General features: G+C 36.2%; 2 protein-coding genes, 1 long non-coding RNA gene and 1 other non-coding gene across 4 annotated transcripts; 1 reads left to right on the top strand and 3 right to left on the bottom strand.

The window, feature by feature from the left end:
- Positions 1-2,659: 2,659 nt before the first annotated feature.
- Ccdc81 (coiled-coil domain containing 81) lies at positions 2,660-47,280 on the bottom strand. The gene is made up of 15 exons (XM_047518375.1): positions 47,125-47,280; positions 39,921-39,982; positions 38,424-38,577; positions 34,551-34,807; positions 32,148-32,227; positions 30,027-30,145; positions 28,511-28,628; positions 18,244-18,337; positions 17,684-17,830; positions 16,918-17,022; positions 12,576-12,748; positions 11,402-11,480; positions 10,972-11,192; positions 5,245-5,370; positions 2,660-3,199 (listed from the first exon to the last, which is right to left on the bottom strand). Exons 1-15 carry the CDS (start codon positions 47,201-47,203, stop codon positions 3,058-3,060), a joined length of 1,956 nt encoding a protein of 651 aa, XP_047374331.1. The 5' UTR covers positions 47,204-47,280; the 3' UTR covers positions 2,660-3,057.
- A 1,331-nt stretch (positions 47,281-48,611) lies between these two features.
- LOC124959905 (uncharacterized) lies at positions 48,612-54,986 on the bottom strand. Its single transcript, XR_007104005.1, has 3 exons — positions 54,823-54,986; positions 50,285-50,388; positions 48,612-48,730 (listed from the first exon to the last, which is right to left on the bottom strand). It is a non-coding gene; the product is annotated as an uncharacterized LOC124959905 (long non-coding RNA).
- Trnav-cac (transfer RNA valine (anticodon CAC)) lies at positions 54,131-54,204 on the top strand. The gene has a single exon. It is a non-coding gene; the product is annotated as a tRNA-Val (tRNA).
- Positions 54,987-79,862: 24,876 nt separating the features above from the next.
- Hikeshi (heat shock protein nuclear import factor hikeshi) lies at positions 79,863-105,586 on the bottom strand. The gene is made up of 5 exons (XM_047519360.1): positions 105,369-105,586; positions 101,356-101,593; positions 86,204-86,355; positions 81,142-81,260; positions 79,863-80,224 (listed from the first exon to the last, which is right to left on the bottom strand). The coding sequence occupies exons 1-5, from the start codon at positions 105,396-105,398 to the stop codon at positions 80,170-80,172; spliced, it is 594 nt and encodes a 197-aa protein (XP_047375316.1). The 5' UTR covers positions 105,399-105,586; the 3' UTR covers positions 79,863-80,169.
- Between the last annotated feature and the right edge of the window lie 16,310 nt (positions 105,587-121,896).

Below are 121,896 nucleotides of genomic sequence, written 5' to 3'. Positions count from 1 at the left end.
ACTTGATTTGGTTTCTCCTTTGATTGATCTTTCCTTTAGTGTAGTTTCTTCCTTTCCTATTTTTTCCCTTTTTGTTTTTCATTTGTCTTTATGGAATATTTTGTTGAGAATTCTCTGTAGTACAGGCTTTCTAGTTGTGAATTCTTTTAACTTTTGTTTATCATGGAAAGTCTTTATTTCATCTTCAAATCTGAAGCTTAATTTTGCTAGATATAAAATTCTCTGTTGGCATTCATTTTCTTTCAGAAAAGTATATATATGTTATTCCAGGACCTCCTGGCATTAGGGGTCTGGTTTGAGAAATCAACTGAAATCTGAATTGGTTTCCTCCTACATGTAATTTGATTCTTTTTTCTCTCACATCATTTAAAATTCTATCCTAATGTATTAATCATTCTCATTATAATGTGCCTTGGTATGGGTCTGCTGTAATTTTGTACACTTAGGGTCCTATAAGCCTCTTGTAGTTGATTTTCCATTTCATTCTTTAGATTTGGGAAATTTTCTGATATTATGTCATGGGAAAGATTGTGCATTCCTTTGGTTTTTATCTCCACAACTTCATCTATTCCAATAAATCTTAATTTTGGTCTTCTCATGTTATCCCATATTTCTTGGAAGTTCTGTTCATGGATTCTTACCATCTTCTTTGTGTGGTCAACTTTATTTTCAAGTTGTACATATTTTGTCTGCATTGTCGGAGGTTCTGTCCTATAAGTGGTCTAGTCTGTTAGTAACACTTTCCACTGTATTTTTAATTTGATTTATTTCCTTCATTTTGAAAATTTCTGCTTGATTCCTTTTTATAATCTCTTTTTATTGATCTTTCACTTCCTGTATTTTCTCTCCAATGCCATCCTTTATTTCAAAGATCAGTCTAACTATATACCTTCTAAACTCCTCCTCTGACGTTTCTTCTACTGGGTTGTCTATGGATTCTGTTGTTAGAACATCTTGGTTTATTTGAGGTGCTTTATTCCCTTATATTTTTCATGTTGTTTTTGTGTCTTCCCATCTAACAGTATGGATCTGAGGCAGTACAGTTTCTACCCTGTAGTCTTATAGTGTCTCTGAAGGCTTCCAGCACCTCACCTTTAATGGGGAGACCAATATTAACAGCACCCAATGCAAAAAATAAACAATCTTAAACCAAATATCTCCTATTAAGGCTCCTACAGTTTTGTCACAATAAACAAATAATGTGTTCAATTGTTGTCTACAATATAAACAGTAAGTTTGCTAAAATGGTTTGTCATTTCAAATTATGGACAATGAGGGAACAGAAGTAGTGTAAGATGTGATGTTTATGAAAGAGAGGGAGAGAAGAGAGAAGTAAAAATTTATAGTAAGAGTAAGGGAGATATTAATAGAAGTTGGCTGTTACTATCAGAGAAGTGAGAAAGAGAATCCAGGGAGCCAGTTAAGTGAGAGAAAAATATATAGATAATTTTTTTAAAGTAAAAATATAAGAATATACAACAAAACTGTAATATACTATTCAGACATCCTATTCCTCAATAAATAAATGCATGAAGAATATTTGGATTCAAGAGGGCAGAGGTGTGAGAGGGCAAAAAAAAAAAGAGAAAAAAGTATCAATGGAAAATTAAGTGATTGCTTCTGTTGGCTTTCAAAAATTTTCTGAGTTTCCCTTCTCCACCGATAGGTGGGGTTGTCTGAAGTTTGATGTTAGCTCCAGTTCAGTGGGTGCCAGACCAGTTGGGCCCTCACACCCTTTTCCAGTTTTCCTACCTGTTGTAGCTGGCCCCTTCTGTCCCTGCACATTTCAGGACTCACTGAGCTGGAAAGAACCTGGTTTTCTCCAATGTCTCCAAGCTGTGCTCCCCGCAAGGAACTGCCCCTAGACTCCAGCTTTCCACAGGCTTGCCAGACCCAGACTGACCCACACAAACCCAGATGCAATCTGATGGACTTGGGCTTCAGTTTCCCCAGACTCTGCCATACAGTCCCAAGATCTCAGTGCTGTTTCAACTTGCAGAGAGAAATGCACCATGGATGTGCTACATAAAGGAGCGACCCTGCAAAGAGTCAGCCAGATACCCACACCGAGCAGAAAGTCCTCAGGTGCAACCAGACCTGCAGATACCCTGACAATATATATCCAGGCTCTGGCCAGTGCCCCAAGATGGCAGTGGCTGCATGTAACCAAACCTGTGAGTACTGTGACAATGGACTTCCAAGCAGCAGCAGGCAGTGGGCAGCAGGCGATCCACTGGCAGCCTGTAGGTAATACAGATGGGTGGATGTTGGACGACCAATGATGGGCAGGCAAAAGGCAGGCAAAGGGGCAAATGGCAGATGATAGGCAATGGTCAGCGAGTGATCTGCATTCGAAAGGCAGGGAACATGCTGACAGATGGCGGGTGATCACACCGGACAAATGGTGGGTAAACAGCAGGGGTTCCATGGGCATCAAGAGCTGCCTCACAGAGAAATAGTATTTCCTCTGCTAGAATCCTGAGTCACAGAGCAACAAGGAATGCAGCCTCCCTCTAGTTCACCATCTTGGATCTCCTCTGTTCTGAGCTTTTGAGGTCAACAGCATACCCTACCTATGTGATGTCTACACATACAGCCCTCTAGAAAAATACAGGGTTGGGGGTAAAATTATGAATTATCATGCACAGTCAAGCACTTAGAAAATATTTATTATGACATTGATTCATTATAGATGAAAAAAATGAAGTTTCTTACATAAAGTCACAAAGGGAATACAGGGTTGGGTCAGTAGTCCCTCAGCAGCCAGATGAACTTGAGTTCTGTTCCCAGTGCCTATGGCAATGGGGTCCAGTCCTTGGAACCATTCAGGCACTTTCATTGCCACCGGAGACAAGTTCTAGGAATATGCAGTGATGGAAAAAGGCAGGAGGGGAGAACCGGCCAACTTGAATTCAATAAGGGGTTAATTATCTACTGAAAGCATGGAACCTAAACAGTAATTTTTTTTCCTCTGAGATTAAAATATGTAGTTTCAAAATCACTCCAAATATGTAAAAAATTTAAATGTTCTCCAGGAAACGCAGGTCAAAGTAAGTTTTATACAAGCAACCGGGAGCCATGCAGGAACTCGTTCAGGTGCCACAAGTTGCTCTTGCCCATGTTGGACAGGCGCCTCTGGCACTGTTTGCAACGCTGATACTTCTTGCACTGGTCCAAGAGGAACAGTTTGTCAGAAGCCCTGAGGAAAAGAAGAGGAGAGGAGAGTGAAACCAGTGTTTAGTTGTTGTTCTACAAAACTCTGGAGGACCCCATTACATTACTGCCTGCAGCTCAAACCCTGTCCAGGTTTTCCCTGCTTACAAACTGCCACTGTCTCCTCTTCAGTAAATCTAAGCCCCTGACTTGGTGCCTTCACAGCCACAGTCTGCCTGACCCTCCCCCCTCCAGCCACGCCCACCCAAACCCACTGAGAACACAGCACCCAAGGTCACACAACCAGCAAAGGGTAACTCCAAAACCTCTATATTTGCTGTTTTGCCACATGGATGCATCTCTCCTTCCTAGGCTCCTGGAGACAGGAGAGACAGCATTTGCGAGAAAGATCAGGCCATTAAGCTGCTGGTTAACAGCACTGGCTGAGCACTAAGAATACACTTAATTAAATATCTCAGGAGGCCAGAGTTTCTAGAGAATTAAGGGCAGGACAGAAAGTGGAGACAAATAGGGGGACAAAATTGGCTGGCATCGGAGCAGAGAGGAAGGCGCAGCAGTGACTGATCTTCTGCCTTGACAATTCTCAGTTATGAAGCCAGTCCCTAGTTGTTCCCCTGCCCCATCAACACAACAAAGGTAGAATTCTGTACAACCCAGAGCATGACAGGCAGCCCTAAAAGGAGTGTGGACGCCTTGGAAGTGGGTAAGGGAGACCTACCTTGCTTGCCTTGTAATGGGACAGATAGCATGTGCTAACTGCATGCATGTGAACTGTGTTTTTGCCTTTGCTTTTGATTTTTACATCAACCCCTTCCTTCTTCCAATCTGATGCCTGCATCAGTCCCTGCCCACAAATTGGCTTAAGTTCTCAGAAAACAAGTCTGCTCCACCATTTCCCAGGAGCCAACTGGCCAGCCTACCACTCAAGATTATTTCCTATGTATCCTTTATCACTGTGTTGACTAAGCATTTTTCCTAAATCTAAATAAAATCTCCCCACTGTTAGTCTCACTGCCTTTTACCTGCCTTCCTACAACACCGAAAAAATTGACTTGAATTCTCCAATTCCCCTTCCCTTCCTCTTCTCTACACCAAGCAACTCCATTTCTCCTCTGGGACCTATTTTCCACTCATACTTTTATAGTCTTACAGTATGTGTTTCCCACATTAGAAAAACAGGTGAGAAATGCCTTACAAGAAAATCTAAAAGAAAAAGTTACAAATCAAGATCATTGTAACAAAATTTACCCATGATAAAAATGAGTTGACAATTGGCAATTTAAACTATTATTTTCATATATTTGTAGTTGGTTTTAATAATTTAATGGTATAGACTTGGTCTATTTCATCAAATTTCTCATTCTGTGAAATCCTACCTTACATTTTTGAAGGTTTAATTTCTAAGTGTAATCATTTCCCATCTCCTTATTTAATCCCTAAAACTCCTCTGTTAGCTTGGTCAGGCAAATATTTACTTTCCCATTTCACAAATAAGAAAAAATAAGACAAAAAGATTATCTACCTATCCAAAGTTAGTGCTAATTATTAAAGCCAGAGCAAGAACCCAGATTCCCTAACTTAAATTATAAATACATCAGTGGAGAGGGAGTTAGCTTCATAAAAGACATCTCATCTTTCCAACTGTCAATCTTACCCACAACCCCTTGACTCTGCTCCTAAATGACCATTTCATAAGCATTGGAAGTGTTCAGGTCAGAAACTCACTCTTCCAGCTTTCAATTAATTTTTTCCAAAAAGAATTCCCACCATCTTCCACAAATAGAAAATGAAGCCATCCTAATCAGAGTTACAGATTAGGGCAGAGTTGGTAAACACATGACTTACAACACAGCAACTTCCAGTCCCTTGTTCACAGCAGACATTTCTAATCAATCACAGCACCATTTCCCACTGAACACAGACTTGCTTTCTCCATTAAATCTTCTAGTCAACCACCACTAATCAACTAGAATTGATGCTTGAAACCTGCCATCCCGGGATTAGAGGAAAATAAATAAGGAATGAGGGAATTTTCTTCAAAGAGAACTTCTGGATCCAATCAGGTTTTACCGCTCAAAAGACTTTTCCTCCAGGTCCTTCTCCTTCTTTATTGCAATGCTATTTTCCCAGTCCTCCTGCAAGCATTGGTTGATTTTGTTCACTCTCTCCAGCTCTGCAGTTCTGTCTGCCAAATACCTGAAAAGAAAAGAGCAGTCTGACTCCATTCGTATTATTCGAAAGAACATGCATTAACCCTGGGCACCCTGTTCCTTTCATGTCAAATCAAACAGAAAACTTTCTAGTTTTGTTCACTGTGCTTTGAAATATATACTGAGAGGCATGGACACTGTAAAAGCATAGTGAAACTCCTGGCTGTCAAATATTATGAGTCTAGGATCTTTCATCTTCAATAGTAGTTTAAATTAGCAAGGTTGAAACCATTTTTGCAATTTAACACCTTTGGTCTTTAAAGTCATTAATTTCCTTTGAAGCTAATTTAACTCATCTGAAGAATCATACTAAATGGGTTTCTTATACTGTTTCTCTGCTTTTATTCCAACTTCCTCAGCTGTCAGTAATCAGCCTCCTGGTTGCTACAGGCATTTTGCAAGACAAAGGCATACAAATCAAGGTCTAGAAAGGGATAAAGAAACACAAGTGACTACCGCAAGAGAAAAGGAAATAGAGAAAATATCTAACGCTGTGAAGAAAGCAAGGGAAGGAAAAGGAGTGTTTGGTGAAGGCCATGATTAAAGCAGTGATTGCCCTGCAATCTCTCTTAAAGTTTCACTGATCCTAGAGTTGCATCTCCACCACCGGTCTCCAAATACACTGCCACTATTGTTGTGAGCCTGGTTCAAACTATTTATGTGTGCCTATTTCTTGCCAAAAGGAAACTTTTACTGTCAGTTCTCATTAAAGTTTGGAAGGAATGTCACTGAATGTGACTGCTGACCACCTACTTTGAAGAGCCTTGTGTTGGAGTGGCTATAGCCACTAGGTGTCAGGATCCTCCACTGAAAACAAGTACTGTCCTCTGGTTCACTTTTTCCTACAACAGCACAGTCACTTTTTTTATCTAACAAGCATTAATTGCACAGTTATTGTGTGGCTAAAGATCAAATGACAAAATATAAAGTGCTAATATCCATCAATAGTGGGAGTTCACTGAATGAACGGAACCTTCTTTTTCTTTTCATAGTTCTTTTTAATTATGGTTTTGAAAGAAATCACCATCTTAACCAGTTATAAGCTATTCAGTGTTAAATATATTCAGACTGTTACACACCCATCACCAGAACTCTTGTCAGCCTGCAAAACTGAAATGTCATATCGTTCAATTCAATTATCCTTCCTCATAATATAATATTTGCTCATTTGTGACAGCTTATTTTACTTAGCATAATGTTCTCAAAATTTATGCACCCTGTATATCTCTCAGAATTTTCTCCCTTTAGGTTTGTATTCAAAAATGACTGAAAACAGAATCTTCAAGAGATATTTGCACATCATATTGATAGCAGCACTATTCACAATAGGCCCAAGAAACAGATGTTAATATCACAGAGGAAAAAACAAAATGTGACATGTACATAAAATGGACTATCTGCCATCCAAAAATGAATGAAATTCTGTCATTTGTGGCTGTTGCCACAAGATGGAATTAGAGGACATCGCATAGAAGAGACTGGGTGGGGAGGAAGGAGTGACAAAGAGAGGTTATATAACATGTACCAATACATAAAGAGGAAAAATTAGTTCTGCTGTTCTATAGAAAAGCAAGGTTACTATAGTATAAAACAATTTAGGTACATTTCAAAATAACTTTAAGTCTTCCAATTAATACCAATGATAAATGTTTGAGATAGAAACACTAATAATCCTGATTTGATCATTACACTTTATATACATTGTATTGAATTACTGTACTATATCCCAAAAATATGTACAATTCATATACCAGTTAAAACTGTTTAATTATATTTCAATGAAGTTTTTGAAAAAATAAGGAAAAATTCGTCAGGAAAGTCATGCCTTCCCTCAGGCATGTTTATGCTTTTACCAATCTTGGGCTACAACCAACTCTCCCCCTCCCCCAACCATCAAAATGCCTGCAGAGCCTTTTAGGATTATTATATTATAATCCTTTAATCTGCAAGCAGTGTAACTTATGATTTCAAAATCATGAAATCTGTTGAAAATAAAATAGCATGTGGGGGAAAAACTAGAGTAAAAAGGAATATTTAATGCAGAATTGTTATAATAGCAAAATATAAGAAACAAAATGAATGTTCATCAATAGTGCAAATGTTAAATTATATTATGTCTAGTACATCCATTGAAGAAATGCAAATTAAAGCATGAGATACCACTGCACACCTATTAGAACAGCTAAAATTAAAAAGACTGATCATACCAAGTGCTGGCAAGGATGGGGAGGAACTAGAACTATCATACACTATTGGTTGAGATTAGAAAATAGTACAATGTGGAAAGCATTTTGAATTTCTTTAAAAGTTAAATATGTACCTGTGATATGTCAGCCATGCCATGCTGCACCTAGGCATCTACCCAAGACAGAAGGAACTATATGTCCATACAAAGATTTACACTCAAATGTTCAGAGTAGCTTTGTTCTTAATTACCAAAAACTAGAAATAATCCAAATGTCCATTAACAGACGAATGAATAAACAAAGTATGTTATATAGGTGCAATGGAATACTCCCTAGCAACAAAAAGAATAGAGACATTGTTATACACAAAAACAAAATGACTCACATTGAAAAAAGTCAGAACCCCCCCAAAAAAGTACACTGTATGGTTCCATTTATATGAAACTCTAGGAAATGCAAACTAACTTATAATAACAGAAGGCAGAGATTAGTGGTTGCTTGAAGACAGGGTTTGGGGGAGGGACAAGGGAGGAATTATAAAGGGCTCAAGGAAGCTTTCTGGGATGAAGGATATAAATATTATCTTGACTGTGGTGACCCTTTCATGGGTGGGTACATACGTACATCAAAACTTAAAGTGGTACACTTTAAGCACATACAGTTTATTGTATGTCAATAAAGTTTGTTTTTGAAAAAAGGAATAAAGAAAAAGTCACTAGGAAAGCTATGCCTTCCCTCAGGCATGTTTATGCTTTCACTAACCTTAGGCTGCAACCATCTCTCCCCACCACCACCACCACCAAAACGCCTGCAGAGCTTTTTAGGATTATTATATTATAATCCTTTAAGCTGCAAGCAGTGTAATTTGTAATTTCAAAGCCATGAAATCTGTTGAAAATAAAATAGTATGCTCAGGGAGAAAAAAATAGAGTAAATTTTATAAACTCTCCAAATTGTGACACAGGAGGTAAAGTCAAAGTCATGGGCATAATCTCACCCCACGGGAATTTCCAATTACTTATGTAATAGAAAGCAGAGTGCCATCTCTTCACCCCACTGCACTCTGTCCTACTGTCCCCTCTCAATAGCCACACCACTGCATCACCACCCTACAGGAACTGAGAGTCTACTATAGCCTTCTCCACAACCACTTTTATACTTTATCTTGTGAAAAGCTTTTAACACCTCTATAAAAGGTAAAATGTTCAGAATCAGAGTTTAAGTTCTAAAATAAGTAAAATGAGTAAATAACTATCAGTGGGGAGCCAGAACTACAGAAGACCCCAAATAAGGTCATTTCCACTGATTTAAGATGATATAATAGAGAATAATTATGTCAATTTATAATCCAGAGAAAGAAAAGCTCTTCTTCTTTTCCTTTTCCTATAATAGCAATAACCACCCTTGAGGGAGTACTTAGGCTGAGTCAGACACTATGCTATTTACAAGAATTATTTAATTTAACCTTCAACCACCTAAAGATACTTGTATTGGGGCTGCGGAGATAGCTCAGTCGGTAGAGTGCTTGCCTTGTAGCACAAGGTCCTGGGTTCGATCCCCAGCACCCAAAAAAAAAAAAAAAAAAAACAGATACTTTTATTATTCCTAATTGATAAGGAAATCAACATCTTCAGAAGTATGCAATCTGCCCAATATCACACAACTAGTAAAATGGTAAAACCATACCAACCAATCAGAATAGATACTGGAAATGATCTGGAGGTCCCAGTATTCATCATTTAGGTGAAAGACAATGGGGAGATACTTTGGGGGTACCAGAGTGGTGAGGACAATGTGGGCAGCATGGGTACACTTGTAGGGTTTGGGGGAACCGCTATCAAATAAGTGTGAAAATATACAATATTTTAGCAAATATGTAGGCATACACTGCCCTGGGAATACGCAATGTTTACCCTACAGTGGACTTTACTCCAGAAGTCATGTCTTTAACCACTCCCACCCCTCTCTGTCAACAATCAAATCTCACCCTTATCACCAAAACTCCATCTACTCATGTTTGTATGTCTGGCCCTACATGGTGTAGACCATAAGAGATACGAGCACTGTCCCAATGACCACTTATAAAATTTACAAAAATTTAATAAAGTCACTTTTGTTTTCTTTTTTGTGGGGGTTTCTGGGACCCCCAGCCTTAGGCATGGTCAAGATGGCGCCTGACGCTGAGCCAAAAGCGGCCAGCTATACAGTAAACAACCAGCGAACTCCAATGATTGGCTAGTTAACGATGTGACTAGAGCATGCCCCCCTCGTGTACCCATCCTATGCTTGCAGCTGTCCGCGTTTACCTCGTGTACTCTCCCCTGATTGGTTGAAGTGTATATAAGCCTGGTGGGTGGGAGAGTAGGGAGCAGAAGCTGAGGAAGAGGCAGAAGCGGTGGGGGCGGAAGAAGAGGAAGAAGCGGCGAAGGCGGAGGTTGAAGCCAAGCTGGAAGCTGGGAGTACGCGGGAGCTGGAAGAAGCTGGGAGAAGGGAAGCTGGGAGTGCGCAGAAGCTAGGGGTAAGAGAAGCGTAGGAGAGGAACTGTGCACAATAAACTTCCAAAGCTTCAGACATTTGTCGTGTCTCTCTCTGCGGCCAGAGGGGACGCGATACTTTTTATAAATACAACTGACTTCTGAGAGTGGATTCCTTTGGACAGAGACTTTTTGGAACTCCTGAGCACCTTGACAATTCTGACTAAACAAGAATCTAAGAATTACTGAACATCTACAAAAAAGAAACTAGAGTTCTCTGTAGCAATCTGGGTGAGTGGGAAGCCAGAGATTATGGATGATGGAAAGGCTAGGGAGGAACCATGGAGATATTGTAAGACTGAGAACCAAACAGGACCTTTAAAAATTCCCCACTGGTGCAGTGACCAATTGGGCATTTTAAGAAATGGGATGCCTGATGTTTGAACTGAAAGGTATGTGCACTAATACGGTATAAGTCATCCTCAGCCTACCCTGCCACCTTCAACACACTCTCATAATGGGGAGGGAGGTTAGTGGAAGTTGAGCAAGGCCCCCTTCCAAGTGTCATGTCTGGATTTGCTTGAGCACAACACCACACTTGAGGCTCACATGGTACTTCCAATGGATAGTGCTGGAAGGGACAATCCTTTTAAGAAGTTGAAAAATATGAGGAGAGAACTGAAAGGAGAAGTGAATTTGAGAGAGGGCTTTTAAAGTTATTCACTTAATAGCATTTTCTTCACAGGATGGGTTGTAAGGATAAAATGAGCTGAAGCATGTAGTGAACTTAGCACAGTGTCTTTCACAATTAACTCCTCAATATGTTAGCTATTATTCTTACTTTTCTGCTGTTGTTGAGAGAGGAGGGAGGAGGAGGAGGAAAAATAAGAACTGGGGAGGAGAGGAAAAGATTCAGGGTCTCCTTACTCTTTCTTTGTCCTCTGAAGCATCTCCAAGTCCCGCTTCTGATCCGCCAGTTGCTGCAGAATGGCGTTCCTCTTCTGGTTAGCAGCTGCCTCCAGCTGGTGCTTCATGTAATCCTGTTCTTGCTTTCGCTTTTGCACCAGCCAGTCAGGCTTTTTCTTACCAAAAATGGGCTCAGAGGAGTCAGGTTCAAACACAGGTAACTGAGAGGGTCTGTTCTTTATCTGAAATGGGAACAAACATATGCAGATTATAATTCTATCAGGGAATAAACTTTATGCACAACTCTGTAATATGGTAAAATACCAATACCTTACAGGAAGTTTCAAACCCACCAACTGTGTAAGAGTATACATAATATTATAGTATTTATGTATTTTATGCTATTGAAGCACTGTATAATTTTTAAATAATAATAATACGTGGCCCTTACCTGAGCATCCAAAGCTTTCTTGTAACACAGTGTTTCTTCCATTTTATCTTTTAAATATTTAGCTCTTTGTGCAGCAAGTCTGATATTTAAGAACAGGAAATGGTGGGAGCAGTTTTAGAGTCTTTAACAATACAGATTTATATTATTGAAACATGTTAAGTATTAATACTGAGGCATTGTAAATAAAAATTGTTGTTTCATTCTGGAGATTTCATCTTAAGAAAGAAAAAGTACTTAAAATCCATAGGCTAGTGGGCAGCATGTAAACACAGGACAGATAGGATAGTTATATGCAGATGACTGACCATATTGTCCAAATACTACTGAAACAGCAGCCCCACCCCCGCCTCCACACCACTCTGCCAATTCTTTAAAAATCTAGAAAAGAAAGCAGTAAAGGACTATTCACCTATCAAATGATTTATTGTAAGAATTCTTTTTAAGGAAAGTAATCCCTATTGTAAATTATGATTCATTATGTGCAATCTTCAGTAAACACATATGATCTATTAAGCAAATACAATGAAACATTTAAGTAATGTTTATAGAATTACACTTTTTCAGTAGATCGCTCTTCTGACTTTAGTAGCAGAAATATAGACCCTCCTTAGACACATATGAACTCCATATTTCTAACCCTATCCCAGCCCTCAGGTAATCTAATTAAGACCAATCCGATTCTCTTTCCTGAAAGTTTGAATTTGACACTAACATTCTCAAGTCTGAGCTGAAAAAGAAAGACTATGTCAACTAAGGATCTGTGTGTAAGCAAAGAGAAAGTCACTCCACAGGGCTTTTCAGTCCCTGATTGCAGTCCCTCCTGGGTCCTTATACATTTCTGCCCTCAGGTTCCATGGGACACCCTAGTATTGGGGAATCACAAAACGTACAAAATGATATTCTATAATAACTATAGATTGGCAATCATTACTATAATCATAATTATGACTCTTTCATTATTCTTTTCATTATTATTAGAAAACCACCTAATTCTAATGATGGTATTGGTTGCTAACTTGGTTAGTTTGTTGCTCATTTGGTTTCAGTAGTGCTAATAAAACTATCAATGCTGGTTCAATCTCACATAAAAATTCACACAAATACACTCAGTGAAAAAAAAAATTCACATAGAAATTCCAAATACATTTTTCAGAGCATGTCTGGCTGGACTTACTCCTCTGTGAGCTGCACTTGTTCTAGGTGGTCCATCAACTCTCTGTTTTGTCTTTGCTTTATTTCCTTTTCCCGTCTGTTAGCCATTTGTCTCAGGAGACATTGGGAATATTCCTCTTGCTTAACAGCATTAATCTCAGGACTAAGTGGCCGTTTATCAAAGAGGAAGGATTTCTAGAATGAAAGAAAAGCAATGTATTCATACTAGAATACAGAAAAATAAAATTAACAATTCAGAAGAATAAGACCAATGAAGGACCGGGGTTGTGGTTCAGTGGCAGAGCACTTGCCTGGCACATGGGGAACACTGGGTTTGATTCTCCACACCCATAAAAATAAAAAAATGAAATAAAGGAATTGTGTCCAACTAAAAATATATTAAAAAATCAGTGAGAAAGTATATCTTAATTTCTAATATATCAGCTAACATGGAAGGAACCCACATAACAGCATTAGCACATTAGAGAATGAAGCTGAGTTAATTGAGCTCAGAGCCCCATTTCTGAGACAGAGATGAAAAAGAGTACCATGGAGTTGTTCCTGAACTAGTCCTTAGAAAATACAGAGGGAAGGAAAAAGGAATTCTGAGCACCTTTAAAGGCATGAGCAAGCAGACAGAGGAGGTGAAAAGAGAGACCACCAACTATCTACTAGGGGCCCAGCCACTCTAGACACTCATGATCCGACAATGACCAAGATCAGAGATCCTCATCCAGCCTGCATTCAGGGGCAGGAGACAAGTAAACAGTTTATCAGATGGTTTAAGGTAGTAGTAATGAGTGCTATAAAGCCCTTATCCTAGCAAGCAACTAGGTGGCAACAGGATTTGATCAGTTGGTTACTGGGAAAGGCTTTTCCTTGTAGAAGACTGAATCGCCTCCACTGTAAAAGGAAGTGGGACTTGTGTCCCATAAAGAAGAAACAGCAAGTGTGAAAACACCAGATGGAAACAAGCGAGGCATGTTCAATGAGCAGAAGGGGGGGCTATGTGGCGGAGGCACAGGGAGCAAGTAGAAGTGGGCGAGTAATGTTGGAGGAAGGCAGGGGCATCTGGCAGGGTCTGACAGAGCAAAGCAAGTTCAGACTGCATTTCAATTCAGTAGGATCCATTAAAGGAATCACACAGAAGAGAGGTATGTTTGGGTTAAGAATTTTAAAAGATCGTTTCGGCTGCTGTGTGAAGAACAGATGGTAGGAGAGCAAGATGCAAGACATGAGTCTCAAGAGAGACTGATTGAATTAGCTGAACCTTATGATGTGTCTTTGACTAGGGTGATAACCTTGAACATGAACAGATTTGTGTTCTGTGTTTTTTGTTTAAAGAAAAGAGGTTTGTTTGGCTCACAGTTTTGAAGGCAGGAAGTCCAAATGGCAGAGTTTCTGGCTCTGGCGTGTCCTACCTGGCTATTTCACCTCGTGGTGGGAGGGACCATATGACAACACAGGAGCCAAAGAGCAACTCAGAGGTCAGTCTAACTCTCTTACCACAACTTGTTCATATGAGAATTAGCTCAAGGTCCCATGAGTTCTACTTTAATTCCTTTCAAGGACAGGGTCCCAATGACCAACTCCCACTGCAGCCCACTACCTCTCAACATTGCCACGCTGGGGACCAAGCTTCCAATACCGAACTCTTGGGGATATGCTCAGACATATCCAAACCATAGCAGGCTCCAAAGTTCAGTACTACTCTGGAAGATGAAGTGATCTGAACAGGTATTGGGTACACTTGGAAGGTGAAGGCAGCTGGACTTGAGGATGGCTGTAGGTAAGAGACAGAGAAAGGGGAACCTGAAATCACTCCTAGACATGAGGCCTGTGCAACTGGCTGGCTGGAAGCGAAGAACAGGTTGAGGAAGGGGTCGAATGTTCTGTTCTGTTCTTTTTAAGATGTCTACAGCTATACCAAAGAGGAGCTACAGAGCGGGCAGTAATAAATGTAATCTGGAATTTATGTATAGGAAGAGAGACACATCAAGCCTAAATGTCAAAAGCCCAATGCTCTCTTCCCTCCCTCCTTGCTGCCCTGCCTGGACGGTTCTTCTTCCACTCACTTCTTTACCTAACTCTGTTAGGCCAGGGAGTCTTCCCAGATCTCTGGGCTAGACTAAGGGACTCACCTTGTTATTCACAGAAGGCCCTTTTCAAAGACATATTACAGCAGTTATTATATCACACTCTTTTCTCTTTGAGTGCCTGTGTCCCCTAGTAGGCTGAGACCTCTTCAGAAAAGGGAACTTGTATTCCTAGCTGCCAGCACAGTGGCTGCCCATAGGAGTTCAATAAATGTTGGATAATGATTAAAGTAAATATATTTGATTAGATTATGTGCAGAGTGTCACACTGCCTAGATAGTGTTATAAAAAGAGAAAGGCAGAGATGAAAGTAGGCACATAATGATTAAAACAAATTAACAATGAAGCAGATGGCTTCCTTCATCTGAAGTTGGCTTCTCAAACTTTAATGTACATACAAATATTCTAATATAGATCCTCATTCTGGAAGTCTGGTATAGGGTCCTAGATTTTGCATTTCCAACAATCTTCTGGTGATGCTGATACTGCTGGTTCTCTCTTTAGCTTCTAGAGCTGGACTTCAGTGTACTCTCCCACCACCTATCCCAGGTCCTGGTGAGAATGGCTATAATTAACAAGAACTGCAGTTACTAGTAGGACTGTGACTGTGAATGATGTGGAGACACACTGGGCAGTACTCACCCAAGAAGAAATCTTCAAGTCTATGCAGCCCACTTTTCAACTCTGTCACTTAAAAAAAAAAAAAAAAATGGCACAACAGGTCTGAAGGTGTGGCTCAGTAGTAGAATACTTGCCCAGCTTGTGGGGAGGCTCTGAGTTCATTCCCCAGCATGGAAAAATATTTTAAAAGGCACAGTCCGGTTACCTCATACTAGACAAAGAAAACATACAATGGAGAAAAGAGAGCCTCTTCCAAAAATGGTGCTGGCAAAACTGGAAATCCATATGCAGTAAAGTGAAATTAAACCCCTATCTCTCACCCGGCATAAAACTCAACTCAAAATGGATCAAGGACCAAGGAATTAGGCCAGAGACCCTGCACCAAATAGAAGAAAAAGTAGGCCCAAATCTTCATCATGTTGGCTTAGGATCAGACTTCCTTAGCAAGACTCCCAGAGAGCAAGAAATAAAAGCAAGAATCAATAAATGGGATGGATTCAAACTAAAAAGTTTTTTCTCAGCAAAGGAAACAATCAATAATGTGAAAAGAGAGCCTACAGAGTGGGAGAAAATCTTTACCACATACACATCAGATAGAGCACTAATCTCCAGAATCTATAAAGAACTCAAAAAACTTTACACCAAAAATACAAAGAACCCAATCAATAAATGGGCTAAGGAACTGAACAGAAACTTCACAGAGGAAGATATACAAGTGACCAACAGATATATGAAAAAAATGTTCAATATCTCTAGTAATTAGAGAAATGCAAATCAAAACTACCCTAAGATTTCATCTTACTCCAATTACAATGGCTATTATCAAGAATACAAGCAACAACAGGTGTTGGTGAGGATATAGGGGAAAAGGTATGCTTATTCATGGCTGGTGGGATTGCAAATTAGTGCAGCCATTCTGCAAAGTAGTATGGAGATTCCTCAGAAAACTTGGAATGGATCCACCATTTGACCCAGCTGTCCCATTTCTTAGTTTATACCCAAAGGACTTAAAAATCAGCATACTACAGTGACATAGCCACATCAATGTTCATAGCAACTCAATTCACAATAACTAGATTGTGGAACTAACCTAGATGCCCTTCAATAGATGAATGGATAAAGAAACTGTGGTAAATATACAATGGAATATTACTCAGCAATAAAGAAGAATAAAATTATGGCATTTGCAGGTAAATGGATGGAGTTGGAGAATATCATGCTAACTGAAATTAGCCAATACCAAAGAATCAAAGGCCAAATGTTCTCTCTGATAAGTGGATGCTGATACATAATGGGAGGGGCAAAAGGGAGGGGAGAATGGAGGAATATTGGATTGTGTAGAGGGAAATGAGGGAAGGGGAGGGGGCAAGGGGAAGGAAAGATAGTGGACTGAGACAAACATCATTACCCTATATACATGCATGATTACATGAATGGTGTGACTACACTGTGTACAATCAGAGAAATGAAAAGTTGTACCCTATCTGTGTACTATGAATCAAAATGCATTCTGCCATTCTGTTGTCATGTATAATTAAATAGAACAAACAAATTTTTTAAAAAGGCACAACTTGCAATACAGGGAGTGAATCTGAAGACAGTTGGGGTAGCTGCTGTTAGCAACAGAAATTTCAAAAGGACTCTTACATAAAATTCAGGTTTCTCATTCTTGTGACTTCTTATAGCTTCAGCAACTCCAAGATTATAGGCAGCATTTTTCTGATTCTGTTCTCTAGCAGCCAGATTTTTCATCTATCATAAAACATTTTTTTACATTTCAATCACAAATTGAAATAGAGCCTTTAAAATTTTTGACATTATGACATTAATTTAATCCAACCAAGAAAGAAAACTACTTGGAGGCAATGATATTTTCTGATGTCTTCACAGATTTTGAAAAGTGGGTTAGGGAGGTTTTTATTTCCTATTCTTGGACTTTAGGCAGCATCACTACATGGCTCTTAAGAGGGAATGGAAGACTTCATCACAAATCAGGAGAGGGCAACAGGATCAATTATAGAAGACCACAGAAATCTGGATAGAGCAAATATAAAGGTGCCATTCTGTCCTGTTGCTTGAGATAGACCATGAATTTTAAAGGTAAAAGTTTTGACCAGATATATATTTTATCATAAATCAAAAATAAAGCAATAAAATCTAGCAATTTCACCTTTAAAATTCAGTCCTTGGGCACAATAAATTAATGATACATGCAAACATTCAACTACATGGATATTCATCCCAGTCTTATTTATCATAATTGAAATCTTGGACACAGTCTAAGTTTTAGTCCAGCAGTATATAAATAATTAGATGTTAGAGAACAGGAAAATGATGGAATATTTTAAGTGGAGTTTGATAACCATGTTCTACTGTCCCAATTAAAACCATTTTCACTGAGGTGTTGGACTACCTGGTATTGGAAGAAAGCCTCCTGATCTTTCATTATTTGGTGTTGCTGTATGAATTGCTTATCTTGTATTTCTCCTCTCCTTCTCTCCTCGCTGAGGTACAATGGGGAATTCTGTTTTGCTCGTTGCAAACATACATAGCACATTTCCTACAATCCCAAATTTTAGGACAAATTAATTTTTGCATTTTACTTTTTACCTTCACCATCCCTTCACAAGCTCTCCAAAGGCTGGGTGTGTCAAGAAACATACTTTATAAAAGAATATATTAGTGATAATTAGCAAAATGAGGTTTGCAGAGCCGACCCACAAATAATCAAAAGGATTTACTGAACTCTCACTTAATCAGAAGTGTTTATAGAAACTGGAAAGTAGAAAAGATTTCCAAATCCTATTTCTGTTAACTAGTAGACTGTGATAGATTTAGCACAGTCCAGGTTTGGGTCCTGAGTACTTGGGCCACACCCATATATTATAATTAGGAAAGAGAGAGAGTCTTGGAACTGTCTTTGAGAAACAGAAGTCAGAGGGAGATTCAGGGCTTGGTTTGAAGGCACTATACCTGTCCTGCCTTTTTATGATCCTGGCAATCAGGGGTTAGGTATGTTCTGGGCTTTGTTTCATTGTCATTTTTCAGACCACCTGAAGATGGTGAGCTAGAAAATAATGCAACATTAATTAATGCTCAATGTAGTCTGGCCTCCAGAGCAATAATAACTTTAGAGGCAAGTATAAACATAAGACAAAGAAAAGTACTTCGGTGGTTTTCTCTAGAATATCTGTATGATCATGGTTAAGAACCTGTACTTTTTGTCAGATAAAGTTGAATTTGAATCCCCGCTTTTGCACTTACAAGATGATTTGTATTGGACAAGCCGTGCAATCTTGCCAAGTCTCAGTTACCAATTCTGTCAAATAGGGATAAAATGTATTCATTCCACAAAAATGTATTGAGATAGGAAAGACAGTGAAAAACAAAACAACACACACACGCACACACAAAATCTCTGTTCCTTGTGGAATTAACATCTTGATTGGATACTCAGTCAGCAGGATAAATAAGTGAACTCTGTTGTGTGTTCCAGGACGACAAATGCCATGTAATGCTGGAGAAATGAAGTGTTAAATCATAAATTGAATAACCAGGGAAGTTCTCTTCAAGGTTACATCTGAATAAATACCTGCAGGAAGTGAGAGAGAAACAAGGTAGATATCAAATTCAAAACTCATTTCAAAAGAAAGCAAATGAGTAAAAAGTCCTGGAGGTGGGAGTTTGCCTGTTTCAGTGTGGCTGAAGGGAGATGAGTTAAGGGCCAGAAGTAGTAGAGAAGTCAGAGTCCAAGTAGGAGGTTGAAGGTCAATAAGAACACTGACCTGTTAGCCTGAGTCAGAAAGGGAATTCATGGAGTGTTTGAGGAAGTAGATGAGATCACCTAATTTACACAGGATTTCTTTGGCTGCATTGTTGAGAATAAACTGAATGGAAGCAATAGCAGAAGTGGGAGAACCATTAGGAGACTGTTCCAATAAAACAAGAGAAAGTGACTTGGACCAGGGTGGTAGCAGAAGAAGTGATAAGTAGACGCATTTTGGATGCATTGAAGGTGGAGTTGACTAAATTTCTGACTGAATACAGTGCCTTTCCTTCCTTTCCATGCCACTGGCAAGGAGCATTTTCTGACACACTCTCCTGATCAAGGGCCAGAAACACAGTTTCACTCTGTTGACTTCCCATGGACTCAGAACCTCCCCAGAAACCAAGAACTAAACCCACATCAGACAAGGATATGGTGTCTAGCGTGGCCAGGTGACCCAGGGCAAGGGCTTTAAATATTAAAACAAGTATTTACCCAGGGTTTGTAACTATAGATCCTGAGTGTCATGACAACCACATAATAGCAAGGCACATATAGGAATTCTCAAAGCAATACCGTCAAGCATTTGAAGTCCTCCAGAGCCCAGATAGTACCTCTGTCAGTAGACCCAACAAATGAGGTAAGTTACGCCCAAAGAAATAAAGACAATGAAGCGACGATGACAAATAAGAATTTTCAACAAGTATATTCAAAATTCACAGAAATAATGGAGAAACAGCAAAGAGTAGGCCAATAATAAAAAGAAAATCAAATGAGGCACTAGAACAGAGAAGCTTTGCCTAACAGAAGAAAAAGTCAACCCAAATCTTCAACATGTCTGCTTAAGAACTGACTTCCTTAACAAGACTCCTAAAGCATCAAGAATCAATAACTGGGTTGGATTCAAACTAAAAACCTTCTTTTCAGCAAAGGAAACAACCAACAACGTGAAGAACGACCCTACAGAGTGGGAGAAAATCTTTACCACAAGCACCTTGGATAGAACACTAATCTCCAGGATATATAAAGAACTCAAAAAACTTTAAACCAAAACAACAAATAACCCAATCAATAAATGGGCTAAAGAACTGAACAGATACTTCACAGAGGAAGAAATACAATCAAGCAACAAATACATGAAAAAATGTTCAACATCTCTAGCAATTAGAGAAATGCAAATCAAAACTACTCTAAGATTTCATCTCACTTCAATTACAATGGCCATTATCAAGAATACAAGTAGCGGGGGCTTGTGGGAGCTGCCTGTCACAGGGTTGGCAGACGTGAGAAGCCAAGTTGGCGGAGTGAGGAGAGCCTCGGCCATCTGGCCATCTGGTCGTTTGGCCTCCTGGCAGGGGGCTGGCAGGCCCCTGGGAAACCGATTGCGTCTGCTGGACCTTGTGAGAATCCTTATCACACAGGATGAATACTTTCCTGACATTTAGGTGCTTTTTTATTCATCTCTACAAAATTCTGAACTCAGGATGTGGCGGGTATTTCCATGTTGTCTTCTAGAGCGGGTAGTCCTGCTTCTTTTATCCAGCCACTTTCCCTACTCAAATATGGATACCTTTCTACACATTACCTCCATGGTTTGGAAGAGAAAAGACTGCTTTTCTTTTGTTCCACCTTTCATATTCAACACAGAAAGAAGACCTTAGGGTGCAGATATCCTGTTGACTTCTCCAGGAAGAAAAAAGCAAGTGATATGGGTCTTCTGCAACTTGCTTAATTGTCAAAAAATTATTTTGCAAGCTGAAGGCTGATGTGTAATTTGAAACAGGTGCTTAGGTCGTGGTATTTGTGAATTCTTTGCCTTTTGCTCCAAACAAGAAGACTAATAAATGGCAAGTGTGGATAACTTCAGGGTTTTAAAAAAAATGTCTTCCAGTTTCGGCCACTATTATGCTAAGCACATTTGAGACTGCAGCAGTAAATTCCAAATATTTGTTGTAATTTGAAAAGAAAGAGATGTTAAAAAGTTGCATACATCTCTAAATCTTGGTTCATCTTGTGACATAGATCTACTGTACAGAAACAAGGATCCAGTTTTGCAGCTAACCCTTTGATGTGGTAAAGAAGCATAAAGACAAGATATCAAGATTGATTGATTTCATATCTGATATACCTAAATAGAGTCTGTACAAATACATATTTTTACATGTGTAAATCCACATATTTGGATGAAAGGAGGGATTTTTCTCCTGGAGAAAGAAGCTGTTGTTGACTTTTTCAAAGGTCTTGGAACATTTGCTATTTTTAAATTTTTTCATTCTTCTTCAGAAGGACCAGATGGTGTAGCAGCTAATTCTGTGACTGCATGCTTACATTTAGTTGAAAGAATGGTAAAAGCAAACAATCCAGTTTGAGTCCATGATGGGACCCTGTTCACCTAAGATGAGAGGCTGCTGTGTTACAGTTTTATTCATCCTGTTTTGTGGAATCAAATAGCAGAGTAGAGTTAATTTTCATTGTGGCCAAAGTTGGAAGAAAAGTAGCACAAGTAGTTTTTTAGTTAAGAAGGTGTGATGGACCCTATAGTATGACCTGCCTTCAACTTTGGACATAGAGAAATAGAAGGAAAAAAAATGAGAAGTTTCCTTATAACTCCTTTTTCCTCAGAAAAAAACAAAAATGTCTTATGTAGCACCATTTGACTTTTTGGGAATTTTATATTACATTGTTCCATTTTTTTTGTAAAGTCGTAAGTACCTCTTTTCCTTCAACCCAGATGGGTACTTGGATTTATTTTTCTAGGTGGTAGGTATAATGTTAAACTGAAAAGGCTGGGACTCGTAAATTTCTGCAGTTGGAAATGAACTTTCTCATCAGTAAATGGGTCTATCTCAGAAACAATGTTCCCAATCCTGTGGTTGTTTCATTGTAGATTTAGAAAAAATTCTGGACCTGAAAAAATTCTCAATAAGAAAAATAGTTCCAATAAAAAAAAAAAAAAAAGAATACAAGTAACAACAGGTGTTGGCGAGGATGTGGGGGAAAAGGTACACTCATACATTCTAGTGTGATTACAAATTGGTACAGCCACTCTGGAAAGCAGTATGGAGATTCCTTAGAAAACTTGGAATGGAGCCACCATTTGGCCCAGCTATCCCACTCCTCGGTTTATGCCCAAAGGACTTAAAATCAGCATACTATAGTGACTCAGCCACATCAATGTTTATAGCAGCTCAATTCACAATAGATAAACTATGGAACCAACCTATGTGTCCTTCAACAGATGAATGGATAAAGAAAATGTGGTTTATTTACACAATGTAATGTTACTCAGCTTTAAAGAAGAATGAAATTATGGCATTTGCTGGTAAATGGATGGAACTGGAGAATATCATGCTAACGGAAATAAGCCAATCCCAAAAAACCAAAGGCAGAATGTTTTCTCTGATATGCGAATGCTAATTCACAATAGGGATGGAGGCTAGGTAAGAATAGAGGTACTCTGGATTAGGCAGAGGGGAGTAAAGGAGGGGAGGAGGTATGGGTATAGAAAGAACAGTAGAATGAATTGAACATTAATACCCTATGTGCATATATGACTACACATCTGGTGTGATCCTACATCATGTACAACCAGAAGAATGAGAAGTTATCCTCCATTTTTGTATGATGTGTCAAAATGCATTCTACTGTCATGTATAATTAATTAGAACAAATTTAAAAATAGAGAAAACATTCTATTTTATATTAATTTCACTAAAATAAAATATTCGGTGATATAAAGGTAATATTTTTAAGTTAAATTTTTTTATTTGTTCTAATTAGTATATACAACGGCAGAAAGTATTTAAAGGAAATATTTTATATAAATTCTTTTTTATTCTTTCCTCTTACCACATCTGTAAATTCTAGAGGTCTAAATCTTATGAAATTTTGCACCTTTCCAAAAGTTGCATGTAATAAACACTTTGTAAATATCCAAATTAAATTGAAGATATGTGTATATATTATTTGAAGTAGAGTGTATTATTGTTTCAAGTAATATATATGTAAGCATTTTCCAACATTGTCAAAGAAACATTACAGTAATTTTTTATTCTCTCTGTACAAAATGTAATTGGAATAGTAATGACTTGTAAAAGTCATATTATGCACTTACACTAACAAAAAAACAATATTTCAAAATAATACACAATATGTAGTAATAAAACATGATGTATAAAAAATAACATATTATACATTTTCATTTATTATACTTAAATATTATACATTTGAATAGGTAAAATATATGATGTATAAAAATAATTTTATGTATAAAATTAATATAAATTATTTATAATAATCATTAAGGTGTTAAATATGTGATGTATAAAAAATGGTATTTTTAATTTAATAAAGGGAATAACTAGACTAATTCTATACTACTTCGTTTGAAAATACAACTGAGAATATCACCTAAAAAACAGTACAGAGATCAAAGAAAATATTTTTTAAATAAATTGAGAAATTAAGAACAGACTCAGAAGCTCAAATATACATTTAATAGGAGTGCTGAGTTAGGAAAGAAAGGAAATGGTGAAGAATGCTCTACTAGAAGATAATGGCTAAGAATTTTCCAGAAAGTTGTGACTCCTACAGAGAGTAAAAATGCAGATCATCATTAAAGAAGATTCTGAAAAGCTACAACAGAGAATGACAACCAGACTGACGTAGACTTCTCATTAGGACAACTGCCAGAAGAAAATGGAGCTATATCATTAAAGTGCAGAGGGAAAATAACTACCAAACAGCATTCAAGAGTGACAACACACCAAGAACTTTTTTAAAGCAATATGAAGACTAAATGTATTAAAAAGACAGAGACCCTTGCCAAAAGAGCCATTACAGGATACACCTTAATAAGAAGAAATGTGAACCCTGGGGAAAGGGCAGGGATAAACAACGGTAAGCAAAGAAACTGATAAAACGTGTGGCATTTCTAAATGCACATTGGCCATAAAATAGTTTTTAAAGTTACATACTTGAAAGCAAATTGGAATAAAAGTTCTAGACAAGAAAAATACAGGTTTGGAAGGGTGAAGTTTGGAGAAAATTCAAAGCATGCTAAGGAAATGTGATCAGTCCAACAGAAAATAGGAAAAGAAGAATAATAAAGCTAGATGTGTGGTAAATTAAAAACAGAATAAGATGATGACAATGGGTCCAAGTATATCAGTATAGAACTGAAAATTCAAGTCCGTATTGAGTTTTAAAAATCCAAATTTATGTTGTTTACATAAAGAGAAACACATAAAACAGTAAAACACACATACACGAAGATGAAAAAGAATGGCATAAAAAGGGTATTAGAAGAGACAAAGAAGAAAATATTATAATAATAACAAAAAATATAACAGTCTTAGTCATGAGCAGAATTTAGTGTATTTCTTTCAAAAACCAATATAATTAGTGAAAAAACACCATCATAGTGAACAATTTTTAACAACTTGTTTAACAAAGTTTAACCTGTATCTAAATATATGAAATTTGCATCCAAAGAATAGTGCAGTCTCTTCAAGAATACATGGAATGATTACAAGTAGTCAAAGAAGCCGCAAAGGAAAACTTGACAAATTACAATGTTCCAAATAACCTTTTGTGTGTGTGTGTGTGTGTGTGTGTGTGTGTGTGTGTGTTTGGCACTGGGGATTGAATCCAGGGGTACTCTTCTACTGAACCACATCCCCAACCCTTTTTGTTTTTTATTTTAAGACAGTGTCTTGCTAATTTCCCAGGCTGACCTCAAACTTGTGGTCCTCCTGCCATTAATGAACCACAGCATAAGACAAAAAGTAGCAAAAGTAAATAAGTAAATAGGCCTCTATTCATTTGGAAATTTAAAATAAATAAATAAATAAATCTCTTCTAAATAAGCAATGCATTTAATTACAGTATGGGTCTACAATCCCTCACTATCTCCAAGTTCAAACGCTCTGAAGATTCTGACCATTTTTTTTAATAATTCCTCATTCCTTGCTCATGCTTTCCATTCTATTCTTTAAACATTATAACACCTTCTTTTATACTACTCATTCCATAATTTTCAAATCTTTGTGTGATCACTTCTTCCATGTTCTATTTCTGATGGATCTCATCACAAGGTTCGTTTCTACCTAGACCTTGTAATTTTAGAAGGTGACCTCATGTTTGGTCCAACTTAATCTGACAAACTTTATAGAATTTTGGATTGAGAATGGGATCCTTTAGAGCAGAAGTTGGCACCTTTTCTGCAAAGGGCCAATAAGGAAACATCTTAGGCTTTTCAGGACTATGTGGTTCCTGGCACAATGAGCAGTCAAAAACAACATGCAAAGAAATGAGCATGACTGTACTCCCATACAACTTTATTTCCAAAAACATGAAGTTGCATAAATTTTATCATTATTTGGTGGGCTATATGTTGGTCCTAGTTGCACCTGTTTTGGGAAATTTAGATTACCATACTGCTTGAAGCAGAACCCTTTGTTTTTAAATAACTTCCTCTCTTAAGCATCAAAATTGGAGAGCGGGGGTCTGACTGTCGATCATGCTTTGATTTTAATAACCACTCAAATGCAATTGGCAGGAGGAGGCAATATGAGGATTCATTTGTATATGTATTTTTTTAACTCTTCTAAATTGGAGTGAAAATTTCATAAACTCAGTAACCACTACTGTGTCCTTCACACCACTAGCCAAATTTGCACTTCCTATAGTAGTCACCATTTTGAATAATGTTGCCACCCCTTCCCCCACTTACCTAAGCCAAATCTGAGGTTATCTTTAACTCCTTCTTAAATCCCCTTCATTAAGCACCAACTCCTTCTGATTCTACCTCCTAAACAGTCAAATCTTTCCATCAATTTTAGTTTCAGGCCTTTATTATCTTGCCCCAGACGACTTGTATTCAATTGTCAAACAGTGAAAGTCTTCCCCACACACTTATTTTGAACAAATTTTAGATCTCAATATATAAAACAGAAAAAAAAATGCTCCAGTGGAAGGGAAAGAATAGATTTCAGAGCCAATCTGTATGCCCTCAACTACTCCTTTGAGATGACTCTCAAGGCTCTCTGAAGCCTTAAGATCTTTTGTTGAATATATATGTTCTGAACTAGTGCCTTAAATCTCCTAAATTGTGCCAAATCTTTCCACTTTATTAGGTCTTTCCCCTTGCAAGTTTATATTCTATTCCTCTAAATTATGTACTCTTCTAAAAAAATGTTTTTACAAAATTAAAATACAGTGTTGGCAGGTTGGTTAACTGGACAGGAAATGTTTTAAATGTCTGTGCTCTAAATAACCCAGAAATAAACTTAAGGGAAAAAAAGGATTGGGAAAATATTTAAAAGATATATCAGAAAACTATTTGTACCTATGGTCTATGACATTCTCTTTATAAGAAATAAAACTTTCTTTCTAAGAAAGCAAAATAAACTTTCCATTAGAAAAAGGACACAAGAAAATTGCAAAAGAAGAACTATAAGTGGTTAGAAGACACTTAAAAATAAATACAAAACTACTGGAAGTCAAGAATATAAATTAAAATAATGGAAATACTTCATTTTACCTACTATGGTAGAAATCTCTCTTAAAATACAAGGTTCAGTGTAAGCTGTAGAAAAGACAGTCTGATTACTGCTGCTCAGAGGACAATTTGGTACAAATTTCCTGAGAATGGCAGCAGTGTGTGTCAAAGGCATGAAAAATGGGCTTGCCCTTCTCCCTGAAACTTAACTTTAAAGTTTCTGTCCTATGAAATATTCAGATGTGTGCAAGGAGTGATGTATAATTATAATTGCCACATTATTTATGATATTTTAAAAACTAGAAATATATCTAATATCCAGCAGAAGATGGGCTACACAAAAGGTTTAATCTTTCATTAGGATGATAAACAATCATTTGTTAATGTTTTGAAATATATAAAGCCATTGAGAAGTCTTTACCACTTACTACTAAGTATAACAAAGTTCATATAATATGATCTCAATTTTATTCAAGTGCAAATATATATATAAATGTCCCAAACTCTATATATACGTATATATATATGCATATATATACATTTGTATATTGCATATGCATTGAAATGAAGGATATATACTAAAATGTTAACAAAAAGTTTCCTCAATGTAGTGGGGTTATAAATGATCTCTGTGTGTGTGTGTGTGTGTGTGTGTGTGTATAAATCTTGCTTTTCTCATCTCAAAATTTCTGTGATAAACATGCATTATTTTAGTAATTCTCACAAAATATTTTTTGGTTAACTTCTACAGGAAACTTTGACTAACAACTCCTAATAATTACTCCAAACTTACTTCTGTAGTCTTCATCACATGTCAGTCTTCCTACAAAACTATAAGTTTTATGAAAGAGGGTTTGTATGTCTTTTGGCGTGAACCTTCAGTGCCTAGAATAGTACCTAGCACACAGTGGTGCTCTGTTTGTTGGATTGAACTAATTTCAAAGTACTAGACATTTAATTCTCAATTATCTTTCATAACACTGAAATTATTTTTTAAAATGCATAGCATTTGATTGCAACTTTAGGAACCCACGACTTACATAAAAATTGCATTCATAATAGCTGATAAATTATAACATTAATGAAAAGTGATAACAATGCAAGGTACATAGGTGCTTGACTGATCTGATTCTACTTGAAGAGAAAAGGATAAAATAGACATCTTTTCTCATAACACCATAGGAAGAAGACAAAGCCATGATAAATTGTAATATATTCATTCATTCCAAGAATGGGTATTGAGAATTAAAGGTCTTTAGCAAACTTACTTTACATTTGATGTAAATAAGAAACTGTCACATCAGAGCATTCAGAAAGCAGCAAGGGAAGTTTATTGTAGAGCTGGGAAGTAGCTCCCTTCATCCATGAGGAAAGCCAGATGTCCCCTCCTCTATACTGCTACGTTCCTGCCTCTGACACAGCATTTTCCCCACTGAACCGTAATCTATTACTCCAGGTATGTCTGGCTTTCCCACTAGATTGTGACCCTTGATCATCTCTATTATCCTCATCACCTAACATACAGAATGTTCTCATTAATAGTGGATAAAGGAATAAATGAGCAGTTATTAAAATTCCCTGCATCAAGAAACACCTCAAGGGGCTGGGGTTGTGACTCAGTGGTAGAGCGCCTGCCTTGCATGTGTGAGCACTGGGTTGGATCCTCAGTGAAAGAAAAGAAAAGAAAGGAAGGAAGGAAGGAAGGAAGGAATGACCTTGAAATTATATCTCCTTAAACACAACAGAAAAAGAATGTTGCTAGGTGTAGAGGTACATGCCTGTAATCCCAGCAGGCAGAGGCAGGAGGATTGCAAGTTCAAAGCCAGGCTCAGCAAATTAGGAAGGCCGTAAGCAACTTACGGTCTCAAAAATTTTAAGGAAGGTGGGGGAGGACTGGGGATGTGGTTCAGTGGTTAAGTGCCCCTGGTTTCCATTCCCAGTACCAAAAACAAACAAAAATGTCAATGCATTACCTTTTAGGGATTACATTCTTCCCACCATTCCCACTGTGCTCAAACTGGTCTGGCAAGCTTGTTGATTTGGTCGGGAAGGTAATTTGTCTATCTAGAGTTTTCTTGGGTGCCGAGGTTTCTGTAGAATAAAAAGCAAACAGAAGTGAGTTTTCTTTCAACTTTTTACCAAGATAAATTTTCACAATAAGACATCTACTCTCTTATTTTTAAATGATTGTCCCTTGCCCTGTTGTGGTATTTTTTAAAAATGCTTTTACTGCATATATGCAAAAAGTACTGCTAGGCATTTAGAGAATATAAAGAGGTGAGTCTTTACTCTTAAATATCTCAATAGCGAACAACTTTAGAGAAAAGTAAGATAAAAACAAAGAAAGTGAGAGCTCCTTCTTGCAGAGACTTTATTACATAGTGACAGCACTAAGCACTCTACATCATTGTGTAAATAGCAACTTAGGACAAGTATACCAGATGTCTAAATCCCAAACAAACAGTGCAATGTTTAAGGTTCTGATATGTTCAGAGAAGAGAGAAGCCACTTCAGAATCCGTGATAAGAGATGTTTTTATATAGGAAGTGAGATGTCACTGTGAAAAGGGTGCTAAAAGTTGAGAAGGACTAAAATGAGCTCAAGAAAAGGAAGGGCATTTCAGGTTGAAAAAAAAGAGTGAAGAGGAGGATACATCTGGGGAACAACAAGGCATACTAGGAGAACATACACAGGCAATTCTGCCCAAAGAAATCTGTGTAGGGAACAGAGGGGAGTAGTAGGAAAACAGAATCATGTAAATAGTAAGCCACACATTGAAAACTGACATCCACAAGCCAATGTTTACCCATTGATATGTTTTGTTGAACCCAATCAGACTTTTTTGCTTCAATAGCAATTAGTTGTCAACATTCAGCAATTTCATATCAAAGTCAGGATGTTTGCTTTTCTTGAAAAAAATCAGATTTGATAGCACTTGTACCACATTTTTACAAAGCAACAATTTATTAAAGGAACAGTTCTCAGGGCATGGGTTCTAGGAACCTTTCAAAATGTTTTCAAGTTCTCAGATTGTCTTCAAATGCTTCAACCAAAACAACTTATTACAACAGATTAAATGCATACACAGACAGAAAAATCCAACTACCTTCTTCTGACATTAAAGTGGTAAAACTGCCACTCTTTTTTTCTATAAAAAGTGTTATTTAAGCTAATGTGTTTCCCTGTCTTCTTCTATAGAGCCCAGTTCATGCATTTGTTACCTACCTGGGCCCTGCAGCCATCTGAGTTTTTATGCCTACAGAGATATAGAGATGACAGTCTAGGAGCCTGAGAATCATGGGATCTAAGACACATAAAGTGGTTAAGTTGAAATACAGGATTCCAGGAATAGAGGTTTGTTAGAGAAAAGAATACAGTGATTATTCATGGATTTACTGATTTACTTTGGGCATGTGAGTTGCTAAGCAATGTGGCTGGGCACATGAGCAGTACAGAGTGACAGATTATACCCAGAAACCACTGACCTACCTCTGACATCTTCTTTGTCTGACTGGTCTTTCAACTTACTCTTCCTTTGTCTATTCTCTCTACCTTCTTCTGCAATGGTCTCCATAGGTGGTTTGTTCTCTGTCTCTTTCAGTTCAATCCTAGGAACAAGTCAAGATGTTTGTCCACTACACTGGACCTGGACTCTCAACCACAGCCAGCTTGCTGATTCTGAAAAGAGCCCTCTTCCTCCTTCAAGGGAGTGTTTTGATTTGCCGAATACATATCATGGACCCACTCTCTCTGAGGCTAATTCTGACAGCCAACGAAGACCTGGCCCCACTATACTGTGGACTCGAAAGCAGCTTGTGTATAAAGAAATTTCTTTGAAGGCCTCAGGTTAAGTTTTTGGTTTGGGTTTCAGTTTGAATTTGTCTATGTTCTTTTTGGTTCTATAACTAGATATTATAAGGGTGATACAGTGAAAGGTGGTTGTTGGATAACTTGAAGGCAAGAAATCACAGCAGGTAGACAGTGTGCCCTAAGCGAAGGACCTAAAAAGGCCCACTGGAAGGGAAGGTAGTGTTCAGTTTGTGTGTAGTCATAGGTGCTTTGGTCTCAAGTATGGAGCACTGGGCTAGAATTGGGGCTATGGTGGTACTCTAAGTAAATCTGGGGGCCAAACTTCACATATGTAAATACCAACACAGCATTTTGAGTATTTGAGTCTTCATGTCCACTTCTAGACTCTCAAATTGATAAGTGCCTCCATCTCTGTTTTTTCACCCACTGCAATTATTTCCCTCCTGAAGTGCTTAAGCCAAAATATGGCAAAGCCAGATTTGCCTTCCAAATCAATCAAAATAAAATGATTTTGAATTTATGTACTTATTTCCATTTTTATTTCTAGCATGGCCCTTCATTTGTTGTGTGGCTATTTCACCTACAGGATGAGGGGGTTGGACTGACTAAAGGCTTATTCTGGCCATCATCTTAGTTCTTAAGAGGTATGTGTCACATGGCTCTTCCAGGAGGGGGTTGTTCCAAAACAACAAATCAAGAGGATATCACGGACTAAAAACATATGAGAAAACACTAACTCTGGAAAGCTGGCTGTTATTTTTCACCTGAAATGCACAGTAGTTAATGTCATAGCAATTAAGATTAAGAAGATAATTAAGGGCACACAATGAACGGGTGATAGCCACACTGGAAATAAAACTGAAGCCTCCTGACTCCCATTCTAGTGTTCTGAATAGTGTACACCATGTTGCTTCAGCTGTTTAAAGAATTTTTAACTAAAATTAATTCTGTATCTCTATAAAGTGGAGGAAATTATAACAGTTGCAGTGAAGAGTAAATACGATAATATTGAGAAAGTGCTTAATGGCATCCAGTAGGTGCTCTATATAACTACTATTATTACTATCATTATTCTTACCATCATCACTATTATAAACACTGTTGGCAGTAGACTTTGAAAACACCCACCATACTCCTTGGGTAAAGCTGTTCCCTTTTTTTTTTTTTTTTTTTTTTTTTTTTTTGCAGTGCTGGGGATTGAACCCAGGACCTTTGCTTGTAAGGCAAGCACTCTACCAACTGAGCTATATCCCCAGCCCAAAGCTGTTCCCTTTTCTACCATATCTTTTCAACCTGTTTAGTAGTAAGGACAAGAGCTCAGAGAGGAGATGGGCTATACTGAGGGAAGAGAAAAGCAAAGGCAGAGGAAGTAGGGGAATAGAGGGAAACCCAGCAGGTAAGAGGGAAACCCAGTAGGGACTAAGGTTGGTGGGTTCAGAATTTCCAGGGATTTGAGAGTAGTTTATAAAAGAAATATTCTAAAGGTCTACTGTTAACTACTAAAGTGTATGCAAGAAACTCTTCTTTACTGATCCTCTTGGGAATTCATTGTACTTATATTTCAGTATGCTACTTCTTTATTTTTTTAAAACCTCTTTATGGCAATTCCCTTCAAAACCTTTTGTAGGCTACAGCATTCATTCAAAAATAATAATTTTATATGTTATTCTATAATGTATACATATATATGTGCATTAAAAGAAGCATGAGCTACATAGGTTGAGAAACGCTGCCCAGTCAGAGCAACAAAAGAGCAAAGAGAGTTGGTGCCTAGAGAAACCCACAAAGCAAAGTACTCACCTTGGAAACGCAAGGACACTGCCAGGCCGCCTCTTCAAGGCCTCTCTGCTGGACAACACTGAGTCCACAGTGTCAGGTCTCTGGAAAACAGAGGGAAGATTATACCTGGACTCTGACCCAGGACAGGCAAATCAGAAACTACAGGCTATCTCCAAGGTGAGGCTACCATGATACTCTATGGTTGTTTTGTTTACTGTTTTGGAGTCCAGAGTTCAAATATCTAGTGAGGAATAATTTCATTTTCAGAGAAGTTACCCTGGTTATTTGCACAGCAATTCCACTGATGCTGCCTTTTCTCAAACCATCTCCTCTTTGGAAATTGCTTTGACAACTGACAGTTTCTTTTAGAGATCTTTGAAGGAAAAGTCGACTTCCTGAATCTATGGAGGAAATTTTGAACTAGCTAATTCCACCCCTGACCCAAACAACTCTAAAATTAGACAGTTTAGAAAAGGGTTTGTAGTCAAGTGGGCTCATGTTCAAATCTCTGGGCTAACTGCTATGTGACCTTGGACACGAGGTTTGTGGGGATAATAAAAGGGTCTAATTCATAGGACTTTCATGAGGAACTCTACGTGAGTGTACAACAAGCACCCAACAAACAGCAATTGTAATTATTACACTGTATAATAACCACATTATTTCATCATCAGTTTTTTTTTCAGTCCTGGGGATCAAACCTAGGGCATCACAAATGCCAGGCAAGTGCTCTACTACTGCACCGCATCCCTAGCTCCAAAAATTATCATTTTTGAATGAATGCTACAGCCTGTAAAAGACTTCAAAGGGAATTCCCATAAAGAGGTTTTAAAAATAATCAAAAAGTAGCATCACTGAAATAAGTACAAAAGCTCCCAAGAGGACTATTCTAGGATAGTACTCAGGTTTAAGTTATAGGACATTTGGAAATAAAACAGGCAGCGTTCATAGAATTAATGAACAACTTATAATTCCCTAATTACATGACTTCAGTCAAACTGGCTGCTTTACAGACAGACTTCTCAGCTCCTTTAACATGCTTACGGGCTCTGGGCCTCACTGCTCTGTGCCCATGAGCATGACTGATAAAATCAGCAGTTCTCAGTCTGCTTTGGCCTCCAAACCCTTTTTTCAAAGAATAACTTCTCAGGACTAGTTCTTTCAGAAAATGTTCCTTAAAAGTTATGCTTCAGGGGCTGGGGTTGTGGCTCAGTGGTAGAGCGATTGCCTAGCACACGTGAGGCACTGGGTTTGATTCTCAGCACCACATATAAATAAATAAAATAAAAGGTTTGTTGCCAACTTTAAAAAAAAAGTCATGCTTTGGAATTCAAGCCAAGTAAAAATTTATCTTCTCTCTTATAAACATACAGTGAAGCTCTAAAGTTCAGGAGAATCCCTCAAGGTTAGAGATGAGCTAGCCACTCTGGTCTTGCTTATAGATTTGTAAATCTTGCCTCATGTTTTTGGGGAAATGACAGGGTTTTTTTTCGTGTGTGTGTTTCTTCTTGCTACACCCAGGCTGGCATTCCTCTTAGCAATCCTGTATGAAACCAAGTAGTGCAGAAAACACCAAAAGGCTCGTTTTGCACATTCCCATCTCCCAAATCTCCAAACCAGAGCTCCATGAAAGGAAAAATAAGTAAACTCAGACATTTTCATAAACTTTCATTTAAAAATCAGGCTTTTGCTCTCTGGGATTCTGTGGTAATTCAATTTGTCACGTCAACTTTGTTAGTTCCTAAGGAAGTACATAAGACACATTAAGCATTCATTTCTGTTGATTGACTTTAAACTTTTACTGCTATGTCCAACTTAGCATGAAGGTCATGCCAGATACTTAATTGTTAACAATGATGATGCCAATTGCAAAATTTCTTCTATGTATGGCAAATTAAAAGCGAAAGACACATTCCTAGGACTTGAATTAGATCTTGTTATAGACATTAAAATAAGAGAGTATATGTAGCAAAAACTAGGTGATGAGGAAGTCTTGAGCTAAAATCCCAGAGCCACCACTAGCACCCTGACCTCAGATTTCCCACATAACCTCTGTCTTCCACTTTTCTTACTTGTAAATCAGGATGATCATGCTATAATGCTGCTTTTATAATGTTTTGAGACAAATGAAGTAATACATGTAGAAGAACTTTTTAAATGATAAGGTGCTATAAAATATCCAGAATTATGAGTTTCTATTGCTGTTTATATTCCTTATTTTGTACTGACTCAAACTTAGTCTAAAGTTTCTTTGCCCTTCTCATCTTTTTCTAAGAGAGTTAATAATCTATTAACAGGCACGTCCATAAACTTGGAGAAACTTGCACTTAAAACTTATCAACATAAGTTTTTCTTAATGATGTGACACCTATATGATTCAGACCTACTGTTGGGAGAGGGCTTAGAAGAAAAACATTAATTTACATTTGCTAGGGCTTTCATCAAAGTTCCACTTCCATCCATGGTACAAAGGAAGTCCTTAAAAAATCTCATCTTCACTCTGCTATCTTTGATCACGAGGACCCCAATTCCTTTGAATGTAAACTCCACATGTTTTTTGATAGAAATGGATCGTGATAAAAAAAGCAATGTCTCCTTAACACATCCTTCCACTGTATCCCTGTTAAACGGACCTTCCAGGGATATCATGACAAAATTAAGTGGAACAACTGGGATATCACCTAGAGGAGAAAAAGACAGTTGACGTGGGGAAAAGGAAGTGGAGATTACAATAAAGACATACCATGGATATTCACAAATAATTATCTGATTCTACTTAGTGCCAGTAATAAAATTGTCCATGTAAAACATTTATTTGTACCTAATGTGATATTACTGAAGACAACTAACACAACAGGTTAACACAATTTTCCCAAAAAGTACAATGTTTTATCCTCAAAATAATAATAATTGGCTTTCTAAACAGCATTCTAAACAAGTTTTTGTTTTTTCTCTAGGAGACAGCAATAACTGCTCATCTTCATCAGAGAGTTTTCTGAAGTTTTCAGCCCCCTTATCTTTCAGGCCATGCTGCAACAATATTTGCAAACCTCCTTCAGTTATCATGCCAGTTTAAAATGATTATAATATCTACAAAGTTTGTTTTGAAAAGATAGATTCACTAGAAGTTATCATACAAATGAAACTGGTTCTTATATATGTAACTGGGAGATAGATAATCTCTGACTGAATGATTTGCAGAAAGATTTTCTTCGCTAATGATCCCAAAAATGACATTGCAAAGGAATAAGATTATAGTTTGAAAGGAAGCACAGGATCTATTTGACCTGAAGAGATGCAGGAGCTATGCAAGACCCACCAGTTAAGAAAAGGGGTAAATAGCAAAAGAATCAAGACAATAAAGTCAGAGAGATAATAACAAGGCCCACTGATGGAAGAACAGGACAGAAACAAGATAATAATACTCTAAATGGTCATTCTGTAAGCAAGACCCTTCAAATGTCCAGTATTGCCAAGTGACAAGGGTTAAAAGCTCTGCAAGACATAAGCTTCACTATACTAGTGACTACATTGTGTCTCCTGCACAATTTAACAATAATTATATTCTATCTCCCTCCATTTACTTCTGTTTTTAAACATAAGCCATATTTCCTGCCTCTGGATCCTCCCTCCCACTCCCATTGCCTCTCTGCACTCCTGCGGCGCACTCATCTCCCTGAAGACACTGTCTCTCGTGAGGGACAAGTCAAGGGATACCTGCAAGTCTCTCTCCTGACCTCTCTGTAACTCCTGACGCCCACACTCTCTTTTTTCTTATATCTATGGCATCAATCTTGCTTCTCCAGTTTCCTTCTCCTTGATCTCCTTTGCTGGCTTCCCTCCTCTTATACTCCTTATAATACTGAGGGTTTGGGGTTTTGTTTGTTAATGTATATATTTACTTTATAGTATTTTGTTCTTATCTGTGTCTTCTAACTTTACATCTTCTCCTAGGTAAATTTATTCAAATCTTGATCTCTGCTCTTCACCTTTCCCCTAAGCTCTGGAATCACCTCTACCTAAATATTCCTACAAGAATCAAAACCTAGTATGTCCGAAAGCAAACTCACTGTTTTATCCACCACCTGCCATTCTCCTTTCATTTCCTCTGGTGGTTAATGGCATCAGCATTCATCTGCTCTCCAACCAAGAAACCCGTCTTCCTAAATACCTTTCCCCCTCTTGCTATCCACTTCTCTTAACCAGACTGTCAGTTCTACATCCGAAATGTCTCAGGAATAGAACCCCTCATTTCCCTCCTGATGTCACTGCCTCCACTCAGGCTTTTACCTTATTTTACCATAATCAAAAGAGCTATCTTCCCAAACTAAAAACTGGACCAATACTGAAAATTCTCTGCTCAAAAACTCTCAAAGGTTCCCAGTGCCTACAGGATGAATTCTAAAGTCCTTATCACACAACTAACCCCTAGCTGCCATTTTTATCTTACTTCTCTCCCTCTGCTCCTACACAGAAATACCCATTACTTCCTTAATGGGCTTCACTCTTTCCCAGATATTATCACTCCTGGACTATCTTCCCATCACTTCTCTGCTGGCAAAGTCCTACTATCACTTTTTTTTTCTTTTTTCTTTTTCTTTTTTTTTTTTTTCTTTTTTTTTTTAGTACAGGGGCACTTGGCCACTGAGCTACATCCCTAGACATTTTTGGTTTTTATTTTGAGACAGGGTCTGGCCCTGAACTTGTGGTCCCCCTGCCTCAACCTCCTGAGTCACTGGGATTACAGGCACGCATCACCATTCCCAGGCATCTTTTAAGGCTCCTCACATGTCATCTTCCAAAACACCCTTATCCAAGCAAAGCTGGGCATGTTCTCCTCTGGGTTCCCGTAGCACCTGATCCCATTCTGATCAGTGCTGCTCCCTGGCTCTGGTGCTGGGGATTGAACCCAGGACTTCTTTCATGCGGGGGAAGCACTCAACCACTGAGCTACATCTCTAGTCCAGGGCTGCTTTTATAACACTTAATCATACAACATCATTTGCTAGTATACTTGTTAGCTATGATAACATCTTAAACTCTTCAAAGCAAGAACTACATCTTACTAATCATTAAAGACCAGTATATAAATTTGATTAGTTATCTGAAAAATAAATGATAAGGAATCCTAACTCCAAAGCTAAACTGTAGACAGAAATGTTCTTTTGAACATCAGTTCATTCATTCATTCCAAAATGTCTTCACCTTCTAAAAAAGTTAAGTAAAAATCTAAACTACTTTTTCTCACTGTATTACAGTATCAAAGATGGAAAATAAGTTTTAAATCTAAGGTACCACATTTTTTGCAAAAAAAAGAAAGAAAAAATGACTTTATATTCAATTCCTTTGGTAGGTTTTTGATGAAATATATTTCTTCTGTTATAAATTCTAGGCAAAAAGTAATTTTAAAGTTCATCACACCCACTGTTGTGAATATATTCACTACAGTACAGTACAGTGTGTTGGTATTTGTTTTTCCAATATGTAATTTTCCTGATGGAAAATTTTTCTGAAAATTAATATTCAGGGAAATTCCAGCTTTTCACCTCTGCCTCTGGGGATAAAACACATCTGTTTATCCATCTCTGAGTCTGAGGCAGGAGGAGATAATAAGGGAGGTCAAAAAGAACACAGCCAGGAATCAAGAAGGAAGCCTCAAAGCTTGCTAACCAATCAAGGCATGAAGCCCACATGCCTGGATAAGTGTCCTGAGGCAGGAATTATCTGTTTTGTTTACCATTATAGCTCAGGCACCTGCAACAAGTTTGCCCTCAGTAAATGTTTGCAGAAGAAAGAAGGAAGGCTGGTTTTGAGAGTTTGGGAAGGGTACAGAAGTTATGCATGAACCATGGAATTATTCAACTTCTAACTTTTAAAATTTTAATAATTTAAGTTACATATGATAGAAACACATTTATTTAACTTTTTCACAGCTAACACTGATTCTAATTCTGCCAACTGAAGACCCTAATTAAATTTCTCTTCATTATAACCACTTGAAATTTCTTTGGATCTGAAATACAAATAAGAGTCTATACAACTCTGTGACATGGCTTTCAGATAAATATGCCTTCACGTCACATCACTATTCTCATAGCTGCCCCTTAAGTTACTGGGGAAAACACCCTGCAGAAAGACTCTATTATATTCTCATCCCATCCCTACCAAAGGTACCATGTGAAATGTGAGTTGCTCAAACCAGAAACCAGTAAAGCAGCACTGGCCAAGCTTTGCTCTTTCATTTTTATCTCAGGTCAGTAACCTTTTGGAAAAGCCTTAAATACTAATAGGATTTACCAGGAGAATAAACTTTGTTTTGTACGAGTCCATGAGTCTGCAATAACTTCTCTGCCATGATAAACACAGGCCTCTGGATTAGAATAAACTTGTTTCCCATTTCAAGCTTTTGTCTGGTGAAAGTGAAAGTTCCAAATCCTGGAATATGAACTCCCTGAAAGGAAAAAAGAAAGGTGGGGGAAGCAACAAACATAATTCATTGAAGGAGTAAAGAAAAATAATCCTACTGTATCCAACACGCATGAAGAGAATTTAAACTTAGGCTTTAAAAATTAAATGGTCCCTACAACCCCTTATAGCTGTAGCATTTTATGACTAAATAAATTTAGTCTAACATGTAATATATTGATCCACGATGTTTTTCAGACATCAGAGCTCTCATCTCCTATCATGAAAAGGCTGTGAGGATTATGCAAACTTGCATGGAAGACATAGTTTTTTAAAATCTATATGTAAGATTACTCTTGTCCTAAATTGGTATGACTTTTAAATTTTAATCATTTTCCATTTAAGAGGGTATGAGAATATCTGCTTCTCATTCTTTCAGATTTTTGTCCCCCATTTAAAAGCAGACAACCCAGCATCCAAGGCATATGCTACTATGTAGTGGTCTTGGCTGACAGTAGCAGATGCTTTTGGCTCTCAAACTGGGTTTTCTGTCTCCAGGGAGAAAATATACATCTAGGATTACAAACTCAAATGCCTACAGGAAGCATGAAAGAATGCAAAGTACAAGTAGCCAGCCAAGACTCGTGGAGGTATGGAGTGTAGGCCTCATCAGAAGGGAACACCCCATTGTGGGCTCAAGCCATGTGTCACCTACAGTAATAGAAGACTGCAGTTGTTAGATCTACTGATTTTTCGAGAAAAGGGAGGGGAGAGTTCAACAATTTATATAAACTCTCCAAATTTTAAGTGATAAGTAATTCAAATTCTTAAACCAAACAAAATAAGTTTGAAGGGCAATTCAGCCCAATGGCTGTAACAAAGTTCCACAGCCTCCTTGCTCCCTCCAAGCTCCTCCCAAAACCTTTGTCCAGTTCCATGGCTTCCAAATCCAAGTTGACAGGAGGAAATAGTCTACCCTGGACAAAGTTTCTTATTTTTGGCAAGTTTTGTTCCTGAATGTCTTCATGTATTTCAAATAAAATCCATTCCCTGAAAGGAGGCAAGACAAGAAACATTATATCCTTCCACAGTTGTGTGGGAACTATCAGGTCATAAACAGAACAGGCCTAGTTTTACACAAACCCTGGCTAATCAGCATTATACACTGTATCACTAGAAGAGCAGGACTTAAAATTTTATTGCCTGGGGGAAAAAAATCCACATTTGTTAAACCTACTATCCACAAGCCCTAAGTGTGAACATCACAAAATGACAGCAATGAAAGTTAACTGGGTGGCTCTAAAGCCTACTCCACCACTCCCAGCAAAATTATACAAGACTACGTAAGAAAGAGCCTTTGGATCCCTACATTAAAAGTATAATTCCTACCTTGTGCAAGGTTAGCTGCCGTTCCACAAACTCTGAAACATTCTCCCAAATAGTAGAGACTTCTGAAATTCAAAGGAAACCAAAATACTTTATGTGAGCACCCATGTGATAGGATCTTAATGCTAACAAATAAAAGTATAAATATGAAATGCAGAACAAATGACAGTAATTCTTAATTAATTTAGAATTAACAGAAAATAAAGTCATTCTCCAAAGTTAGTTTGCCTGGTCACTCATCCTCACCCCTTTAAGTTCCAAAGGTGTGATTTTAATAATAATAATAATAATGGTAATAATAGATTTTGATGAAAACCTTTCTAGAATAAAGGAAACTCAGTCACACATTTCCCTTTACCTTAAAAAATGATGTTAACCAACCATGACCTAGCTTTTTCTCAATGACTCATTCAACAATTGCTCATTAAATGTCTATTCTGCTATCTAATTAATATGAAAAGTTATTCTTGTACAACTCTATAACATGGGAATTAAGCCAAGGGCCACTAAGTCAGGAATGGCTGTCATCTGTGTGCTAACCGGGTCTATACTTCTACTTTTGTTAAAATCTCCAGTCTGCTTTTCATTCTCATTTTTCACTGTTAAATTGCCAGCTGTCACTTTTATCTACCGCTAGTGTTCTGTAGACTCCCTGCCCAGTCCTAATTCACTGCTTCTAGTCTGCTATGTTCTGGAAACAAAATACTATTATGTCTGAACTAATATTTTTTAAAAACAGACCTTGGGAAATGGCCCAAAGGTCTTGTCTTTAAACTAATGGATAGATTTTTCACTATCAATTACGATCAGAAAGAAGCCTTCTATGTTTATATTTTTGTCTTGTGGTTTTAAAAAAAGCTATGGTAGAAAATTGGTAAGTACCAGTAATTATAATGTTAATGTGTGATATATGCTCTGGGTATGTTTTAAAACATGGAAAATTATGTCTGTTGATATATCCATTTCAAATATAGTCTTGTGCTTATTAAAGATACTTTCTGATGAGGAACTCTTCACATATCAAGAGTACTATGTTTTAATTCTCAAAGTAGAAGATCAAGAAAGGTGGCATTCACCAGAATGCCACTTCGGAACATAGATGAAGTTGGTGACAAAAATCCAATTCTTTCCCTACTTTGACAACTGCTTGATTGATTGGTATCATTTTTTTCCATACAGGTTTAAACCACTAATTAAAGCAGGGAGATTGCAATCTTTTAATCCTAACAAATCAAGGTAATAAACAGTTTTATTATTATGCTAGGAAAGAGGCAGATTTATTGAATGAGAAGTAATAGTTATTCTCTCCTGGGAATAAGTTGGATGTTGGAAACAATCACCCACCAATGAAACCAGGGCTGTATACCACAGCGAGCACAGGGGTGGAGATTCTACCCTTCTTCTAAATCATGGGAGTGTAGTTTCTATAACCAGGTGCTTCCCACACTCCTGCCTGCACCTATAGCCAAAGAATTCTACTGCTGGCTGCTAAGGACTAAAGTCTTTCAATCAGTCTCAACTGTAATACTGGGTTGAAATTTTCATTCTGTCTAAAAATGTCATTAATTCACTAATAAAAATTTCAATATCCAGATTTACTTAGAGAATTTTCCAAGTTATTAAGTCAAAATTTAAAGTTTAGATAAAAAGTCTTTCATCTAGACATGACTTGCAGCTCAGATTTCAGGAAGCTAACAACAAAAGAAATGATTTAATTAGGGCCAAGAGAAACTGTATAGTTTGCAACCAAACCTCAATGAAAAGACTTAACTAAGCTTAAGTTTTTCATTTGTAGGATATATTTAAGTCCATCCATAATATTTTACTCCATAAAATATAATTGGAAAAGTTATACAAAAGCAGAGTTAATCGATTTAACTGAAATTTGTTATTTTTCACTGAACAAGAAAAGAAAACACGTGTATCACTCCCCTTAAGAAGTTTTTGACCCCTGTAATTCAATTGAGATAGATCTGTAAATCACATAGATGGAGATTTGTTCTTACACTCCAAATTTTCAGAGAGGACAATACTAAATCTCAAAATGAAAAGAATCGCAATTCAATCTAAAAAAGCAAATTAAATAATATATCGCTACTTTTATATTTTAAGAAAAGCTGAGTTGAATTTCTTATTTGTTTTAATCACTGAAATACCAAAAATCACTACTATAGAAAACTATTTCTTACATATACCTTCTGTATTCAATTCAACCTTCATTTTACTTCAAATTCTACACATTTTATGAACTCAAACTGGTTTATTTTCAAGCACAATGACAAGTATCTTATCACTATAAAAATGGACTAAGCATTCATTATATACATTGAAAAATAACATTTGCCAGAAGCAGATCTTAATATCAAAAAATTAAAAATATCAAAAATTAAAATATGATCCATCTTCTAAAATTAAAATACTGATGTAAAAACAGAACAGAATATTCAATAATATTAAGTACTATGTCCCAGAGCATAGTGCAAAGGAAAGAGTCATATGCTGCATGTTAGGCCTAAGCCTTCCTGCCTCTGTGGAATTAATGGTTTCACTCAGTTCAAATCTATAAAATCATAACAGGGCCTTTTAAGCACTATAATTACATAAAATTGAACTTTGGTGAAACACAGAAGCAGCTGTAATACACAATGAAAAACATATGCAATGATGAAGTTCATTCATATTTTGCTGAGGCTTACAGTTTATCCTCCTCTCTTTATAATACACCATTTGTGAAATATTATAAACAGATATTTGATTTCAGCTGTCATTCATCCAACAAAGCCCTTGCTGAAGTCACCACTAGTTGATTGTTCATCTTTTCTGATCCCCTCCACCAGGTCTGACACTGTTGATCACTCCCTTCCTTTAAGCAAAGCTGCTTTTGACTTTTATGACATACTCTCTCCTGAGTTTCCTCCTATCTCTCTGGCTATTTCTTCTCAGTCTACTTTGCAGGCTTATCCTCCTCAACGATGATCCATTAAATGATGAAGGTTTTCAAAATATGACACTAAGCTTCCTCCCCTTTATATGTTCTGCTGAAGCATTCACATTCATGATTATTCCCAAATGTTTGTTTATAAGCCCAGATTCCCCAAGCCCCTCTTTAAGTTTCTGAACTTGTGTATTCTATCCAACTACCTACTTGGCAGCTCACAAAGGCCCTTCAACTTGCCCAAAATCAGGATCCTTGTTTATAAGAAACCCACTTTAAAGACATAGATTAAAAGTAAATGCATAGTATATATGATATGTCAAAATATACTCTACTGCCATGTCTATCTAAAAAGAAAAAATAAAAATAAAATAGTGCTGAGTCAAAAAAAAAAAAGTAAATGGATAGAGAAAAATAGATCAGGCTAACACCAATCAGAAAAAAATAAAAAGTAACTATTAATTTCAGACAAGAAGATTTCAAACCTAAGAAAGCTATAAGGGATATTATATAATATATATATAATATATAATAATATATAATAATGAGGTCAATCATTCAAGAAGATACAGCAATCCTTAATAAGCACGTTCCTAACAACAGAACATCAAATTATATGAGGCAAAAACTAAAAGAATTGTAAGGAGCAAAAGACAAATCCATTTTCATGGTTGGAGATTTTGAATCCCTTCTATCAGAAATGGACAGAACTGCCAGGAGTCAGTCCCAGCAACTCGAGGTTCTGGAAGGATGGGTGGAGTCGACACAGAGGAACGACAGGAACCCCTGGAGCAACTTGAAGCAAGTGCGGCTCAGGTTTATTTTAACTCTTCTTTTATAGTATTAAGTAGAGCAGGATTAAACAAGATACGAGTTATAGAGAAATTACCACAAGATTCATCATTAACCACACTTTCCAGCAGGTGTCTAACACATAGCAGGTACCTTAAGGTCAACTCTCTATATTTACTTAAAGTTACTCACATAAGCATATTACAGGGAAAGATATTTTCTTCTTCTCATCCTACTGGCCTTTGTTTACCCTTTGGTGTCAGACCTATTGTCAGCATAATGACTCTATTTTGTTTTAAGCTAATTTTACTGAACTGCTAAGCAAAACATGCACTTAATCTTTAGTTCATATTATTGTTTTTGATTTAACCTTAAAGGTCTACTCTATTACCTAAACAAGCTTAGTTAAGACTGTTAGGTTATTTACTGCCAAACAATCATTGTGAGTGCTTAATTTTATCCTATTATTCTTTATGTCATTGACTTATCCTCTACCTAATGTAATACATATGTGAGACCTACACCAGCATAAACTACTCATAACTAGTTAACATGCAGTGAGGGCATTTGATCTTAAGATAATATTTTTCTAGTTGTTTGCGTATGCTGTTTCTTTGTTCTTTAGTCCTATATTTCCAGGGTGGCCCTTGAAGGCCAAGCCTTTGAAGGAAGGACAAATATTGGACATTTGTCCATAGACCATTAATATTAGTTATTCATTCACCATTTTCATTGTACACTCCTGTGGGAGGTGGGTCCTTAAACTTACTCACTTAATTCCATCTAGGTGGATACCACAAACATCCCCTAATCTTGTAAGCTAAATTGGGCGGTCCTTGCACTGTGGGGACAACAAGTCTCCTGTTTTGTTTGTCAGGTTGTTTTGCTGGTAAAGCATTAAGTAGGGCAGGTGTGGTCAGCATAGGAGCAAGCAATTCCTGTAACTGTAGCTTTCTGAAGAACCCCTCAAACTCTATACTTACAAACTTATGTGTGACATTGGTACATTTTTTAAAGCATTCCTCATCCTCCCCCAAGCTCCGCAGACTCATTGATGTTAAATTCTTATCACAACAATCCAGGGAATATGATTTGCAGTTGCATAGTTATAGGTATGATAATTACAAGAAAACACCCAATCCCTAGGAGAGATGACAGCGGCAGTTTCCTGGAACGGTGGCCTTGCCAAGCCCTTCCCCAGGCTGGGACCTTGTCAAGCAGCATGGCAGAAATAGTCCCCGCCACAGAACCAGCTGGATGAGGTGGCACACATCTATAATCCCAGGGACGTGGGAGAATGGGACAGCAGGACAGCAAATTAGCAAGGCCCTCAGCAATTTAGTGAGGACCTAAGCAACTTTATGAGATCTTGCCTCAAAATAAAAAACAAAAAGGACTGGAGATGTAATTCAGCGGTAAAGAGCTACTGGGTTAAATCCCCAGTACAAACAAACAAAAAGAAAATGAGCCACTACTACACACACCTAATAGAATAACCTAAATCTAGAATGCTGTGATAACAAATTCTGGCACTGATGTGGAACAACAGAAATTTTAAACTAATTAATGTTGGAATGCAACATGGTACAAACACTTTGGAAGTCATTCTGGCAATTTTTTATCCTCTTACCAAATATTTTAGCAATCATGCTCCTTGGTATTTACCTGAATGAACTGAAAACTTACATCCACACAAAATCCTACACACTAGATGTTTTATAGTTGCCAAAACATGGAAGCAACCAAGATGCCCTTCGATTGTCAAATGGATAAACTGTACTGCATTTAGGTAATCAAATATTATTCAATACTAAAACAAAATGAGCTATTAAGCCATGAAAAGATATGAAGGGAATTTAAATGTATATTACTAAATGAAAGAAGCCAGTCTTAAAAGGCTACATACTATATAACTTCAACTATATGACATTCTGAAAAGGGCAAAACTATGGAAACAGTAGAAAGATCAGTGGGCGCCATGGGTTGGAGATTGGGGTAGGGATGAATAGGCGGAACACAGAGGACTTTGAGGTCAGTGGGAAGCCTCTGTGTGACACTATAATGATGGATACAAGTCATCTTACATTTGTCTAAACCCACAGAATGTACAACACCAAGACCGAACCTGATTATGATATACCAATGTAGGCTCATCAGTTTTAAAACAACTGTACCACTCTGGGAGGGGATAATGATAACCTGGGAAACTATACATGCATGGGGACAAAGCAGGTGGGAGATACCTCTGTAACTTCCTCTTAAATTTACTGCATACTGAAAGCTATTTTTTAAAAAAGACTTAAAAGATTTAGAGCTGGAGGAGTAAACGAGCAGCACAGTGGCACAGTACTTGTCTAGCATGTGCAAGGTTCTGGGTTCAATCCCCAGAACTGGGGTGGGGGGACTTATACATCTATCTCCTCCTTGATAGCACTTTGCTCAAATGTAAATTTAAATTTATTTGTGTGATTATTTGATTAATGTGTACCTTCCTCATTAGATTGTAAATTTCAAGGTTATTCATCAACATCAGTTCTTTAGTGCTCAGCACATAAATAGGATTTCAAAAAAGTGTATACATATATATATAATTTATAAATATGGCAAATATTTTAAGTCCAAAAACCATTATCTTTAATACTTCTCTTAAAATTATTTTGACAGGAAAAATTAGGAGAGATTCAGGAGAAGAGAAAGAAGAGGCATTCATTAATATTTATTGTGTCTCCCAAGATTTGGTTAAAACCTAGACAACATTTCTAAGTTACACTGGTTTGATAATAATAGCTTCCATTTCTGGGGGACCTTTCTTCCAAAGGACTCCTATGGCTTATATAGAGATCACACAGTCTACTTTGGGAAGACTAAGAAACTATGGTAGAAACAGACTGTGTTACTACTAACCAAGGTTGGTGAGTCTTCTATGAAAAGCTGCACAGGTCCCTTTGCAAACACTTATCCAGTATTTTTTTTTTTTTTTTTTTAATGATCATCTCATTTTCTTTAACACAATTACAAGATGTCAAGGACAGCAAAAGCAACTGTGCCTTTGCATGAACTCTGAAAAGGAGCCATCTAAGGTTCCTGTGTTTGCTCTACATTTTTCCCTAGGTAGCCACAAGGGCTTCCATCTACCCCAGTAGGTGAAATGAGATGGTTGTTTTTATCTAGCATTTGTTTGTGCTAGTCCACTAGTTAAACACTGAATATGTATTATCTCGTTTAATCAAAACCTTCAGCTGCCTCCTTCCCCTGCTTAAGAAAGTCAATTTAAAAAAAAAAAAAAAAAAAAAAAAAAACTGCCTCCAGTCATCCAACCCTGGCCGATGTGATGACTAGCTAGTTGACAAAGTAACCTAGCCACGCCAAGTCGGGCTGGAGCCAGGGAATAGAAAAATAAGTATTCCACCTAAACTACCACCCCACGCCCCAAAGCAGGTGAAGGTCCAGTCTTCAGAGCCCCCACCCCAAGCCGCTTACCCTCCTGGCTCAGCGAGGGCAACGTGGGCAGCACCTGCCTGCTCAGGTCCTGAAGAGCAGGAACGATCGTGTCCAACATCTTCAGTACCCAGTCAACTCGGTACTGGGCTCTTGATGGGTATCTTTTCTTCCTTCCTTATATGGAGTTTGCACCAAAGTGATTTTCCCACCCTCCAGCCCTTTCTCCCCGGAGCTTAGGATGTGCTTTAAAAATAAAAATTTCCAAAATCTTGAACTCGGTTGATTCCTTTTCTTTACACCAACTTAATCTTTCCTTCTCGCCGTCTCTGCCCCCTGATCTGACTCTCACGCCGCTCCTACTGCAGTACGCAGGAAAGTAGTCCAGCGCTGAGACCCGGGTGTGCGAATCCGCGCCCACCCGGACAGTGACAGCCACAGTCAGAGGGTGGGCGGGAGCCTGGAGAGGAAGAGGCCCGGCAGAGGCGACGGCCGGCGCGTTGCTAGGGCCTGACAAAGGCGCGCTCGTTAGCGGGGGCCTGGGCGCTCGGACTTGGCCCCGCCCCCTAGCCTGAGCTGGGGGCCCCCACGTTGCCCCGGTAATTCCGGAGCTCAAGGAGGCCAAATTGGAAAGAAACTTAATTTTTTTTTTTTTAAATGCTGTGCTGGGGATTGAACCCAGGGCCTTGTGCTTTAGAAGGAAGCACTCCACCAACAGAGCTATATCCCCAGCCCAAGAAACTTAATTTTAACTTTTTCTTCCCTTTCTTACCCGGACAGCGAAGAGACTGGATGGCTAAGGTGTTCAGTTTCTTAACCAACTTGGACAAATCTGGGAATTCCTCCTATCAAAAGCGATGTGCATTCGAGTTGCCAGATCTGTTCAAGGGCTTGAGTTTGAACTGGAATTTGTTTCTTGGTTTGGGTTTTTGCTAGGCTCCCCTCTTAGGAAATAGAAAGTTGGAGAACTGAGGAAGAAGGAGTTAGCTTTTTTCTTTTTAAATTCCCTATTATTTCCCTTCCCTATCCATGTCACAAATCTCTTCCTGAAGAATTGTGTTTATGCTCTTGATTCTGCTGGTACCACAGTAAACATACCCATGTACAACCTATCCTGGTGAAGATATAGAGTGCTATCAGTATCTTAGAAATGCACTTCCATTTTGTCCTCCGATCATTATCCCAACAAAGAGTATAGATTGGCTTTGCCAGCATTTGTACTCTGGAAATCATAGAGTAGGTACTGTTTTGTGTCTGGCTCTGTCACTTACATTGTAAGACTCATTCATAGTTTTTGTGGTAGCAATTTGTTCATTTTCACTTTTCATATTATTTCTTTGTGTGAATAGGTACAATTTATTAATTCCACAGTTGAGAGGCATCTGAGTTGTTTCCATCTGGGGCTATTAGGAATAATGCTGCTGCAAACATTCTCATACAAAACTTTGGATGGATATATGTACTCATCATTGATGTGTATACAACTGGTAGATTGGTGGGTCAAAGAAAATGCACGCAACCAATTTTAATAGATAACACCAAGAAGATTTCCAAATTAATTGTTATGAAGGCAGGAGGGAGGAACTGCTGGTAGACAGTGTGGACTGAGACCAGGAACGGTGGATCACCTGCAATGAGCAAGAAAGGCCTACACAATAAAGATTGTTCCACATTCTCCACCATTTTAAAACTTTTCATCACGCTTCCATGTAAGGAAAAACAAAAAACAAAAAAGACTGCTTTACAGCCTAGGAAACATCAGGTTTTCATGTTAACACAGTTTTTGCTCAAAATTTCAATATTACTTAATTTTCTAGGAACTTGAAATCCAAGTTCTCCATTATTTAGGAAAATTGTATCATCATCTTCGATGAGGCTGGTGGTGGCTCAGTAGCTTACACACCCAAACAAGGCTGCATTTGTAGCTGTTGTATTCATAAGCATTCTTCTGTAGATATAAGCTTGTGGTGACATCATTATGCTTCCCAGTATACATGCTTGGACAAATACATGATGACATATATATATATATTGTAATATATATATATATTACAATATATATATATATTGTAATATATATAATATATATTATTATATTATATATATAATATATAGGTTATATATATATATATAACCTTTAATTTATTGTGCTAGAGTTATGGTTTTATGTTCATCTTTAAATAGCATGGATAGATAAACTGTATTGCCCATAAACCTAATTTCAGGATAATAAAAAGTCATTAAAATGTTTTAATAAAAAATAATCACTGGGTCTAATAGGACTAAGAACTTCTGTGATAGAAAATGCAAACTATAACTCAGGCACTTTCTCTACCTTGGTTAAGAAGATCAGAACTAAGGTTTGAGCTTTACTCAAATTAGTTTCTAGGTAATCTAATTTCCTCCCACTCTCCCCCTTTCAAAATGTAACTTTTGTCTTATAGTATGTTGATAGTGTTTGGTCTTGAAACACTTGTGATGTCACAGTACACTTTCTCAAATCCTTTGAAGAAATAAGCAGAAAATATTGTCAAAAGGATCAGCAACAGAGCATGGACAAAATCTTTTCTGATTATTGTCTTGAGAGTATTTACCAAAAGAGCTAATTTTTTAAATTTTATTTATTTATTTATTTATTTATTTATTTAGTGCAGGGGATTGAACCCAGAGGTCCTTAACCACTGAGCAACATCCCCAGCCCTCTTCATTTTTTATTTTGAGACAGGGTCTCACTAAATTGCTTACAGTCTTGCTAAGTTGCTGAGATTGACTTTGAACTTGCAACCCTCCTGCCTCAACCTCCTGAGTCACTGGGATTTCAGGCATGCACCCCTTTACAGAGAAAGCCTGCTCATTTTTATGGCAATATAAGCATTATTGTTCTATATTAAGATAATAATGGAAATATAACACTACATTAGTTTCTTATAATAGATTATATTTTGAATTAAATATAGTGATAGCACTTTTAGTCTCCAGAAAGTTTATCTTCGGTTGCAGAAGATGGCTATCAATGCTAATTATTAGTGAATTGTAGATGGCAAAGAAGACTCTAAAAATAGGAAAAACAAAGACTATTCTTTAATTCCTTTCTCCTTTTCTTAAAGGTCTCTTGATAAAAGAGGTTATGGAGACATGTACAATCATGTTTACTACCAACTACCAAGAAGCTGTAAATCTTACGTATCTTGAAAATACTTACCTTCCAGTGGTGACAAAGCTCAAACGGACTGCAATTCCATGGAGAAGAATTTGCTCTTTGGATATACTTGCACAATTCATACAAAGATATTTATATGTGTAACACTGTTTGGAATGGAAAATCTTAGAATTAATCTAAGATGACCATCACAGGGATGTTAGCTTTCTGTCATTGTGACAAACTACCTGAGATTCACAACTTATAAGGAGGAAAGATTTGTTTTGGTTCATGGTTTCAGTTCATGATCGCTATGTCCTCTTGTTTGGGGTCTATAGTTTCCAAGAACATCATGGCAGAAGCATGTGATGGAGAAAACTACTCCCCTCATGGCGGCTGGGAAACAAAAGAGAAAGAGGAAGGGGCTGGGGTCCCAAAATCCCCCTAAAAGGCAAGCTCCAATAACTTAACCTCTTCCACTTGGCTCCATCTTCTAAAGGTTCTACCACCTCCCAGTAGTACCACGGGCTGATGGCGAGGCCTTTAGCATGTGAGTCTTTGGGGGACAGATCCAGCCCATAACAATGGGAATAAGTTAAATTGTAGATTCAAACATGGTGATACATTTTAAAGGGGCTGCTTAATCTCAAAAGAATTGGTACAAAGTGACAAACAAGTATATGCAAAAAAATAATATCACTTATTGTCAGGGAAATGCGAATCAAAACCACAGTGAACTATCATCTCACCTCAGACAGAATGGCTATGATAAAAAGACAAAAAATAACAAATGCTGATGAGGATTCAGAGAAAGGGAGAAATTTTATACACTGTTGGTGGGAGTATAAATTAATATAGCCTTATGGAAAATAGTATACAGGTTCCTTAAAAAACTAAAATTAGAACTACCATATAGTCAGCTAACTCACTACTGGGGATATAACTAAAACATAAAATCAGTATAGCAAACAGATGCCTGCATTCATGTTTAGTGCAGCACTATTTACTATAGCCAAGATATGGGGCCAGCTGAGGCATCCATCAATGGATGAATGGACAAAGAAAATATGGAGTATATACACAATGGAACAGTATTCGATCTTAAAAAAGAATGAAATCTTATAATTTACAACAACGTGGATGGAACTGAAGAACAAGGAAATAAGCCAGGCACAGAAAGAGAAATCCACATGTCCTCATTTATATTTGGAAACCTTAAAAAGTTGATTCTATTGAAGTAGAAAGTAGAATAGTGGTTACAGAGGCTAGAAAAAAGGAGAGTGAAGGAGGCTAGAGAAATTGTGGACAGAGGGAAAGGAGTTCCAAGAACATTGATGTTCACTTTTCTCCTTTATTTACTGTTTACCAAGAACATAAATTACTTGAATAATATTTAAGATAACTTACCAAAAGATTAGAGATAGAGGTACAGGCAGAGTGCAAGGATTTATGGCAACACTGAAGGAAGCAAACAGGGCTGTAGTTTTCCAAAGCACTTCATTGTACACATACTTTTCTGAAAGCCCCAACTTGCCTTGCAAACCCCACAATGAATGGGCAGCCACTTTTACCCAAGCCCCAAGGTGCACACAATATTTAGTGACTTATACTTAAGGAAAGTCGGAAACCTACTGAAATAAAACATTTGAGCTGGGTGCCATGGCTCACATCTGTAATCCTGACTTGGGAAAATAAGGCAGAAGGGCCATAATTTCAAAGTCAACCTGGGCCATTTAGCAAGACCCTGCCCAAAATGAAATTAAAAGAGATAGGGATGTAGGTCGGGGGAAAAGCACACCTGGATTCAACCCCTAGTCCTGCAAATTAATTAACGATTTAAAATTTTTTTAAAATTATAACATTCATTATGCAGCACCAAACTAAAATTTTGCAATAAAAATTTAACCACTGAGTCCCTAATTTGAATCACTTTGTTAGTGGCTAAAAGGAATGCAGACATATACTTAATTCTTACACGTGAAAAGTACACAGTTCGTATTTTACCATTTAACAAATATTTATTGCAGAAGTTTCTAAAATCAGCATTGGGTTCCAAAATCTAAGTATAAATTGAAAATTGGTTAACAGTAAAACTACTCTAAAACTCCCTTCTCAGGAATGTGCCATGCTGAATACCACATCTCTCCATTCATAAATTCAATACAGTCAGCCTTTCTCTCCAACTGAAGATCACTTTTTTTCAGGTCAAACTTAATGAAGCAGTTGAGTTGTATTCAGGAAAGCAATCTTGTTTGAAAAATTCAAATGGTAGAATTGCACTCAGCCCTGTGAGATGCTCATACTTGGAAACTGAGGCAGATTGAAAATAAAACCAATGCATATCCTTAATCCCTTGCTTACTCAAGGATGTATGCGCAGAAGTGGACTTGTGCTGGCTTTGTGCTGTCAACGAAGATGAAGGACACTGCATTTCCCTTCCCCGTATCATTCTAGGCAAAGAGAAATGTGAGATTTGGAAGACAGAAGTAAAGCAGCAGCCATTCTTATACTCTGAAAATCACTGACTAGTCACTGACCTGCTGGTTGATTGTGCAGGCATGGGCCTATAGCCTGGCCTGCAGCTCCTGCCAGATCTCAAACTGATTCTCTAAATTCTGAATCAGGTATGTGAGCAACAGTATTGCCAAAGATACTGCCTTATCCTGCAGGTCACTTATATCACTGAGGTTGGATGTACAGAGAAACAGAGGCAGGTTGCAATTTATCCTCACAGGATCTACTTTTTCCCTTTCAGTTCTAGACTATTCTCACCAATTTTACTCTTTCCTTACTCTCTCCCAAACTACGACCATCTTTCTTCCTGGCTGTTGGCTCTGCTGACTTAAGGCCCCAAACTGGACACAGAGACCAGCACCAGACATAAATGTCTTAACTAGGTCCTATAGCTGTGTAAGGAGCTAACACCGGCAATAAACTCCATGTTCTCTATCACTCGTATGGGGGTTCTGATTCTCTGACTGGTTAAAATTATTTAAATTATTCTGTTTTGATTTCATTTAGACTTGAACCCACATAAATTAACACCTATGCACTGCAACCTTAAGGTAAATATATGTTAAGTGTTGTGTTCAAGATAAGAAAACAGTGTCTTGGGAAGGATACAAGGGGAGGGAAATGACTTCTGACTGGGTGATTGGTCTGAATGCTCAACAAAGGGATCTGGACTTTATTTGGAAGGTGTGGAATAGTTCCTGAAGACCTTGAATAAAAGGATGTCCTAACTATCATTTTATTCTCTCATATTAAAGAGTTTGAACATCATAGAATGATTAATGCAGTTGAGTGATAGCTATTCAAAAACTTTTGACAAATGAAACCACAAAAATGCATTTGTTTTTCTTGCAACACAATTAAAGAAAGGTAAATGTAACTAATGTGAAAAATGAAATGCTATTAGACTAAGCTGAGGAATTATCTCCCAAAGAAGAAATATAGGAATACTCTTCAAGTTAGACTATTTAAAAATAGACCATGTCAAGTAAGAGGTAGCAGACTGTCAACATTCTGCCCGGACTCTGCAGGATAAAACTCATACTATGGGGCTTTCCCATGTTTAATAAATGTGTTCTCAATGAATAATACATGTGCTAATGATACCCATAAATAAAACATTAGACCTCTAGGAATAGAAGACAAAGTTGATATTTAAGTCATACTCACCTGAACTGCCCCTCTTACATTTTGCACATTTCTTCCATTTCATACAAAGTAAAGAGAAGAATTTGATATTAAAAGATTTGAATTTAGGGGCTGGGGTTGTGACTCAGTGGTAAAGTGCTCACCTAGAATATATGAGGCACTGGGTTAGATCCTCAGCACCACATAAAAGGTATTGTGTCCACCTACAACTAAAAAATATGTATTTTTAAAAAGACTTGAATTTAGGGCTGGGGATGTAGCTCAGTTGGTAGAGTGCTTGCCTCACAAGCACAAGGCCCTGGGTTCAATTCCCAGCACCACAAAAAAAAAAAAAAAAAAAAAAAAAAAGACTTGAATTTAAACCTAAAATTAACATAAATTTATAAGACTAAATCAAATATTAATATTTCTGAGCCTCAATTTTTCTTCTTTTTCTATATTACTGGTTTGCTATAAGGGTTACAAACATACATCCAGAGCACAGGAACTTTTTGTCCCAATACTTATAGCAAATAAGCCAACAAAGAAGATAAAATGGAGTTATTTTTAAAAATCCAAAATAAGGCAGAAAAAGAGAACAAAGGAAATAAAAAACAGATACACAGAAAAAAAATGGGAAAACTAGAGAACAAGAATTGGTTAAAGGGCTGGGGAGATAGCTCAGCTGGTAGAGTGCTTGCCTCGCAAGCGCAAGCTCAGCTGGTAGAGTGCTTGCCTCGCAAGCGTACTGAGTTTGATCCCCAGTACCGCAAAAAAAAAAAAAAAATTGGTTAAAGAAAGTAGTGGGAATTTCCAGAGATATAACCAAAGCACTTATTCCAAACAGAGAGCCCATGCTTCTAAGGTTAAGTCATAGAATGCAGAACTGAGATGATTCCAATAACAAAATGAGTAATAAAACAAATATCCATAGTTTAAATCTATACATACACATTTCACACCTTTTTAATCCTCTTTCCTCCACGTGGAATACTCTCCTTCTCTCCATTCTCAATTCATTACTTGCAAGGCACTGTGTTTTCCCAAGCCTTTCTCCTTAAAGTGATTCTTTCTTAAACTGAAATTCCCCTCCCAATCTCTATACTGTCCTTAACCCAGGCCTCAGTTCTTGTTAGGAAACCTTCCTCTGCTTTCTGTACAGCTAAGTTAGGTGACCTTCCTCTGGGCTTACATTTCTCAATATTTATCTAACAATGGTTAACCAAGCTTTGCGTACATGCGGTGTTTGGAACTTCAGGATCCATGCCACCCTATCTAATGGAAAGCACCACCTGGTGGTAAAAGAGGGTGACTGTTCTAGATCACCAAGATAAGCCGTCTGAGCCTGCAGAGAGCTTTTAAGATTGTGTTAGAGAAAAAAGCTATGATGACTTGTATACAGATATATCTATTGTCAAAAGTAATTCTTATTGAGAGAATGTTTCCTGCTCCTTTACCCACTCCCCTTTCTTTCACCCACCCCAATTCATTCTACTCTTACTTCTCAATCCCTTTCTCCTGCATTCCAACTGTCCCATTGAAAACAGTTGTGGCTGGTGTTCATTTTGTTTTGGATGTCCTAAGAGCATCCAGATTTCCTTTTGGAATTCACACATCCACGTTTTGTGTGATCTAGACAAGGCAGTAATTCCTGGTGACCACATGCCTTTCCCAAAGCTGAAGGAAACGGTCCTTGCCCTTCTTGACTTAGCCAGACCAGGGACCAGGCATGTGACCCAAACTCAGTTGTCAGAAGCTCATTCTGGGTCTCAGGCTGTTGAGTTGGTGACATATAGACAGCAGGAAAATCTGGAAGATATTCATGCAGGGATAAAGGATGGCATGCACTCCTTACAACACCATTTTAAGAAAATTGGGGCTGGGGTTGTAGCTTAGTGGTAAAAGCACATATGAGACACTGGATTCGATCTTCGGCACTACACAAAAATAAATAAATAATAAAGGCATTTTTTTTTAAGTTTCTCTTCTTTAAAAAATATATTTAAAAAAAGAAAAAGAAAATTGCCAAGGTGATTTTTTTTTTATTATTTGTTTATTTGTTTTGATACCAGGAACTGAACCCAGGGGCACTTAACTGAGCCACATTCCCAGCCTGTTTTGGTTTTTCCTTTTTCTTTCTTTCTTTCTTTTTTTTTTTTTTTTTTTTTTTCTTCTTTGATTTTGAGACAAAGTCTAGCTAAGTTGCTGAGACTGGTTTTGAACTTGCAATCCTCCTGCCTCAGCCTCCCAAGTCACTGGAATTACAGGTGTGTGCCACCACACCAGGCAAAAAAAATTGTGAAGATTCCTAATGTCCAGTCCTCAACAGCCCCCTTTGATTCCAGCCCATTTCCAAGTCTGATTTCCCTGGCCACCATCATTCTCTGGGCTTCCCAATAGTCTTCTGATAACTCCCTTATGCTTAATTTAGACAAAGTCAGCTTCTATGTCCTTGCTTGCTTATATGTTTACAAAACAACTGAACTTCCGGACTAGTGAAGTAGAATAAAAGGAGACTATCTTAACTTTCTACCTCATTATCAAAATCTAACAAGAATTAAAGAGAAATATTTAAATCCTAGCTTTAGTTACCAGGTGGCTCAAGCAGTTAATGTGAGGATGCTTTGAAATGCAAACCAGAAAAAGAACAAATGTCAATAGAAAGATTAGACTTTTCTAATGTAGATGAGCTCACGTAGTCCTGGAATGGAAACTAATCCTCATAATGGCACATTGATTTTGTTCCTGTAGGAGGAAAACAGTTGCAGCTGGAAAGCACGCAACAGACAACCCTTCTCTACCCACGTCTTTGAGAAGCTCTCTCTGCAGAGACAAATGGAGACAAAGCAGAGGGAACAAATGTCTACACCCAGTGGGCATATCAGGCAGGAGAGTTTATGAGATACACAAGGAAGTAGGGGCTGAAAATGCATTCTGGGATTGAGGGTGACTTGCCTAAAAGAGAAGAAGGCATTGAGAATCATGTCTGAGATACCCTGCCATCTGCTGGCTTATGCAGTGAGGTCCTGCCCAGCTCTCACATATGACAAGGGAGAAACCAGACCAAAACCCAGATACCTGCTTCATTTGTGGACTCCAAATGACTTGGAAGCACTCGCTTGAGCCATTATTAGAGAACAGCTTGAGGTTCTAGTAAAGTCTGGCTGTATTTACAGGAAAGAATCTACTTGGAACAGGGAGGCAAAACTCCACTCCTTCGTTGTTGGCTGGTCTTCCCTCACTGTAGGAGGGACTATAGGGCCGATTCTTTCTGATTCCCTGGGCAATCCCTTTCTCAGAAAGAAGAGACTCTGCCCATGAGAGAGGTGACCCTAGAAAATAAACAGAGCATATCCACGGGACTGCCACCAGACTCATTCATTCTGTCTTAAGCTTTATCCAAATGCTCTTGTTATTTGAGTCTTGAGGGCATCACATTTTTGGTCAGAATAAACTTCATTACTCACCTGGTATCTGATGAAGTTCATGAAGACAAAAAGTAAAAATCACAACTGTAATACTAAGCTGCTCCCTGCCCTTTCCGTTGCATCACAACCTAGCTTGTCAGTCTGAAAGCTGCTCTCCCAGCCCTTTTTGGTGCAGCCATTTCCCTGCCTCCCAACTACTTGTCAGTCTGTGAACATCCTAGCTAGCTATTGGTTCATCAGTCAGCTTGCAAGTATCCTTCTCCATTATTGGTCCCCTGTTAGCCCAGTGAAATTCAACTGCTTAGGGATAGCACCCCCGCCATCTTTTCTCTTGCTTTCTCTCTCCTCCTGACTTTTCCACTCTCTCTATCATGTGCCCTTTCTCTTTTCCTCTCATTTTCTCTCTTACCCTGCAGGGAGACACTTTGTTTGCTTAATAAACTCCCTTATGTGATTTCCCATATCCGGCATGGTTTTCGTGGGTTTCTTACAACAACCACCACGGAAAAGGAAAAAAACTAAAACTTGTCATGGAGTCTATAAGTCAGGCTCTGACAAAATGACTAGTTGTGACCAACTGATCAGTTGTGCTTAAGTATGTCATTATTAATAATGTCATCAGATAAGCAAACCACTTGAGAAAGTGAAAAAAGAACAGGCATAAAGCCAAGTAATATTATTAAAGTATAAAATGCCTCTTTGAATATACACACAATTGTACTTCACGATGCAAATGGTACAAAGAATTTTGAACTTCTGTGAGTTTAACATAAAAACCAATAAAAAATGAAAACCTGCTGAGTTCTCTAGGAAAAACATCAACTCACAAGAGTATAATGTCCTTTGTAAAAAGTCATTTTTAGAGAATTCAAAATGGTGGATTAGAGGGAAGCTGCGTTCCTTATCACTCCATAATTCAGGATTCAAGCAGAGGAAAATCTGTTTCTCTGAGAGGGCTTCTCTGCTGCTCATTGATCCCTGCTTCTTACCCATTCGTCCACCATGATCACCCACTATCTGCCAGCATATCGCCTACTTTTTGAATGCAGATAGCTCACTGACTGCTGCCTATCATCCGCTACTTGCCCATCTCTTGCCTGCCCATTGCCCGCCTTTCACCTACCCATCACCCACCACCTGAGGTCCACCTGCTGATGGACTGCTGTTAGCCTCCAGATCACCCACAGACCATCAGCAGATAACCTGCTCCCTGCAGTTGCCTGGAAGTCCATTGTCACAGTACCCACAGGTTTGGTTACATGTGGCTGCCACCATTTTGGGACAACAACCAAGACCTGCAGGACCCTTGGCCCCCCTGCCCACACACCACTTTCAGGACCCCCAGTCAGCCTGCCAGTGCCCCACATGAACTTGGTACCCGTGTGATGCTGCTCCCCATTTGCCAACACATTTGGAAGCCAGTGCAGCCATCTTATACTATCCCAGAAGCAGAAGCTGCCATCTATAGATGGGGTGACTCCTATCCTGAGATTCCTGCAGGAAACTGGAAGTTCATTGTCAGGTACCTCTCTTGCATCAGGCTACTGAAGACTGAGAGGCAGGAATAGTATATCACTGTTATAGTGTAGTTTTTTTTTTCTCCTTTTTGAAATTTTTTCTATTTCTTTATCTTTCTCACTCTATTTTCCTTTTGTTTACCTGTTTCCTCAGAGCCTCTTTCTCCCTTTTATCATGCTAACAACCAACCTCTTTTTATTCCACTTTCACACTTCCTATGATCTAGTACCTCTATATACTCTTTTCTTATTCCACTAACAGTTATATCCTACACCTCTCCCCATCCTCTTTGTCCCCCATTAGAAACTGTAGACCTCATTGCAAATCTATTGGTTATACTGTAAATAATAATCCAACTCATTCTCTCTGTTTATTATGATAATACTCTTAACATCTTTATGGGACTATTTGGTTTAGGGCTTCATAATGTCTGTACTGGGTGCTGCTAATATTGATCTCCCCCTTAAAAGAGAGGTTTTGGAAACCTGCAGGGTCACTATAAGCCTATAGGTGGGGAAACTGCAATACCCCAGATCCGCACTGCTAGAAGGGAAGACACATGAACAACATGAAAAAACAAGGAAAGAAAGTGTTCCAAAGAAACCAAGATTCTATATTAATAGAATCCAATGACAGCATGGTAGAAGAAATATCAGAAAAGGAGTTCAGAATATACATAATTAAAATAATCCACAAAGTAAAGGATGAGATAAGAGAGCAAATGCAAGCAAAGAACAATCACTCCAGTAAACAACTAAAAGAGCAATGGTGTGAAACAAAAGATCACTTCAATAAAGAGCTAGAGATTCTGGGGGGAAAAAAACAAACAGAAATCCTTGAAATGAAGGAAACAATAAACCAAATAAAAAACTCAATAGAAAGCATCACCAACAGACTTGATCACTTGAAAGACAGAACCTCAGACAATGAAGACAAAATATTTAATCTTGAAAATAAAGTTGACCCAACAGAGAAGATGGTAAGAAATCATGAATGGAACTTCCAAAAACTATAAGATATCATGAAAAGACCAAATTTAAGAATTATTGGAATTGAGGAAGGCACAGAGATACAAGCAAAGGGGATGAACAATCTATTCAATGAAATAATATCAGAAAATTTCCCAAACCTGAGGAATGAAATGGAGAGTCAAATACAAGAGGCTTACAGAACATTAGGTGTACAAAATTACAACAGATTCACACCAAGACACATAATAATGAAAATGTCTAGCATTCAAAATAAACATAGAATTTTAAAGACTGCAAGAGAAAAACACCAAATTACATATAGGGGGAAACCAATACAGGTATCAGCAGATTTCTCATTCCAGACCCTAAAAGCTAGAAGGACCTGGAACAATATATTTCAAGCTCTGAAAGAACATGGTTGCCAACCAAGAATCTTATACCCAGCAAAACTAACTTTCAGATTTGAGGATGAAATAAAATCCTTCCATGATAAACAAAACTTAAAATAATTTATAAATAGAAAGCCTGCCCTACAGAACATTCTTAGCAAAATATTCCATGAGGAGAAAATGGAAAACAACAATGTAAATCAGCAAAGGGATGAACTACCTTAAAGGAAAGCCAATTAATGGAGAAACCAAGACAAGCGAAAAACTAAAAATAAGCCAAAATGACCAGGAATACAAATCATATCTCAATAACAACCCTGAATGTTAATGGCCTAAACTCATTAATCAAAAGACATAGACTGGCAGATTGGATTAAAAAGAAAGATTCAACAATATGCTGCCTTCAAGAGACTCATCTCACAGAAAAAGACATCCACAGACTAAAGGTGAAAGGATGGGAAAAAACCTACCACACACACAGACTCAATAAAAGAGTGAGGATTTCCATCCGTATTTCAGATAAAGTGGACTTCAAGCCAAAGTTAGTTAGAAGGGATAAAGAAGGACATTTCATACTGCTTAAGGGAACCATAAATCAACAAGACATAACAATAGTAAATATTTATGCCCCAAACAATGGAGCATCTATGTATGCCAAATAAATCCTTCTCAATTTCAGGAATCAAATAGATCACAACAGAATAATACTGGGCGACTCTAACACACTTCTCTCATCACAGGATAGATATTCCAAACAAAAACTGAAAAAAGAAACCATAGAACTCAGTAACACAATCAATTACTTACACTTAACAGACATATATAGAATATTCCATCCAAGGGGTTGGGGAGATAGTTCAGTTTGGTAGAGTGCTTGCTTGTCAAGCACAAGGCCCTGGGTTCAATCCCCTGCACTGCGAAAAAAGAAAAAAGAATATTCCATCCATCAATGAGCAAATACACTTTCTTCTCAGCAGCTCATGGATCCTTCTCTAAAATAGATCATATGCTATGCCACAAAGCAGTCCTTACTAAATACAAAAAAATAGATACTACCTTGTATTCTGTCAGATCATAATGGAATGAAATTAGAAATCAATTATAAAATAAAAAACAGAAATTACTCCAACACCTGGAGATTAAATAATATGCTATTCAAAGGAGCATGGATAACAGAAGATATCAGGAGGAGATAAAAAATTCTTAGAGGTAAATGAGAACTATGAAGCAACATATCAAAATCTCTGGGATACTATGAAAACAGTACTAAGAGGAAAATTCATTGCATGGAAGGCACTCAAGAAAATAATAAAAACTCAATAAATAAATGACCTAACATTACATCCCAAAGCCCTAGAAAAAGAAGAACAGACAACACCAAAAGTAGAAGATAGGAAATAATAAAAATCAGAGCTGAAATCAATGAAACAAAAGAAACAATTCAAAAAATTGACAAAACAAAAAGTTGGTTCTTTGAAAAAGTAAAAAAAAAAAAAAATAGATAAACCCTTAGCCACACTAATGAAGAGAAGGAGAGAGAAAACTCAAATTACTGAAATTCATAATTAAAAAGGAAATATCATGACAGACACCATTGAAATACATAACACAATTAGAAGCTACTTTGAAAATCTATACTCTAACAAAATAGAAAATCTCGAAGACAAAGACAAATTTTTAGAGACATAAGATCCACCCAAACTGGATCAGGAGGACATACACAATTTAAACAGATCAATTTCAAACAATAAAACAGAAGAAGCCATCAAAAGTCTACCAACCAAGAAAAGCCCAGGACCAGATGGATTCTCAGCTGAATTCTACAAGACTTTGAAAGAAGAACTTACACCAATACTCCTCAAAGTATTTCATGAAATAAAGAAGGAGGGAACCGTTCCAAACTCATTTTATGATGCTAGTATCACCTTGATACCAAAACCAGACAAAGACACATCAAGGAAAGAAAACTTTAAACCAATATCTCTGATGAACATAGACACAAAATTCCTTAACAAAATTCTGGCAAATTGCATACAAAAACATATTAAAAAGATAGTGAATCACAATCAAGTGGGGTTCATCCCAGGGATGCAAGGTTGGCTCAACATCTGGAAATCAATAAATGTAATTCATCACATCAATGGACTTTAGGTTAAGAATCATATGATTATTTCAATAGATGCAGAAAAAAAATGTTTGATAAAATACAGCACCCCTTCATGCTCAAAACACTAGAAAAACTAGGGATCATAGGAACATACCTCAACATTGTAAAGGCCATCTATGCTAAGCCCACAGCCAACATCATTCTAAATGGAGAAAAACTAAAAGCATTCCATCTAAAAACTGGAACAAGACAGGGATGCCCTCTTTCACCACTTCTATTCAATATTGTCCTTTAAACACTAGCTAGAGCAATTAGACAGTCAAAAGAAATTAAAGGGATATGAATAGGAAAAGAAGAACTCAAGTTACCACTATTTGCTGATGACATGATCCTATATTTAGAGGATCCAAAAAATTCCACCAGAAAACTTCTAGAACTAATAAATGAATTCAGCCAAGTAGCAGGATATAAAATCAACACCCATTAATCTAATGCATTTTTATTCATAAGTGATGAATTCTCTGAAAGAGAAATTAGGAAAACTACTCCATTCACAATAACCTCAAAAAAATAAAATACTTGGGAATCAATCTAACAAAAAAGGTGAAAGACCTCTACAATGAAAACTACATAACACTAAGGAAAGAAATTAAAGAAAGCCTTAGAAGATGGAAAGATCTCCCATGGTTCTTGGACAGGCAGAATTAATATAGTTAAAATGGCCATACTTCCAAAGGCACTGTACAGATTTAACATAATTCCAATCAAAATCCAAATGACATTCCTCGTAGAAATAGATCAAGCAATCATGAAATTCATCTGGAAGAATAAAAGACCCAGAATAGCCAAAGCAATCCTGGGCAGGAAGAATTATGCTGGAGGTATCACAATACCAGAACTTAAACTCTACTATAGAACAATAGTAACAAAGACTGCATGGTATTGGCACCAAATAGTCATGTAGACCTATGGTACAGAATAGAAGACACAAAAACAAACCCACATAAGTACAGTTTTCTCATACTAGACAAAGGTGCCAAAAACATTCAATGGAGAAAAGATAGCCTCTTCCAAAAATGGTGCTGGGAAAACTGGAAATCCGTATGTAGTAAAGTGAAATTAAACTCCTATCTCTCACCCGGCACAAAACTCAACTCAGAATGGATCAATGACCTAGGAATTAGGTCAGAGACCCTGCACCAAATAAAAGAAAAAGTAGGCCCAAATCTTCATCATGTTGGCTTAGAAACAGACTTCCTTAACAAGACTCCCAGAGTGCAAGAAATGAAAACAAGAATCAATAAGTGGAATGGATTCAAACTAAAAAGTTTTTTTCTCAGCAAAGGAAACAATCAATAATGTGAAGAGAGAGCCTACAGAGTGGGAGAAAATCTTTACCACAGGCACTTCAGATAGAGCACTAATCTCCATAATTTTTTTAAAATTTATTTTTATTGTAAACAAATGGGATACATGGTTGTTTCTGTTTGTACATGGAGTAACAGCATACCATTTGTGTAATCATACATTTACATAGGGTAATGATGTTTGATTCATTCTGTTATTTTTTCCTTCCCCCCCACCCCTCCAACTCCTCTTTTCCCTTTATACAGTCCTTCCTTCCTCCATTCTTGCCCCCCCACCCCCTATTATGTGTCATCATCCACTTATCAGCAAGATCATTCGTCCTTTGGTTTTTTGAGATAATCTCCATAATTTATAAAGAACTCATAAAACTTTGCACCAAAAATACAAAGAACCCAATCAATAAATTGGCTAAGGAACTGAGTAGAAATTTCACAGAGGAAGATATACAAGTGATCAACAGATATATGAAAAAATGTTCACTATCTCTAGTAATTAGAGAAATGCAATCAAAACTACCCTTAGATTTTATCTTACTCCAATTACAATGGTTATTATCAAGAATACAAGCAACAATAGATATTGGTGAGGATGTGGGGGAGAAGGAGCACTCATACATTGCTGGTGGCATTGAAAATTGGTGCAGTTACTCTGGAAAGCAGTATGGAGATTCCTCAGAAAACTTGGAATGGAACCACCATTTGATCCAACTATCCCACTCCTCGGTTTATACCCACAGGACTTAAAATCAGCATACTACAGTAAAACAGTCACATCAATGTTCATAGCTGCTCAATTCATAATAGCTACATTGTGGAACCAATCTAGATGCCCTTCAATAGATGAATGGATAAAGAAACTGAGGTATATATATATACAATGGAATATTACCCAGCCATAAAGAAGAATAAAATTATGGCATCTGCAGGTAAATGGATGGAGTTGGATAATATCATGCTAAGTGAAATAAGCCAATCCCAGAAAAACCAAAGGCCAAATGTTTTCTCTGATAAATGGATGATGATACATGATGGGGGATTGGGGGGAGGAGTGTGGCGGGAGGATAAGAAAAGAATGGAGGAATTTTGAATTGTGTAGAGGGAAATGGGGCAGGAGGGGTGGGGAAAGGAAAGATAGTGGACTGAGACAGACATCATTACCCTATGTATATGTGTAATTACACAAATGATGTGAATCTATATTGTGTACAATCATAGAAATGAAAATTTGTACCCCATTTGTGTACAATGAATCAAAAATGCAGTCTATAAAAATAAAATAATAATTAAAAAAGTGAAAAGTTCAAAAAAAAGGGTGAACATAGTAAACATACCTAAAAGTGTACTACTACACTGTGCACTTCAAAATGGTGAAGATGTGAATTTTACATTATGTGAGTTTTGACACAATTAAAAATCAAAATTTTTAAAAGATGAAAATAGTCATTCTTAATTTCATATGTGTATCTTACTACAACAAAGATTTTTCAAATTTCACATGTAAAGTGTTATAAGATTGGTACATATGAACCCCAAATTCAACTGTTTAAAATTGAATTCAGTATCCTCTCAGATTAAGTTCCTATTTCTGCTGTCTCTTTTGAATATCTTTTCCTTGCCTGGTGAAACTTTGACCATCCTCCCAGATCAGGTCAAATGTTACCTTGTGTAACATGTTTTTGACAGTCTCCAGAAATAAAACTTTAAAAAATAATGCCTGCTATGGAGCAGTTTCTAAATGCCAGGACTTGATTATGAATGATGTTTTCTTGTGATCCCAAAGGACCTGTTCATACCTCCTTCACTACCCTTACCACATTATTCTCATTGCAGTGCTTTCCATACCAGACCAGCAGCTTCTTGGAGGGAACTGTGTCTTATTCATCTCTTCATCTTTGTATCCACATCCCCTTACACAGTGTCTGGCACATAAAATATAATCAAATGTGTGTTGGCTTACAGAACTCCCCTTAATGCTATGTGACAGAAGTTCTTTCATGTTGTGTAAATATAAGCACCACCAAAGGATCTGAATCTTGCTATAATCCTTTCAAAATTTTTATCATGGAGGTTACTAATCTAATTTGCAGAGCTTATTTCAGAGTCATCAACATGCAAATTTAAATGGTTACTTTCTTCCTAGTAGATCATTTATAAATATCTCTTTAACTGCTATCACAAATTCAATGTGTCTTATTTACAACACTGGCAGGATTGCTTTAAAATGGTTCTGTAAACCCAACTCTAAAAGAAAATTTTGCATTAGGTGTTCTGTCCTTTTCCAAAACTGTGTGCCCTCTCTCTCTCTCTCTCTCTCTCTCTCTCTCTCTCTCTCTCTCTCTCTCTCTGTGTGTGTGTGTGTGTGTGTGTGTGTGTGTGTAGGTGTCTGTCTGTCTGTCTCTCCATAAATTGTTAGAACAGAAATCACTGATCATCCATTCATGAAAGCTATCACTCCTGCTCTTGACACACTTCTAGCCCAAATTTATCATCAGGCCCTTCCACACTACATATGGAAAAACTACTATTTGAAAGAGCTAGTACTATTTCCAACTTGGCCTCTTCCCAATTATCAGAGCTCTCCAAGTACAACCTAACCATGAACAGCTGCTTACAAATGTGTCCTCTGTCACTGTTACAGATTAATAAAATCAGAAGAATGAATCCAATGGCAGAAAAAAACTAATACAATTTCAAAACACACAAAGCTAGAATACAGAGGTAAACTTTTGAAAACGTAATTTTTGTTGCAAATCTATTTTTATATTTTTAATCAGCAAATACACATAATATGAAATTTAGCTCCTTATTTATCTTTAAGGGTACAATTCAGTAATGTTAAGTGTATTCTCATTATTGTCCTGTCACTCTCTAGAACTTTTTATCTTACGAAACTGAGACTCTATACCCATTAAACACTTCCCATTTTCTCCTCCCCCTGACCCCGGAACCAACCAATGACAATCACTATTCCACTTTGTTTCTGTGAGTTGGGCTGCTCTGGACACCTCACTCACATAAGTGAAATCTTACAGTATGTCTTTTTGTAACTGGTTTATTTTATCAAGCATAATGTCCTCCAAGTTCATACATATTGTACCTTGTTGTCAGAAATTCCAAAATCTGAAAAACTCCAACATCTAAAATACTCTGACCCCAAGAATTTCAAATAAGGAACATTCAACCTGCAATACCATATAGAAGAATTTTACTGATCTAAAAATTATCTGTTCTCTGCCTATTTGTCCTTCTTTCCCCTCAATTCCTAGAAATCATTAATCTTTTATTCTGTTTATAGTTTTTCCCTTTCCAGAATGTCATCTATTATGCAGCCTTTTCAGATTGCCTTCGTCCATGTAGTAACATATATTGATGGTTCCTCTGTGTCTTTTCATGGCTTGACAGCTCTTTTCTTTTTAGTGCTGAATAACATTCTATTAAAAGTATGTTTGGGATCAAGCATGGTGGCACACACTTATAATTCCAGTTACTCAGGAGGCTGAGGCATGATGATTACAAGTTCAAGGCCACTGTTTTAGTAAGATCCTGTCTCAAAATAAAACATAAAAAAGGCTGGAAGGTGTAGCTTAGTGGTAGAGCACCTCTGGTTTCAATACCCAGTGCTGCAATAAATATATGAGTGTATGTTTAATTTTGTGAGAAACTGCCAAACTGTCTTCCAAAAGATATGTACTGTTCTGCATTCCCAGCAGCAATTAGGAATAGTTTCCATTGTCCCACATCATTACCAGCTTAGATGGTGTCAGCATTCTAGATCTTAGCAATTTTTATAGATGTGGTATCTCATTTTAAAATCAGTTTTCTGATTCTAAATGATATGGAATACCTTTACATATGCTTATTTGGCATTCATATCTCTTTTTTGGAGAGGTGTCTCCCAAGATCTTTGGTCTATTTTTAACTGTGCTTTTTTCCTTCCCTTTACACCAAGTTTTAAGAGTATCTTAAAAATTTTTGTAAAACGGTCCTTTTTTACATAGGTCTTTTGAAAATATTTTCTCCCAGTCTGTGGCTTATTCTCTCATTCTCTTCAGGTTATCTTTCACAGAGCAGAAATTTTTAATTTTTAATTTTTTGTCCATTTTTTTCAATTTTTCCTTTCACGAATTGTGCCTTTGGTTTTGTATCTAAAAAGTTATCAGCAATCCAAAGGTAGTCTAGGTTTTCACATATGTTATCTTCTAGGAGTTTCATAGTTTTGTGTTTTGCATTTAGGTCTATGATTCATGTTAGTTCATTTTTGTGAAGGGTGTAAGACCTGTGTCTCCATTTACACTTTTTGCATGTGGATGTCCAGTTGACAGCATGATTTGTTAAAATGACTATCTTTGCTCCATTGCTTTGCCTTGTTCCTTTATCAGACTCATTGACTATATTTATGTGGGTCCATTTGTAGGCTCTCTGACCTGTTCCATTAGTCTATTTAGCTATTCTGTGAACAATACTTCATTGTCTTGACTAGTATAGTTTAATAGTAATTGTTTAGTTGAGTAGTGTCAGTCTTCCAACTTTTTTATTTTCCTTCAATATTGTATTGGCTATTCTGCCTGGCAATAGAAACTATAGAATCAGTTTGTTTGTATCCATCACACAGCTTGCTGGGATTTTAATTGGCATTACATGGAATCACTAGACAAGTTGGAAAGAACGGACAGCTTGACAATACTGAGTCTTCCTATCCTTGAACATAGAATATATTTTCCTTTTTTTTTTTCGTCTTTTGTTTTTCCTATTTGAAAAGCATTATTTTTTGTTTTATGTTGATGCTTGAATTTATCTAACAAGTTAACATTTTCTTTTTAATTTATTTGTTTTAATTTGTTATACATGACAGTAGAATGCCCTTTGATACATCATATATAATAGAGTATATTTTCTCACTCTTCTGGTTGTACATGATGTAGAATCTCATTGGTCTTATAGTTATATATGGACATAGAGAAATAATATCTGATTAATTCTACTATCCTACCTCCCTCCACACCCCCACCCGTCCCTTCACTCCCCTCTACCTAAAATAACTCTAGGGGATACAAGATGGCTGATGACATGATTCTATATTTAGAGGATCCAAAAACCTCCTCCAGAAAACTTCTAGACCTCATCAATGAATTCAGCAGAATAGCATGCTATAAAATGAACATGCATAAATCTAAAGCATTTTTATATGCAAGCAAAGAAACATCTGAAAGGGAAATGAGGAAAACAACTCCATTTGCAATAGCCTCAAAAAAAAATAAAATACTTGGGAATCAATCTAACCAAAGAGGTAAAAGATCTCTACAATGAAAACTACAAAACATTGAAGAAAGAAATTGAAGAAGACCTTAGAAGATGGAAAGATCTCCCATGTTCTTGGATAGGCAGAATTAATATTGTCAAAATGGCCATACTACCAAAAGTGCTATACAGATTCAATGCAATTCCAATTAAAATCCCAATGATGTACCTTACAGAAATAGAGCAAGCAATTATGAAATTCATCTGGAAGAATAAGAAACCCAGAATAGCTAAAGCAATCCTTAGCAGAAAGAGTGAAACAGGGGGTATCGCAATACCAGAACTTCGACTGTACTACAAAGCAATAATAACAAAAGCGGCATGGTATTGGCACCAAAATAGACAGGTAGATCAATGTACAAAATAGAGGACATGGACACGAACCCGAATAAATACAATTTTCTCATATTAGACAAAGGGGCCAAAAATATGCAATGGAGAAAAGATAGCCTCTTCAACAAATAGTGCTGGGAAAACTGGAAAACCATATGCACCAAAATGAAACTAAACCCCTATCTCTCACCTGCACAAACTCAAAACAGATCAAGGACCTTGGAATCAGATCAGAGACCCTGCATCTTATAGAAGAAAAAGTAGGTCCAAATCTTCACTTTGTTGGCTTAGGATCAGACTTCCTTAACAGGACTCCCATAGCACAAGAAATAAAAGCAAGAATCAATAACTGGGATAGATTCAAACTAAAAAGCTTTCTCTCAGCAAAGGAAACTATCAGCAATGCGAAAAGAGAGCCTACAGAGTGGGAGAAAATCTTTGCCGCTCATACTTCAGATAGAGCACTAATTTTCAGAATATATAAAGAACTCAAAAAACTCTGCACGATGAATACAAATAACTCAATCAACAAATGGGCTAAGGATATGAACAGACACTTCACAGAAGAAGATCTACAAGAAATCAACAAACACATGAAAAAATGTTCACCATCTCTAGTAATAAGAGAAATGCAAATCAAAACTACCCTAAGATTCCATCTTACCCCAATTAGAATGGTGATTATCAAGAATACAAACAACAATAGGTGTTGGAGAGGATGTGGGGAAAAAGGTACACTTATACATTGCTGGTGGGGCTGCAAATTAGTGCAGCCACTCTGGAAAGCAGTGTGGAGATTCCTTAGAAAACTTGGAATGGACCCACCATTTGACCCAGTTATCTCACTCCTCGGCCTATACCCAAAGGACTTAAAATCAGCATACTTCAGAGATACAGCCACATCAATGTTCATAGCTACTCAATTCACAATAGCCAGACTGTGGAACCAACCTAGATGTCCTTCAATTGATGAATGGATAAAGAAACTGTGGTATATATATAAAATGGAATATTACTCAGCTATAAAGAATGATAAAATTATGGCATTTGCAGGCAAATGGATGAAATTGGAGAATAGCATGCTAAGTGAGATAAGCCAATCTCAAAAAACCAAAGGACAAATGATTTCGCTGATAAGCGGATGATGACACATAATGGGGAGTGGGAGGGGGGCAAGAATGGAGGAAGGAGGGACTGTATAAAGGGAAAAGAGAGGTGGAAGGGGTGGGAAGGAAAAAATAACACAATGAATCAAACATCATTACCCTATGTAAATGTATGATTACGCAAATGGTATGCTGTTACTCCATGTACAAACAGAAACAACATGTATCCCATTTGTTTACAATAAAAATAAATTAAAATAAAAAAACAAAAAAATATAAAATAAAATAAAATAACTATTCTTCCCTAGCCACCCCCTCTTACTGCGAATTGGCATCCACTTATCAGAGAAAACATTCAGCTTTTGTTTTTTTGGCATTGACTTATTTCACTTAGCATGATATTCTCCAGTTCCATCCATTTACCAGCAAATGCCATAGTTTCATTCTTTTCTTTTAAGGCTGAGTAATATCCCATTGTGTGTGTGTGTGTGTGTGTGTGTGTGTGTGTGTGTTTATAACATTTATTTTTAATCCATTCATTTGTTGAAGGACACCTAGCTTGGTTCTCTTTATTATTTCTTCCTGATTTTTTTCATCAGAGTTTGTGAGGGTTTGTATATTCTTTGTTAAATTTTCAACTAAATATGTCTCTTTCTTCAGGGCTAATTGTATATAAACCTTGTATCTTGTAACATTATTATAACCATGTACTTGTTCCAAGAGTTTATTTTTCCTTCTAATTCTTTTTGATTTTCTACACAAGTAATGATGACATCTACCCACAGAGACCATTTGGCTTCTTCCTTCTGAATCTGCATACTTATTTTCTTTACTTACCTCATTGCATTAGCTAGAACTTTCATTGTGATGCTAGAAAGTAGTGGTAAGGGGATGACCTTGTCTTGTTTCTGATCTCAGCGGGAAAGCTTCGAGTTTCTATCAAGTACAACTTTTAGGGGTTTTGTAGATCTTTTTTTATAAACTTAAGGAAGTCCTTCTCTATTCCTAAATTGCTGGGAGTTTTTATTATAACTGCCTTACATACCTGAGGTAAATCTCAGTCATGGCATATAATGCTGTTTTTTGGATTTGATCTAATATTTTGTTGAGGTTTTTGTATCTATATTCATGAGAGTATTGGTATGTAGTTTTTTTTTTTTTTTTTCCTTACAATGCTGTCTGGTTAGGGTGTTAGAGTAATGGTGGCCTCATAGAATGAGGAAGTACTCCTTTCCTTATCTTCTTAAGATATTACAGAGAATAGGTATAACTTCTTTAAATGTTTGATAGAATTCAGCAGTGAACCCATCTGCTGTTTTGGAAAATTGTGTATTATCAATTTAATATTTAATAGATATAAACCTATTCAAATTGTCTATTCCTATTTTTTTCTCCCTAGTGACCACCAACCTTTATTTACCACTATCTTTTCCATTTTTTCCAAGCCTCAAGTAAACAAACTAAAGTAAGAAAATAAAATTGCAAGAAAGAAACTTGTTTTAGTCATCCTGTATAATCATATTATTTCTGTAGTTCTCCTTAGGTTTTTTATATGCTGAATAAACTTGGGAGACTGACAAAGAAGGATAGCAAGTTCAAGGTCAGCCTCAGCAACTTGGTGAGATCCTAACCAACTTAGAAATGCCCTGTCTCAAAATAGAAAATAAGAGCTGGAAATGCAGCACAGTGACAAAGGGCCCCTTGGGTTCAATCCCCAGTGCCAACACACACACACACACACACACACACACACACACACAAATACACAAAGTATACAAATAGTTATCAGTCATTTCATCATTAAAAAGAAAGCCCAATATATGAGTTTGATCTTTGAAACTGGTAGTGACCATAGGTTACTTGATCAATGAGTGACCCTGACCAATATTAAACTTGATCAATTTTAATAATTAGATGTCTATACTTGGCACATGGCATGTATCAGGCTAAAAGCTTCACATAAGTTTAAAGTTTCTAAGGCAGATACTGTGATCACTTCATTTTACAGATGAGCAAACTAAGACACAGAGAGACAAAGTAACTTAATAAGGTTGCCCCAGTAAATAAATGGTAGAGTCAGGTTTAAAACCCAAAGTCCATGACTCTAGAGGCCATAACCTTAACTACTGTAACACAGCTTTATTGTTCTCTATCCTTCATTGCAAAAGACAACAACTTACAGAGTTTTATATTTTTTCTCCTTTGGGAAAATAAAGCCAAATGCTAGTGCATTCATATCTAAATAAAACTCTGTGGTTCTGGGTTAGAAAATGCTAGGTTTTGAGCAATTAAAAATTTTAAAAAATTGTTATATAGTGATGCCTCATATCTGATAAATATTAATACACTTTAAATGAAAAAAAAAAAGCAATAGCAGGTCACACACGAAACAGTCTCAATGGATGTTGAAGCCAAATCATGTATATAAATGACACTTATTCCATACTTACACTTTTGTCCTATAGAGGAGCAATTAGGTTTTCTCTTATTTCACTGCATTTTCTAAAGGGAAATATTTTAATAGAACTCATTTTAGAGTTCTACAGTCAAATAAGCTAGGATAATAAGTTAAACATGTTTAAATAGATTACTGAGGATTTTGCTGTCTTGAGTTTGCAAGAATATTGTATAAATTTAAAATACAAATTTTAATAAAAGATGGGAATATTATGCTGTTTCTTAAACTACATGGAAGATTTCTTCACGAAGTATCTAGAAGAACTAGTGTTTTATAAAACACATTTTGAAAAATACACTCTGCATTTAAGGATATACATTGATATTTGAGAAACTGGAAATAAAAGGAGGTTCTAGAAAGTATCATTCCCTAATGAAAAACAAAACCTCAAACACCTCTCATACTTCAACTTATTCTTATTCTTCTGAAAGTCTCATATTGAAAGCCAACCTGGTATAACACATTTTAATCAGGGAAGCACTGATTTCTTTGCAAAGCATTATTCAGTATTTTAGTAATATCTATTGAGCATTCACTATTTGCCACAATTAAACAGAGAGCTCCTAACCTCAGGAAATCTAAAGCCTTTCAGGGGAAAAACAGACAAATAAAAGGCAATAATATACAGTTGACTGAGTGCTGCAGAATGCTACAGGGTGAGAGGCAGGGCCAGAAGACTATTCTTTTGGGGGGAGTCAGAATAAACTTCACAAGGGAGGTGAAATCTAAGCTGAGACCTAAGGGAGAATTACCAAAGCCAACAAAATGTAAGAAGATGCTGAGTTGAGCAGAAAAACATAAACAAAGGCCCTTCTAGTTATAGACACATGGTAGTATATGAGCAAGTTGGGATGGGGGAATGAGGGTAGGAGATAAAGTCTGAGAGCACAGAAGGATCTGTAATGATTCCCTGCTTCATTCTGAAACAAATGAGAAATTACCAAAGGATGTTAAGCAAGATATTGAGGTGATCCAACTTATGCATTGTAGAAATCACTCTTGTTGCAGTATAGAAAATGGATTAGAGGAAGGGGCAAAACAGCAGAGAAGCCCTTTAAGAGACCCTGGTAAGGATGGGCCTAAATCCTTTCTATTCCAAGTGTGGTTGACAGAGCAGCAGCAGCACCTGGAAGCTTGTTAGAAGTGCAGAACTTGGGCTCCTCTCCAGACCAAATGAACCAGAATCTTTATTTACAAAGTCCCCAAAGAATATATTAGTACATCAAATTTAAGAAGCATTCACCTAACCTGCATAGTAGATGCAGAAATAAAGAAGTGAATGGATTTGTAAATATTTGAAGACCCGATAGTACTTAGTGTAGTCATTGATTGGGTAAGGCTGAGGAGGAGGGAGAAATCAATAATGGAAGCTTTGGAAACTAGCCTGATAGAAATTAATGCAATTAATGCAATTTCCTAAGATAAGGAGGATAGGGAACAGGAATGCAGATTTAAGAGAGGAGTTCCATTTTGTATATATTGATTCTGAAGTTCCAAAGATATGAGGCTTTTCAGGAAACAGCTAGAAATGAGATTCTGAAGTAAAGAGATCTGGAGTCCTCAAAAATGCAGGGGCAGATTACAGCACTCTAGAACTGCACTTCCCAGTATGGTAGCCTGTTCTCCTGTGACTATTGAGCACATGAATAGGATTAGCGGGATTAAAGAATGGAATTTCTCATTTTATTTCATTTTAACTAATTTAAAATTTAAATCTAAAACCGTATAAAATATTTTTCCAATAAATGCAACTTCATTGTTCTGGTAGTATTACTTTAGCTTTTGAAAATCTGGCATCTAAACTGAGATATACTATAAAATATACACCAGATTTTGAAGATTTTGTATGTAAACATTTCATTATTTTTTTATTGATTACATATTGCAATGTTTTGCATGTTCAATTGAAATACATTATTAAAATTAATTTCACTTCTTTTACTTTTTTAATGCAGCTACTAGACAATGTTAATTTACACACATAGCTCACATTCTATTTATATCAGAAAGCATTGCTTTAGAAGTACATAGTGAGAAATATATAGAAGAACTTGGACAGCATTCCATGGGTAGACAAGTCCAAGAAGAGAGACAGAGAAGGTACAATAGTAGACATTAAAGTATTGAGGAATGAAACAAATTCTAACTTGCAAAATACACATACAAAACTCACAAAAAAACATAAAGTGTACCACCTGAACATGCAAGAAGAATCATCTAAGTTCAAAGGTTGAACACCAATTCATAACAAATCCATATATACTTCAAGACCCCAAACTGATAAAAAAAAATGAAGTGTACTCAGGTTCATGTGTTCTAATCTGTTTCAACAATCATCGTTTACACATCCTGACTAACCCCTGCTAAAATGATTGAAGACTAACTCCAGCCTCCTAAACCTTTCCCCAACTCCTCCCATTTGACAAGTCCCACTGCGTCCTTAGCGTGCATTCTTCCTTGTTGCAGCACCACCAATAAAGCTAACTTTGAATAGAGGTGTGTTCCTGGAGGTCTTATATCACAGTCCTTAAAAGGTTTAAGTCTGCAGAGATTTTAGTTGAGATCCTTGCTACCCCAGCATAGACCCTCAACTCAATAATTGTGGCATATCTGTAATTCCTTTAGTTTTCATCTGCTCAAAGCCAATTATTTCAACATGTTCTTCAGGATTGGGCAATCCTGCCCATTACCTATGGTACTGTTGCATGCACAAAAAAGACAGTTTATAGGACAGAATACAGTTAGACCCACTGAATCTGTCCTCCAGGTTGCTAAGAATTGAAAAGTTCACAAAAGTTCTCACAACCTGGCATAATTTGGGCACTTTGCTTTGTTGCCTTTTTTGGAAACCATACAAGAATTTCCCTGTCTTATCTATCAGAATTAGTCTTTATATTCCACATGTCAGGAGTCTGTCAATTAATGACCAGAGATTCACACAAGTAATACTTTCCCTTTTAACATACAGTCAACCTGTTTCTCTAAGTTCACCTACAAATGAACTTGGGCTACCTTAAGACAGGACTCTAGTTTTCTCATTCTAGCATTACCTTTTTTTTACTTTACCAAAAGTAATCTGGAATTACAAATGACCAGTAAGGAAATCTGGGACATGAACAAAATTGTCCTAAAGATACCTTAAAACAAAATGAGTCAAGTCAGGTAAGGGTTCTTAAAACATACAGTTCTTGTGCTAATTGGTTTATGTTAAATGCTCACATAAATTTAAAAATAGAATTCAAGAAATTTCAGAATAAATGTGCATTACAAAAGAGATTGGGAATATAAAATCATTTATCACAGCAGGAGTGAGTCAATAATGTCCTTGATGTGGGCACATTCTTGGTGGAATTAAGTAGTTCCTGCAGAAAAGTCTGGTACACCTTTGAAGAAAGATGACTATTGCTGTGAAAATGAACTCCAACATTTGTCCCCGTCTCTGCTGATCTTGGTTCTGCTAAGAGTGTTATAATGATTGTAGCAGAACCATTTTGTTGGATTGGAGTAAAAATTGTTTTTACAAAAATGAAAATTGGGGTTAATGAAGAAAATTCAAATATCAAAAGGGACTTGTGGAAGGAAACTGGCTTCCCCGTGAATTTAAAGAAACAACCATTAAAGTTTTATTTTGTTTTGGTTTTTGGCAATGGAATTTGGAAGATTCAGAAAGCAACTATGTTCTGAGAAAACTGCTCAAAGTCTTGCATTTTTTAAAGATGGTCAAAAAAAGACCAAATTGGATTAAGAAAAGATAAAGATGTATGACAGTATATTCAGAAAACTTTAGGCAATCTCTAGAGAGTAACAAACCATAAGCAAAAGGGAAAGGAGCAAAGGTACCAGAAAATTTATCTTTCTTATTGACTGCCTTAGGAAGAAGCTGTCCACTTTTGCTGCCATTTGAGGGTCCTAATTAGTCTTCCTCCAAAGATGCTGCCTTCTGGAGGATTCCTAAGAATCACTGGTTTGAAGTCCTGGCCATCAGGAAAAGATACTTGCTAGTTAGCTGGGAATGTAAACCCAAGAACCATCACCTCGGAACTTTATTACCAACTAGCTGTTGAACATTATCTGCTAAGCTGATTTTCAGAGAGCAGGTTTTCTCTGATGTCTTGTCCAGAAGACTAAAGGTACTGATGATTGAGGACATTACAGACAATAATGTTCTTCTAGCAAGTAGAATCCACTATGGATGTACGACAGTTTATAAGAATTTAGTTACTAGCCAGGCACAGTGGTGCATGCCTGGAGTACCAGGCTGAGGTAGGAGAATTGAATTGAAGTTCAAAGTCAGCCTCAACAACTTAGGAAGGCCCTAGGCAACTTAGAGAGACCCTGTCTCAAATTAAAACATAAAAAGGGCTGGGGATTTGACTCAATGGTAAAGCACTCCTGGGTTAAATCTACAGTACTTAAAAAAAAAAAAAAAAACTTAAGTCACTGATTGAGTATATCTTATGGACGGTGACCATTTGCTAGACCTATAATTTATTCCACAAATTTATCTTCTTGTAGATCATTACTGTGAAATGAGTTTGTTTCTTTTGTCCCTGAAATGTAGCCACTGAAATATTTTTATTAATGAATTTTACTTACATATAATTTACCCCAAAAAAGCTGAACTTTGATTAACCAGGTTTCTTCCTTTAAATTGAATTTTAAAAACAAAAAAAACAAAAAAAACCTCTCTTGCAATTGTTTAGATACCTAGACTCTAAAGAAAAACAAAAAATAATTTTTCCTATTATCTTTTCTTTTTTCCATAAATGAGAGAAATTCAAAAGGTCAGGCAGTAGGACATCTTTACAGTCTTATTATAACTGAATTTTGGAAAGGCAAATTTATAAAGAACTGTCTGGGAAAACATGAACATAAGTCAAAATACCCAAAGGCAAGAAATAGACTATTTCTGCATTCACTATATAAGGAAACATAGTCACTATCCATTTACCATCTGTGCCCAATATATCCATTTTAAAATGGTTCCAAGTCACTTTTTAAATCATTTGCTGAATAAAGGACATTAAGAAATTTTATTAGCAATTTTAAGTAATGAGAAACCAATATTTCACAGCTTTGATGATGTATGTTCTCAACATTGGCAATTTTTTTTTTTTTTTTTTGAAACAGGGACTAATTTGCTGAGGCTGGCCTTGAACTTTTGATTCTCCTGTCTCAGCCTCCTCAGTCATTGGGATCAAAGGCATGTGCCACTGCACCTAGCTGACAATGTCTTATTGTACTTACTGATTAACTGTCATGCACAAACCTAGAACTTATCTGTTAGTTATCATCTTGTTACTGGGACAAAATACATGAAGTAATCAGTTTAAAAGGAGGAAAAGTATATTTGAGCTGACAGTTTCAAAGATTTCAGCCCATCATAGTGCAGTACCTTTTGGTGGAACAAGTGGCAGAGGAAGTATGTTCACCTCATGGTGGCTGGAAAGAGAGGAACAGACCAGGTCCAAATATCTCAAGGGAATGATCCCAATGATTCAACTTCCTTTCACTAGGCCATCTCCCAAGGATTACACCTTATTCCAACAGTGCTGCAAACTAGTGACCAAGCCTTCATTCAGCACATGGGCCTTTGGGAGACATTTAACATCCAAACTGTAACAATATAAATCTAGGAAATGCAGGTTCTAGATTTCAACATCTCTATTAGGTTCTACTTTATCATTATTATTTACTGGTTTATCTTGTACTTGCACCATCAAAACATCTTGTTAATGAGTGATCATTGTTGAATCATGTTATGTGACTCTGCACAGAAGCCATCAGCCAATTATAATACAGTTAGAAAAGTGATTATTCTTATACTACTGGATTACCAAACTCAAGTTACAAAAAACATCTCAAGTATACCTAGACATATTCCAGAGACAGGTGACCACTTATTTTAACTGAGTCAAAATCTGTACTTACTGTCCAGAGAATAGTATTTTATGAATAATGCTATTAATATTCATGTACGAGTTTTTATATGATTGTTTGCATTTCTCCTCAGTATTATCTTAATCAGTTTGGGCTACTATCACAAAGTACACTGACTGGAATACCAAAGATAAATAATATTTATATTTCCAATATTTCCTGTAACTCACTAGGAATTACTTATCTCAACACCAAGCTTTTGCCTACATCCTATACAAAAACCTATCTTATATATATAGAATTACTTGTTAAGAGATTTTCAAATATTTAAAACGTCGTTCTCTCCAGCATACTATGTTTCCCTCAGAAAGATAATCAGATTTTTAACAAATAACTACACAGACTCATATATTCTAAAAACATTGTACCAGCAACTCCTTAGTTTCTGAATTTTCAGCATTACTTGCCAAGATGATCCAAAGCTAACTCCAGGCTCCAAACTCCTCCATGTTTCCTTCTTTTGGAGATACCTCGGGGTTCCTCTAGTGTACAAACAGCAAGCTAATAAATCTAGCTTTGATTACAAATGAGTTCTTGGTGGTCTTTGGCCAATGGGCTTCACCAGTAAAAATGAGTTAAAAGCGTTTCTTTTTTCAGTTTTTTAAAATATTTTTAGTTGTAGATAGACACAATTCCTTTATTTATTTATTTTTATGTGGTGCTGAAGATCAAACCCAGTACCTCACACGTGCTAGGCAAACACTCTACCACTGAGCTACAATCCCAGCCCCAAAGGGTTTCTTTTTAAATGAGACACAAAAGTTTTACCTTCATATGAAAATGTAATGAATCCTATATTCTATACACATAGACTAGTAACATTACCAGTATTAATCAGCATTAATCATGGTAATTTTATTAAGCAAAGAACACTATGTGAATCTGTATATATAAAAATTGACAGCCAACCCGTCTTAATTGAAAAATTTTGTTAATCATAGAAATACTCCATGAAAATGATTTTTCCATATCTAAAAAGTACATGTATCTGCTGTTTTTCAAAAGTTCCCAAATTTTGAGATAGTTGATTTAAAGTTAATTGCTCTAGCAAACCAGTGTGAAAATAAATGAAAGATTACACATGCAATATCATCCGGCACACTACTATTGTGAATAGGCTTTATTTTTAAGTAAAAAAATGAATGATAGCCAAAACAAAATGTTTGCCTCTGAGTAGTATTTCATTCTTTTAAGAGGGAGAAAGTTACCAATAATAAACATTTTCATTTCTCATTGTTTTTAATTATTTATAAAGATTTTAACTAGCTTCACAGTTACTAAGCAATTTTTAAACTTAGTCTCCATGATCCTTTTGACTTCATGCTTTTAAATGGAGTTGTCTATCTTCAAAACATGACAAATTTCAAAATCCATTAAAAACCATTTTATTCAAATTATGTTTTCCAAAAGAGAGGGTTCTGTGCTAGTCGTCTTTGAAAGTTTTCATACCTAGAAAAGAAAAACCATAATATTTATAATATTACAAGAAAATTGAAATAGGACCTTTCATAATCTTCAAAATCTTATAAACAATTTTGTTATTTCTATAAAGCTAAGAAATAAAGCTAACCTAGAAATTTATTATTCTTGTAAAGAGAGAGCAAGCAGTGAGTTAAATATCAGAACAGTTTTGATTAGCTTTTATCAGAGCCCAAATGATATGGATTTAGTAACTATTCATCTTCGGCAAATTTAAATACTAGAAAGGACCTATGGGGGAGACAAAAAAAAAAATCAAGACAACTCCTCCCTCATTTCATGAACAGATGAGAATAATGTGCTCAAAGTCACATAGCTACATCGTGACAAAACTCAAACCTAGTATATTCCTGTGCTCTCATGCCACACCAGGTACCACTTTCAACAAAACACTCTAAACATCCCCCCACCACTCAGATATTAAAAGTGAAAAGAAATACTTATAAAACAAAACCATGGGGAAGAAGGGGAAATAGATTTATTAGTCATTCATACTCAGAATGTAGTAAACTACCTTCATGTACCCTGTACATGCAGACTTTCTAAACAAAAGGAAAAAAAGTTTTGATTGATATTTCAAACCTCATATATAGCACTTCCAATTCAAAATATATAAAAATATGTGTGTGTGTGTGTGTGTGTGTGTGTGTGTGTGTTTGTGTATGTTTTAGGACCTCCTTCTCTTTACAAATTCAAAATGGCTACTAAATAACAGAACATTGAGGGTACAGACCATTGCTGATCTGAATGTATACACATTATTGACATGCAAAAACAGTATGTTGATGTCCACAAGAGAAAACACTTAAATATTAAAGAATAAACAAATTCACAGGCAAAATATAGTTACCAAAGCCTTAATATTAGGGACCAAAAATGCATCATACCATTTCAGAACCACATTTGCTGGAATGAACATTTCAGATGGACTCGGTGTCATCTGGGCCTGAGAAACAGCAAATGATGAAGCAAAATTGTAGAAGTTGTCCAACATCTTTTGTGTGAACTGAAAAGTTAATCATTAACAGATTAATGGGTTATATTAAATATTCTATTCAGGCCTCAAGAGTTTAAATTAAAACTATTTCTGCTTTAATGATTTTAAAAATTGCACGTTTTAAGACAGTCTAATGCTGAAAATTAAGTGTAGTCACAAAATGACACCAAGGCATATGTTATTCATTTTGAAAGAAAAAAGGAAATTTTTTTCCTTCAAAATTTGTTTATCTCCACATCTGCATCCTGTTCCCCAAACATTACTTTCCTCAAATCAACCCAATTCTCATACAAAATACTAACCATCTCTAAGAAGTTCTTTTTTTTTTTTTTTTGACAGAGCTTAAATATTAATAAAGGAGCTACAGGTTACCATTATAACAAAGAAAAGAAAGGTAGCATTATTCCATTCCCTTGTTTTGTTTTTTGTTTTGGTTATTTTGTGTGGGGGGGGCGAACCAGGGGGACTGAACCCAGAGGCTCTTAACCCGCCCTTTTAAATATTTTATTTAGAGACAGGATCTCATGGAGTTGCTTAGGGCCTCACTAAATTGTTGAGGCTGACTCTGAACTCACAATCCACCTGCCTCAGACTCCCAAACCACTGGGATTACAAGCGTGCACCACCACACTCAGTTTCCCCTGTTTTTTAACTTGTCTCCTAAAACACCCAAATCTACAAATGTCCTCCAAGACTCCTTAGTAGAAGCTAGAAGTAAATTCATTCATATTTTCTGAGAATCAAATGAGTTTAAACACTAAATCTAAAGGTAAATGAACCAAAAATAGTACCACTTTCTGTTGACTCAAAAATAATCTTCCCTGCATCACTTTCTCAAATACACAAAACCAGCTCTTGGGGCTATCTCTTCTCTATACAAGAATTGTCTTATTATGGCTTTTAAAAATGTTGAATAATATGAAGGTAATACAATCCTAAAGACTCTACTATCAAGGTACTTGAATTAATATCAGAGTTCAGTAAGGTCATTAGTAAAAAGGTCACTATCAGGAAAAAAAATAACAGCAAACCTCCACACCAGTGACAAAGATTTTAAAAATGTAACTTTAAAAGATTCACTTTAAAATATGAACAAAGTCTGTCCAATATCTAGGAAAAAAGGCTAAGATAAGCTGGTAAAACTTTGTGGAAATTATTATGAAACTGTATTGCAAGGCAGAAAAGAAAACAAAAGGACCTGTGTACTATGTTCAATGGAAAGATACACCATGTCACAGATGGGAAGAGTTAATGCGTGAAAAAAAAAAAATGTAGCCAATTCTCCCCCAAATCAAACCTATCATTCAACAATACTTCCAACAAAATTCCAACAAGGTTTTTCATGGAATTTGACAAGGTGATACTATTTAATGAACTCAAAGCTTTTTGAATTCTTACATAGAATACCTAATCTTATTTTGAGGAGTAGCAGGAAGAACTTGGCCAACCAGATTTTAAGACTTACTGGCAAATAAATGAACTGGAATAATAAAAGAAAGAGCCCAGAAAAAAAAAACCTAAACATAGGTGACATATTATATAACACAATATATAACAAAGGGGCTACTCTTCACTGGGGGTGGAGGGTGTGGTAGCCGGGGCAAACTAGTTCTCCATAGGGCAAAAAGTGAACTTAATCCCTTCCCTAACACACATAAACATAATTCAAAAAGTAAAGCTAAAGCTTTAAATTATTAAAGGAGATCTTCATATAGACAGAATAGGGGGGGAAAACCCATAAATCATAAAGGGAGTAACTAAACAACTTTTCTACATGAAAATATGTCTGTATGCAAAAGACATCATGAGCAATAGTAAAATACAAATAACATGTTAGGAAAAAATTGTAATGTATGTACAAAAGATTATTACCCAGAACACATAAAGGCCTTATTTCAAAAAACAAAAAGTACCAAAAGTAACTGGATACAGTGGTGCACATCTGTAACCCCAGAAACTTACCAAAAAATACATATAAACATGATATTCAAATTTTCACCCATTTGTCAAATTTTGGAAGTCTGATAAATACTAGTGAAAATGTATAAACATCAATAAGTATAGAAATTTTTAAAAATGTGGTTCATTCATATAATTTTATACTATACAAAATTAAATTAGATCTATTCTATGCATCAACATAGGTAAATCATAAAAATAATGTTCAGTGAGCAACGGCAAATGGTAGCATACAATACTATTTATATTCATTTGTAAAACAGTAATTTCTACAGTAATGGTGAAAAAAAAATACCAAATACAACTCTACAACAGGCCCACAAAACAATCAATCCATACAATGAAAATAAACAAACAAAAAAGGAGGGAGCACTCTAAGAAGGATGATTCCAAGACAAATTTGAAACTGATATGTTTAAATATATTGTGACACTTTACACTTAGTAGAGTTTGGTATAAATTAGAACAAGAAATACAGAAGTCTATGCAAAATAAAAAGATGAGGCATTTGTTAACATAGAAAAATGACAAATTAGGTAAGAAAACAAATGTAATTATTGTACTACACATGGTTTAGTTCTGAAAAACACTTGGTCATAATATTGAAAACTTTGAACTTTAACAAAAGTCTATATTGGGAAGGTGGGAAGAAAATAGAGAGAGAGAGAGAGAGAGAATGTACACACCTCATATTCACATACAGAGGCACAAGAGTGAGGCAAATAAAATCACCACGTTTCATACTGGTAAGGCAATCGAAAAAAATCTAGCACAAAAATTAATAAATAGCAGATTAAGCAAATTTAATCTGATAAATGGAAGTAATAAACACTAGAGGAGATAGAAAAAAAAAAGAAAGAGGGATGTTAAAACTGATTGCTTCTGAGGAGCAGGAGTAGAAGACAGATATAATAGAGAACAGTTGTTTTGTATATAAAATTATTTGACTTTCTAAACCAAATGCACATACCACTCTAATAAAAATTTAAATGAAATAAGAGTAAGAGTGAATATACCATAGTGAATCCCACCATTGTGTACATCCTTTAAGAATGGGGTCCTAACTAGAATAAGATACATTCCAAGCTTGTACGATTATATAAAAAGGAATTCTACTGTCATGTATAACTAAAAAGAACCAATAAAAAAAATTAGTAGCAGGGGCTGGAGATATAACTCGACAGCAGAATGCCTGCTTAGCATGCACAAGGCCCTGTGTTCAATTCCCAGCATCAAAAAGAAAAAAAAAAAATCAGTAGTATGACAGGATATATGTTAAATTTAAGGGGAAAATATAATCCACTATAAAGAGAATATATAAGGAAAAGGGCTACTTTATTTCATCTCTCTCTCTTTAGCTATTTCAGAAAATGCCTGGCACACAGTGTCAGTATGCAATAAATATTGGTGGAATATGTAAGTTATTCTCTGTACTTTGTGTATTTAAAATATTTCATACTAAAATGTTTATTAGAAATACATATGCTTTATAAAGAAGCTTAAATAATTCATATACAGTAAAAAGTTTTACTTTTCTCCAGGGAAACTTAACACTTTGGGGTGTATTTTCCAGACATTTTTCTAAATACCATCTATGTGAGATACTATAAGCATTGCTCTCTTTGGCATGGCAGTTTATTTTTTAAATAATTTTTTTAAAAATTTGGGGTAGGGTGAAAACTGAACCTAGGACCTCACTCATGTTAGGCAAATACTCTGCCACTATGCTATATTCCTGGCTCCTGAACAAAAAGTGTCATTCTTAATTCAATCCATTCTCAAGAGATTATGTGACAAATCTGCTTTTAAATTCATGATGACCACAAATGTCAAAAGTGTGGCCCTTGGTACTATGCAATAAACCCTTAAACTTTCCCTAGTTCATTCATTCTCTTTCTTTCCTAAAGGACTTAATAGCCCTTTTAATTTAAATTTCCAATATCTCTTCCTTTCTCTCAATCTTAGCTGGTTATTTTCCTTCTTATATCACTAAGGAAAGAAGGAATCAGAAGAGAACTGGCACAAGTTCTCATCACCACATCCACCAATCTCCTATACCTGTTCCTGTTTCCATAAATCCATTACCCTTGCTAAGGTGAACACCTCCACGTGTGCTCCCTTTTCTACTAAAGGCAAGTACTTCATGGGCTGGGTATGCACCTTAGTTGTAGAGTGCTTGCCTAGCATGTACAAGGCCCTGGGTTCCACCGGAGCAACCCCCACCAGAAAGAAAAAAAAAGATATTCCACTCTTTGCAATTTTCTACTCTCCTAAATCATCGGACTTTCCCCTCTTGACTTTAAGCTGAAATAAACCATGCACAAAAAGAGAACTACTGCATGATCCCACTTACATGTAGAATCTAAAGTAATTGAAATCATAGAAGCAGAGAGTAGAATAATGGTTATCAAGAGTTGAGTAGTGGAGGAAGGGAAATAGGGATACACTGTTCAAAGGGTACAAAGTTTATGTACAGCACGGAGACTACACTTTATTAAGTATTTTATATTTGAAATATGTTAAGTGGTTAGATCTCACATGTTCTCACGACAAAAAACTTGGTAAGTATGTGAGCTAGCTAATACACATGTTAACTAGACAGATTTAATCTAGTTGGATTTAATCATTTTACAAGTAAACATATATCAAATTATCACCTTATACACATATGATCTTTTTTTAAAATTATTTTTATTAGTTGTTTTTTTATTTATTTATTTATTTATTTTTTGCAGTGCTAGGGATTGAACCCAGGGCCTTCTTGTGCATGCTAGGCAAGCACTCGATCAACTGAGCTACATCCCCAACCCTTTATTAGTTGTGATGAAACTTCACTTCTTTATTTTGTATGTGGTGCTGAGAATCGAACCCAGTGCCTCACACATGCTAGGCAAGTATTCTACCACTGAGCCATAACACCAGCCCATACACTGTATAATCTTACTGTCAATTACACCTTAATAAAGTGGGGAAAAGGATGAAATGTGTATTACCTGAGTGAATGAGTCAACTGATGATACAGCAGCATTGCCTACAGGAGTCTGTTGAGCCAGACTGTCCAGTAATTCCACTGAAATTCCAATCTGAGCAACGGATGGAGTTCGGACAATATTCATGGCTCCAAAAGGATGTTGGCTTCCTTCTCCTGAAAGAAATTAATATGTGCCACATATTCCAAATTTAACTTGCATTCACATTCCTCTGGAATTTTTTATTTCAATGTGAAAAATCTCTGGTTTCTAGATAGCAAAAGGTTTTCTTATATTCACATTCTTCTCTTTTAATATAAATGCAAAAGGTTACTTATTTTTTTTTTAGCATACTAACGAAGTATGAGTTAAAAGTTTTCCCCCAGAAAAATACTCCTTTTCTAAAATTTGTCAAAAACTACTACTATAGCTACAATCAATAATAGGATGAGGAAAAAAAAGAAAAGAATTAAAGACTCAATTCTGTATGATTCTGAAGGAAGTATACTTTTAAAGATTTTTAGAACTAGTTTTAGAATTCTGATTATTCTACTGCAGAAAGATCTTTAGATTGCCATTAACCACCAATAAACACAGCATGTTTCACCAAATGCCATGGATCTAACCATTTAAAAGCTGATATCAAATGGATGATAATGAAATTTGCAGTTTACTCATGAAAAATATTTAATAACTTTTCCCTTTTGTTCAAAACTATTAAGTATACACCTAAGATACCATCTCCAAGTGCCAGCTAACCTCTTCAAGTGATTTTGAATTAGTATCTTATGTCCTCTCATTTCAACTTGAAGAACTTGAACATTTCTTTACATTGCTGGTCTGCCAGCAACTACTGTTTTTGTTTATCTGGGAATATCTTCATTTCTTCTTACATTTCTGATAGTTTTGCCGGATACAGAATTCATGTAAGGTTGACAACCTTTTTCCTTTCAAAACTTTGTCATTCCATTATTGTCCAGACTTTATAGTTTCAAAATAGCTAAAAGGATCCTTGGTATGTGATGAGTTACTTCTCCTGATGCTTTCAAGATTCCCTCTTTACTGTAATGGTTTAATTATGTCTTCCTGTGAAGTGGATCAAGGCTCAATACTCATCCAAGCAGTCTACAATTCTGCCCTAGTCTCCACTTCCTGCTGTGAAGAGCCTAAAAGTCAGGCTGAGGTGCAAGCTTTGGATCTTCCTGGTTCCATCTGGAGTGTGTACGTAAGCCAGGGCATGTATATGCCCTTCCAGATTCCTAAGCATGTATCAGAAAACTTCAAAGCCCTTATTCTCCAATGCTTCTCATTCTGGTTTTTGTCTTAAGCCTACTCCAACTGCTGTCCTATGCCTTGGGAGGCAATGAATAATTTATGCCTATAAATATTTTTTGGCAAACATCCCCAGGGTAGTCACCTTACCACTGGAAGAATTCCTTGCTAGGTAAGTTAAAGCAAGACAGGGAACCACCAAATATATTAAAACCAGATAATTCGCCAGGCACGATGGCATATGCCTATAAACCCAGTAGCTCGGGAGGCTGAGGCAGGAGGATCACGAGTTCAAAGTCAGCCTCAGCAAAAGTGAGGTGCTAAGCAACTCAGTGAGACCCTGTCTCTAAATAAAAAATACAAAATAGGGCTGGGGGATATAGCTCAGTGACTGAGTGTCCCTGAGTTCAATCCCCAGTATCCTCTCCCCCAAAAAAGTTAATTATAATTCCTTGTGAATAAGATCCATTTGCTCCCTGTAACCATAACAAAAATGGAGACTTATTTTTAAAGTTACTAATGAGCTGAGGATCAGGGTCTGGAACCAGAGTAAGTTAAAATGCCAAAAAGCTCACTGTACCTACTGCAATTCAGTTGTTTTACGTAGGTTCCTCTGGTTGCTACAAGCTTTTGGTTAGTTGCTAGAATTCTGAAAAAGTCAATTCTGACAGCTTTTGTCAGTTATTTTGTTGCTTTTATGGAGGGATTTTCGATTCCCTTACTCTCCTACTTCTTTGTTTTAAACCTAGAATTATGTTAAGTACAGAAAATGCACTATTTATCTGCCTAACAGGCTCCAATGACCCCAATTAATGAAAGAAATCCAATACAAACTTCTGTTGCCTTCATTTTCACCATGCAGGAAGTGACGCTCCCAGGCAGAAAAGAGTGTCATCTCTGACTTGCATCTTTTACCACACACAAGTAAAACTGGCTAATTCCCATTGTAGAGATGGGATTAAGAAATCATTCTTTTTCTTCTACTTTAAAGTTTTCTGGTACAATGACAACTTAAGGAGGGAAAAAGACTCAAGTGTCTTCAATGATCTTTAAATTTTCAAAGATATCTACTATGTGATAAAATTATTCCTTTAGTCAATCTTACTCTCAAATTGGCTTGACACAGTAGTTCATGCACTCCAAGTACAAAGGTCCTTATTTACAAACCATGAAGTAAAATAAAATACTAGGAAGAAATATTAGGAAACAATTTACAGACTTACAGTTAGTATTTACTTTGGATTTTAAATCAGAACAGCCAGAGTAAAGATGATAAATTACATTGAGTGTTACTGTCAAAAAATTAAACCCCAACAACTCAGGACACTGAGGCAGGAGGATCACAAGTTCAAGGCCAGCGTCAGCAATTTAGCCTAGCCCTAAGCAACTCAGCAAGACCCTGTCTCAAAAATAAAAATAAAAAGGACAGGGGATATGGCTCAGTGGGTAAGTGTCTCTGGGTTAAATCCCCAGTAACAAAAACAAACAACAAAAAAATCAGCAGAGCAAGCAAAACATCCAGCATATTCTTAAAAAACACACATTGCATCAAGTTTTCAACAACATTCTAAGAGTAAATGCAGCAGTTTTTTATTTTGTTTTGTTTTGTTTTTTGGTTTTTTTGTACTGGGAATTGAACTTAGGGGCAATTAACCATTATGCCATGTCCCCAGCCTTTTTATTTTTTATTTTGAAACGGGGTCTCACTAAGTTGCTTAGGGCCTCACAAAGTTACCAAGGCTGGTTATGAACTTGTGATTCTCTTGCTTCAGCATATCTAGCTGCAGGAATTATAGGCAAGTACCATCACAACTGGTTGTAGCAGCTAATTTTTAAAGATTGTTTCTCCAGGTGTCCCTCCTCCTTGTAAGAGCCTAATACCAAACAAAATGCAAGAGAAAGAAATCCTACAGAAAGCTATTTCTTTAACCTCAGTATAAAAGGGAAAGCAGTCATAATGGAACCTTTTAACAAAGAATGGTTAGAAAGAGGGGCTCGGTGTGTAACTCAGTGACAAAGCAAGTCCCCCTGGGTTCAATTCCCAACAATCCCTCCCCATCAAAAAAAAATGTTCAGAATAGATGTTGCAAAAAACCTTTATTTGAATTTTAATAAGTATTTAAATACAGCAAAACTAGATATCCATTTCATGTTTTCCCTATTTTTAAGTTATGTAGGTGAAATGGGCATGTCTTCTAAATACAACTACTCATTGACCATCAGGGATGAACATGAAATATAACCATCTTACAAATTTTATAAATAAGTCAGATCTCTAATAGGTTATAATTTATGGTTACATCCTGTTTATTTTATGGCATGTGCATTGTCAAAATGCAATACTTAAAAGCCTGAAATTTTGAAAACTTTAATGTCTCATAATTTGTTCAAGTAAGGATGGCCAATCTCTGATCCATAATTTATAAAACACTCTTATTTTTACTTTACAAACAATATTTCCTTTCAATCACCTTTGTATATACACCCACTTTCAGCATTTTTTCCACTTACAAACCCTATCCAGTTGAATTTAGAGCCCGAATATACAGAAAGAATACCAACACACATCCTTTTAACACATGTCCAAGATATTGTTAGAAAATACTGTGTGAAAATTTCTTCTTCTTAAATGCCTAAGTAAAATACCATATTTTCTTTTGGTCCTTTGTTCAATAATCAATTACTTAAGTTGAGTAAATTCAGAAGACATCTTTATCTGAAGATTCATAATCTGAGATGTTGCTTCTATGAATAACTTCACCATCATTAGTCTAGACTATATCTAGCTCCTTGGATTTCCTTTCTGATTTTTCTAATAATTGTAAAATATCTTCAGTCATTTTTTTCTCTTTGCCATTATGAATGGAATACAAAACGTATTAACTTCATATTCTATTTAATAAAAGTTAAAACCTGACCATAAAGATGGTGCCTACTGTCTCCTTTTACATTTCTTAAAAGTTAGCATAATCCTTCAACCAATGCAATGTGAAAATTATAGTTAATGAGATGAATGACAAAAGTGCACAGACCAAATCAGGTCCATAACCAATTTTTGTGTATGACCTGGGAGCTAAGAATGGTTCTTAAATTTTTAAAGAGTTGTTTAAAGAGGAATCATAAGCAACAGAGACAATTTAGGGGCTATAAAGTCCAAAAGTGCTTACTATCTGATCCTTTACAAAAAAGTTTGACCACCTTTGCTCTAGGCAATTCCATCATTCTTCCATTTTTAACATTTTAGCCCTTTTCCTTTTAGTATAGTTGGGAATTGGTAAGTAATAATGAAATAATTTCCTGGTTGAAATAAAATGCTTACAGATACAGGAAAAATAAGATCACTAATATTTCCAAATGCATTTTAGGTTTATAAAATGATCCAGTGGACCTATAAGGTTAACTGCAAAATAAAACAAAGTTTTTTCCTATTTAAAAACATAAATAAATGTTCTCTCTGTTCTTTGGAAGAACTCTACAAAAGAATAAAACTCATGAAATAACAATCCTTCTGATGGTTAAAGCGCTCAAAGAGGAACTAAAAGTTCACCGGTTAAGATAAAGTAGGTACATAATATCAAAGGAATGAGGACTAAAGAAAATTTATGGCAAAGGAAAGTAATTAAACAAGCAGTAGTATTTGAATATGATTGACATATGCTATGAAGTAACATAAAAGCATCTTAATTATGCGTGTTTAACAGTGTTATTAGTATTGAATATAAAAATTTAGAAATCATATATTTCTAAAACCTCTTGGCTTCATTTTTACTGATAACAAAACTGAAATTCATTTTTCACTAATGCACATTCTAAGCACTGTATGACTCTCAAAACTTTGTCACCAATAAATATCTCAGTCAGATTAAAAAATGGTAACATATTTGATTGCAACATGTCTGATTTTGGACGTCTGAAATGTTACTATTAAAGGAGCATCTATCACTGTGCCATACAGAGCACAAAGTCAAAGCTCTAAACAATCCCTACTTTCAAGAAGCTTATACTCTAACAGAGGGAGCAAAAGTCACTAAATTGTTCTGAACTGGTTTTGTTATCTGGATGATTTCTAAGAGTACTGACATTATATGATTTTATAAAAACATTAAGAACCACAAATCGGGGCTGGGATTGTAGCTGAGTGGTAGAGTGCTTGCCTCACAAGTGTGAGGCACTGGGTTCAATCCTCAGCACCACATAAAATAAATTTTAAAAATAAAGGTATTATGTCCATTTACAACTAAAAATATTTTTTAAAAAAGAACCACTTATTAAACACCAACTGTGTGCCAGGTACTATTTTGCATACATAAATACTTTTATTAACTCCACTTTACTGAATTTTTCCTCTAAGGTTAAAGATCTTGGTCATCAGTACACACCCAGAACTGGGTGTGGTGGTGCACACTTATAGTACCAGTTACTCTGGGAGGTCAAGGCAGGAGGATGACTTGAGTTAGGAATTTGAGACCAATCGGAAACAAAGAAAATACCATCTCAAAAAGAAGAAAAAGAAGGGGAAAAAAAAGTATACAACCAATAATAAATATCTCTGAGATTCAAAACAGAGTCAAAACCAAAATCAAAACTTATTCCAGTTCAGATAATTATTCTTTTTATATTAAATTCTTCAGTCTGAACTCTTAACTAATTTTTATTCATTACTTTACATTGAAGCAAGTCAAAAAATGTCACAACGTAAGAGGTTCCCATTCTCACTAGTTCCACTTCATGTGACTAGACTAAAGCATCTTGGTGTTTTTGTTGTCCTTTCTAATCCCCTTGACAACCTCAACTCTATTTTAAAACAAAAACTGAATTAGTTTAAATGTTTCTTTCTAGTAACTGAGCTGAAGAAGTGAAAGGCCATAAATGCCAAATGTAGAGAAACTAAAAACAATGATAAAAATATTGCAGCAAGACCAAAAAGAGCAGAATCATAAAGAAGAAATTCAGACAATGATTTATAAAAACTCTAATTTTAACATTTTGCAAAAAAATCTTCTTTTTAATGTCATTGTTAAGAATGACAAAGCTAAGTAATTGTGCCAGATCAAAGATTAAAGATGTAATAATTAAGAGTGACTGAAGTTCCTGAATGGATCCTAGATGGAAGTGCAGGGTAGAAGAATAGCAGATATTATTGGGACAACTGAAAAACCTGTAATGGGAACTATATATTAGATAAGAGTACTATAATTCACATTAAATTTGTTGAATGTAATCACTATACTATGCTTACATAAGAAAGAGAACATTGTTGACCTAGGAAATACATACAGATGTACTTAGAAAAAGGGAAATGAATCTATGACCTACTTGCCAAAGTTTCAGAAGAAAAAATACAAAGATAAATAAAATATAGTAAAAACTGAAATGAAAAAAGTGTAAAGAATTCTTTGTGCAATACTTGCAATTCTCCTCTAATTTAAAAATTTTCAAAATAAGGCTTTCTTAAATCCCTAATGCAAAAAAAAAAAAAAGACCAGAATTGAGATTTTTAAGTTTTAATACCAAATTAACAGTACCTCACAATAGGGATGTAGCCAAAATAAAATACGGTAAAACCCAACTATATGGTGCCTAGTTTACTCTAAAGGCCTAAAACATAAAACATTAGCCTTTTCTCATAATAAGAGTATTCTACAAAACTCTACTACAGTACTCATTCATATAAACACATATTATTCTCTCTTATACCACAGGTGAATTGATAAACTATTTCTTCTTATTCTGTTAAGTATAATTACATATTAAAGTGCTACAGACATAATAAAATATATTTGTAAAGCTCTACATAAGTGTTTTTATATCTGACCTAATGTCCTACTCCCCCACCTGCTCTTCCAATCTCGGACTCTTCTGTTTCCCATTCTCCATATAATTCTCCACTGTAGATGTCACTGGAATTCTCCCTGACTGAGGCATTGAGCCATATCCTCCTTGTCTCTTGAAACACTTTACAAATAGTTAACCTACAGAGAAAAGGAAGGTTTTAAGTTGAACTTTGTGTGTATGATGTATGTGCATGGGGCTTAAATAAACTCTTCAAACAGTATATGAACTCAACAAATATTTATCTTTGACAAACAAATGCATATAAATATGCATGAAGATACATATTGTAAATATTTTCAGTTACTTATTTTTGGTAAGGGAAACTACTTTTTCCTTCCAATTTCAGAATCAAATCTTTAAACCATAATTTAACAGATACTGTTACTCATGTTCCTGATACATCATGAACCAAAACTTCTTAAAGTTAACATTACATGGCATTTTATTATTCTTAAATGTTATAGCTTTTAACAGATGAATAAGTTGTAATAACCAGAAATCAGTATTCAGTAGACCCTGTATCTGAGTGCTGAAAACAAGGTTAACTTTCTTAAGATTCTTAAATTTTAATGTTACAAGTCTCAAGTACAACTTTCAGAACACAGGTAAGACATTTTAAGAAAAAACTTCAAAAAGCACTGGAACAATACTGATATAAAACTAGAGAAAAATATTCAAGTATATGTAAAAAATGAATTTGTAATTCTAATTAAGGGCGCCTTTTATATTAGTGAGATGGACATACATCAGAAAAGCAGGCTATCATCAGGCATAGGGTTTTGTTGAGAAAATTGAAGATGTATCTATTGAGTAAATTCTCAGGACAACTGGCACATGTTCACATAATGCTTCTCTGGACCAAATGAAGTCAAAACAAAAGTAAAGCAGGGAACAATGGCACACACCTGTAATCCAAGCAGCTCAGGAGGCTGAGGTAGGAGGATCACAATTCAAAGCCAGCCTTAGCAACCTAGGGAGGCCCTAAGTAACTTGGCAAGACCCTGTCTCAAAATAAAATATTTTTTTTAAAAAAAGGGCTGAGGATGGGGCTCCATGGTTAAGCACCCCTGGATTCAACCCCTGGTACCAAAAAAAGTAAATAAATAATCTTTTTGCCTCTGCTATTCAACTCTAAAAGATATGGAAATTATAAAGTTTGAGGTAAATACAAAGATACCTAAAATGGAGATTTTGGCTTTCTGTTATCGGACTCTCTTGCTTGCCTATCAAGAGCAGTATCATTAAACTCTGATACTAAGATAATGAGAATGATAAATATCTTTAATTCAAAATAAAGTACCAAAATGTGAATTCTGCCCTAAAATTTTTGTCATTACATTCAGAATTTCACTACATGAACTGATAAGCAAGGAAAACTGAAGGTAAGACCCTTTATAACCAAATTCAGTTTCATTGTTGAAAATATAGATTAGATTATTTATTTATAGATTATTTATTTCTACTATATTATTTCTTATTATTCTATTATTATTATTATGTTATTTCTATAATGTTAATTATGGAACACTGTAAAAAGTTAACAATGACTATTATAATCCCTAGAGGAACCATTAAAAAACTAATTGTAGCCAGGCGTGGTGGCACCTCCTATAATCAATCCTAGCAGCTTGGGAGGCTGAGCCAGTAGGATAACAAGTTCGAGGTCAGTCTCAGAAACTCAGTGAGGCCCTAAGCAACTTGCAAGACCCTATCTCAAAATAAAAAATAGAAAAAGGGCTGCGGATGTGGCTTAGTGGTTAAGTGCCCCTGGATTCAATCCCTGGTATGAAAAAAATACTAACACCAAAGAATGTAGTTAAAATTCAGAAGATATATAGATTAAAAATTACACAATCCTAAAAACAAGAAAAAATATACAATCCATATAAATGCCCAAAAAGGGTTGGGGGAGAGAGAAAGAAAATAAGCAGCAAAATAAAAATATAAACCGAGGCTGGGGATATAGCTCAATGGGGAAGTATATGCCCAGTACATGCAAGGCCCTGGGTTCAATCCCCAGTATTGGGGGGAGGAGATACAACCTAACTACATATGTAACATTAAATATTAATGGACTAAACACCTCATTTAAAAGATGGGGGTTATAAGAATAGGTTCAATCACAATTGCCTAAAGTTATTTCAGCAAGACTCTCTCCTATCCTAGGTTTATTCAATATACTGAAACTTAAACCCTCAGGTTTGACAGGGTATCTCAAAGGCTGAAAAATAGGAATCTATTACAAGCTCATCTAATTTCGTTATTTTAAAACTACCATTTCCTAGTAAGAATACTGCAATTTTTATATATAAATTAAGAATTCTAATACTTTCAACATTCAAAAAGCTCTTTTCAGAAAAACTTATTGGTTTAAAAACAAAAAAATCCAAAACATTTTAATAGCATTTTACCATTTAATGTTGCTATATACTGAATCTCTAAATATTTATGCTGATTTAATATTCTCTAATAAAACACTGTGCTTTTACCATCACAAATATTGCTTGAAATTTCAGTAAAAAAAAACACCTCTAATACCAGCAACTCTCAGGAGGCTTAGCCAAGAGTATCTCAAGCTCCAGGATAGCCTCAGCAACTTAGCACAACCTGTCTCAAAATAAAAAGAACTGCGGATGTAGCTCAGTGGTAAAGAACCCCTAGGTTCAAGTCCCAGTACTAAAAAAAAAAGCTGTTTTCATAGATAAAACTATCAATAGCCATTTTATAATGGAAACAATTTTTTAAATGAAATGAAACTTTTAAAAAAAAAATCAGAATAAAAGAACTTGTCAGAAGCTTTGGGTTCAATCCCCAGGACAACAACAACAAACAAATTATTATTGTCATGTAAACCTATTTTCTTTTTTTTTTTTTTTTTTTTTGTGGTGCTGGGGATTTGAACCCAGGGTCTTGTAATTGCAAGGCAAGCACTCTACCAACTGAGCTATATCCCCAGCCCTAAACCTATTTTCTTATACTGCATCAAGGATCTAGAATTACTGAGATTGGGTTTCAGACTGTTTTATGTAACTCCACCAAAAAAAAAAAAAACTGTGATACTATCTAAAATTTCAGTTACAATAATTGGGTTAATTTTTTCTTTTCTTTTTTTTTTTTTGGTACCAGGGATTGAACCCAGGGGTACTTAACCAATGAGCCACATCCCCAGCCCTTTTTATTTTTCTTTTTGAGACAGAGTCTCCCTATATTGCTTAGGGCCTCACTAAATTGCTGAGGCTGGCTTTGAACTGTGATCCTCCTGTCTTAGCCTCCTGAGTGGCTGGAATTAAAGGCATGTACCACCATGCCTGGCAAGATTAATTTATTTTTTATTGCAAAATATTCTCCAGATTGGATGAAATGACACAATAAGGAAACGTCTGGGTTCATATGACCCTAGAGTGCTTCCCCAACCTCCTAAGTGAAACAAGAGAAAGGCAGCCAAAGGCAACACAAAAAATGACAGGAGAAAGTACTTTTCACTGTTCCCAAAGCATCTCCTGCAGGGAATGTTGATCATAAATGAAAAAGGGATGTTGTGACCCCATTCCAAACTCAAAATGTTGGTAAAGCTATGAGAAAGAGAAAACAAAATAATGTTTGAACAGTTAAATGAATAACATTATATCTACAAAAAAAACCAATATGCCCTGGTCTACTAGCTAATCACCAAGATTAATCAATGCATATAATTAAATAAACCAGTAAAATTCTATACGTTCAATTGTTATATAAACAAAACCTACCACTTTATATTGAAAGCACTATAATCAGATCCCAAAGACTTGTCAAACCCAAACTAAAACTTTCTCTCTTTCCCTAATTAGTTGCTCCTACTTCTGTACTGCTTGTTACTAAAAATATATACCAGTATCCATGCAATCTTTCTACCATTTCCAACTGGTATTTTTTATTAAAAAATTAGAAAAGTATCTATTTCCTTTTCTTTTTCCTTTAAAATCAATACATAAATATTCACGTGTATTTATATTTCACTTTTTAAAAAAGCAGTTTGAGAGCACCCAAGTCAGCATCAAGTGAAATTCTCAATGATGGATGCACACAAAATTATTCATGACATTCTTTTAAACAAACAAGGATGGACCCACCGCATATCCATTTGGCAAAGAAAAGAAAAAAGAATTTCAATAGACACCCTGCACTAAACATAAAATTCAATTCAAACTAGATCCCAGATATAAATGCAAAATCTACAACAATAAAATTTCTTAGAGAAAATTCTTGTGACCCTGAGTTAGGCAAAGATTTCTCATGTCACAATAGCAAAAGCACAATCCAGAAAATAACAAATTGAAACTTGGACTTCCTCAAAAATTAAAAACTTCTATTATATAAAAGACACCATAAGAAGAAAAGACCGAACTAAGACTGTGAAAAAATATTTTCAAAATCACATAACTGATAAAGAAATCATATCAAGAAATCATATACATATACACACAAATACATATATATACATCTATAAACACATATATATACACTATCTCAAAACTCAAAAACAACCTAATTTAAAAAAACATTAAAAGTTTGAACAGACTTTCACCAAGAAAGACATATATACAGCAAAAAGGGCACATAAAAATATTCGATATCATTAGAGACATGCAAATTAAAACCATAATCAGATACCACTACAGTAAAATAATACTAAAACTGCTAAAGCTAAGTATACCTACTGTTGACAACAAAGTAGAGGAACTGGCACTTTCATACACTGCTAGGAGAAATGTAAAACAGAACAATTATACTGGAAAACAGCTTGCTAGTTTCCTAAAAAGCAAAATACCCAAGTACTATATGATCTAGCCCTCCTCAGTAACCTGAGAGTGTATTTCCATGCAAAGATCTATACATGAATATTCAAAGCAGTTTATTTTTATGAGCCAAAATCTAGAAATAATCTAAATGCTCTTTAACAGGTAAGTGAATAAACAAACTGTATTATATACATACAATGGAACACAATCTAGCAATAAAGAGGAATGAGCTATTGATATACCCTGCAACATAAGTGACTCTGAAAATAATTACACTGAATAGAAGAAGTCAGGTGAAACAAAACGTATATACTATATGACTTCATTTATATAAAACTATAGAAAATACAAACTATTTTGTAACGACAGAAAATAGATCAGGAGTTGCCTACAGTAGGTGATGGTTAAGTTCATTATCTTGACTGTGGTGATAGTTTCACAGGTGTTAAGATATGTCAGAAGTTATCAAACTGTATACTTTGGATATGTGCAATTTACATCAATTACATCTCAATAAACCTATTAAAATCTGTTAACAAGGTACTTTCTTTATTCTTTGGAAGACCTCTTATGAAAGGATAAAAGCCATGAAATATCAGTATCTGCTGAAAAAGTAAACTAAAGCCGGGTATGGTGGTGCACACCTGTAATCCCAGCAATTTGGGAGGCGGAGGGAGGAGGACTGCAAGTTCAAAGTCAGCCTCAGCGAATTAGCAAGGCCCTAAGTAACTCAGTGAGATCCTGTTTCAAAATTTAAAAAATAAAAATAAAAAGGGCTGGAGATGTGACACAGTGGTTAAGTGCCCCTGAGTTCAATCTCCAATACCTAAAAAAAAAAGTAAACTGAGAAATTTAAACTTACAGTCTCATGGATTCTGACATTATATCAATGCTTAAAATACATCAGATATAAATCAAATGCACATACACATCCATGATTTCATAATTCTTTTAAAAGTAACAATTACCTTTGAAGATGTCAGAGAATCTTATGCTATAGAGAATCAAGTCATTTTTTGAACATTCATATATAATGAGAAAAACATCAAGCATCTATGCTGCTTTATTTATACTAATTCTACCTCTGAAACTCAGGTAGATATATGTAGCATATCATACTTCTCTTTACAGTTAATAAACAAAATGACAAAATTAGAATATCATCATTCTAATCCCAGAGACTCAGGAGGCTAAGGTAGGAGGCTCACAAGTTCAAAGTCAGTCTCAGCAACTTAAGGAGATCCTGGCTCAAAATTTTTAAAAAAGCAGGGGAGGTGGGCAGGGATGTGGCTCAGTTAAGTGCCCCTGGGTTCAATCCAGTGTATGTGTGGGGGTGGGGGATGGGAAGGGGTGAAGAGGATCATCATTCTGAACCTTATTAAGTTTGTGAATTTAGGTACTACATATAAATGTCTACTAATTTCACACAGAAAGAACCAACCACATATGTGATAAAAGAACACTTACCCACCAATAATAATTCTATCAAAAAATGTTAAAAAAATCAACTCAAAAAAAATCTGGTAAAACCTCTAAATCCAACTAGTTTACTGGAAACAGAAACAAAAGAACACATTAAACCTTTAATTTTCATAAAAGATTTTTAAGACCTAACAACCAATTGAACTATAAGGATCTTTTGTGGATATTAACTGAAATTATTTTAAAACTTTATATAATCATAAAAGTTTTGAGGCCACTGGAAATCTAAACACTGATCACAGATATTTTACTTGATATTAAAGAATTATTATTTATTATTAAGTGTGATCGCCATATTACAGTTTTTTTTAAAGACTTTAATCTCTTAAAGACACATAATATATTTATAGATTGCATGTTATGATTCAGGAACCTACTTCCAAATAATATGAAAAGGAGAAGTGAACAGGAACCTAAATGAAATAACATTATCATTTTTGAAGCTGAGTGATGGGTATAATATTCCACTTAATCTGATTCTGCATATGCTTGAATTTTCTACAATGAAAAGTTTTTTAAACTGATCAGTTAAATTTACTCTGTAACTATTTTCTGTACATAGATATAAAGATTTCAATTACCAATTTTAATTTCTTTATAGATACTATGTCTCTTTGGGACTTCAATTTATTCTTGAGTCTTTTTTGTTGTTGTTATTTTCAAGTATTTACATTATGGCACCCAAACTTTTTATAAAACTATCAAATAGGTCTGTGACCTAAGCATATTAAAAATTGCTGACCTATTTAATTTCAAATCAGTTCGTATGACATACAGCTTTTCATAATCCATACCAATGTTTCCCATACAGACTCTGCTTTGTGACATTCTGAGCACACTGTGCTTTCCACCTTTTTGTCTTATGCTGATTATTACCCACAGCTAGAAAACAATGCCCAATAAATCTCTCACAGGCCTGAAAAACTTCTGCTTGTCTAAAAGCTCCAACATCACTTCCTCCAAGAAACCTTCCCCAACCTATTTAATAGTTAACAGCTCACTTCCTTATCTATGTTTCTTTAGCACTTAACACCCACTATTAGTTTTCATTCTTCCAATTCCTGTCCTATAGAAATGTCTTATTCTATAAGAATATGAATTATCTCAGGCAAAAAATAATCACTATCTTTCAGTTCCCATAGTAGATACCCAAATGTTTTGTTAAATATATGAACATGTTATCTATATGTTGCCTAAATATAGTTTTTCCTTAGACTCCATAGACACTATCTACAAAAATTTATACTTACATTTTAAGAGTTTTCAAATATGTTCATCCAGACTTAAGGGAACCAAAGATTCAATGGGAGTGACACCTAATCTAAATCCATTCTCACATTTCTTCACAAAATATCTCAAAGTATAAAAGTGAGGATTACCTCTATGCAATGTCAACAGAACCAAAATAAGAACAATTGGGAAATCAAATCTAAGACTTCAAAAATCTTAATAGAAGAAAAGAGCCATTCCCATTCAATTTCCTATAATCTACCTAGTTTATTCATTTAAAACACAGATGCAGATATTACAAAACATGAGAAGATCCTCTCCTTAATAAAACACACAGAAAAATCCTAAGAGAATAAATTCAGTGGTTCTCTCCAGTGGCAGAGAACAGGAGTGAGGAGCCAAGGAAGCCTTTTACTTTTTTCGAATGTTTCTGCATCATCTGCTTTTTAAAAAATAATGATATGTATTACTAGCAACAACAACAAAAAAAAACCCACATAAACAGTTTAAAAAGCTATCATCTCATGTTAGGCTAGTTTAGAAAGTTTAATTACAGAACTATTTTAATATTATTCTTACCAGATTTAAGACCTGAAATTTTGAAGATGGCACTTGGTTTCCCATTCGTGACAAATCCTAGGAGTTGCCATACTGGCATTCCATTTGAATCAGGATAGGAAAAGTAGACAGATCCTCCCATTCCCTCAGGAAATGGAATCGTTCCCAGCATAAAAACCACAACATGGTTGATATTTTCATAATCAGGCAAGTCAAAAACAAATTTATCCTCTGCCACTTGCTGTGCAGCTGTTTGTACCTAGAAAATAAAAAATTCCTCTTAGTTCAATAGTTTGATGAGTTTCAATAACCCTTATATTATCACTATAAATCATGTCACCAGCATGGTCAATTATCATGATTATATGAATTATATGAAGTGTGTTTGTCTAATCTGGTACTCTTAACTATGAGTCTACCAAATATGCCAGAAAGGGATAACTTTATAAGGGTCCAAAAATACATATTTAGGCTTAATATGATCACTTAGCAAATGCAATCTTTTTAAAATACGACCACATTCTTTCAGAAGTACCCTGAAAGAATTTTACTTATGTAACAAATAACTACAACTTCAGAATTTTGTAAAAATGAAAGATTCTTCAAATCACATTACCAAGCTTGTATCATCCAACTTAAAGGTCTAGAACTTCAGATAATTAAATGATTAAGCAATCTAGAAGTCATTAGTCAGTCCTCAATTATTTGAAAATTTTGTATTTGCAAACTCAGCTACTCACTAAAATTTATTTATAACCCAAAATCAATGCTTACTATACTTCTGCAGTCATTCATGGATACTTTTATGGATAAAACAACAAAAATTTGAGTTGCCTGATTCACATATTCCCAGCTGAGGTAGAACTAAGCTATGAGGTACCATGTTTCAGCCTGTATACTGTAAACAAATATTTTTCAGTCTATTTGATGCCATGTTTGTTTGCATTTTACACTTTTTGTCAGTGATTTGCTATCCAAAATGGCCAAGATTTATAAAGTGCTGGTTAGTGTTTCTAACTGCAAGAAAACTATGAAATGCCTCACAGAGAAGATGCATGTTGTTAGACTAAGTTTTGTTCAGGCATGAGTTATGCTGTTAGACCATGAATTGAATATTAATGCATCAACAATGCATATTAAATATCTTTTTGATGTTTATAAAAAGGAACATATAAAAAAGGTTGTGATAGGTTGATTTAAAAAAAAAGGTTGTAACTAAAGGTTCTTGGATGTAACCTTGTAGCTCCACAAGGAGCAATGAGCCCGTATTTACCATTTCAGTGGTCATGCAGACATTAACTACTAGGAAAAATGAGAACTTACTATATATAAAATATAAAAATTCTTCATTAAATTCGGTATGTGGGAACATAAAAGTTTCCCCTTCAGTCAATTCATAATCTAATTGCTTTAAAACTGAACATTAATTTATAAACTAACATGTTAAAATTTGAGAACTCTACCCATATTTCATTGCATAATCATTGCTGCTGTATTTATTTATATTCACAAGTATTCAGTGCATCCTAATCTTGCACCAAAGACAGTTTAGTAATAAAAGATTTTTAAGTAATACCTGAACAAATTTTTTAAAAAATGCTTCACATAATGGTCACTCCCCTCTATTTTGAAAAAAATAAAAATAAAAATGGCACAAGATCTGCAATGTTTATCCAGTAAAATGTAGTACTTTCAGAGAAAAAATATATATACTTTTAGAAAAATATTGGTATTGCTATTTCATATCCATTCTCAAAGAGAAACATTAATTTTGAGAACACTCAAGACAGATAGGCTGTAAAGAATTTATAAACAGTTTGTTTGGGTTTTGCTTGACAATTACTCTGCACCAAAACACGAAATCTGAATTATTACTACCTTGAAGACTAAATGATCAATTCTAATTTACCTGACTGCAATTTATTTTCTGTTAGTATTTGCTAATTGTTATCAAAATCATTCTTCTCCCCTCCACAGTATCCTATCTAGTATTATAAAGAAACTTATAAAAAATATATTGCTATATAATTTATAATCTATATAACTGTATATCTATAATTATATAGATTGCTATATAATTTGTAATCTCTTAGTTACAAAGTAATATAAATTGCCCTAAAATTAAATCCCAAGATGCTAAGGCTATGTTTTTAAACTCAAATTAATTTCCCTCTTCTGACATTTTGACTCAACTTAAAATTCTCCATTTTAAATGTAGAGAATAAAACAAAGGAAGAACAAAAATATAAACCAAACTGCCAGTATGAGTATTAAATTCAATTTCACCAATGTATAGCATGCATATAACATTAGGGAGCATGGAAAACTGTAATTATTAGTCTTGAATAACAATCAGGCAAAATAAATACTTTTTATTTATTTTAAAGTGTCAACTCTGTATAAGACACCAGACATTCTAAAAATCTGTACTGACACTCTAATCCCTGACTTTAAGAAAAAACATTAAAGGAATGAAAACTAGGTTCATAACCTGAAATACATGGATTTTCTCTCTGGTAATAGACTAATTTGGGTAAGTTCTGGGATGCTGCAAGATCTATTTGCCCTTCATTTTATTTATATATTCTAATATTACAGAATTTAAAAGCCAAACACCCACTTCCCACAAAAAAAAAAAAAAAAAAAAAAAGTGTCTTAATCAGGAGTGGTGGTGCATGCCTGTAATCTCAGGGACTCCTGGAAGTTCAGGCAGGAGGATGACAAGTTCCAGTTTGTTCTCAGCAACTTAGCAAGACCCTGTCTCAAAAAACAAAAAGGACTGGGGATGTAGCTCAGAGGTAAAACACCCCTGGGTTCAATCCCCAGTACCCACTGCCCCATCCCTGTGCAAAAAAGAAAAAAAAAAAATTGTAAAGAAATCCCTACTGAATATCCACCATAGAGAGTACGTACTGGGTGAACAGACACAGATATTACTGTAATTAATTTCCTTCCAAATTAGTTGACAACATGATACATAGATTCCATATAGCTCTTTTATTCTTTAAAAACACATTTTAAATGTCATTCATTAATGACACTCACTCATCTAAGTGCCACACTTCTCCCAAACTGATCCAATCTTCCTATCAAGAGCAGGGGTAAGCCAAAACTATCTCACCAGGATGACCAACCAATATCCCACAAGAACCTCCCAGTGATTCCAGAGACAAACTTTCTGAGGCCAGTAGTCTTTGTAGTTTCTTAGAACAATGCATAGAATACAAATTTAATACTAAACGTTGACTTAAAAACAATTCAACAAAGGGGCTGCAATATTTAACAAGCCAGGGAAAAAGGAGGAAAAAGAACTCTAAGTAAAAGGTGTCAAGTCTAAAAGGGATGTCTGGATGGTTTATACAGAAGCAAACAAGATTCACCCTCCAAATTATTCCTAAAAAGTCCTAGGTGCTGATCTCATTAAATCATAATGATTTGGCAAAGCAGTTTCTTCTCACCAATAAGGAAACATTTTGCTCTCATCCTTCTCTGATTTCCTAAGATATGGCTCACACATAAATTTCAGGCGTTTCTATCAGCCAATTTCCAATTAAGCATATTTTCACTAGGGACATTCCAAAGGGACCTAACAGATATACAATGCCGGAGCACCTTAGTCTCTGACAGTCTGGGAGAAGCTGGATTAAAATTTCAAATTTATAGGTTTAGGCATTTATACTGCCAATAGAGCTTAAGTTCCTCAACAGCAAAATGGGAATAATGGGTTATGAAGGTTAAATCTCAAGTGCCAAATAAACGCTACCCAAAAAGAAAGTGACAAAAAGGGTGTACAGTACTCGGCCCAATACTTCGTTCAAAATGCACCCTCAATAAATGGCAGCTAATATTGTAACTACTGGACAAGTAAATTTGAACAGTTGATAAAAAGGCGTCCCAATCCCCACACCACACACCCAGCAAAAAACTGATAGAACTGGTTACACTGCGTCTCCAGTGCCTGTGTCCCACCCTGCTCCCCGGGTTCGCTTTCTGCATCCTGACCCCTTCCAGATACCACCCGGCCCCATCCTCACCAGCCTCCCCGCCACCAAGCAGCCAAACATGGCGGCGGCTCCGCTCAGCCGGCAGGAACCCGAAGCCGGCGACTAGCAGTCCTCTGGCTAGCGCCCTTGAGGAGCCCAAGAACCTTCCAAACTTTACGGAAGGGAACTTGTCCCTCCACTACATAGCTGCAGGTCCAGTGACAAGAACGCCTTCTGTCCCCACGACCTCTGACCCTGCTTCCCACAGCAACAAGTACTTCCGGGTCTTACGCCCACTTCCTGCTACTAAAAGAGAAGGTCGCGTCATTGTCAGTCCAGGACTACACTTCCCATAGGGCCCTGAGCCGCTTCCGGGAAGGGGCCCCCTGGCCGACTCGCATGTTGGGGTTGATGGTGTTTTCTGTCCTCGTACACGCTGGATCCAAAATTTGAAAGTACGGTGCCGGGAGGAGACGTTTAAAACGTTTGTGTAACAGTTTAGAGCGTGACAGCGCAGCTCTACAATTATCACTAGATCCTTAGGAAAATCCTGTATCATTATCTCCACTTCTTAGATGAGGAAGAAGATGAAAGTGACCAGCCCCAAATCTTTACATTGCAATCGATATTGGAGCCTGAAATCGAGCTCGGATCTAAATCAGGAATTCTTTCTGATACATGGAGTTCAAAAATAATTTTTAACAAGTTGTTTGTGCTTATTTACAGTTTAAGATCTCAAATTCCCACTAATTTACTGTAAAACTGGGCAAGCCATATAATTGTGCGCTTCACGGTCCGTTCACAAAATAGTAATAATTGTGTCTTTCTACTGGGGTTGCTGTGAGGATTAATTAATATATATAAAACACTAAAAATAGTACCTTGCAGTGCTTAGAGTTTTATTGTAAATGTCAATTCTGTATGCATTTACAGAAAAGATTCAGTTGAGGTGACATCAAGTACTGATTACTACCAGTGTTCATTCTCCCCTTCACTGCTTCTTTTTCCTTCTGGATTGGAATGATAGAGGGGCTTGCCCAGCTTGAAATATCTGAGCTAGGCCACTAGCCATAATAAGTAGCTCTCTAATCTTCCCATCCCCAGGTTATATATGAAGAATCAGTTTGAAACAGTACTGTGACTCCATAAGCGTCCACCACATATCTTATCTCAGATAATCCTGAGCTGAGCCAAAGACAAAGAAATAGGAAAAAAAAATCTTTCTACCAATGTCTCCAACTCTGCTAATAAGTCCCAGAACATTTAGAATAAAAAGAGCATTCATAATGCAACAACTTCATATGTGGCAGTAACACTGCCTGGGGGCAGAGCTCATTTCTGCCACTTATTAGCTGTGTAATCTTAGGCTGGTTAACTACACTCAAAATACCTTTGTTTCCCTATCTTAAAATAGGATATTGGAGTATCTACTTCATAAGGTTGTTATGATGATTAATGTAAACTACTAAATAGTAACTAGAATATAGCTTAGTGTTTGTTTTTAGCATTATTGCTTTTCCTAATTTTCTACTTTTTTTCCATACCCTTCTTGAGCCCTGTGCATACTTTTGATTCTTGAAGCAACTCACATTTTCGACTTGTTTGTACTTACTAGGCAACTTGTTTTATCTTCCTGCAATATGTACTTGGTAATTTCTTACACATCCTCCCAATTTTCTTTAGGAATCTTTCCATGGCCCATCTAATAGTCATTCCTTCCCTTATATAGCAGTCTTATTTAGTAGATTGAGAGCTGTGTATTTTAGACTTTTTTAAAATAAACTACAGTTGTTTATTGTCAGTCTTTATCTTGCAGGTTTTGAACTTTTTCTCCATTTTGCTTGTAGACTGTCTTATAAACGGAACAAAGAATTAGAAGCAGTGAGTTTAGTACCACTTCTCCAAACTATTGAAAACCTGCTGGCCATGGTGGTACATACCTGAAATCCCAGCAACTTGGAAGACTGAGGCAAGAAGATTGCAAGTTTGAGGTCAGCACAGCAGCTTAGTAAGGTGTTAAGCAACTTAGTGAGACCCTATCTCAAAATAAAAAATTAAAAGGCTTGGGTTGGGGCTGTATCTCAGTGGTAGATGGTCCCTGGATTTAATCCCTAATACCAAGAAAAGGAAAACCAGTCTTCCATTGACCAAACTATATTATTTCTACAGATATTAGTTCTTAGCAACTATTACTAACCAGTTACTGTTAGCAACTTCTGAGGGTAGAACTAGGTACAATTTATGAAGGTAAATATATATAAAAAAAATCTCCAATAAGAGAGCACTCTGAAATAGAAAAACATGAGATAGAGTGGATCTCCCATTCACATTGAATTTTTAACCAATGCTGAAGTCTACTTATATTGAAGAGATTCATAAATTTTGGGAAAACTGATCTAGGACTTTGAAGGTACTTCCCAATTCTCGAAACTATGTGGTTTTATGAAACAAGTCTTAGTTTAGTTTTGATCATAGAATCATGAATTCTGATTTCTGGCTTTAGTTCTTCTATTATCTAGCATAATAGTGAGATAATGTATTTAATATTTTGGGGGCAGTAGTTTCCCCACTTCTAGAAATGAATTCTGATTTAAAGAGAACAAAAACATTTAATCTTCTCTGAAAATTTTTCCATAAGAAAACAAGAAATAGAAACAACAAAAACTCCACTTTCGTTTAACTAAATCCAAATCACAACAGATATGAATGGAAAGTAGATAAAAGAAAGGTGACTTAGCAGAGCAGTGGAAGATCAAAGCACCCACAAAGAAAGATAAATATCAAAGAAGTTCAGGAATTAGAGACACCAGAGATCAAAGATTGCAAGGGTAAAGTAGTAGACTGAAAACAGGTAGATTGTTTAAAATTAATATAAGAATTTTATATCTGTGCCTTCTATATACCTTGCTAGAGTCCATTGATAGGAAATCTCTGGAAGAATGTTGAGTCAGAGACACCCCAGGTCCTAGGAAAGCAGCTACTGAAAAAAAGTGGTTGTGGGGCATGGTTACCATATACACATTAGGTCCTGAATAAGGGTGCCCAGATGAGAGAGGAGCACTTGGCTCACAAAATCAAACATACCAACTCAGAACTTGTCCACCCACATTTTTCTAAAATATCCACTTGGAGCACAGGGCTGCCTTTTTCTATATCATCCATGCAGAATCTATTTACATCCTTCATCTGTAGAGGAGAAGGATAATTTTTTAAGGATCCATGTAAAAATCCAGTACCCTTTCACAATAAAAATCATCAAGAGGGGCTGTAGATGTAACTCAGTAGTAGAATGCTCACCCTGTAAACACAGGGCCTGGGTTTCAATCCCCAGTAACGTAAAAATAAATAGAGATAGGTAAACAGAAAAGAAGATCAGTAAGAACTTCCTCAACCCAATAAATGGCATCTACAGAAACCTCTAGCTACCATTATACTTAATGATAAAAGATAGGATATTTCTCTCCTAAGATCAGGAAGAAGACAAAAATATCTTCTCAAATCACTGCCACTAAACATTGTACTGAAAGTTCTAACCATGGCAACAAGCAAAAAAAAAAGAAAAAAACCTAGTAAGTTCAGTTGAGTTTCCTAAGAATCTATTGTAAAAAAAAAAAAAAAAAGAATCTATTGTATTTTTATACACTTGTATAGATGATCCGAAAATGAAATTAAGAAAACAATTCCATGCTGGTGCATACTGTAATCCCAGTAATTTGGGAGGCTGAGGCAGGAGAATCACAAGTTTGAGGTCAACCTCAGCAGCTTAGCTAGGTCCTAAGCAACTTAGTGAAACCTTGTCTCAAAATAAAAAATAAAAAGGGCTGAAATGTAGCTCAGTGGTCAAGTGGTCCTGGGTTCAGACCCAAGTACCAAAAAAAGGAAAAGAAAAAGAATGAAAATTATTCCACTTTCAGTAGCATGAGAAAGAAGAAAATACTTAAGAATAAATTTAATAACAACAACAAAGTATAAAACATTTACTCTAAAAACTACAAAAAAAACCTGTTTGTGCAGGGTCCTGGGTTTAAACCCCAATCAGTTGTTTCTGTCTCTCTTTCTATCCCTCCCCCAACCCCGACACTTAAGAATTTATAAGAGAGCTAAATAAATGGGAAAACACCTCTTGTTCATGGGCAGAAGACAATATTGAAATGGCAATACTTGCTGTATTGGTTCACAGAATGCAATCTCTATCAGAATCCTACCTAACTTCTTTTTTTTTTTTCCTACCCGACTTCTTTATAGAAATTGACAAACTGCCAAATGTTGGTTTGGGCACCTGGAATCCCAGATCCTCAGGAGGGTGAGGCAGGAAGATTGCAAGTTCAAGGTCAGTATGGGCAATTTACCAAGACCCTGTCTCAAAATAAAAAGGGCTGGAGTTCAGTTGTAGAGCACTAGCTCTGGATTTAATCCCCAATATAGACAAGGAAGGAAGGGAGGGAGGGAGGGAGGGAGGAAGGAAGGAAGGAAGGAAGGAAGGTAGGTGCTGGAGTCCAGCCCTAGCAGGGGTCGTAGTGGTCACAGGTGATGGAGTAGGTGTTGGCGAGGTGGAGAACAAAGCAACACAAACTCAAGGAATGGATGCTAAGTTCTAGATTTTATTTTTCCCAGCCAGCTTTTTACACATTAAAAGGTTGACAGTTACACATGTTTTTCCAGAACAGAAAAAGATCACAAGGAAAAATAACAAAAATATCTTGTATAATCATTACTAGACCAGGCAATGAAGTATTCTAATTATTTTTAGTAATTGCTTACTAGTGAAAACCTATAACTAAACAATAAGACATATTAATATTGCTTAACTAATCATAAAGGTTAAAGCAAGTTCAGCAGGGTTGAGTAAATGTCAGTTGTGTGGGTACTGCTGTGGTTAATAAGTGCTAGACAGTTTAAGCTATAATAATATGACATCATCTTTTACTGTGTGAACATTGAGGAACTTTTTCTCCGGAGGATAGGTGGCCAATAATATTTACAGCATTTAGTAAATCCTAATCTTTAAGAAATGGAATATCTTGTACTCTTGTATGTATACTTTCAAACCAGATTATAACATGTCCTGATTTTTACATCTAAATATCCCATGGGAGATAAAGGAGGATCTAAATCCAGGGGCTTAAGAGGTATCCCTCTGTAAGGATGTCATGGCTTTCCATTAATTAAATAAGTATTGTCATAAGGTGTTTTAACTGTAGGAACTCTATTTTCTTTATTTCCTCTGTTCCTATTAATCATTCCTGATGGGGTTGGAGTTATTTGCCTACATACTTCATGTCATCTGAGAGTAGTTAACAGGTGATCAACAGCTAGAATCTATTTTTGTATTTTCTCATAACATTCTTGGTTACTCAGTGTTTCATTACAAATGACTAAATCTGAAATCACTGTTCCATTAGAAGGCTGTTTTTTATGTTTTAACCCTGGTTCTGTTATGACCCCTGTTTTCAGGGAAAACACATAAAATATTAATAGTAAACCTACACATATTAAGCAAGCAAGGAAGGAAAGTCCGCAACCGAATTTCCAATACGATGAGACTTTAAAAACACCTTTATTACTCAGCAGAATCCTTGTCAAGCACTGAGGGGAATTGCAGGTGGCATAACAGGAAGGAAGGAAGGGAGGGAGGGAGAGAGGGAGGGAGGGAAGGAAAAGAACCTGATTCTAAAATGTATTAGCAATTGCAAGAATAGTCAAAACCATCTTGAAAAAGAATAAACTAGGTTTCACACTTGCAAATTTCAAAACTTAAGAAAAGTAACAGTAATCAAGCCAGTATGGTATTGGCAGAAGGATAGACATAAATAAATGGAATAGAATTGAGAGTCCAGGAATAAAACCATTGATTTTTAACAACAGTGGTAAGACCATTCAATACAGAAAAGAATAGAAAATTGTCTCTTCTGGAAATGATGCTGAGACAGGTGGATAGTCCCAAGCAAAAGAATGAACTTGGATCCTTACCTCAGACTATATGTGAAATTTAACTTAGGATGAGGAAAGGTTAATCAATGGGAATTAAGCTATAGTTAAATAGGAGAGATAAATTCTGATATTTTGTTGCACAGCAGGGTGATTAAAGATAATTATGATGTGGTGAATATTAAAAATAAAAATAAAAGTGAGAAGAAGTGATTTTGAATGTTTTCACCGTAAAGGGTAAATATTTGAAGAAACAGATAACTTTACTCTGACTTGAACATTATACAATGTATGCATGTATTGAAACATCACATGGTATCCTATTGAATGGCCCTTTCTTCCATTTTTAAATTCAATGGCGTAGCATCTTATTTCAGTCCTCACAATGCCTTCTTTTCTTTTTGGAACATCCCTCTGCCTCCCCCATTCCACATTTTTTTTTTCTCCTGGTACTGGGAATTGAACCCTAGGGTATTCTACCACTGAGCTACATCCCCAGCCCTTTTTGTTTTTTATTTTGAGACAGGATCTAGGTAAGCTGACCAGACTGGCCTCAAACTTATGATCCTTCTTCCTCAGCCTCCAGAGTTTCTGGGATTGCAGGTGTCCAATACCATGCCCAGTTTCTGCAACCCTCTTATAAAGATATTTGTAATTGCATTTAGGACCCATCAAGATAATCCAGAATAAGCCCACAATCTTGAGATCCCTAATCACATCTGCACTTTCTCTTTTGCCAGGTAAAGTAATATTCAAAGGTTACAGAGATTAGGACATGACAATTCGCAGGTGGCAGGAGGGAGCCATTATTCAGCCTACCACAACAATCTTAATAAAAACTCCAAATGTGGAGTGAGTAAAAATCTTTATTTAGCTACATTAAGAAGATGGAATAGGAGGAAGTGTAAATAGCTAAAATCTTTGAACATAGTCAATATAGTGCAATTAGTGAACTTAAAAGAGCAGCAATTATATGTTATTTTGAATTACTTAGAATTATGAGGTAAACAAAAGAGACAGCTAAAAATTTAAAAATTGCTTCTGAGGAATACAACATGAACAGAAAAACTACTGTTTTTTAAGGTTTTTTTTTTTCACTGTTTGGAGTTTTGAACTGCCTATTATATATTTTTATTTTATTAAAATCCTTTTTATTTTACAGACTGCATTTTGATTCATTGTACACAAATGGGGTACAATTTTCATTTCTCTGAGCAAGTGCCATAATTTTATTCTTCTTTATGACTGAGTAATATTCCATTGTGTATATATACCACAGTTTCTTTATCCATTCATCAATTGAAGAGCGTCTAGTTTGGTTGCACAATCTAGCTACTGTGAATTGAGCTTCTATGAACATCGATGTGGCTACATCACTGTAGTATGCTGATTTTGAGTCCTTTGGGTATAAACTGAGGAGTGGGATAGCTGGGTCAAATGGTGGGTCCATTCCAAGTTTTCTGAGGAATCTCCACACTGCTTTCCAGAGTGGCTGCACCAATTTGCAACTCCACCAGCAATGTATAAGTGTGCCTTTTTCCCCACATCCACACCAACACTTATTATTGCTTGTATTCTTGATAATAGCCATTCTAATTGGGGTTAGATGAAATCTTAGGTTGGTTTTAATTTGCATTTATCTAATTACTAGGAATGATGAGCACTTTTTTAATATACTTGTTGATCACCTGTATATCTTCTTCTGTGAAGTGTCTGCCCATTTCCTTAGCCCATTTATTGATTGAGTTCTTTGTATTTTGGGTGTAAAATTTTTTAAGTTCTTTATAAACTTTGGAGATGAGTGCTCTGTCTGAAGTTTGTGTGGAAAAGATTTTCTCCCACTCTGTAGGCTCTCTTTTCACATTATTGATTGTTTCCTGTGCTGAGAAAAAGCTTTTTAGTTTGAATCTATCCCATTTATTGATTCTTGCTTTTATTTCTTGCACTGTGGGGGTCTTGTTAAGGAAGTCTGGTCCTAAGCCAACATGGTGGAGATTTGGGCTTACTTTTTCTTCTATTTCGTGAAGGGTCTCAGGTCTAATTCCTAGATCCTTGATCAATTTTGAGTTGAGTTTTGTACAGGGTGAGAGAAAGGTCTTTAATTTCATTTTACTGCATATGGATTTCCAGTTTTCCCAGCACCATTTGTTGAAGAGGCTATCATTTCTCCATTGCAAGTTTTGGCACCTTTGTCTAGTATGAGATAACTGTACTTATGTGGGTATGTCTCCATGTCTTCATCCTGTACCATTGATCTACCTGTCAAAGCCCTAAAAAAAGAAGAACAGATCAACACCAAAAGTAGTAGAAGACAGGAAACAATTAAAATCAGAGCTGAAATCAATGAAATTGAAACAAAAGAAACAATTCAAAAAATTGAAAAAACAAAAAGTTGGTTCTTTGAAAAAGTAAACAAAATAGACAAACCCTTAGCCCCCCTAACAAAGAGAGAGAAAACTCAAATTACTAAAATTCTTGATGAAAAAGGAAATATCATGACAGACAGCACCAGAACACATAACATAATGAGAAACTACTTTGAAAATCTATGTTCCAACAAAATAGAAAATGCCAAAGACATCGACAGATTTCTAGAGACATGTGATCCTCCCAAACTGAACCAGGAGGACATACGCAATTTAAACAGATCAATATCAAGCAATGAAATAGAAGAAACCATCAAAAACCTACCAACTAAGAAAAACCCAGGACCAGAGGGATTCTTAGCTGAGTTCTAAAAGACCTTCAAAGAAGAACTCATTCCAATATTTCTCAAAGTATTCCAGGAAATAGGAAAGGAGGGAACCATACCAAACTCATTCTATGAAACTAATATCACCCTCATACTCAAACCAGACAAAAACACATCAAGGGAAGAAAATTTTGGATCAATATCCTTGACAAATATAGATGCAAATATCCTAAACAAAATCCTGGCAATCCGCATCCAAAAACATATTAAGAAGATAGTGTACCACGATCAAGTGGCATTCATCCCTGGAATGCAAGGTTGGTTCAACATTCATAAATCAATAAATGTAATCCATCATATCAATAGACTTAAGCATAAGAATCATATGGTTATTTCAATTGATGCAGAAAAAGCTTTAACAAAATACAACACCCCTTCATGTTCAAAACACTAGAAAAAATAGGGATAAGTAGGAGTATACCTCAACATTGTAAAGGCTATTTATGCTGAGCCCACAGCCAACATCATTCTTAATGGAGAAAAACTGAAAGCATTCCCTTTAAAAACTGGAACAAGACAGGGATGTCCCCTTTCACCACTTTTATTCAACATCATCCTTAAAATACTAGCTAGAGCAATTAGACAGACTAAAGAAGTTAAAGGGATACGAATAGGAAAAGAGTAACTCAAGCTGTCACTGTTTGCTGATGTCATGAGTCTCTATTTAGAGGATTCAAAAAACTCCACCAGAAAACTTCTAGACCTCATAAGTGAATTCAACAAAATAGCAGGATACAAAATCAACACACATAAATCTAAAGCATTTTTATACATAAGCGATGAAACATCTGAAAGAGAAATGAAGAAAACAACTCTGTTCGCAATAGCCTCAAAAAAAATAAAATACTTGGGAATCAGGCTAACCAAAGAGGTGAAAGATCTGTACGATGAAAACTACAAAACATTAAAGAAAGAAATTGAAGAAGACCTTAGAAGATGGAAAGATCTCCATGTTCTAGGATAGGCAGAATTAATATTATCAAACTGGCCATACTTCCAAACATGCTATATAGATTTAACTCAATTCCAATTAAAATCTTTATGACATTTCTCATAGAAACAGAAAAAGCAATCATGAAATTCATCTGGAAGAACAAAAGACCCAGAATAGCCAAAGCAATCCTGTGCAGGAAGAGTGATGCAGGAGGTATCACTATACCAGACCTTAAACTCTACTATAGAGCAATAGTAACAAAAATGACATGGTATTGTGCTTGTTATATTAATAATAAATTTTAATTTTATAAAAGTTTGAAAATGAAGGAATTTGACTACATTTCTTGCAGTATTTGACTATATGTCCCTGCAGTAAATATTCTGTATTTCTGTTTCTTTAATATTATTGTTTTAAATCACAACATTACAGCTTCTGAACTTTTTCTACCTAGAATAAGCATGTCATGAAATAAACATGAAGTAAACAAATTTCAGTGTAGTTACACTGTAGATTTGAAACTTTACAAATGCTACTTCTCTCTTGAAAGCAGATCCAAATGGTTATTTCTGTTTCTGTATCTTTTCACCAGTAGTAGATTGCAAAAATGTCGTATATTCTTCCTCATATTCATGCCCATGCAATGTGACTTATTAGCTCATCCCATCAAGAAAAAAGAGATAGAGTCTATTTCTTCACCCTCTTGACCTTATTTGATTTGACCAGCAGAAGTGATGCTGTACCAGCTCTAAACTTAGGCCTGAAAACTGTTGGTAAGCGTCTGCTCTAATTCTTGAACTTTGCCAGTCTACTATAATAATAAGCCAAGGAGAGTCTGCTGGATAATGAAAGGCACCTGGTCCCATTCCTCAGTCAACAACCAGTCAAACCTCAGAGCCAACTTGTAGCTGATCATATATACTCCTGAGTGAGCCTAGTTGAGACCAGAAGAGCCGCCTAGCTGAGCTCAGCCCAAATAGAATCATAAATTAGTTATATTAAGCCATCAAGTTTTGGTGGGTTTTGTTAAGCAAAAAAGCTAACTTCTACATAGTTCCTTCACAATATGTAATTTTATTAATTTTTCTTCACTATGGCAAATACTGATAATCATCTATTTGACATCCATTTCCCCATTCTTCCTTTTTAACAAAAACCCAATTTTGATCAGGAATCCACACCTCCTCTATGTGACTTGGAGCCCCAGGGGAAGACCCTGTTTAATCAGCAGTTTTCTATTCCTTTGCTGTGATTGGTTTGAGATCAGTCCCATAACCTGAGAGGAAGCTAGCTGAGAGTTTCTGAGAAGTTTCTTGTTCTGAAAAAAAGTCACAAGGAGGGGCTAGGGTGTTGCTTAATGGTGGAGCACTTGCCTAGCTTGTGTGAGGCCCTGGGTTCAAAGTTCAGCACTCCCCCTCCCCAAAATATACCATACAGAGATGATCATTTTCTCCTGCTGTATTTTGACATACCTGGAGGCGACATATGAAGTTGTAGCAACCATATTGAAACCTCAAAGGAAACACCCTGAGAAGAAAACCTGTAGGAAGGTGGAGTAAGAAAATGAAAATAACTTGGGTCTTATAATGCCTTGTGCAGTTGATTCAGTTAGCCTACCTCTGTACTAATGGTTGTGTGAAATAATATATATATTTTAATTGCTTAGGGGGGTTTTAGTTGGTTTTGTCACTACTTCTAAATGATGTTATAATAAACACAACCTCCAAGGGAGCACAGAATGTGTTGTTTTGTTTACCCCTGTGTCTCCAGTACATCGTCCAACATCTACCCCCTAGTAAGTACTTAATTGTCATTTACTGAATGAATTATCCCATTGACAATCCTTTTGAGTACACCTGCAGTTGATATATGACCAGACAGATAAAAATATAACTAGAGAGCCTGACTACTCTTGACTCTAAGCCCTTTAAGAACACAGCTGGAACTCTGCTTCACTATACTGCTATACAGTAAAACTTCTCTACACATTTATCTAAATGTCCTATGTCACAGAATTTTGCCATTTCTCCAACAGAGGGTGCCCATAACTGGTCTTTGGGACCCTATCCCCCTCCCCTCACCCTACCCTCCTTCAGCCTATTCTTTGCATATATTTCCCTTTGAAAATACAGTTATCCTCACAGTGTGGTCCCTGGGCCTGCAGCATGAATAGAATGTAGGAACTTATTAAAAATGCAAATTTATGGCTCCACCCCAAATTTACTAAATCAAAAACTCTGGAACAGGACAAAACAATCTGTAATTTAATAGGTGATTCTAATGCATGCTTAAAATTTGAAAAGCACTGCTAAAAAAAATATAAAAGGCAAGACTGTCTACATGCTAGGGCTAAGAATATTTTGGAGCCAATAAGGTATGAATCTTCCCTTTCCCCAGGATACCTTTTCATAAGGGAATAATTCTAGTTGTGTTCTAGCATGCCTTCACCTCTCTATACTCTATCCTATACTGCCTGAAACTCATTAGAAATCTCTAAGCAAAGATTTCTTAGCTCAATTTTTCATTCATCTAACATTTCCTTGAGTGTCTACCATGTATGCTAAGCATTAGAAATTCAAAAAATAAGGAAAGGTACCTGTTTCTAGAGCTGTCTTGGCACTGATTTTAGAATTCAGGAAACCACAAAGGTACATCCATTTCAGTGGTATATACTAAAGCAAGCAGGTTCAACCAAATATATGACTTAAGGAAAAATGGAAGAGAAGCAATAACTCAGAAAGGCAGAGCCCTTTCCAGAGGACAAACATTTATTTATTTAACAAATATTAACTAAGTCCCATGAATGTCATGCAAGAAAGCAGTCAGACTATATGGAAAGTTTCTACTACTGAGACAGGAAGCACAACAATGGGACTAAAGGCTGGAACAATGGAGAAAAAAAAATGCTAGGCACCATAAACTGTTACTCTTTATAACACAGCATGTTTCTTCTCTGCTCTTGTACTTTTTTCAACAAGACCCGTTAGGAGAACCAGATGAAATCACAGAAGCAGAACTGCACAAAATGAAATGGTTACTGGGGAAAAACCTAAATAAAATCTCTAGCTTTACTTGTTATTAGTCAACTTAAAACTCATTAATTTTGGAGGTCACACAGCTGGATATTGTTAGTCTCCCACTGGCTTTACCATAAATAATACCCCTGACATGTGAGTTATGATGGTAACGATTGTGTAGCTTACTTTTCAGGGACTTTTGCAGAAAACACTGACTCTTTACTTGGACCTGCAGATATCTGATGAATGAGTGGAATGAGATGAAAGGCATGACAGGCATGGCAGCTCCGTCTTCATATTATGTCTGTTCCCTTTGTTGCCTTAATTTTCAGGTTAGATTCTACTTTACTCTGCATAGTATGCGTTTTCTTCTACTGCACCCTTGTGTTATTTCAGTAGCTAGAGCAGCCAAAGCACCCAAAGTTCTTCACCTAATCATAAGGTCCAGATGGAGCCACAAGGCCAGGATATTTGCATAGGATGATGGTGTCAGCTAAAACTAGCAGTTCCTGGGACAAGTTGACCATGACTGCCCCGTAGTCCAAATCTCATGCAAGAAGAACTGTGTCCCTGGTCAGTGGAAAATTACTGGACTTGAGCCCACACCAGCAAATCAATAATAAACTTATATCTACCTTTGTTGAGGGAGCAGCCTGGTCCCTTGTTCAGTGCTTTCTCCCTTCAGTGGAAGCCCCAGTTAAAGCCTTGCCTGTGTGTGCTTCTGAAACTTTGGTTATTTGGTTTCAGTTGTCACCAAGTCAAAAGTTCCCATCTCCGGTAACACTACCAGGGAGGCAGCCTGGCAGAAGCTATTTCTAAGCCTGGCAAGGTCGGCAGAAGGAGAGGAAGATCAGCTAGTGAAGAACCCTGTCGAATCCCAGTGTTTTTACCGCTCATTCGTTGGCTAACCAGGTTTTGGGTCATGGACCTGAAGATTACAGACTACAAGTCATAGAAAGAGAAGAGTCCTGATAGGAAGCTGAGTCAGGCCCCAATCTGGGACAGAAATTATAAGTCTCAACAGAAGTGACCCAATAGGAAACAGCTGTTAATTCTCCACCAATCCCACCAGTAGCTTTTGACATGGGTTTGGGAGACACTAGTTTGTAATAGGGAGTTTCAACTTGACTGTGAAAAGTTAAGCTGGGCTGAACCAGACCAAGAGAAACTTTATATCATTAAATCTAATTTGTGCGATTTTGTGGTACAGTCTTTTAGATTAGCAAAAAACTTGAGTTTACTTTTTTTTTTATTGTAAACAAATGGGACACATGTTGTTTCTCTGTTTGTATATGGAACCAAGACAAACCATTTATGTAATCACAAATTTACAGAGTAATGTTCCTTGATTCATTCTGTTATTTTTTCCTACCTCCCCACCCCTCCCACCCCTCTTTTCCCTCTATACAGTCCTTCCTTCCTCCATTCTTACCACCCTCCTTAACCCTAACCCTAAACCTAAACCTAACCCTAACGCTAACCCCTCCCACCCCCCATTATATGTCATCATCTGCTTATCAGCGAGATCATTCATCCTTTGGTTTATTGAGATTATCTCACTTAGCATGATATTCTCCAATTTCATCCATTTGCCTGCAAATGCCATAGTTTTATCATTCTTTATGGTGGAGTAATATTCCATTATGTATATATGCCACAGTTTCTTTATCCATTCATCAATTGAAGGACATCTAGGTTGGTTCCACAATCTGGCTATGGTGAATTGAGCAGCAATGATAATTGATATGGCTGTATCTCTGTAGTATGCAGATTTTAAGTCCTTTGGGTATAGGCCAAGGAGTGGGATAGCTGGGTCAAATGGTGGTTCCATTCCAAGCTTCCTGAGGAATCTCCATACTGCTTTCCAGAGTGGTTGCACTAATTTGCAACCCCACCAGCAATGTATGAGTGTTCCTTTTTCACCACATCCTCACCAACACCTATTGTTGCTTGTGTTCTTGATAATTGCCATTCTAATTGGGGTGAGATGGAATCTTAGGGTAGTTTTGATTTGCATTTCTCTTATTACTAGAGATGTTGAACATTTTTTCATATATCTCTTGATTGCTTGTACATCTTCTTCTGTGAAGTGTCTGTTCATTTCCTTAGCCCATTTGTCAATTGGATTATTTGTATTCTTGGTGTAGAGTTTTTTGAGTTCTTTATATATTCTGGAAATTAGCGCTCTATCTGAAGTATGAGTGGCAAAGATATTCTCCCACTCTGTAGGCTCTCTCTTCACATTACTGATAGTTTCCTTTGCTGAGAGAAAGCTTTTTAGTTTGAATCTATCCCAGTTGTTGATTCTTGCTTTTATTTCTTGTGCTATGGGAGTCCTGTTAAGGAAGTCTGATCCTAAGCCAACAAGTTGAAGATTTGTACCTACTTTTTCTTCTATGAGATGCAGGGTCTCTGGTCTGATTCCAAGGTCCTTGATCCATTTTGAGTTGAGTTTTGTGCAGGGTGAGAGATAGGGGTTTAATTTCATTCTGATGCATATGGTTTTCCAGTTTTCCCAGCACCATTTGTTGAAGAGGCTATCTTTTCTCCATTGCATATTTTTGGCCCCTTTGTCTAGTATGAGAAAATTGTATTTCTTTGGGTTTGTGTCCATGTCCTCTATTCTGTACCATTGATCTACCTGTCTATTTTGGTACCAATACCATGCCGTTTTTGTTACTATTGCTTTGTAATAGAGTTGAAGATCTGGTATTGCGATACCCCCTGCTTCACTCTTTCTACTGAGGATTGCTTTAGCTATTCTGGGTTTCTTATTCTTCCAGATGAATTTCATAATTGCTTGCTCTATTTCTGTAAGGTACATCATTGGGATTTTAATTGGAATTGCATTGAATCTGTATAGCACTTTTGGTAGTATGGCCATTTTGACAATATTAATTCTGCCTATCCAAGAACATGGGAGATCTTTCCATCTTCTAAGGTTTTCTTTAATTTCTTTCTTTAGTGTTCTGTAGTTCTCATTGTAGAGGTCTTTCACCTCTTTTGTGAGATTGATTCCCAAGTATTTTATTTTTTTCGATGCTATTGTGAATGGGGTAGTTTTCCTAACTTCTCTTTCTGAAGATTCATCACTTATGTATAAAAATGCATTGGATTTATGAGCATTGATCTTGTAACCTGCTACTTTACTGAATTCACTTATGAGTTCTAAAAGTTTTCTGGTGGAATTTCCGGGTTCCTCTAAATACATAATCATGTCATCAGAGAACAGGGATAGTTTGAGTTCTTCTTTTCCAATTCGTATCCCTTTAATTTCTTTGGTCTGTCTAATTGCTCTGGCTAGAGTTTCAAGGACGATATTGAATAGAAGTGGTGAAAGAGGGCATCCCTGCCTTGTTCCAGTTTTTAGGGGGAATGCTTTCAGTTTTTCACCTTTTAGAATGATATTGGCCATGGGCTTAGCATAGCTGGCCTTTATAATGTTAAGGAATGTTCTCACTACCCCAAATTTTTCTAGTGTTTTGAGCATGAAGGGATGCTGTATTTTATCAAATGCTTTTTCTGCATCTATCGAAATAATCATGTGATTCTTAACTTTAAGTCTGTTGATATGGTGAATGACATTTATTGATTCTGGATGTTGAACCAACCTTGCATCCCTGGGATAAAACCCACTTGATTGTGGTGCACTATTTTTTAATATATTTTTGTATGCAATTTGCTAAAATTTTGTTGAAAAGTTTTGCATCAATGTTCATTAAGGATATTGGTCTGAAATTTTCTTTCCTTGATGTGTCTCTGTCTGGTTTAGGTATCAGGGTGATATTGGCTTCATAGAATGAGTTTGGAGGGTTCCCTCCTCTTCTATTTCATAGAATACTTTGAGGAGTATTGGAATGAGCTCTTCTTTAAAGGTTTTGTAGAACTCGCTGAGAACCCATCTGGTCCCAGACTTTTCTTTGTTGGTAGGCTTTTGATGACCTCTTC

The sequence above is a fragment of the Sciurus carolinensis genome, chromosome 11 (genome assembly GCF_902686445.1).
Source record: "Sciurus carolinensis chromosome 11, mSciCar1.2, whole genome shotgun sequence".
In the NCBI taxonomy this organism is placed as follows: domain Eukaryota; kingdom Metazoa; phylum Chordata; class Mammalia; order Rodentia; family Sciuridae; genus Sciurus; species Sciurus carolinensis.
This window is presented reverse-complemented; position numbering and strand designations above follow the sequence as displayed.

Excerpts from the sequence above, each read along its gene's own strand:
- Hikeshi (XM_047519360.1), bottom strand. The coding sequence starts at position 105,398 with ATGTTTGGCTGCTTGGTGGCGGGGAGGCTG. Across the intron at positions 86,356-101,355 it reads AATTTCAGGTCTTAAATCTG|GAGAAGGAAGCCAACATCCT; the intron begins GTAAGAATAATA and ends AATTTCTTTCAG. Across the intron at positions 80,225-81,141 it reads GCAAATGTGGTTCTGAAATG|GTATGAAAACTTTCAAAGAC; the intron begins GTATGATGCATT and ends TTTCTTTTCTAG.
- Ccdc81 (XM_047518375.1), bottom strand. The coding sequence starts at position 47,203 with ATGTTGGACACGATCGTTCCTGCTCTTCAGGACCTGAGCAGGCAGGTG. Across the intron at positions 39,983-47,124 it reads GCCCTCGCTGAGCCAGGAGG|AAGTCTCTACTATTTGGGAG; the intron begins GTAAGCGGCTTG and ends TTTGAATTTCAG. Across the intron at positions 17,023-17,683 it reads AGGCTTTCTTCCAATACCAG|ATGAAAAATCTGGCTGCTAG; the intron begins GTAGTCCAACAC and ends GTTTTATGATAG.